This window comes from Hippocampus guttulatus, chromosome 14, assembly GCF_054856545.1.
Source record: "Hippocampus guttulatus isolate MCC_2025c chromosome 14, RoL_Hgut_1.0, whole genome shotgun sequence".
In the NCBI taxonomy this organism is placed as follows: domain Eukaryota; kingdom Metazoa; phylum Chordata; class Actinopteri; order Syngnathiformes; family Syngnathidae; genus Hippocampus; species Hippocampus guttulatus.
Window position 1 is genome coordinate 4,309,416 of NC_141274.1, and position 125,585 is coordinate 4,435,000.

The 125,585-nt window shown below is 41.1% G+C and overlaps 10 protein-coding genes and 1 long non-coding RNA gene across 17 annotated transcripts; 7 read left to right on the forward strand and 4 right to left on the reverse strand.

Moving 5' to 3' along the window:
* The first annotated feature begins 417 nt into the window (after positions 1-417).
* LOC147194541 (uncharacterized) lies at positions 418-4,876 on the forward strand. The gene is made up of 6 exons (XM_086130136.1): positions 418-634; positions 1,717-1,896; positions 2,187-2,444; positions 3,340-3,432; positions 3,622-3,639; positions 3,837-4,876. Exons 1-6 carry the CDS (start codon positions 565-567, stop codon positions 3,920-3,922), a joined length of 705 nt encoding a protein of 234 aa, XP_085986262.1. The 5' UTR covers positions 418-564; the 3' UTR covers positions 3,923-4,876.
* A 1,479-nt stretch (positions 4,877-6,355) lies between these two features.
* Positions 6,356-11,981, forward strand: cdc20 (cell division cycle 20 homolog). Its single transcript, XM_086129265.1, has 10 exons — positions 6,356-6,755; positions 7,366-7,505; positions 7,598-7,694; positions 7,994-8,119; positions 8,197-8,393; positions 9,051-9,145; positions 9,235-9,469; positions 10,320-10,445; positions 11,056-11,173; positions 11,577-11,981. Exons 1-10 carry the CDS (start codon positions 6,554-6,556, stop codon positions 11,750-11,752), a joined length of 1,512 nt encoding a protein of 503 aa, XP_085985391.1. The 5' UTR covers positions 6,356-6,553; the 3' UTR covers positions 11,753-11,981.
* Positions 11,982-13,127: 1,146 nt separating this feature from the next.
* Positions 13,128-23,400, reverse strand: elovl1a (ELOVL fatty acid elongase 1a). 2 transcript variants are annotated; one of them, XM_086129671.1, is made up of 8 exons: positions 23,127-23,400; positions 20,127-20,208; positions 18,443-18,633; positions 18,293-18,373; positions 16,402-16,458; positions 16,195-16,300; positions 15,977-16,116; positions 13,128-15,180 (listed from the first exon to the last, which is right to left on the reverse strand). In XM_086129671.1, exons 2-8 carry the CDS (start codon positions 20,185-20,187, stop codon positions 14,848-14,850), a joined length of 969 nt encoding a protein of 322 aa, XP_085985797.1. In that variant the 5' UTR covers positions 20,188-20,208; positions 23,127-23,400; the 3' UTR covers positions 13,128-14,847. The 2 variants fall into 2 exon arrangements, with proteins under 2 accessions (XP_085985797.1, XP_085985796.1); XM_086129670.1 differs by having other exon boundaries at positions 15,977-16,300.
* Positions 23,401-29,657: 6,257 nt separating this feature from the next.
* Positions 29,658-39,422, forward strand: LOC147194544 (bcl-2-related ovarian killer protein-like). The gene is made up of 5 exons (XM_086128753.1): positions 29,658-29,992; positions 31,371-31,636; positions 32,565-32,693; positions 37,566-37,729; positions 38,712-39,422. Exons 2-5 carry the CDS (start codon positions 31,414-31,416, stop codon positions 38,835-38,837), a joined length of 642 nt encoding a protein of 213 aa, XP_085984879.1. The 5' UTR covers positions 29,658-29,992; positions 31,371-31,413; the 3' UTR covers positions 38,838-39,422.
* On the reverse strand, positions 39,418-42,700 carry thap4 (THAP domain containing 4). The gene is made up of 5 exons (XM_086128754.1): positions 42,545-42,700; positions 41,508-41,661; positions 41,308-41,417; positions 40,290-40,393; positions 39,418-40,214 (listed from the first exon to the last, which is right to left on the reverse strand). The coding sequence occupies exons 1-5, from the start codon at positions 42,567-42,569 to the stop codon at positions 40,098-40,100; spliced, it is 510 nt and encodes a 169-aa protein (XP_085984880.1). The 5' UTR covers positions 42,570-42,700; the 3' UTR covers positions 39,418-40,097.
* Positions 42,701-42,832: 132 nt separating this feature from the next.
* agxtb (alanine--glyoxylate and serine--pyruvate aminotransferase b) lies at positions 42,833-48,012 on the reverse strand. The gene is made up of 11 exons (XM_086128752.1): positions 47,671-48,012; positions 46,853-47,045; positions 46,676-46,740; positions 45,563-45,663; positions 45,401-45,471; positions 45,226-45,310; positions 45,033-45,131; positions 44,813-44,882; positions 44,050-44,145; positions 43,786-43,914; positions 42,833-43,257 (listed from the first exon to the last, which is right to left on the reverse strand). The coding sequence occupies exons 1-11, from the start codon at positions 47,932-47,934 to the stop codon at positions 43,150-43,152; spliced, it is 1,281 nt and encodes a 426-aa protein (XP_085984878.1). The 5' UTR covers positions 47,935-48,012; the 3' UTR covers positions 42,833-43,149.
* Positions 48,013-51,580: 3,568 nt separating this feature from the next.
* Positions 51,581-83,911, forward strand: kif1ab (kinesin family member 1Ab). 5 transcript variants are annotated; one of them, XM_086128525.1, is made up of 48 exons: positions 51,581-51,867; positions 53,464-53,640; positions 55,684-55,757; positions 55,842-56,021; positions 56,113-56,181; positions 56,278-56,456; positions 57,624-57,735; positions 57,801-57,878; positions 57,968-58,033; positions 58,131-58,148; positions 58,221-58,299; positions 58,410-58,488; positions 59,175-59,317; positions 61,579-61,778; positions 62,144-62,223; positions 63,092-63,167; positions 63,247-63,326; positions 63,403-63,509; positions 63,824-63,907; positions 64,000-64,180; positions 64,930-65,002; positions 65,092-65,182; positions 65,258-65,406; positions 65,605-65,783; positions 65,964-66,101; positions 66,493-66,611; positions 66,688-66,773; positions 67,169-67,307; positions 67,413-67,596; positions 68,028-68,118; positions 68,214-68,332; positions 68,401-68,456; positions 71,036-71,144; positions 71,903-71,969; positions 72,676-72,760; positions 72,863-72,968; positions 73,697-73,720; positions 73,826-73,940; positions 74,024-74,157; positions 74,240-74,301; positions 74,407-74,552; positions 75,410-75,598; positions 75,673-75,744; positions 76,965-77,074; positions 77,447-77,566; positions 78,083-78,275; positions 78,359-78,477; positions 79,020-83,911. In XM_086128525.1, the coding sequence occupies exons 2-48, from the start codon at positions 53,535-53,537 to the stop codon at positions 79,075-79,077; spliced, it is 5,124 nt and encodes a 1,707-aa protein (XP_085984651.1). In that variant the 5' UTR covers positions 51,581-51,867; positions 53,464-53,534; the 3' UTR covers positions 79,078-83,911. The 5 variants fall into 5 exon arrangements, with proteins under 5 accessions (XP_085984651.1, XP_085984653.1, XP_085984654.1 ...); XM_086128527.1 differs by having other exon boundaries at positions 75,673-75,717; XM_086128528.1 differs by having other exon boundaries at positions 61,648-61,778.
* On the reverse strand, positions 65,963-69,625 carry LOC147194548 (uncharacterized). The gene is made up of 3 exons (XR_015102776.1): positions 69,406-69,625; positions 66,506-67,274; positions 65,963-66,109 (listed from the first exon to the last, which is right to left on the reverse strand). It is a non-coding gene; the product is annotated as an uncharacterized LOC147194548 (long non-coding RNA).
* A 2,274-nt stretch (positions 83,912-86,185) lies between the features above and the next one.
* On the forward strand, positions 86,186-90,599 carry espnlb (espin like b). 2 transcript variants are annotated; one of them, XM_086129796.1, is made up of 4 exons: positions 86,186-86,200; positions 86,740-86,854; positions 87,864-87,985; positions 88,651-90,599. In XM_086129796.1, the coding sequence occupies exons 1-4, from the start codon at positions 86,186-86,188 to the stop codon at positions 90,400-90,402; spliced, it is 2,004 nt and encodes a 667-aa protein (XP_085985922.1). In that variant the 3' UTR covers positions 90,403-90,599. The 2 variants fall into 2 exon arrangements, with proteins under 2 accessions (XP_085985922.1, XP_085985923.1); XM_086129797.1 differs by lacking the exons at positions 86,186-86,200; positions 86,740-86,854 and having other exon boundaries at positions 87,733-87,985; positions 88,651-88,830; positions 88,948-89,566; positions 89,609-90,599.
* Positions 90,600-91,186: 587 nt separating this feature from the next.
* rab6bb (RAB6B, member RAS oncogene family b) lies at positions 91,187-99,484 on the forward strand. Its single transcript, XM_086129798.1, has 8 exons — positions 91,187-91,440; positions 92,777-92,835; positions 93,236-93,289; positions 94,782-94,887; positions 96,002-96,113; positions 96,194-96,287; positions 97,045-97,111; positions 98,508-99,484. Exons 1-8 carry the CDS (start codon positions 91,371-91,373, stop codon positions 98,570-98,572), a joined length of 627 nt encoding a protein of 208 aa, XP_085985924.1. The 5' UTR covers positions 91,187-91,370; the 3' UTR covers positions 98,573-99,484.
* A 1,453-nt stretch (positions 99,485-100,937) lies between these two features.
* Positions 100,938-109,729, forward strand: aire (autoimmune regulator). The gene is made up of 12 exons (XM_086129584.1): positions 100,938-101,173; positions 102,306-102,480; positions 102,603-102,707; positions 103,601-103,708; positions 104,924-105,042; positions 105,134-105,255; positions 106,043-106,103; positions 106,557-106,640; positions 106,721-106,818; positions 107,878-107,956; positions 108,463-108,546; positions 108,991-109,729. Exons 1-12 carry the CDS (start codon positions 101,027-101,029, stop codon positions 109,072-109,074), a joined length of 1,266 nt encoding a protein of 421 aa, XP_085985710.1. The 5' UTR covers positions 100,938-101,026; the 3' UTR covers positions 109,075-109,729.
* The last annotated feature ends 15,856 nt before the right edge of the window (positions 109,730-125,585 follow it).

The window sequence follows — 125,585 nt, forward strand, 5'->3', positions numbered from 1 at the left end:
CGCTGTAGGAAAAATAATTTGCAATGAACAATATGAAACTGCATCATCTGTACATCGGTAATGTGACGTCTTTAATGTATTTTTAATTGTTGGTTGTAAGTTCAATACTGTACTCGGGTGGCTTATGCTACCGAAAAACCTTGGTTTTTTAAATTTATTTTTTGCTTCTTTTTTTAATATACTTGGCCAATAAATATGATTCAGATTCAGGTGAAAAACATTATTATAGTGTTAGGCAAAGTGTATTTACATGTTCTTTGCAAATTTCAACAAAATTCTTGTCGTTTCATGTTTACTGGTCTGATGTCAATCACGGTTCTGTGGGCGGAGACTCTTCACATGTGTCTGCCTTGTCAGCCAATCAGAAGCGAGAATGGGACATCGGTTTACAAAAACTCGGGGAAACTGAAACTCTTGCTTGATAGGCGGAGCCCAACGATGCTCTTGAAGAGGTTTAACTTTATCTTCCGGGAAACCTTTGCACGCTCTAAATGGCTTAAAGCATCCCTTTAACCATTAGGTGTACACGTTTAATCTTTTATTCGCGTTTTGGGTATTGAAGAGATGCATTTTGATGGTATTCTTGTGCTTGGGATCCTGGCCCATCTATCACTGGCTTTCCCCGTTGTAGTGGGTAAGCAACGCGTTTCATTTATAAATAATCCAAAAAACATGATTTTGATATGAAGGTGAAGCCGAGTGTGGTATAAACAGTGTTGAATTTAGTTGTTGTTCCTGCCAAGTGAAATTCCAAGTGAAGACTGTACTGTACTGTGTTGCTGTTAAAATTTGAATGCGCAGAGATTCTTAACTCAACCCCGCTGTGGATGGAGCAAAAAATTCATACAACAGCAAACAATAAAACAATAAATTAATAACGAAGACAGTAGAACGCACAAAAACAGTAAAACTAAAAATTGAGTGTCATTTTGTGTCAAACGCCCAAAAATAAAAATGAGGTTTAAGACTAGTTTTAAAGATGTTAAAGGGACTTTTGTGGGTGTGTTTTGACAATAAAAGAATGCTTACAACCAGAGACAATTAAACATGATAATAAAACAATCACAAGCACAATCGAAACAAACAAAAAAAATGCATGTGTAGATAACAGTTACCAAAATAAGTTTTGAAGCATTTACTGTGCTGGCAGAGCATTCTGATTGTATTTCATTGATGTCCATTCGGGGTAGACCGTTTAGCTTATTCAACCATCTATTTTATATAGCATGACCCATTAAGGTAGCAGGTGAGCTGTAGCCTCTCCTAGCTAACTTTGGGTAAGAGGTGAGCTGTAGAAAAGATTCGTCTCCAGCTAATCACAAACACATAGTTAAACTAACACGCATTCACATTCAAATTTATTGATAAATTTGAGTCTTCAGGTGCACCATTCGGTTAGGCTTCCTTTGACATTCCACAAAAATGCTAGATTCATTTAAAACTTTAAATTGTCCATAAGTGTGAATGTGTTTGTGTTGTTTGTGTATATGTGCTCTGCAATTGACAGGCAACCAGTCCTAATCAGAACAAGCATTGTAGAAAATATAGTGCTGTGTGGAGGCTGCTGTTTGCCTTTGTGCTTCCTGATACTGTATACCATTTGATTGGCTTTTAAAACCACACTCTAAAATTCTACTTGTTACATTTTAACTCACTTTAATCCCCGTGACCTGAAAGCACCTGCATGGATACTCATCTCTTTCTCTTTGTGTTCAGACACTGCAGGGATTCAGGTGCAGCAGTGGGTGGTTTCGGGGGTACGGCCTGTCTCGGTGCGGGTCCTCGTCAATGGAGTCCCATATACCGGCGCTACCCCAGAAGTCAACGAAATCTTTCAGTTCATTTCGGCTGATTCGATCTCTCTGAGCCTCCTCGCCAACCAGACTGCGGTATTGGGTGAGACATCACGTTAATTGAATTCCTTTGAAATGTATTTGTTGAGACATTTCATAGTCTGCCTCATCATCAATTGGGTTCTGGTTCATATCTTGGCTCAGGCACGCCTGTGTAGAGTTTCGCCCTGGACTCTGGCTTCATGTCACATTCCAAAAACATGCATGTTAGGTTAATTGCTAATATTAAGACTAAATTGGCCATATATAAGATAAGAAAAGATAAGAAAACCTTAATCGTTGTTTGCCTATATTTGCCATAGAAAACTGATATATGCGTGTCTTTGTTGACAGGGAACCACACGGTCCTTCGTTCCCGCGACTGCATATTGCAAGGCCCGGAGCTGTACTGGAGGGACCGGGTTTTCTGCAATGAGTCGCTCTACCTGTCCCTGGACCATGGCGGAGCCTGGATAGCTCACACGCGGCAAGCGACAGCCCTCAAAGCAGCATGGGTGCAGGCCTTGGAGAGCTCGGCGAAGGAAGGGATCTTCCTTCAGGAAACATGTGTAGATCTGATGGAAAAACTGAAGCTTTCTGAGAAGCGGTCAGGTGGAGTAGAGTTATTTCATGTATATTCATGGGTTACAAAACAAATCCACCCATTTGCCTTTCCTTCTGTTGAAGCTAACCACATCTATTTGCAGAAAAGCTTAACTAATATGCCCCAAAAGATCCGCAGAGCCCTGACTGACAGGCATTTAGTCAAAAGTCTAACAACAGCAACATCTTGTCTAAATAGGAGTTTGGGCTCTATTTTCATGACCACCTTGAATCCAAACATGTTTTGTCTCTCTGCATAGAACTGGGTTAGACCCAATGTTGATAATTTTGCAGCTGAATGCAGGCCCGGCAGACCAACAGGGAGGGCTGCACCACTGTGGGAGTGTTCACAGTTGACTTCAATCATGGCCAAGCAAAGCAGCTCCTTTCATTTTCTTGAAATGCGGAGCACAAGTCGCACACTCGAGTCTCGACATGGCGGAAGCACATCTGTGCCATGAATTGTGCACTTGGAGACTACCTCTTGACCCCCTACTTCGATCACCATAATTAAAAATACCATAGAATGATTCATAACCAAACTGTCACTCTGCCAGGCGCACAGTGTATACTGAACTACCAAATTGGCAAACACATGCAGTGCTGATAAGAAAATCAAGATCCACTGACATTGGCGCCACGGCACAGATGTGCCCTCGATGAAAATAAAGCCTTTGCCATCTCGTAAGTAGGTGGGTGGTTCTGCATGATAATGTTGCAGACAGTATCACCTGGCCCTTGCTTCAAAGTGGCTCTGGCTCTTCTCACATGAACGAACAAATCATCTGTGGGGGCATTTCTAAAAAAAAAATACTTGAGCAACTACGATTGAATATTAGACTACATTGTGACACAATATATTTAGTTGACATTCTCATTTTGTTTTTGTTTTCTTTAATTCCAGGGATTGCGATGCCTAATTTTCTGATCCCAATCTTGAGTCTGCTAGCATTTACTGGGCTCATGGGACTCAGTTTCCTCCTTTCCAAACAACATGGTGAGTGAGCCTCTTACATTTTTTCATATTGTTTTAAATACTGAAGAGCGGATTGGTGTTATCCTTATAGTAAGGATAATTTCATCCAATGAAATTAAATGCAGAATCAACTCCTATGTCTCATTGTTATGTCCTGTCATTACACTCCTGCTCATGTGTTTTTCCTTTTCTTTTTTTCTATTTACTTAGGGCTGCGACACCCCGGGGGTAAGAAAACAACATTCCTGACGAGTCTCTGTTAACAGACCTGGATGGTAGATTAGTGGAGAAAGTTGAATATTTAGTGCACTCTGCACACAGAAACTTAATTTTCACCCGCCTTGTCATCGTTTTTACCTGACTTGTTGTTTAACTGGAGCAACTGATCAACCCTGCTGAAAATCTGTTTGTTTTTTTCCATGTAGGTGTTCTTGGTTCGATCATACACTACCCCAAGGACATGGCAGATTTCCATCCAGAGAAAAAGGGCAACGCTTGTCAAACCTTCTGATTCAAAGTCAAACTATGAAAGTACTGTACTGTAAGAGCCTGAGTGCTTGTTTGTTTGACATTTGCATGTGCAAATATTAATGAAGTGGATAAGCCAAACAATCAATGACTCGAGGATGATAATTGAGCAGAAACACAGTAGGGTGGGCCTATACTCATTTTCTAAATTTGACACACCACAGAGAAGCCAAATTTTGAGCGATGAAGAAAAAAAAAATCACGTATATGAGGCTTTGAAATCATGACAAATCCAGCTATTCTCTCTGCTCTCCAACACTGTGTGCGTGTCCACTGAAACCACACCCCGCTCAACTGCCAGCACTCAAATACCACCTACTTTGTGTAGCATGTTTTGTCATGAAAATATGTTCGTTTAAATCATACGGTGACTGGAACCAGTCCCACCAAGTTGTCAGTTTTTCTGTGCTGTGACAATGAGGCGCTCTAAAGCAGCCGTGGCAACGCAAAGTTGTCCAGACATTGGCTGCTGCATCAAATTTTTAAAGAATTGTTTTACCTTGCTTTTCTGCCTTCTCTACCGTAACATGCATGCACTCACGGTGACAATGAGGCACTCTAAAGCAGCCACACCAGCATAAAGCCGCGTTCCATACACTGACTGTGAAGTTGGACTCTTTAAAACAAACAATGATATAAACATGATGCATAGCTACTCCACTGGATGGACTTTTGACCCTTTTTTTAATGCACTTTATCGTGTGTGTCTTTGTCAGACATAATACTAATGGAGAAATGAGCACAAAGATGTACACACATTTGCTAAAAACTGCTTTTTATGTTTTGTTTTGTACAACTGTGACAAGTGGTGTTGTTTGACAAGCACTGTTCAATACCTTAATGCCATCACAGCTATTCTGCTATTCTGTTTATCAAAGTGGCTAGTTTTATTAAGTTATTAATTTTTGCACATTAAATGGTCACCCTCCTAAAATAATGGCCTCATTCATGTTTCATTTTTTTTAGAAAACACAAAACACAGAACCAAAACTATATTCGATTTTAGGGGTAGAATGGCCTGTTGGCCAGAATGCTAAAATGTGTAAGACTAAATAAATAAATGTCAAAATATTACCACAGCCGTTATTTTAAGAGCCTGGTGAAATATATATTTGCATAATAAAAATGTTTGCATTATATAACAAATATATGCAGATATTTAAATGTAGTTAAAAGCTACCTCTTATTCATATCAACACTAATAAAAAGTTAGGGACATTTGGCTTTCAGGTGAAATGGAAATGATATATCATGAATGTATGACATTTAAGTGGAAGGATGCACTGGTGATTTCCTCATTTCAATTCATTGAGCCAAAAGTTAACAATGGGTACACCACAAAAAGAATTACTTTTCAATAACTTGTCATGTACTCTTGAACTTCAATTACAGCTTGATGACATCTTATGCTGTTCACAAGTTGATTTATTGTCTGCTGAGGCAGGGCAGCCTTCAGGTCGTTGAGGTTCTGGGGTGCAGTTTCAAACCTTTACACGGGAACTCAGCCGGATTCAGCTCTAGAGAAAGTGCAGACCATTCCGTTTCAGGTACAACAGTCTGATGTGACACTTGGGAGCTTCTCACCCCCCTTCAATGTGCCTGGAGTTGAATGGCATTCATCATCCAGTTTCTCAGGGCATTGTTCACAAAGTAGCGGTCATCAGCATAGGATGTGGCCAAAAGACGTAAACATCAACATCTTTCTGTGACTCTTCCAGTCTTTCAGTATCTCTCTTGCAACCTGATGATGACACTCTGCTCAGTGGCCACTTTTGTCTGAACATCCTTTTTGAAGCATCACAATGGCATGGTACTGTTAATCCATTGTTGTCATCTTGGTCTCATGTTGTCAAAATGTGAACAGCACGATGAGGACGACTGTTTAAACAACAGCTCTAATTGAACCAGGACATTTATTGGAGAGAACAGCAACTTGTACTGAAATATTTAACAGTTGGACACGTGCATTCAAAGGCTTAGAGAAGGTCACATTAAGTTCACATGTAAAGGTTTGAATGCATTTTAGCCTCGTCCTTTTTGAAAGTAGGGTATGTAATGGGAATTTGACATAATAGTTCTAAAATGTAAGTAACTGTTCGTTCATCATTTTTATAACACTTGTAGTCTTGGTTTCCCTGGACAAGACACGTATCATCCTACTCTTTTTCTCATGAGAGTTATGTTTTTCAAAAATGTATTCATGATTACCTGATAATATCACCTCCTGTGCGATAGATGGCGACATTTTCTTTGACGAACACCATTTCCCATTCTATGCCAGGAAGTCCACTTATTTGATTCACCAATCACGTTGGCATATTCACGACCGTTGAACGGCCAACCAATGGCGTGGCTTTCTGTGGGATTTAAATTCTGTGGCGTCTTTTAAACACATTTTCAAAAAGGAGGAGGTCTGGCCAGGTTTTAACTGTGATTACTGAACTCCGTCACGTCATTTGTAGATAGTGAGTTAAATTTGTCTTTTGTAGGACGAGGCTTAGTAGAGTTGTCATTGTATCCCTAAGTCGTAATTGACGTTAGGTATTAATCGACACTTTCAGGTCTGCGTTACCGTGCTTTTTTCATTCACTGAGTGAGAGCGAGAGCATTGAAAATGGCCCAGTTCGGATTTGAAAACGACATCAGCGACACGTTGAAGCTCGACGTCCCCATTACCAACGCTCCTATTTCCCGCTGGCAGAGGAAAGCAAGCGCGTCAAACCCGTCCGCGAGCGCCTTGTCCCCCGGGAAGTCTGCCAACGTCTCGCTGAACATATTATCAAAGACGCCGTGTAAGACTCCGTGTAAGACGCCAGGTAAGGCACGGCGACGGATACCTGGAGAGACGGACAGTTTGATAGTTTGTAAATGAGTTCTAATGTATAGATCGGGGTGGGGGGTTCTCGGTTCACAACGTCCGCTTGCTGCGTGCCGGTAAGCTTGTACGCCGCAGCCTCATTCAGTGCTGTTTGTAACGGGAAAGAAAAATGCACCTTGAATAAACAGTCACTGTGAAGTCATTACTCTACTCTACCAAAGTGACCATACTTAACCAATATTCTTGAAGTGACTTTTTCTTTGAATGGTGCTCACTGCTACAACCTTGCAAGCCACCACCAGACGAAGACGCAGAGTGCAGAGGCCATCTTTTTCTGTTTTTCGGTTTTTCCTCCCTTTTCATTGGATTGCAAGCTGACATAGACATGGCATATCTTATTTAAATACACCGAGGGCATGTTTTATAGCTTTTACGACACCTAAAACAGCTTGTTGCAAAATTGATTTTTTTAAAAATCAAATATGCGGCTTAATTCATATTCTACTTTTGCAATATTAATCAGAATGCTGCTAGTGGGGAGCATAGAACCTGATTGTAAAGAAATGTCTAGACTTGAAAATGTTATATTGACTTTTATTTTTAAATAGGTAGATGGAAAACCACACCGTCAAAGATGGGAGCGGACCGCTTCATTCCTGTCCGTAATGAGAAACAAATGGAAATGGCGAGTTTCTTGCTCTCAAAGAAGGCTCAACCCAAGGAAGACGGTGTCTCAACAGCTTTGTTGGCAAGTGATTTTCAAATTGTCTATACTGTACTGTACAGAACATCCACGAATGAGTTTAATGATCCGTGTCATCTTCGGGTATGTTGTCACAGGAACAGCAAAAGACGTGGTCCATCGCGCTGAATGGATGCAACCTAGAAGAAGCCCGCATCCTGCAGTTCAGTGGGAAGCCAACCGTTAACCCAGACGGTAAGGCCAGCCTCTGCTTTATCGTGCAAATAAATCCCAGGCTGGATTTAGACTTGACAGTTCAAATGACACAATTCGGAAATTTATCATGGCAGCAAAAAGCCCACTCTGGCTAACGGCTATGCAATATTTCATATTTTGGATTATGAATGTATTATTGTCTTAGGTGGCATCAGTGTTGGGATATGGAATGTCTCATGGGTTATGTCACTTGAAATGTCCACAGGAAAAAAAAAATCGAAAATGGATATTTGGACCTGAAGTTTAAATCTAACCCTAGGAAATGTCTTGTTTTTCAGGCCAACATAACTCTTTGAAGTCCCTGTACAGTCACACCATGACTCCTATGTCCAACAAAAAGACACGACACATATCTTCCAGCGCCGACAGAATCTTAGACGCTCCTGACATTCGCGATGATTTTTGTAAGTTTTTGCCTCACCAGTAAGCGGTCTAAACCTCAATTACAGCATACGGCGCTGACTTGTGGTACCACCCCCAGATTTGAATCTGCTCGATTGGAACAGCCGCAACATTATGGCAGTGGCTCTCAAGGACAGCGTGTACCTGTGGGATGCCACTCAGGGAAATATCACCCACCTCATGACCATGGACAATGAGGCAGAGTATATCAGCTCGCTGTCTTGGGCCAAGGAAGGCAACTACCTGGCAGTTGGCACCAGCGACTGTGCAGTCCAAGTCAGTTTTTTTTTTAACTGCATTGTAATTTATTAATTGTTTTTGCAGTTACAAAATCTGAATCTTATTTCTGAGAGCGTCACTACAAGTTCCTACTTGATTTGATGAAATAAAGTAAAGGTACAGGGGCGGGGGAAAGCAAACAATATTCTAAACTTGTTTTGCCTTCTCTAAAATTGAAAAGGGACACAAAGGATCAAAATTAAATTTTGGTGGAGGAAAAAAATGATTCAAATCTGAATAAGGGAAAAATGAAAATGATATTAAATTTGATTTTTTTTATCAATTCAAAAAAAATGTGAATTAATTTGAATTCCTATTTTATTACATTTTTATTCTCAAATCAGTTTTTTGGGGGGGATTTTCGAAAAAATCAAATCGGGATTTTTGAAAGGGTTTCAAATGGGACTATTTTGATGGAGGAGTTTTTTTTTTATGTATGAATGGGATCATGAGATTTATTTAAAAAAATTTTTTAGGTAGGGGTCAGTGTAAATTTTATTGTGCGTATGACAGAAAATTGATTTTTTTTGGGGGGGGGGCAGGGGTCTGGATTTGTACATTTTTTATTTTTTTGTTGTTGTTGTGGTGATAGTAAAATTTTCATTCAGCCCTCAAATAATTTCATCCTGTAGCTGCATTGCTGTCTTTTGATAGTTGTGGGACGTAGAGCAAGAGAAATGCCTTCGCAGCATGAACAGCCACTCTGCACGAGTCTGCAGCCTGAGTTGGAATAGCCACATCTTGTCCAGGTACTTTTAGTTTCCTTTTCTTAAACCTTTTTTTAAACCTAATCTTAGCCCCCTTCACTGCTCACCAACTCCAACTTCCCCCGCCCCAGCGGCAGCCCGTCGGGCCAGATTCACCATCATGACGTGAGGGTGGCGCAGCACCACATCTTCACACTGCATGGCCACTCTCAGGAAGTGTGCGGGCTGCAGTGGTCGCCGGATGGCCGCTACCTGGCCAGCGGCGCCAATGACAACCTGGTGTGCATCTGGCCCCGCGTGGCCCAGGGCCGCACAGACGTCACCAAGCCGCTGCACTCACTGAGTCTCCACAAAGGGGCCGTCAAGGTATGCAACAGATTTTTTTTTTTTTTTTTTTTTGGTGAGGAATTGTCTATTTAAAGCAGATGACACTGTGCCATCAGCACTGAGTATCAAACATCTTTGATTTTGGTGCTAGGTGTGCGGGTGACACGAGTCAACCACACACGGCTAATGCGCTCTTCATACACCAAATATGGTGGCGCCCTGTCAATGCGTTTCACAAGCTCTCATGGAGGATAAATTATCGGTAGTTTATCTTTTGCTTTATACCTGCCTTTGAATATTTGTGTGGGTTTTTTTCTTGGGGGGGGGGGGGACTATTTTTATTCTAATCGCCACCCGCTCCCTAGCAAATTAGTTCTTTCTTACTCTTCTGTTAATCCGAAATGTAAGACCTCTCTTGAGAATTTATGGCGCTGTCCTAAAGATCCCGCTTATTCTGAGCATTATAACTTTTGGTCATTTCTGTCTTAACTTTAGAATTTAGTGTTGATGTATAAACGTTTTTATTCTCATGTTGTAGCAGATTATTTCTATATATATATATATACAGTAATCCCTCGTTTATCGCGGTTAATGGGGACCAAAACCACCCGCGATAAACAAAAATCCGCCAAGTCGCGACCAATTAACATATACACAGGTAACACTTTTTTTTTTTTTAAGTCCGTGAGAAGCTGCAAAACAACAGCGAATCACATAGAGCAACATATACAGTACTGTACTCCATGTACCTGTATATGGAAAAAAAATTATGAATGTTTGAAAAAATCCACGATGCACCGAATCCGTGATAAATGAACCGCGAAATAGCGAGGGATCACTGTACAGTGGGTTTCCCGTCAAATAATGAATGTAGTGTTTGTGCTTCTAGGCTTTGGCTTGGTGTCCATGGCAGTCCAGCATCCTGGCCTCGGGTGGCGGAACCTCAGACTGTCACATCCGTGTGTGGAACGTCAACAGCGGGTCCTGCCTCAGTTCAGTCGACACACAGTCCCAGGTAATATCCCCCCGCCCCCCACCAATATAATTTGATAATGTGTCAGATCCCGCTTACCTATAGGACTATCATGTGATAAAATGACAATATTTGCTCCATTTCCTGTTTTTTTTTTTAAAACCGTATTTGGTTATTTTTAAAAGCCATGAAAAGTTTTGGGTAGTCCAGTGGTTAGCGCCTCGACCTCACAGTGCAGTGGTCGTGGTTTTGATCCCGGCCTCCCTGTGTGGAGTTTGCATGTTCTCCCCGGGCCTGCGTGGGTTTTCTCTGGGTACTCCGGTTTCCTCCCACATTCCGAAGACTTGCATGGCAGGCTGATTGAACACTCTAAATTGTCCCTCGGTATAAGTGTGAGCGCGGATGGTTGTTCGTCTCCATGTGCCCTGCGATTGGCTGGCAACCGGTTCAGGGTGTCCCCTGCCTACTGCCCAAAGACAGCTGGGATAGGCACCCCCCGCGACCCTGGTGGGGGATAAAAGCGGTTCGGAAAATGAATGAATGAATGAATGAATGAATGAAAAGTTTTCTTTTGTGGCGGGGAATCCCAGAAATTGTCATATCTACATTCTACACTTATTGACCCAAATTTTCACCTGTGAAAAACTTTCAGGTGTCAGCACTTGTGTTTGCTCCCAACTACAAGGAGCTGGTGTCTGCACACGGTTTCACACACCATAACTTGGTCATCTGGAAGTATCCGTCCATGGCAAAAGTCGCAGAGCTCAATGGTAAGTGTTACTTCCCATCCAATGGAAAGCAACTTGGCTACCCGCTGGAGCAGTCGAACCTTTACTTACTTGGAGGTCCCCCAATTCTCGCTTTTTCGAAATTACTCCCAAGGTATGGGGAGGGTTTTTTATTTAATTTTTGTGCATGATACAAGTAAAAATGTTACTGAACAATTGAGTTTGCCTATTTTGTCCTTCCTGAGTGTGCTGTTTGGTAGATGGTGAACATTTCTGAAATCAGAGGCCCAGTGTGGTTGCTTAGTTGTCTGCCAGTCCCAGAGGAAGTTTACTACAAAACCAAAGAAACTTGCATGTTTGGGAACCCAAATGGGTTGTTATTTCAGGGTGGGTGGGGGGTTGATTGGAACCACTGTATTAAAATTTCGCCCTCCCCCACCACCAGGACACGATGAGAGAGTCCTCAACATGGCCATGAGTCCAGACGGCTCCACGGTGGCCAGCCTGGCTGCGGACGAGACCATTCGCCTGTGGAAGAGCTTTGAGGTCGACCCCAAGAAAAAAGCCAAAGACAAGACGCCCATTTCCCTGCACTCGGCCTTCACTTGCTCCATCAGATGATATGGAGACAAGTTTTTATTTATTTATTTTTTTGAACACCTTATGAATTTTCATAGTGCATTTGCTCAATTGCGGTCATGTTTTGCTTCCATCGTCCACTGCAAATTGGATGAGGCATCCCCTTGACAATTTTCTTCTGTCAGACTTTCATAACTTTTGAACATTTGAATAAATGTTTCCACAATATGATTATTCAGTTCGATGAATGGCTGACTTGAATGAAAATTTGTTTGAGTGGGGAGGGGGAGGGGGGGTTCAATAGAATAACCACTGGCAAATTACATTACCAAGAGTTTTTTTTTTCTTTTTCTAAAACCTGAAGATTTAGATTGCCACCCATCTTGCTGATAAAACTCTTTTGTTGAAATTATCTTTGTTTCTATTTGTGTTGTTTTAACTTTAACAAATCTTGGTATCCCCACTGGGCATTCAGAGATTTTTTCCAGACCTGTTTGGTTCAAATATATAAAATAAAAATCTATAAAAACCGAGACTTTTAGCACCTGTGTTGACTGATTTGTTTTAAACTGGAAAATAATCTCCGGGCACTTTCAGAGCAGTATGGATGAGCTCAAAACTACGTTTACACAGATGGGCAGAAGCCAAGTGAGGAGGTCTGCACCTTTTGCATCAGCATCTTGCTTTAATATCATATTCATCAATATGTGAAGTGCCTTTTTTTTTTAATTACACGTACATGTGAGTTCATTTTGCTAGTGGTAACTGGCTAAACGCCTTTGCGCAAAATCGAATTTGATGAATCTACTTTATTCAAATTTAAAGGGAAAGTCAAGTAAAAAAACATCTTTTATCCATGGCATTCGGCAGACATTTTGCCACTTGCGGTTGATGTGACAGCGCCATAAGGGCTCAGCTTGTGAATGTCACATGACCAAACCAGGAAATGGGTGAGCCGTGTTTGATTATTACCCGAGTGCTGGATCCGTGAATTTATGCGTTTATGGCCTTTATGGCCGCACTTTTTATTTTTTATTTTTTGCCTCACACTGGACTCTGCTCCCACAAGGGAACTGCCGTGAATTGTGGAGGGAAAAAAATGCATGAAATATCACTCTTTGCATACAATACAGGTCCAGTAATTCGTTTTCATATCAAATTAAGATTTAATCACAGTTTACTTTCTGTAGCTGTGTCCACTTCATTGGGGTTTAATATCAAATTCTTCACAGGTCAGTTTGCCAAGAAAGAAATGTCAACTGTTAATTAAGCAGGTTTCTGTTCTGGTCTAAAGTGAGTAATGCATTGATATGCAGAACTCACCAATACTACTGTAATATACAATTTTAAAAATGTGGCTTATTATTCCGTACCAGGTGGAAACCACCAACTGCTTTCCAAATGACACTGACCCTGATATCTAAAACGTGTTTATTTCAAAAAAAGATAAATAAACAAATGACAACAAAACAAATCTATAAATGTAACATGTACAAATGAAAGCCTTTTAATTTAATTTTTCCTCCGCCCATGTTATTTACACGTGCTAGTCTTCAGTGGAAACTGTGTTATGAGGTTGGTGTTGGACTAAAGTGGTACGAGCGGAGTGCAATAACGGCAATGAAGGAACACAGTCCGTGAGAAAATGGAGCACCGACCTTCATGCGTACAAAAGCATGCGCGTGCATCACAGTGTCGCCACAAAAACACACAAGATCACTGACAACAAAACAAACATAAAAAAAAAAAAACACAAAGCCATTCATATCATCAAGTCCCAACAATGTAAATCACCGTAAACTAGACTTGTTGTCAAAGCCGTTTCAGCATTTATTCCATATCCTTGCTCCATGTACTAGTATACTCTCTCTTCACGGAAAGACAATTCAGTGCACTATTTGAACAACTAGGGCCAACGAGTAGAACCGTTTTTAGAAGTAAAGTTTTTTCCGCCCATTGCTGCATGACATTTCCACACACAAGTCGGAAAACTACATGTTCGAAATTAGGCAAAACTGTGCACTAGTTGATAATTACAGGAACTGGTACTACTGATGAAAAATTCAACTGGTAAATACTGTATTTAATGCTTCACTCGCAGTACCAGAAGCACACCGGTGTCAAGCAGTGTACAGTTATGCCTCACTAGTAGTCATCCGCTAGTTGGGGAAACAAAAAAAAAAGAACGACATTAAGACATCCATTCTGCTCGTGCGCTGAATTCTCTTACTAGTAAGTATACAGTGTACTAGTACAGCTTGATATCAAAGCTATTGAATAAATGCTCAAATGGCTTTCCCAAGGCTGTGTTAGTCTATAGTTGTAGACATATTCAGGGTTTAAAGGAAAAAAAAAAGTTGGACTGAGTAGACTGCAGCACGGATGTTCACTAGTAAAGCAGTTAGGAAGTAGTAGCTCAGACAGCTTTCCATAAGAACATTTCAGCACACCAGTCGGACAACTTCGTATTCGTAGTGAGGCAAACAACTAGTGAGCATTTTGGTGCCAATAATTGGGTTGAAGAGGCTACTAGTGCATGACACACGCTTACAAGTTGGACAGTGCAGTTCTTCATGAGGGAAGGTTTCTTTGTGTATTAGAAGGTCAAAAGCGTCACTCGTAGCGGAAAACATCTTACTTGTAAGAGAATCATTCAACTCGTGCGCTGAATAGCCTTACTAGTGAGGACAAAGAGCATACTACTGCATATTAAGGATTTTGAAAAAAAATGCTTAAAAAATATTTCTTCACACTAGTAGGCCACGCTACTAGTGAGACAAAACTACTATTGGGTATTTTCGTGCTACTAGTCCGGTCCAGCAGGCTACAAGCGCATGGCATGCCTGCTAGGCATGCTTGGGCTTAGTAGTGCTACTAGTGCAGTACAGTAGTTTACAAGGAAGAGTTAATTCGCACACTGGAAGGCCAAAACTGACACTAGTCCTGGAAAAAAAATGTTACATATCATTCTACTAGTGTGCTGAAATGATGCAACTAGTGACGTTGAAAAACTTACAAGTATGTCGAACATAAGCTGGATATGAAATAAAAGCTCCAACGGCTTTCCATCGACTTGGTTATTCTACTGGTGCACTAGTATAGCAGAGTCATTATGACAAGTTCAGGGTCCCAAAAAGTTAGATCTCCTTTACTTTGCCCAGTTGCACATTGCCATTGGTGTGGCTGTGCTGGTGGTGGTTGTTTTGGTCGGCGCTGCCGTTGTGGTGGTGGGTGCCGTGGGTTCCGTTGGCCAGCGGAGATGCTGGGGGGGTCCGCTCGCGCCCGCTCTGGAGTTGGGTGACGGGGAGCCGTTTGCCCCGGATGTAGGCCTGCAGCCAGAAGTTGGAGAAGAGCACGAAGAAGAGCACGCCGTACATCCAGATCAGGTGGATCCATAGGGGCACCTGGTAGTCGCACTTCTCCATGACGTAGTACTGGCTGATGTGCACCGACACCACGATGAACTGTGTCTGCCGGAAACAACGCAATACATACTAATTCTACAGATTGCTTTTTGAAATGATGGAATTTACTCCAAATTCATACTCGGGTTTTAATCTTCATCTAGCTGATTTGATTGCATTTCATCCTCTTGTCTGAGTGTTTTGACTTTTGCTAGCCAGACCAGATTCATTCAAAAATCTATACAGTATCAAGTGCAAATAATGTCAGTTTTTTTTATTAACCCTTTCAGGGACAGCGGTTACTACAGTGGACAGCTTATCATATTATAAGGTTACAGGGTGGATCAAAGGGTCAAAATATCAAATTCAGCCCAAATTGATACTCAAGACATCTGTTTGCCTGTATAAATATACGTTTCATTTTATTGGAAAAGGCAGTCCTAAACATATTGTGTGTGTGTGTGTATAATTTACATTTTAAATATGACATTTAGCCCAAGTTTGTGCTCAATAAATAACTTAGTTTTACTATTTTATTTATAACATTTAAAATAAAAAAATTGAATGAAATTCTCTTCGTTCATCATTGTTCTTTTAATTCAGCCAAGCTCATACATAAACCCAAACCATTTCTATGTTGAATTGTTAAATACAGCCGACACATTCAAAACATTTAGAAAAGAAGATTTAAAAAAATATATCATCATCAGTATTTATTGTAATATTTTGTCTTAAACATCTATACAATTCAAAATTAATTAATAAAATTTAGTGTATTTTCTTATTTATATAAATTATGCCATTCCAAAGTCAGGGTAAATTCTTTCAAGAACTGACCATAGAAGCGTGCCGTAATACCTACCAGCTGGATGGCGGTCATGTACTTCTTCCACCACAAGAACCTCTGGAAGCGTGGCCCTGCCGCTGCCAGTCCGTAGTACGTGTACATGATGACGTGGACCGTGGCGTTCACCATGGCGTGAAAAGAGCCCATCCCTCCGGCTGAGTTGGGGGAGAAAATGTCGGTCATTTTTGAGAAGTTGCACTCATGCCGACCGACGAGTACGAGTCGGTCCTTACCAGGAGTCAGCATGATGCCCCACCACCAAGACCAGGGCATGACCGAGTGATGGAACACGTGGAGAAAGGTGATTTGATTTTGTTTCTTCCTCAACACGAAGAATACCTGAAACGACATCATCGACCGAGAATTAGTTATGCAAAACAAAAAATAATAATTAAAGAAAAAAACCCCCACAAACAACGTTCACGGAAACAAATGCTCACCGTGTCGAGGAGTTCAATGAACTTGGAAAAGAAAAACAGCCAACCCGCTCGCACCATCTGAGTGAAGGAAAGGGAACAATGTGTTGATGCTGACATGGGTTGAATACTGTAAGGTGCATGCAGTTAATGAACCACGTGCGCTCGTTGCAGACAACACAGCTGCTTAGTCTTGCTGCCTATTTGCTCATATTTTCACATCTGCATAATTGCAGAGTGGACAATGTTGTAGGAGACTGGACTGGTTCAGAATTTTCTATATTGATGCTAAAAGAATGATTTCTTTTGCTGTGTGTTCACAAACACCTCCGTAGTATTTATTCTTTTTATTTCTTTGCTGGATTTTCTGGTTTGGTGCACTTTTTTTCTTAGGGCCATTGAAGGTATAATTAATTTCCGTTTTTTCTGAGGCGGTCTTTGAACGCCTCTCGAGCCGAATTGAGAAGAATGTACGTGTCTGTATTCGTTTGGGAGTTTTAAAGAATTAATAAAGTCATTCATTCATTTTCCGAACCGCTTTATCCTCACAAGGGTCACGGGGGCTGCTGGAACCTATCCCAGCTGTAAAATTAATAAAGTGTACTGTAATATTCGTTTCTTGTATTTGGTGACGTCATAGAGAGGAGACGAGTCAGGTTGGGGAATATTGGCTCCGGCAGTTATTCCGAGTATTCAGCGCAAGGGCGTGTGGTGTGGCCAACAGCAACTCCGATGAATGTGTGTGTTATTGCTCTTTTTGTTTATTAAAAAACGACAGCTTACATCGGCGACTGCGTGCATCCTTCTTTCCGCATTGAAGGGCATTACAGTACGTTTAAAAGACCACACTACAGGTCTTTTTGTCTCGGAGCTGCAACAATCTATTTACTGGTTTCAACCACAGATGCACGTACGCATGTCCATTTGAGGAGCATTCAATACAACGCTGCTGCTTCACACCTGCAGTTGAACCCTTTTCAAAGTGCAGCTGTTCAAACACAGCTGTGACATTTACAATTACCTTGGAGAGCTGCTCAACTGCATTTCACTGACGAATTGCCGTTGAACAGTGTCACAGTTGTCAGAAAGGATTTTGCTTAGTTGTAGACTTTCAAATCAAGACTTGCATTTAATTTTAAAAAACTTTGTATCAGCACATTTTTGATGTTGTTATACAATACAATACATGCTGATTTATATAGCGCTTTCACAACAGCGACAGCTGTAACAAAGCGCTTCACAAACATACATTTTGTTGTCGCCAAATTAAAGGAAAACATTTGTGGGTTTTTTTGGAACAATGAAAATGTTCCAAATAACACCTACGTTAGCTCATTTTGTTTTTGTTTTATAAAATAAATAGGATAAACCTCTTCCCCCCCAACAAAAAGTGAGATTTTTGTTTCCAGTTGAGATGAAAATTTTGCATCATCCAACAGTGTGTTTACATTTTGTTTTCGACATTTGTTTTCCAACTCGCCTGGCAAAGCGACTGGGCATATTGTGGTTTTCAGGAAAAATCAATATGAATTCATTTTTTCGCCCCAATAAAAAGAAGGGTTTTTACGTTTTCAGCAAGAATCAAAAATATAAAAATACCAATCATGTACTTCTTTTTAGACATCTATGTTTTTAGTTCCCCTTGCTGTTAAGTTTTTATTGTTATTGATTTTATAAATATTTCTCAGTTTTCTATCAATTTGAAAACTATCTTGGAGAGGGAGAAAAATAAAACTATGAAAAGCAGGGACCCTAAACATGTTTTATTTACCAGTTTGTGCCTTTGAAGTAATTAGATCCAAGGTGAAATTTTTCATAAATCCCTCATATTCAAGTTATGTAAAAAAAAAAAAAAAAAAAAAGATTAATAAATACCATACATTTCCCTTCTTTAAATAAAGATTTTCTACTTTACCCGAAGTGCTTGAGGACTGCTGGAGGGATCAATCAAATCACATCTCCACGTGAATGTGGTGCCCCATCCGGACATCATGAACTGGGGGGGAGACACATCCACAATAAATTTGAATCAACTCAACCAGATTTTGTACTGCATTCCTCGTACCTCGTACACGATGAAAGCATTGAAGGCGACCATGCCGAAGTTGTAGACCACCATGACCGTGTTGAGGTGGAAGGGCTTGCGGTTGGCCATCAAGCGAGGACCCAAATAGATGGCGAAGACGACGTAGCTCACCAGGAGGGTCGTCATCTTGGCGGGACAGTGAACCAACGGGTAATCTTTGACCCGGGCGTCTGGAAACCACGCATGGACAAATTTCATGAGCAAAAACAACAACAAAAAAAACCCACCTGATCCAATTGCGGTGCTACCTGGAGATATCGGTGACCCGACCTCAACTCGCTTCACATGATGAGTAAATATTTTTCAAAAAAAGAGGATTCAAGCTCTTCATTCCCACTTGTAGTTGAACTAAAAATCAACCGAAGAGAATGGGAAGAGAGAGGTATGTTTCTGCCATTTTTTGTGAGGCAATTTTCATGTGATCGCATCAAGCAGGTCTATTTTGCACCCCTCTCTGGAAAATTAGCTCTGGCTTGTTAAAAATGTCTTTTACATATCTATTTTTAGAAATTATGTACAGCGGAATCTTCTGTTTTTTGATTGATGATTTTCATGCAATATTTTGGCGTTTATTTCCCCCTCCCCCATCCAAAAAAAAGGATTGAAAGCTAGCTGGAACATTTATATTGACCTACAGCACATCATTTTGAGGTATTCAAGGACATGCAGATCAAATTTCATCACATTTTTACAATACGGAAGAAAATTATACAATGCAGTCAAGTTTTTGTTGCCGAAACTTAGACTCCTGATCGGGTTGTGTGACATCAGCAAGTCTGCGTTTGAATGTCTGGGTGTGAGCTGTGGTCGATAGCAGCTCCTGCAGAAGTGTGCTCATTGTGTTTGTGTGTTTTACTATTATCACCCTAGTGTTCAATATAAGGCTAACTAGTGGGTCACTTTGTGAAATCCAGAGTTCAACACAAACATGGTGCATCAGCATTCAGCTGTTATGCTACGAGCAAATGGAAAAAGCCGTCAAGACGTTTGCCCCAAGTGTGAATGCTTTTTGAAAAACTGTACTGCCCCCGCCCCCACACACACACTACTATTCTTATGATTAAGGTCTTTCTAAGCATTTTTTAAAATAAATTCTTTCAAAATCATGTTCTTGCACTGTTCTTTTAGTGATTTCAGTAATCTGTGGTTTATTTTCTACTCTGCTTTGAAATATCTTAAATTCTTTTGCCTTTAAATCTTGTTTCGTAACTATGTGAAGCATATTGAGTTACCTTGTGTATGAGATGTTCAGTATAAATAAAACTGCCTCGCCCAATGTAAACCTATTACTACACAGCAGCACTTTGAAACCGTAATCACATCTTTTCTGTATTACTAGAATGCAGATGACTTTGGAATCATCCAGCCTCCCTTCAAATATCTGCAGTTGGTTCAAAATGTTGCATATCACCTCTTAACTCGAAGACAAGAGAAAGCACACACATTTCATTCAGGCCTCCCTCCTCGGCCTGCCTCTGCCCTTTAAAAGTCAATTTGAGGTTCTGCTGCGTGTCTTCAAATCTATCCGACAGGTTTTGTCAGGTTCCTCCCAAAACTCGACACTGTACATAGGCGTGAATAGAATGAGGCAGCGTTGACGTCGCGTTTGTTGGCTTTGTTCATCCGCAAGCGTCATCTCAGATGGAGCGTAAAGTCAACTCACCGCATTTGGACAGCAGGTCATCGTAGAATTCCAAAATATTGGATAGAGCTTCTCGCAGCATGGTGACTGCTCGCCTCTTTACCTAAAACGAGACGTGAAACACAGTCACTCTCTCCTCATGCTGCTCTCCAAAAAGGTTCTACAACCTTTATTTGCGCCAAGGCACATCTTTTACATGAAAAAAAAACATACCGGCACACCACTAAACAAAAATGTCAGCAAAAATTATGTTCACTGAAATAATTGAGTGTGAAATCTGTCCGTGTTTCATTGAACTCGAAGCTACTTTTCTGTTGTTTGAATGGCAACATATGAATCCGCAGGCTGATTTGGAACTGGTGCCATTTTCGTAGAAATTTCCGGAAGATTATATTATTGCTATGGGGGCTCCTTCTAGTGGTACGCAGAAGAAGATAGTTTGTTTGTATTTCACTTTTAAGTTGCATCCATTTGCATTTAGTCTTTAAGAACAATTTTTGAATATTTCAGGTTCCGACATTACCAGTGGCCCACTGGCCCGGTTGAAATCAACACTTTCTTGATTTTGTTAATATCTAATGTTCAATATTTTTAGTTTTCATTCCCATTGCGCACATTTAGCTGTCCCCATTCAGTGACGCTTTATAATAATAATAATAATAGATTTTATTTATAAGCGCCTTTCAAGACACCCAAGGACACTTTACAATAACAAAAAACACAAAACAATACGGGTTGAGCAGCGGCAGTGCGCTACATACTCGTGTGCATTTTGGCCACTTAGTATACACGCTTCACTATTCCATCCATAGGAAGGCCTACATTTATTATTATGAATTTTGTTCAGCATCATTTTGAATCAGGGCCAGTGCTGGTTCTGGCAGGGTGATGTCAGGCCACCATCAAAAAAGGATTCATGTCAGACCCTGCATTTATTTCGGTACAATTCACATTAAATTGTTATTTAAGTATAGGTTTTATTTTGTTATATTTAAGCAGAGTTGTTTTCAAGAGAAATCACTGAATCGTTTAGATACATCTCTAAATTTAAAAGAGTGACCTGTAAATTTTTCTTCACCTGTGACAGTATATCAATGGCAAGTATCAAGTATCCCTTTCATATTTACCACCAAAGTGTATTTATATTCAATCCAATCGGAGATGTATTCTTTTTTTTTTTATTAGGGTAAATGTATTATTTTTAATACCACATATCTTGACATTGACAGCGATCAAGCGATCAGCATCGGTATCCGTATTATTGATATTTGTATCGATCCGCCCACCTCAAATGTAGTCACAAATTTACTCCAGGCGTGTTTAGTTGAACATAAAAGCTGTTATTCGCTTTTATGAATGACATCATGTTAATTTTTCCTGGCATGGACAAATTAACAATGGTATGTTATTTGTAGTATGTACCTGTAAATGTTCATTTTCAGACCAACTGAGTGAAATTGGGTGATTTGGGAATCCCCGTTACAAAACGATGAAAAGTCTCGACGAAATCATATAAGCTGCATTTGAAGCGAGCCATTCATTCATGTTGAAATACGTTGTCAGTGGAGAACAATGAAATTCTCCCCGACTGACTAACAGAGCAAGTCAGACGGGTGAGGCGAAGCTTTTGGCCCGCATGGAGCCGACTGACGGTGGTTTATCAGGGCGTGCGATTGCCAAATAAACATCAAGGGCAAGTTTGGAGATTGTCGCAGACATCCTCGTACCCGGCGTATATTTTGGAAAAGAACCAAATCTGAAGGCTACATTTTTTTCTTCCGGTAGGACCGGAAACCCAAAGCTACTTAGAAGCTGTCATAGTTTGCCATAATATCAATCAGCGATGTAGAGACTTTTTCCCCTGAGGGCTGCATACAGCAAAATGGAAGGAGGACAAGGGTCACATCAGCGTTTACGAAGAGCAGTTCAATGTATCAAAGATGAAAACGTGCTTTTAAATGCATTATAAGGAGGGAGAAAACTGTGTAAAGGTCAGATTTTTGTGATTGATAATTTCAATTAATTTACATTTAAAAAATTAAGCATCCATATATTCAAACTTTTAAAATGTGATTTATTTTTCTTATAAATATTGCCAATATCTTGACATTTAATTAAAAACATGAAAATAGCCAAAATATTTTAAGATTGAACTTCTATGCCTTATAAAATGTGTAACAATAAAAAAAATCAAATTAAAAACGTTTTTAAATACTTACTGTGGGAATGTCCCTTTACTTTAAGTTTTCAGGCTGAATTTTTTTGCTCTAATTTTTAAATAGTTGACAATTATTCAATCATTTAAAAAAAATGTAGGACAAAAAAACTTGATATTTTCACAAAAACGATAAATGTTTTTAAAATGTAAAAAGGATTTTTTTCAAAATGAAAATACAGTATATATTTTAAATCAGTGAAACATCTTTAAACATTTAACTAAAACAAAGGTTAAATGTATTGTAAAATTCAAAACATTTCACAACCTTTCATTCAACTTTTTACTACTTTTCAAAAAGTGTAAATAAAAAGTGTGACATCTTTCACAGAATTGATCTTAAAACACTTTTTTATTCTTTGACCTTTGACTCCGCATGAATCCCTGCATTGTTTTTAGTATTTTATGGTGTTCAATGTTTTTATGCCATTGATAAATGTAACTGTCTTTGCTTTTGTATGTCTGATTTATACTCCATGTGGAACATTTTATAAGCAGCGAGGATTGTCAAGTGCTTTTCAAATAAAGTTGTTTTGAGTTGAGACCATTTTAAATGTATCCCCAACCCTCTGATGTGGTCATACATTTGAAAATGTATGACTACCAGAATACACAACTTTGGGCACCACTGACATAAAGTTCTTACTCCAACCAAACACAAACTTAAAACATGTGCCTTGTCAATGCTGAACAAAACATCTTCCCCAATTCGCCTTCAGTTGAGTAAAAGTTATTGAAAAAACATTCAGGTGAAGAAGTGTGTGCAAAGGTGTTGCAAGTTGAATCACATCCAGGTCTTGACTCACCTGCTGAGTCCTCAGCTCTTGCTCCCGTAACAGCCAGGGCGGGCGCTCAGGCAATCAAACTCCAAAACCGGTCAGTGAGGAGGAGCAGATGGAAGCCAGCCAAACCGCAGCGACGCTTCCCGGCTCCAGCTCCACGTCCCGCCGGGTCTCGGGCGCAAAATTTTCCAAAGAGACAGTTGAAGTGGGCTTAGGGTTGAGCTGGGGGGGGACACCAGTTGCGCCGGAGTGAGCGTCAGGTCAGGATTAGGACGGGAGGTCATTCACTCTACTCCATTTAAAGCCCTTCTGAAAGTAGTAGAGTGCAGGAGAGTTTCAGAACCACACCCTGTTTCAATGGGAAGCTCCGCCTACCCGTCCACGCTCAGCTTGCTTGTGATTGGCTGACCTCATCAATGAGCCAGTGGGAAGGGCTTTCGGGGTTTAAAGAGGCCAAGGCCCGCTAAAGCTAAGAAAAGGCCCATTGTTAGACATACAGCTATATGAGAAACAAGTTTGTTCATTTTGCCTGTAAATGTAGCCTTCAAACGCAGGTTGAAGTGCCAAATTAGGATTTCAAGACCGGTTTAGGATTTCAAATTAGGGATAGGAAACTTTTCAGACAGTTTTGGAGTTTCAAATGATGCTTTGAACTTTAAAGCATGGTTTAAGGTACCATAAGTTTTTAAGACAGGGAGATGGGTTTCAAACTAGGGCAGGGTTTTCCAATGAGTTTTTTAGACTGGGTAATGATTTCAAATTATGCTTTCAAGGATAGTTTATAGTATCAAGAGTGGGTTAGGGTTTGAAACTAGGATTATTTTTTAATGAGGCTTTTTACACTGGGTTAGGTATTCAGCCAGGTTTAAAGTTTCAAAATAGGGTTAGGTATCTATTTAGGGTTTCAAGACAGGTATAGGGTTTCAAATTAGGGTTAGGTTTTCTAATTAGTTTTAAACTAAATTTAAGAATTCTAATTGGGTTTCTTAGACCGGATTGGAGTTTTAAAATTATCGTTTCAAACCCGGATTAGGGTCTCAAAACTGAGTTAGAGTTTAGGATTAGAACACAGGGTTAGATTTTCAAATTATGATTTTAAACCAGGTTTACTGTTTCCAACGAGGGTTAGGTTTTCCATTTATGGTTTTTAGACAAGGTTAGGGTTTGAAATGTTGGTTTGAAGCATGTCTTCGGGTTTCAAATTATGGTTAGGTTAGGGTGCAAAATGGGGTTAGGATTCCAAGACAGAAATATGAAAATATAGTTTAAAGATAGTGTTAGGGTGTGGAATTAGGGTTCCAGGTTGAGGTTAGTGTGTCAAGGGAATGAAATTCAAATTAGGCAGTGAAGTCTGTTTTAACATTTAAAAAAAAAAAAAAAATAGGATAGGGTTTTAAAGTAGGGCTTTGAATCCGAGAGAAGCAAAGAATTTGAGCACATTTCAGGTGACATTTTATATAACGATTCTTGCTTAATGTAAAGTTGTGCACGCCCCCTCCAGTCACATGTAGGGCAAAGGTGATGCCTTGCAGATCTCAGTCATGGACCGAGACACACACACACGATACACAATGTGGTAAACATGTATGGGACAGTACACACAAGTCGGTGTTGATGACAGTAGCAGCAAAGCGAGTGAACGGGAGGTCGTTGTTGTCATTCTCGTGCCTCCATCGTCCAACCCGGCAACGAGCTCCCCCCGCCCCTCCACCACGTGCCGCTCTGGTCCAACCAGTTCCCCGAGACGAGATGCCCCCTTACTCCACCCTCACCCTCACCCGCCCTGTACGTTAGAAGCTGTGGCCTCCCAAAAAAAAGAAAAAAAAGAAAAAAAAAAGGCACCAGACACGAATGGAATCTGAGCACGCGAGCGCAGCGCAAGAGTGGGAGGCGTGTCAATGTTTATATTCTTTGACACAAGCACACATGCAGGCCTTGAGCCAAAATGAGCCAATAGTGCACAAAAGTGCAAGTCATCATATTGCTAATTGAACTGGAGCATGTCATACAACCACAAAAAAAAAAAAAACACTTTCGGCTCACTTCAAAAACATCATGAATTTCCACTGAATTCAATGCCCTTTTTTTAAGCATGACACAATTCTTTTGGTGTGTGTTCATGTGCTTGGGTTGGGTCAACAGATTGCATTCGTGTTCATTTAACTCTCCTGTTACCTTTGTTTCTTGGGTACAGCAATAATGTTCTTGGGTCATTTTAACCCAGGGTGTATTTGATTATCTTAAAAAGTCCCAAAGGGGAAAACAACTTCAAAATATTACAAAGTGTGTTTCATTATTAAGTCCATCTCCAACCATAAGTATAAGTTGCTTTTTTTTTTTAATCAAAAAGTTGCATTTTAGAACGGCTTTCGTGTACTTTTGTGAAATCACAAAATATGACACACACAGTGTTGGACTTTTAACAATTTTTGTTTGCAATCATTTATTAAATGCAACACTTTGACTCGCAAGATAACGGTAACATGAATTATATTACTGAGGTCAAAAGTAACCCAAATTGAGTGAACTAACTAACCCAGCACTCTGTCCAAAAAGGTGGTGAGCCAATGCTGAGTAATTCATACCCAACGCACTGGGTTGAGGATTTAACATCGCATATTGGTTCAAGATTTTCATCAGAACCACCCATACTGATGAGATGCAGCTATTAAGAAATGGATTGCCAGGTTATCAGGATAAGAGTAACACAGATTTTATTACTAACATGCTCTAAGGGGAAAAAGAAGCAACTTTCGCACTCAGCTGTACCTCCTGTAAGAAAAACAAAAAACAAAAAGTGTGAGTCACACTGTCTACAATATTCCATCAAAGATCCTATGTATCTTAATGGACTTTTAATAATATAACCAAACAGCGATCATTCACCCTGTTGAGAGGTCATAATCATTAAGATTTAATGATTTAATTACCTACCATTTAATTCATTTCAGACGCAGTCGAGTGTCAGCATAGAATTGTATTTTATTTTTTCTTGGGTGTTGTTTATGTTTCTGGGTTCTTGCACATTCAGTGAAACTCAACCGCTTCTGATGTTAATGAGTCCAGTTTCGATTTCGGGGGAGCACACCAAAGTTAAAGTCACTCCCCAAGGGGAAGGGAGAGAGGAGGGGTGGATTCCAAACCTGCAGATGGCAACCAAAACTATGATGACACCTGTGATTAAATTTGGCTTTCAAATGTGGAAGAAGCCAAAAGATGTTAAAATGTGCTAGTTTTCAATTTCAGGCCCAAATTTCATGTACAAAGATGAAACTGGTTTTGGTGGGCAAATATTCTTTTAACTTTACCTGGGCTGTGACTGAGTGCAAAATGGCCGACTTTCCGACCAATTTCTCTCACGGGCCTTTGAAACTTTTAAGTGCGTGCTGTCACAATCGATACTAACAACCAACCAATTTCATGTGCAAAAGTGGAAGTGGTGTCGGATGTTGATTTATTTTTTCTCCCAATTTTCCATGGCTGCTTCAAACCAAAATAGCTGACTTTCGGTTCACTTATTGGCAAGGGTCCTTGAAACGGTTTCATGGGTCCTGTTACGATAGATACATAAAACCAATTTTGTGTCTATAGATGAAAACTGCATGTCTGCATAACATTTTTTCCCCAACTTTTCAAGTGGCTACAACTATCATGAGTGGGCTACTGGAGGAAAGCACAGTCAGCGGATTTTCAGCCACTTTGTTAATTTAACAAGCCATGTGTTCCTCGTGGTCCTGTGACACGTGTCAAGAAAGTAAAACGCGACAAAACAGCATCAGATTGCTTGTCAGCCGTAGTTTTCAGCTTAACAGAATTAGCAAAGAATTCTCAAGGCTTACCACTCGTCCTCAATTAACCAATCATGGCATCGTTCTGGCTGCTTGACTTGCAAAAACTCATGAATGGATCTTGTTAAAACATACTTGAATTCATGGCCCCCTTTGTGAAAGAAGAAATGCCAAACATGGCGTCACATTGAGCTCATAAATTCCCATCGGATTGACACTGACATCGTTGGTATCCTTGTTGGAGTGGACCGAAAACCACATTGAGTGTTTGCTTTTGAAGGTTTCGAACTTTATATTTGGGGGAACATTCGAAGTCTGTCAGTATGGTTCATCATCTGGAACTAAAGCACATTCCCTTTTATGGTATTTGGTGGAATATGTCATGACGACCTTGCTTGCTATGAGGACATGAAGTTGACAATGTGTTGAAATAAAGAGTTTTCAGGCTGAATTTGAATCAAAATCAACAAAAAACAGATTATCGGATGCCTCTAAAATATTCTGAGGGATTATTATGTGGTGTTGGATGTGACGAGTGATTTATATATTTTTTTGCCTCCCCAATCGGCACTGAAAACAATCGGTGCTGATCGTTGTAAATCTTGGACATGTTCAACACCTATGATCGAAAATGCGGAAATGTGCGGTCAATAGGAAGTTAGGATCGAGCCACAGAATTCAGAATGAGGATGTGAAATGGAACCCTAGCAAAACACATATCAATTGGGGAATTTCCCCCACCATTACGATGAAAGTCAGCAAAGTCCTTATATTCGGATCTCTCCAAGAGACTATCCAAGCGATTATCTGGTGGTGTGGGGTGTGTTAAGAGTGATTATTTTTCCTCCCCCTCTCTGTTCAGAAAATGATTGCACATCCATTTGGGGTGACCCATGATTATAGTGATCCTGGCGTGGAAGAGAACAATAGCAAATTAATTAGGTCACACATACTAATAATTGGACCAAATTGAACAAAGTCATTAAAGGCCCAATTAAATGATGGCTCTATAAAAGTACCTTCAGCGATTATCGTGTGGTGTGTGGTGTTTAAGAGTGATTTTGCTGTCGTGATCTGATTAAAAAAAAGTAATTGCATCTTACAATCATAAATCTTAAACAATATTTATGAACGCAAAAAATACATATCGTTTTAATATTTTAAGTGACTTTTAGGAGGATGAATTGCTATCGTAAATTGAACAGGTTTAACACTTATGATTGTTGGCTTTGGGCCTACGCTGTTTTCCCAAACACAACACAGGACAATCCCTCAGGATAATATTTCAATTACATCTGCTAATCTGTTTTTTGTTGATTTTGAAAAACTCAAATTCAGCCTGATTGCAAGTCAAATGAACTCTTTCTCTTACAAAAATATCAGAAATTATAAATGGTATTTCACATGATACGAACTTTAAATACATGACCATAATATGATACAAGGGCACTGCATTCGGGTTATTGGCATGAACCCCCACCGAATGTTGTTTATACCGTACACTGTACTGAGTACAGTACAGGTACTGATTGTATTGTTGACAGACTAACCTAAGGAGAAACACTGACACTAAGTGGACAAACTAAAAAAAGTACCACTCTTTTTCCAAGCAAAAAAAAAAAAAGCAAGCTCACAGTCAGGAGCATTCATGTTCTTTTGATTCCTAATAGAGACACATGAACATGTCATATTATCACTATTAATTCTGCATTCAAACACTAATTAGCGGTTCCAACCTTGATTTGAAATCCCAATTTGAAAACCGAAATTTGTCTGTCTTGAAACCCTACTTTGAACCCTCTTTAAAGGATCCAGAGTTCCCTACCCCTGCCATAGCTCAATCTTTGAAACCATCAAACTGCCTGAAAAGCTTAATTTGAAACCTTAACCCAAACCCCTAATTATAGCAATCCTGTTTTGAAACCATAAATTGACACCCTAATTCTGTTTTAAACTTGAAACCCAATCCGATTCTAATTTGAAACCCTAAAACTTGGTTGAAGCCTGAAAATGTTTAATTCCCCCCCCCCCCCCACACCTTAGTTTGAAACATTAACTCTTATTCAAAACCCTTACCCGAGTTTGAAACGCCAATATGCAATGGTAATACAGTCTTGAAACCCTCATTTGAAACCCTAACAGGAGCTGCAAATCCTTATTTTCAAACCTACCGGTAATTGTATTTGGAACCCCAATGCTGTTTTGAAACCCCTAATTTGAAATCTGATCTGAGTTTGAAATTCAAACGCTGTTAAAAAAAAAAAAATATCGAAACCATAGTACTGATTTTGAAAACCCAAGTTTATTATGAGAACACGACGTCCCGAATTTACGACAACTCAACATACGACGTTTCCAGATTACGAACGGGAACATCAGTAACTATACTTTCGCTCTTTCATTTGCTTGTTTCATATTCATAACCTGGAAGTGTTCCTCGAACAAATATCATGACTCATTACTTCACGACTGCGTTAGCGTAGCTGTTTACGAACAGATTCACCGCTTCGCTAAATTTAGACACTTGACCAAGGAGGATTTAAAAACGTCGTTCGCACCATATTTGGAAGATCCGCCGGCAGCGAGTGGTTACATAAACCAAAATCTAAAATATAACAAACGTAGATTCCATCCGAAAATTAAAAATGGCTATTAGTTGTGTATTACAATCGTGAAAAAAAATACAAAATAAAATGAAATCTCAAAAGCCGGCTTTTGATAATATTTCTCATGAGTTTGCAGAGGGTGTGTTGGTTTGTGGGGCGGGCCGCCCGACCGGTCTTCCGGCCGTTTCCAGTCAGTGAATGGAGCGCACCCAGGTGGAACAACAGGTAGTGAACGACGTCAACTTGAGACGGCCCCTTCTTCTTTCTCCTTTCCTTCTTATTTCGAGCCGGAAGCGCTTTCGCTTCCATGAGGAACGTGCGACAAAAGAGCAGCAAAACAGTGGCAGCAACAATAGCAGGAGCAACACCGCTCTTGTTGTGGCGCCGTGGTTGTTTATTAAGGGCTTTCCCCACTTCCACTTTCGCAAATTAGGACAATTTGGGGGGCCCAAAATCCGATTTGAGTGGACTTGGACGAGGACAAGTTATGTGCACGGTAAGACTTTGTGAAAAGCTAAAAGCGTGCTGCTCGTCTGGCTTCCTGCAAATGCATCAAGCCTCTTAATATACTTAAGGATGTGACATCTTGTTTTATGAGTGTGCTTGTGTGTCTGGGTGCATGTGTGGTCAGGTATGTATTGATTCTCTTATTTTATTGGGAAGATAATTTATTCATATTTTTTATCAGGACTTTCTTCCCAGATGTTTTAATCTTACTTATGAATGAATTTTAGATAAATTTCATTTTAAATGGATATTTTGCCTATAAAATTATTTTTATATTTTGATATTTCAATGTCTTTTCAATTTAGCATTTGCTATGCAATATTTCAAAAATATATTTAAATAAGGTTTTATGCATTTTTATTTTGTATGTATAAAGAAATGTTCCCAACCAATCCAGCTGACTGTCTTGTGTTGTGTTTTCATGTGGTTGCATAATGCAAGACGTAGCAGCAGCAATAGTATTGTGTTGCCTTTGCCTGTGCGATATTAGCGCCTCCAGCCTTTTCTTATGTAATTTGCTGGTCATAGTCTTCCACTAAAAATAAAGAGTGGAGTGTGATGTTTGCGGGAGGTTTTCCAACATGATTCAAAACAAAGTGGCTAGTGTCCTCAACAGTGTTTCCACAGTTAACTTGAAAAAGGAACAGAGTTACTTTACTAATTACTTGCTTGAAAAAAAGTCATTTGGTTACTTTACTGATGACTTCCTTTTAAAAGTAATTTAGATTACAAGTTGCCTTCATAGTTGCATTCAGTTGACACTGAAAACACAGCAAACATAAAAGTCTCTTTTTTTTTTCAATTTGACGTGAGGTTATTGAAGCTAGATAACACTCCGTTGAAAGCACAGAGGGTGCAACAAACCTTAACTTTTTTTTTTTTAACTTGACACAAACTTGAAATAGTGACTATTTTCAGCGTCAAAACGTGAATCTTTGTTTATGTAATATGGTATGGATATGTGATGAGTCATCAACGCGCTGACTGAATTTTATTTTTCATTGGCAACTAGTACGGTTGCATGTGCAGTATGAGCGAGACAGAGGGACCATGGCTGATAAATATTGTACATGCTTTTTTATTTAAATATTGACAATTATTTCACACTGCTCCAGCGTGGAGGCCTTTAACTAGATCTTCCTTTTATGTTGACAGGTGCTACTTTTTGCTACACTGACTTCACCTTCAAGTAGAAGTCGACATGCTCTGCATAGTAGCATTTTGTGATTCTGCAAAAGTAAATGTAGTTGACTGGAAAAAGCAACGCATTATTTTTGACGTTACTTGACAATTTGTAGTTTTTTAAACTGACATCACTGGTCCTTGTGCGGTTGTGACGTCATTTTTCATTCTTCTTCCCGTGACAGCTGATTTGACATCAGTTCTCAAAAGAGTCGCCGGAAGGAGGTGATGGAGGTTCTTCGCAAGTCGACGGCGTTCGCCGCCGAGGTCCTGGAGGTGTTCGACCGATCCCTGAGTGACAAGCAGCTGGTAACGCAGGCCAAGGCCTTATGCCGGGACTTCATCCTGTCCCGACTCAACCAGAACGGGCTGACGTGGTGCAAAAGCGAGCTCAACTTGCCACCTTGCGGCACCGCCCTGTCCGAGGTCTCCTTTGTGCTCCTCTGCCTCAGTAAGTCCTTGCCACGCCCTGTGGTTCTCTCGCTTGCAAATGTTGCAAAAAGGCCACTGTGACACATGCAAGAGCTTATCTCAGATGGAACGATAAAGAGTTTTACAATTTAGTTCCTCAAACGGTATTTCCCCAATACTTCAAGTCGAGGAGTCGGAATCCCGTGAAACGGAATAAAGAAAATGTGCTTCCTTGAAAATTGATGAGTGTATTCCCATCATATTCAGACTTTAAACTCGCAAATCTGCAACTTTTCATCTTTTATAACATTCAGACGTTTATCCATCCATCCATCCATTCCCTTCTGCTTACCAGGAGTTGGGTCACGGGAGCAAAAGCTTTAGCAGGGAAGGCCAGACTTACCTCTCCTCAGCCACTTCTTCCAGCTCGTCTCGGGGGGATATAAAAGGGGTTCCCAGGCCAGCCGGGAGACGTAGTCTCTCCAGTGTGTCTTGGGTCTTCCCGAGGAACCCCTGCCGGTGTAGCCTTGCAAATAGCCTGGCAAATAGTGGTCTCTGGGCCCAAGCCGCCAATATTTGTTTTCAATGAATAACAGGAATTGTCTCCTCCTTACAAAAACAAACAATAAAAAATATTGAAAAATAGTGAAAAAAAATCAGCAAATCTGTGAAGCAACAGTTGCCGAATCACAACTATGCAAGAGTCAACTGTATCCCCTTTTTTTTTTTCTTCTCGTGATGATGAATATCCAGTACTACTTTTTTGGTCAGACCGATACAGTAAAAATTTTCACTGGAATAGACATTTTCTTGTAATATTATGCCTTCTTTCTCAAATGTAACATTTTTATGAACAATTTAAAATGTTTGTCCAATTATTTCTTGGCAAGCATGCAACATTGGTGGCATGAATGCAATTTTAATTTTTAATTTTTGCAGCGAGCTGATGTTTTGTGCACGTTACCTAGGCGACGAGCTGGAGCGCATCCTTCCCAGCCTGTACAGGAACGTGGCCCGCCAACTCAACATTTCCGTTGCCATGGAAACCATGGTTTCTGACGCCTTCATCGCCGTCGCCACCGAGATCTTCTCCACAGGTACACCAGTGCGTCCTCGTCAACACCTGTGGATGGCAACTTTTGTTCCTGCCATATTATGATGTCATCTTGAAAATATACACTTTTTTCTATCCACCCCCAAAAAATTAAATTTCATTTTCATATGACTTCAATCTTGAAAATGCCCATTTTTCTCTTGAAAATGTACACAAAATTATGCTACTTTAATTCCTGTTGCATTATGACTTGAATCTTGAAAAGACATGACTTTTTACCAAAATCAATTTTTTTTTTCTTGCACAAAAAAAATCTCTTGTAGTCTGACTTAAATCTGGAAAATGTGTAACTTTTTACCACAAAAATATCTATTAAAAAAAACAACCACTAATTTCTCATAATGTTATGACTTTAATCTGGAAATGATTTCCACCTTGCTTGTGATTCTTTTTATAGCCTTAATAAAATAAAATCTAATGGAATAAAATATACATACTGTATGTATATATATATATATATATATATATATATATGGAACGTGGCCCATGTGTGTGTATATATATATATATATAAATCTCAAATATACAGTGTAGTTACATAATAAACATTGGCTTGATCCATTAATAAATAAATAAACAAACTAACAAAAACAAACAAATAAATAAAATAAAAAAAGTACTTGACAAAATTCTTCTGAACTCATCCAATGGTTAGAGAAATTGATGCATGCGTGGACGTGCGCTCTCACACGGTGAGAGCGCACGTCTTGTCTTGACGCGTCAAGCCCAACCCATGTTGCGGGCGCATTGAATGCCTTCTAGCACTGGCCTCAAAAATGCACGTTTTGTAAAGGCCGCACCCATTCAAGTGTAATCCACGTCACCTAATCTATGTCTGCGTGTTGAACAAAACACATACGAGATCAATACATGCAAAATTGTGGGGATTTCTGGAGGGAAATTTGCATGAAATGCGATATGCTAGAGAAGACGCGTTGAAAGTCAAACGGGGGGGGGGGGGGGGGGGGGAAATAAAATCAATCTCGCGATGAGACCAAAGTTGGAATCTAATGAGAATAAATCCTGTATTCTGAAATAAAGGCTATTTTTCTTTAGATTTGTTATAAAATTAAAACAATACATTGAAAGAATAAAGTTGCATATTATAAAGTTGTACATTTTGTTTAGACGATAACAGCCATTTACATTTTCGACACCAACATTGTAATATTACAAGAAGAAAGTAAGATTTTCTTTTCTTTTTTAAATGTATATTTTCAAGAATGAAGCTGTAATATGAGAAGAATAAAGCCACATATGTTTATATGGAAAATATGTGTTTGACATTTATCTAGATTTTTTCTAAAGTCATATATTTTGGAGAAATTGTATGAGATTATTATTTCGTATTTTTAAGAAGGAAGTTGTAATATTATGACAATGAAGACAGATTTTTATTGATATATTTATTTATTTTTCCCGTGGATGAAGATGTATGTTTTCAAGAAAATATTTATGCTTCTTATTCTCAAAAAATATACAATTTCAAAATGAAAATTCATAGCAAACCTTCCAAATTAAACAACCCGACACTTTCAAGATTTCAATTTTGAATTTTATTATTGTGAGAATACAAGTGTATCTTTTTCGCATTTTAGTTATTTATTTATTTTTAATAACTTCAATCCAGTTGTACGTTCCTTTTTCTTTTCAGTGCACAAAAATCCTCCGATTCATCATAAAAACATTTTGTACTTGATTTTGGCATTGCATTTTTGTCACACCGAATCATCATTTTCAAACATTCAGTCATTGTCCAAGTAATAAAACCGCGCTCGATCTTTCCATATTTGATTTCGTGATCCAGTCAAAGTACGCCGGGCTCCCTGTTGTGTTGACCTTGTCCGCTTGCCAGGAAAGTTTTCAAATACATCTGCGCTGCTTTTGCCTTTTTGGGAGGTGAGCACAGGGGATGTGCGCATTTTGGGAGGGATGGCATTCCTCGAACAAACTTGTGAACTTCTGGGAGCCTTTGAGCTGTGGATAAAAATAGAAAAAGGAAAAAAAAAAATAGAGACACACATACGCTTGATTTGTTCTAGGTACGTTTTATTCCATTTTGTCTTGCTTGTCACGGGTTTGAGCTCCACAGAAGGATGAGAGTGTTCTCTGGTGTAGATCGATTTGTTTCACTCGCTGCAAGCGTATGAGCTACTTGAGTTACTGGGACCACAAGCAGTAGACCAGGGGTGTCAAACTCATTTTTGCCACGGGCCACATTGAAGTGACCGTTTTCCTTGGAGGGCCGTTATGACCGTGAAAGCATTTAAAGAAGTCAAGAATAACGATTTATTCCCCGATTGTTTAAGCTACTGTAATGAGGGGTTTGGTAACAAGAAATGTTTACAATATCTCTCATATTTATTACATATGAGAAGTTGAACTTTTGGTCCAGATTTTAGCAATCATGGTAGAAGTTGATTTGTTTTCGCGGGCCACATAAAATGATGTGGTGGGTCAGATCTGGCCCCCGGGGCCTTGAGTTTGACACCAGTGCTCTAGACGTTACAGGTCAAGGCCGAGGGTCATTTGGAGATGAGGTTTAAAAAAAAAAAAAAAAAAAAAAAAAGGTCAAATATGCTGCTAATGGGGCGGCCCGGTAGTCCAGTGGTTAGCACGTCGGCTTCACAGTGCAGAGGTACCGGGTTCGATTCCAGCTCCGGCCTCCCTGTGTGGAGTTTGCATGTTCTCCCCGGGCCTGCGTGGGTTTTCTCCGGGTACTCCGGTTTCCTCCCACATTCCAAAAACATGTATGGCAGGCTGATTGGGCGCTCTAAATTGTCCCTCGGTGTGAATGTGGGCGTGGATGGTTGTTCGTCTCTGTGTGCCCTGCGACTGGCTGGCAACTGATTCAGGGTGTCCCCCGCCTACTGCCCGAAGACGGCTGGGATAGGCTCCAGCACCCCCCGCGACCCTAGTGAGGATCAAGCGGTTCGGAAAATGGATGGATGGATGCTGCTAATGAAATTTTAAAACATTCAAATATTCTTTCATTTTATCTTACATTAACGCATTGGAAAATGAGTGATGGGGGGGGGTGTTGTACATAATATTGAGATAAATGAGTACAAAGAGATACACTGTAGTTCACTTATTTGAGACAAAAACCAATGCACCAAATATTCCATGACTCTTGTGAATTTCATCTATAACTGCTTCAAACAACAAAGTGAATGCAGAAAACGTGGTTAAGATTGCACGGCTGTCTGTGTCTTATGTGTTGTGTTGTATTATTTTGTCATTTTATGTCAACTCTTCTGCTGATGGCGGCGCGGGCACCCGCAGCGGCTGCTCTCTCTCCTGTGGTTGAGAGGAAAGAGATTTCATCTGTGCTGTACGTTGCACATACAGCGCATTTGACAATAAAGTCGACTTGAACTTGAACTTGAATAAGGAAGTACAGCATATTCCAAATGTTTCCTGCCTGCGGCCGTTGCCCCCTGGCTATCTCCTTTCCGCCCGGTTGGCTTTATCCCCGACAATCTCGTCTCTATTCTCGGCCGTCTTCTGTGAGCCCTTGACACTTTCTGTGGACGCTTATCTCGTTTAAGCTCGCCTCGGGCTCGGGCCTCAGGGCGCCGTTGTGGGTCAGCGTCACGAGCTCATGATGCAAGCGCGCTCTGTAGAAGGAGGTTAATGTGATTACGTCCTGTTGTCTCTGTGGCTCCGAACAAGAAGCAGCCAACTGCATGTAGAAATGATTTTCAGCGGGACTGTGTTCACTTTCTTTGGGTAAATATTGGAATCGACTCCATTGTTTTTCAATGACGTGTTTTGCTCATGACAGTTTAAGAGCGAGCTCTTATCAGCTTCAATGTGTGGCCACGTTGTATAGTATGATTAAGAGAACAAAGTCCAATGTAGATAATTGTGTGTGTGTGTGTGTTTTTTTAAACCTCAAACAAACGCGCTTGGATTTAACTGTGTGGCGAACGAGACCGTCATTGGACACTTGATTAGGTACACGATTACAATTTAATATCCAGATGCCAGGAGGGAAAACAAAATACGCCTATAAAAATGATCATGCGAATTAGAATCTATGAAAATAAAACATGTATTTTACTGCGGGTTACTGAGTCTTACGAAAAGCGTGTGTTATGCCTGCATGAATCACAAATTGTTCAATTCTCAACATTCGAGTTAATTGCGTTATTTCGATACGTTTTTATCAAGTACACCCTTCTGCACAGGCTTGCGTCATCTTCGTCCATTTAGCATAATGCTAACAAACAATGCAAAACACCATAGACAGGCTAACAAATAGCATCTACGCGACAGTGCTTTAAGCCACAGATATTTGAACACAAACAGTGGAGCAGCACGAATTTTATTACAATACTCAAAGGCATTTTTTTTCATTTATTGATGTATCTTATTCTTGTATATACAGTATATTTATACTTATGTTCTGCATTTTAAATAAACACAAAGTTCCCCGTTTAGCTTCATGCTAACAAACTGCAATAGAAGGGGCTGGAGTGTTATGTCCCTTTAAGCAACAGATATTTAGTCACAAATTGTGCAGTTAGCACATGTAGGAAGTTAATCTAACAATATCGACAGGCATGTATTCCTTATCATCTGCAAAGAACTACTCATTTTACTGGAGTTTACTGGGTGCGTGTCTCCATGTGTCGCCATACTGTATGTCTGTCGCCTGCCGGCATACGCGTGCACTCCAGAAGGAGCAGCGCACTCTCCAGCGAACTGAAGCAAAAAAACAAAAAAAACAATCACCACCCTGTTGAATTTTTGCGTTGTCATTGCAATTTGTATGAAGTACATTATGATGGAGTGCTAAACACAGATTGTGAGACAGAAGTAACACTAAGGTGTGTTTTTGGCGCTGCAGGGATCACGTGGGGCAAAGTGGTATCCATGTACGCGGTGGCCGGCGCCTTGGCTGTGGACTGCGTGAAGCAAGGACATGCCAGCACGGTTCACGTCATCGTGGACAGTTTGGGCCAGTTCGTCCGCAAGTATCTGGCGCAGTGGCTCAAGAGACGCGGAGGATGGGTGAGTCGCCGCCTTTTGACTTCCGCACTGTTACGAGTTCATTTCTCCAAATATTAGTGATATTTTGATAATCCACTCACATTGCCGAGGTTGATAAAAAAATCAAAATACAATGACAACATCTCATATTAGAACAATAAATGGCATTTTTTAAGTGTGCATTTGCCTTGAACTAACATGAAATGTGTTGATGAATTAAAGTACATTTTTGTCTTATACTCTATATGTAAGACAAATGTACTTCAAATGATGTTATACGCGAACCATAATTGCACTTGATCCAAATATTGAAAGCCAAACGAAATGTAACAAAATAATTGTTGTGCTGATATGAACAGCAGCAATCATCCGTGCATAGAATAAGAAAACGGTGACACACTCTGATTTAGACATGCCCAGACATCCCTTCCCCCCCCCCCAGACAGAGTAAAAGTACTTGCGTTTGAGTACACGCCGATGCCAAGTGGGAATATTTCATAATGCCTTTGTTTCCCGCAGTTGTGAGGCAAATGCGTTTTACTTCAATCAAATATTGTTCTTGCGAATGGCACAGGTTTCACTCAACTATCACACTTTTTCGAGAAATAACTTACTGACATTGCATGTCCAACTGCCCATTTCTCCTAAATGTAGCCTGTAACGTTTGAGGCATTTGAGTTTTAAACAGAATTGTGGCAGGACAACTGAAGTGATGGAGTGTTAAATATCAGCTCCAGAATTGCTTTAATGAGCCATTGACAGTCGGACGTTGGCGTGTACTTAGACTTTTATGGTTATTCTTTGAGATTATGTTGGTAGGATGATCATATGGATACTAGCTGCAAGGTATGAATCATGCTGGTGAAGTAGTATCGGCGTTGTAGTATTAGAGCATTTTTATGACGATGGGACCCTCCCATTTCGGCTTCTTGCATTTAGAATGATCAAATCTGAAATACAAAATAGAACTTTCCCTAAAGTTTCTCTCTGATTCCTCATGCAGCTGGAACTGACCAACTGCGTGGTGAAAAAGGACCTCTTCCCCGAACACCGCTGGCTGTCCTCCGCCCTGGATTCCCTGCGATACTTCCTCACGTCCATGTACGTTTACATCATGAAGGAAGCGTGACCACCTGCCGGAAACCTTGATCCCACCGTATGACACAAAAAGACACTCTCGGGGACCCGTTATAATTCTTGTGTCGAGCCTGCTGGGCTGAGCTCGGACTGCTGCTGGGTGGCCATGGACGATTGTTTGCTCAGCGTGGTTCTCTTTTGTCACCAGGGACTGGGCTTTATCCAGAGTCTAGTCGCAAGATGGTGCAGGTGAGATGGGATGGGGGGGGGGACAACTGCAATATTACAACTCCCCGCTTCAGTCAATGCAAACAGTTTGGGTCCTTTTTGATCAAAAGTGCGGATTTCACATTCACTGCCAACGCTGGGTTGCTTATTTTCGGAGGACTTCACACAGGCACACGCGTTCATGGTGTTTTCCTTGACTTTTAAACATGTACATAGATTATTTATGATTTTATTTTCATAACAATTAAAGCCATTGCAGTATAAAGTATAACCGGGTGCAGAAGAATCTCCGATTCTTGATTGTGTGACATGCTTGGTGTTTATTTTTTATATTTTGGCTCTTTAAATAATATTAATTTATGTGCGAGAATGTATTTGTTATTCTGCAATAAATGACAAAGTCATGCAACTATTGCTTATTTATTTTTTCAGACAAAAGAAAACCTTGAGGATTATGTCTTCACTGATGCTAAATCAACAAAACCAAGACTGACATGGCTTTTGATAGCAAAATTAATTATTTACAGATACACAACTAAGAAACTCACTGTGTGAAACGTTGACTCACCGCGTGGCTCAAGTTGAATGTCAATGGCTTTTTTTCCAAACGGCGTTCGCCTTTGACTCCACAAACCGCATCTTATTTCCTCAAAATTAAGACCCACTACTGACAATGACACTTACTGTTAGCACCATGCATAAACACACACTTAGTTTGCGTAAAACGTGCCGAAACTTGTCCAACTTATAACATGTTTGCATTCCTCTCCTTTATCATTGATGTGACAAGCCCAGATTCACCCCCTCATCTTCATCAACTCAAAAGCTGTGCTGAACTCAAATCCAAAGCGATACAACAGCACCATCAGCAGGCATCTTCCAGTTATTCAGTGGTTTACAAACCTGAATTTGCTGGTACAGAGAAACATACAAACGCCTGCCAGTAGTCATAAAATGTACCATATACTCGACATTCAACAGTGCTACTTTTGCTCTGACATAGTTTCCTCGAAAGATGGAACACAAACCACATGGCGTAAAAAAAAAAAAAATCTGAACAGGACTTCCTCTGAATCATTTTGCTTCAAGACGAGCGGATGTAAGTGATGCGCAAGTGTTCCATCAGTGGCTGGGTGTCTGTTGCCATGGAAACCCTCTGCTCCAGTTTCCCATTCGCGCGGAGCTGAAACACTCGTGAAATCTGTTAGAAACAAAGACCACTGTTTGAACAATGCAAAAGAGGAAACTATGAGAATGCGATGGACCGGTTTAGTACCTCCTTGACGTGAGGTTCCTTGGCGAAGGAGATTCTGGCGATGGCATGACTGTGCAGGTTCAACTGCTGGCCTGTAAGCTCGCCCTCCTCAATCTCCACCAGACCTACCCAGAACCCATTTTCCCCCAATTTAAATTTACTGTAAAACAAACACATTTTATGTATTTAACCAAGCCACTTTATGCTACCTTATGAAAGTCTGCTAACCTAATGCTAAGACATAACAAGACACGTCGTAGACGACAGTACTCATAAAACTGTTAACTTATAATTGAACGCAAACGGTATCAACAGATGCATATTATACTCCCAGGCATATATTCTTTGGCCTCTATGAAAAACAATGTTGAGTCACCCGGAGGCTACTTGCGGCCTGCCATCAATTTTTTAGTGGCCAGCGGCATATCGTAAAAATTAATTTTAAAAAAAGATACATTTCACAAGGGTAGTTAAAAAGGATAAAGGTGGATGTGCACAGAATGAGAAGGGAGGATGTCGCAAAAATATGTCACTCTACTCAAACATTAATTTATATACTGTAGCACTTTTATAGATATGCAAAGATACAAAAAAAAATTGTATTGTCTAAAATAACACAATGTCGCTTCAAGACACTGTGGTGGATAAAGATCATTTCATTTTAAAAGTAAAGATAGTGTCTTCCACTTCCTGCTGTCTGTCAACGTCCAATTTATGAACATTACCCCCCAAATCTTAAATGCCAAACTATTTCACCTTTAGATGGCTGTTGTGTAGCATTTTTTTTTAACATTTCTAGAAAAAAATTAAAAAGTATTAATCGCTTGCTTGATTAATTTTCATGCGTTTTAATAAATTAAATAATTTCAAAGCGGCCCAGGCATTCTTTTGTTTTTCTGTAGGCGGCCGTCAAACTAAAAGGTTTGGACACCCGTCTGTTCTACGCCATCAAATCTTGGTGTACTTTTTTAACTGTATTATATCGCCCTCTGGTGGCCAAGAAGCGCATTCTGGTCACATAATAACAAATGTAGCACACCTGAGTTCTGCGCCACAATAAAAGCCACTTTATTGGTTCCAGGCTGCATCCGGATAAAGCCACACTCTCGGTGCAGAGGCTTCTTAGAGTCAGCGTGGAAGGCATTGAACCTAAAAACCACAAGAGGAGGAGAAACGAGAGAATTAAATCAGCGGTTGAGTGGTTCCGCCTCATAATTGACCTGGCGTTAGAGAACCGACGAGAAGTTGACGACGGGTTGCCCGACGTGGCTGAACTGAAGCGTCTCGAAGTAGCGGAATGGTTTGATGGTGGGAAAGCAACCCTCCCCTGGTTCGTCAGACTGCCAGGTTCCCAGAAGCCAGTCCAGAGGCAGGATGGCGTGGTTCATCTCAGCTAAATACAACCAATGCAACAAAACAAAAAACAGGCAGGGAAAAATAAATTGTTATAGGTAAAATCCATTTATTAGGAATTGGCGCTCAATCATTTTTTTATTTTCTATTTCAAGTGTATTTGTCAGAAGTCAATTCTTTTGGGTCACATACTGGACTGCCGTGCAACAAATGTTTGATTTTAGTTTTCTGTCAACAAACAAGTCAGTAAAGTATTTATTGGACTACCCACCCCTCACCCCACCCTCTCCCAAAAGGCAAAATAGCCTTTTATTCGCATTACTAATAGAAGTAAAAAAGTAAATAAAACGTCTAGTAAAATGACCAGGGATTCTCCACTCCGTCTACAAAAATGAGCACTTAATTTGTGAATTAAAAGTAAATAAGAGCTCGCTCTCCAGCGACTAAATGTAAAGCTCCTCTTCTCCAGCAGATAGCAGCGCCCGGACAACCACCAGCATTCCATCTTGGCGAAGAAGAATTGTGCACAGGTTACGCTGACCTGACAAACGAGGTGACTCCTCTAATTTCACGGTGTAATTTGCAAGTTTCCCCCCTTGAAAACGAGGCTGAATGACGCCGAACACATTTTTTACAAAGCTCTCGTATCTGTCATGTGTGTTAGACAAACTTAAATTTGCGTCATGGGGGACGATACTTGAAATGCTGGGATATGCTATGGAGCTGATTTCTTCCTCAGCGGCAACACTGGTTGTAATTTAACGACTAAAAAAACGAATGTAAAGTCACATTTCAACCGTTTGATACCCTTTAATCACCTGCACAATGCTTCATAAATCAGGAACCACTGCACAGTCAAATACTGACCACGCGACTGCATTTTATTTCATATTGCATTTATAATAAAGAGTTAAATGTCCTACCTGGTTGATGTGCAGGACAAGCCATTATTTTAATACGCGAAAGTCAGTTAAGAATGACTAAAGCTAGAGATCGCAAACAACAACTTCGACAGCGTCTATCCTGCTGTCCTCACCAGCATTTAATACGCCAGGGCATTGTGGGAATTGTAGTTTGGACTGTATAGTTTTCCATTGATCCTTTTTAAGGGAAAGTTAAATTGACGTGGCAACACAAAGAGCCTGAAAACTTATTGAATCACAAAATATACTACAAAGTTGTAGCCAAGAGAATCACAACAAAACGAAGAGAACAAGCAATAAAATTTAATGGAACAAATATAATTATAGTTGGAAATGTATGTATGTCAGTGCTTCTGATGTGTTTGGGGTGAAAATAGACATTTGGTCTTTCTATGAAAATTAGGGAAGCTTTTTCTGCTTCAATAATTTATTGCTTTGTACTACACAACAATGCCACAAATTAACAAATCAATCCACATTTATTGACAGCTATCAGTGCATTATGCATAGACCATGTGGTGTCTGTTTTCCACTCATTTCAAAAGTACTACTCAAAACAGAAAATAAATCCAAGCCTGAAGTTTTTGCAACCCTTTTTTTTTTTTTTAAGCCTTGCTCTTTTTACAGTTTTTCAGCGCATCTGCCAAGGCGTGCAGCGCCATGTCGGCGTTGCTCTTCTCACAGTTGTATCCCATCAGTCCAATCCGCATCACCTAATGAAAAGGAAAGTAGAAAACATGACATGGGCCTGTAACAAGATCAATAGTGGAGCAGGATCATTCAGAAAACGGTTGGAGCATTGGCAGTGGCTCTCGCATACAACAACAGGTTGTCATTAATACATTTGAGTATTTCATTAGACTTCTAACATAATTACCTGTGTCATCTTTACTCATTGTCACAGTATACAGATTTCAACTTTGCCTCACAGGCTAGCTGACCCGCGATAACATCTTCATTTTTCCGTCTTGCGTTTGGTCGGTCAGAGCAAAACTGTCTCAGAGAAACTAGCAAAACCCATATTTAGCTATTTGCACATGTTGAGCATTTTATTTTTTAAGACAAATTGACTTGGTCACAAAGAAACTTAAAAATCAAATTTCTTTTGGAATTTTGCCTCTCCCGACGCTAGCTAGCTTGTCAGTTGGGTCAGTCCTCAATGGAGGCTCGGGTACCGAATGAGAGTCCCGCCCCTGCTTTGAACGCAGTAAAATGTTTCCTTCATGCCAGCAGATGCTCACCATGCCGACGGAGGGGCCCAGGCCTCCGGTCATCTCCATTCGATGATTCTTCATCATATACATCAACAACTCCCTCCAGTTGTAGCCGTCGGGGATGGCGATGGTTGTCACGGAGGGAAGTCTCAAATCCTGCAGAGCATTCCACAAAATCAACACTGAGGGAACACGCACAGGTGATTAAACAATCCCACAAAAACTCACATTTTCTCTTCAGTTCCTCTTATTTAATGCGGGTTCTTTCTTTACTTATGTTGTCTGCCTCACCTTGTCTGAAATGAAAAGTTTGAGACCCAAGTCTTCAAGTCCTCGATACAGATAGGCTGCCACCTCCTTGTGTTTCCTCCAGGACTCCTCCAGACCCTAGAGGGCGACAAAGAGAAATCAATGACACCATTTGTGACAGGATTCCCTCAACCTCAACTTAGTTCATATTTCAAAAGAATTTCCAATGGAAATTGAATTGATATTCTCACCATTCTAAAACCTTTGCACAGCATTTTCCTCTTGTAAGACAAAGATTCAGGTATCAAATTACAGTTTCAAACTAGGGTTGGAAATTCAAGTGGATAGCTAGTGGTTTCAAGATACAGGTGAAGTTTTAAATTAGGGTTTGCAGTCAGGATTTGGATTTGAAATTAAGATTTGAGTATCAAATTATGCTTTCGAATTAGGATTGGGGGCTAAAAGCAGCCACATTTAAAGAAGGATTAGGGTTCCAAATTAAATATACCACTCGGTTTATGACGGCAGTTTTGTTCCTATGGTGTAATTGAAATGCTTTGTTTTTAACTACAGTTAGGTTTTAATATTCTGGTTTTAAGATAAGGAACAGTTCAGCTCAATCTTGTTTTGTTTTCTGTCACTGCTATCAGTTTCTTTAGCAGGTAAAATGCTTTCTCGATTGGCTTTAAGTCTGGAGATAGACTTGGTCCGGCAGTTCACCGCAGCTACTTTCAGCTGTTTTTGTCTGGAGCTGTGGGGGGTATGGTTGATGTTGGACTAGTCCTGTAGTAGTTTTTTGGTTTACCTTCTCAGCCAGAATAGCCAAACTCTCTCTCAAGGCGAAGAAACCCGACACTGGACCAGTGTGATGGTACCTAAAAAGAAATAAATACAACAATCCTATATAAACTCGATTAGCTAAATTTGGAGCCTAATGTCCAGTTGTACTTGAATGAGTGTTTCAGTCCATCAATCTTTGTGGATCTGCATTTGTGTGTTCAATCAATCCAAAAAAATGATCTTACATTCGATCCGGTTTGCCATCACACCCCCAATAGTTGGACAAGTGTTCCATGTCAAAGAGGTACGAGACTGGTTTCGTTTTCCTGTTGAACATCTTGTGGCTGCGCACAGTTGAAAACGGAGACAATAGTGAGTTTACTTCCATCCCACGAGCGACGGTTTTTGGTGGATGTCTTGTGCGAAGTCCTTCCTTACCACGCTCTGTCATTAAAAGAGACGGGAGCCGTGCCAGGCGGTGCGTTCAGGGCCTTCTGAGAACCCGTGTACAAGATGTCAATGTCTACCCGCATCACAAGGCAAAAAGAGTGTTATTTTAGCAAAAGGGTAGCTCAGATTTTGGCGCAATTCTTGATCAGTCTTTATCTCATACTTTGCTGATCCATAAAAATGGGCGCCGCCCCGAGTGATGCAACGGTGTCCACCAGGAAGAGGCAGCCGTGTCTAAAAAGAGACCACGGATCAGGTGAAATAAATCAATAACAGGTTACCCAAATTCATTTGCGTAATGTGACAGGTGCACTAAGTGACGCACTTTCTGCAGATGTCTCCAATGCCGTCGATTGGGTGGCACAGACCGGCAGATGACTCGCCATGTGTTAGGAAGAACAGCACCGGCTTGTGTTTCTCGATAGCCTGCAAACATGTGGTGGATGTCGTTTATTCCATGAGATTTGTTATTTTGGTCGGGGGTAGGGGGTACACAGATACGAGAGACCCGGTTCAACTCTACTAACTTCACAACAAACGGCAGTTTGCTGGATGGTCGACAATTTTTCAAAGAAGCTGTTTTTGCCGCTCAAAACTTGCTGTCAAACAAAACGTAAAACAAAGAGAATTGTGTATTGAAACAAGCACATAGCTTTGTCCGTTTTGCTTGATGCTGACAAACAATGCAAAATGCCGTAGATGGGCTAACGAGTAGCATTGTGCCACGTTGTCTTCGACGGGAGAATCTCGTTTTATGTACCTGTGATTTGTTTTCATCAAGATGTTGCTTTACTAAAAGTGTTAAAACGATCACAGCTACTCTGTTTGGTATACGGATGAACTCCATTTTGATCAATCACGCGATGTTTACATTAATCTGCGCATGTCCCATGGCTGATCTGATTAAGGGAGTGGAGCATGGAAACGGCAGATCGGAAAATGTCTGTCACATGTAAACGGGTGACCAGAGCTCTTCATTCAAAATGTTTTCAATTAGAATGACAGAAAGGTCTCTGTGTAAACCCGGCTAATTATGAGTAGCATCAATTGTTGAATTTTTGGATTTGGGGTTGGGCTTGGTCCTTATCCATGGCGTATTGTGGGAGCCCACTATATTCTTTATCCTCTGTGAAGAACGACTATTACTTTGGCTTTCTGAGGAGTAACCCTTCTCCATGTCCCCTTGTCGATAAGCGAATCCAAATTATACTGCCCCCGTGTGGCCAAGATGCAAAAGTGTGACAAAAAGCTATTCGATTTTTTTACCTTCATTCCTTTCTTTACATACCACGCATTCATGGCATTTCCATCGATTTTGATTGGGAAAGGTGATTTGAGTGTTTTGAGATCACAAATGTGATCACAGAACATATTAAAATCTTAACTCGGAGTACCTCGGCAGTGGACAAAATGTTGACTTTCATGTGATCATCCTTACCTGTTCGATCTCTTTATTGCTGAAGTAATTCCCTGGTGTTTTCTCAAGTTTATGTACATTTGCTCCTACAAAAAAAAAAAAAAAGAAGACGACACAATTCAGTGACTAAGCCAAGCTATGTGCCATATTTCTTACAGTGTCTGTCGTGTAGATAAGTCCGAGTGTAATGACACGTGCCCATTCGCTCTGCAATTTCCGCAACGCGCTCCCCCCAAATCCCATTGATAGCGATGAGCACGCTCTCCCCGGGCTCCACCGTGTTGAATACGGCACACTCCATTGCAGCATGGCCCGAGCCGCTCATGGATAGCGTCATGTTGTTCTCGGTCTGAAAGGCGTACCGGATCCCCTTCTTTATGTCGTTCATGATCTAACAGAAGAACAAACGTGAAAACAACACGGTAAGAATTTTACACTCCAACGTGCACACTCACAAAACATGGTTAACTCAGGGCTCCCTCTCGTGATACGTGAAATAATCGCCACCGAAGCGCAGTTCAGTTGTATTTAACTCGGTTCCATTTTTCTTTCCAGTTCAGTTGTATTTACGTTTTAAGTACTGTACATTACATTTGCGTTTAATCTTGCTCTGTTTTGTTTTTTTTTTAACTTTATTGGACTTCACGTACAATACATTCTATTTTAAGCTGTGTTTACGTTGCAACTATGCATAATGTCACAACAATAATAAATAGCCGCTACTTTTTGCGGCAAAACCTAATTCCAGTTTTTGGTGAACACTTGCTGGCGACTGCATTTTAATGTTGGCCATTTTGGGAGCACTTGGAGAGCTAAGTAATTTTTTCAGATGGTTCTCGCTGTAAAAAGTGTGAGAACAGCTCCTTATGTAAGTAATCCGTGTCCGTGGATCCAGATCCAAACAACAATCCATTAGAAGTGAAATGACAAAGCACAAGTCCATAGAAATTTAGTCACAAAGAGCAAGCCCTCCCTTTTTAAAAGTTGGATTAAAAAGTGCCAAACAAATGCATTACCTCATACATTTCTGGATGCAGGTGACCGATTATGGGCTTAGCCCCTGCAGCGAGGACACGCGGGGGGATGTTGGAGGGTCCCGGTCCGAACAAGTAGCGCAGAGGCACCTCGAGTGGCCGCAGCATGCACGCCGGTGGGGGGATGGTGACGGACGACGCGGAGCGGTGGTCCAGGCGCTGCGCGAGCGGAACGTCGAGGGCCGCGGCCGCCGCCTGCTGGGCCAGGAGCCCGCTCCTCCGGCTGAACAGAGTCCGCTGCATCATGGCTGTTGTGTCCCGGGAAGCCTGGAAACCAGGGTAAGACTGACGCTGAGCTCTGAGCCCCGTGCGCGTTTTGACTTAAATGTTTTGAAAGACAACAGGTCTTTGACCTATTGGGCATGGGGCGGTGTGCGTCACTGGATGGAGGGGTTTAGAGTGGAGGGCACTTACACGGGGATATTGACATGTATTTGTTGCACTTTTGAAAGACAGCACTGTGTACACATATAGGCCGTCTGCTTTGCCTTATTTTACTCTTGTCGCAAATTTATCAGCATTTTTTTACTGCGCATAGTCAGGAAAATACCCAAAAAGTACAAAGTGAGCAAAAGTAACACACTTTGCTCTGACATCCTAGACTTGAGCAGTATCAGGAACTTCAATCTTAAATCTACAGATGGAAACCTAACTAATGTTATATTGGCTAAAATATGCATCGGTGCATCTCAATAATGTGAAAAGGAAACTTTGATTGGCTCCTCTTTCATCTATAACTGTTTCAAACAACAAAGTGTATGCAGGAAAAGTGGTTAAGATTGCACGACTGTCTGTGTCTTATGTGTTGTGTTGTATTCTTTTGTCGTTTTATGTTAACTGTTCTTTTGATAGCGGCGCGGGCACCCGCAGCGGCTCCTCTTGTTGTCTGGTTGAGAGGGAAGAGATTTCATCTGTGCTGTATGTTGCACATACAGCCCATTTGACAATAAAGTTGTACTTGACTTGACTTGAAAAGGGATGGGCCGATGGGCTGCATGGTCCATGACTATGCTCTGAGTGGCCCTTGCTTAATTAAAAAAAAAAAAATCAAGTCCTTTATAAATAAGTGCGTGCACGCGCGCGTGCAGTAATAATTGGCATGTGGAATGATATGCAGGAAAAATATAGATCTTCCATAAAAACATTTTGACTGAGTTGATTTCAGTGAAAAAAAAACCATTTCTTGCACTGGATGTTTGTTTCTTTTTCAGCAGTTTTGTGCTGTTCTTAATGGTCAGCTAGGAAATGGAAGGCACTCAAAAAAAAAACACTTAACGATTCACTTCACAGTGCAGCAGCAGCTTAGAACTGGTTAGGGTTAGCTTGCAGCTCCTGTTTTTTTTTTTTTTTTTGCAAAATGTCAGTTCTTCCACAGAGTGACATTGGCTTTGGGGGAGAGGAGGCTCCTCTCTGGTCAACCAATCAGCGGATATTCAAGCACACTACACACACACACACACCCACACGCGTGCACACCGGCGCACTGATTATCAGCACGTTCAAAACAATTGCTACGTCCACGTCCGCCTTCACAATGTTACACAATTCATGTTTAAACCCGACAGTTAAGTTTGAATGCACTTTGTGTTGGGGATGATTTTATTTCACAACACGTGAAGTGGAAGCAAGATGAAAAAAAACATTGCATTTAATTATTTTTTTTTTTAATTGAAGTTAAAAAAAAATTAATTTTCTCGCAGCAATTGAATCCACTCAAATACTTCTTCATCCTGCCGTTATGTCATGCGTTGCAGGCTGTGTCCTTATCTGTGCCTGGCTTGGTAAATAATTAGACCTTTGGTAAATAAGTGGGGCCCGTTGTTTCCCTATAGCGTTCTGGCCTTTGCACTAGACGCAAGACTTGAAATGTGGCCAAGCAGAGCAGGAAGGATGAGTAGGCAACATGTAAATAACCGCATGCCAGCTATTGAATTTTGCCCGCCGTCATCACTTGATCCAGTTTACTGAGTCTATGTTTTTGTTTTTGGAGCCTTTTGGCTCAAAACATGTGATGTGTGAGCCCCACACTTGCGCTCGAAAGGGCACATGAGGGGAAGTTGCTGTAGTTTGTTTATGCTTCAATCTTGTTGTTTTGATTTGAAAAGGATCTTGATCACGCAGATGAGCTGATAGCAAAGAACACAACAACTCCCCCGTTCGAGGTTGAAAGACTTTAATGGCTTAATGGCCTGTTGACAGAATCTGGAAGAGTTCAAGCGAATGAAACAAAAACAGGTTAGAAAAGAAAAAAATAGAAGGGAACAACCAAGTTTTGTCGCATGGATGTTGGCTTAACTTTGATATGGAAAGAAGCAGTGCCGTGGGGTGTCACACTCATAAATAAAAGCTTTATGACAGCTATCCCTTGAGATGCAAGTTTGAGTTTGCTTTTTTTCCACTTTGACTTGCAGGCAAACCATTCTTTAAAACAAATAAATAAATAAATGAATCTCCACTCATCAACCACATAACTTTGCATTTTGGTCCGCTAGCTTAATGCTACTACATAATATGAATTGCCTTTGATGGGATATTGCCGGCATGTATTCTTTATCCTCTGCAATGAACAACTAATATGACCGTAGCTTACTGTCTCCGTGTACACTTAAGATATGTCTATATTCTTGTCACCACAGGTGACCACCAGAATGAGCACCGTTTAAAAACGTTATGTCATTACTCTCTTATTATTTTATTTTAAATACAATATTCCTCAGAACATGTTTAAGTATCCCAAAATGTCTGAAAAGAAAAAGAAAACACAATCAATATTTTATTTAACTCAATTGCTCACCATTTCAATTCAAATCTTTAGTTAATTACACTTTATGCCATTATGCCTAACAGGTAGATGAATTAATTGTGTCCTCAATAGCAATAGGATGAACAATATGCTAAATAATGAATGGCCTGTGTTGTGTATTTCTGTCCAGTGCCCCCCCCCCCCCACCCCCCATTCTTCATGCATGGCAGCAGATAACACCAAGAGGCTGCCGGTATTTGCCAAAATGACCTTCGCCCTTTGAGAGTCTTCAACCTGGTAAACAGGGCCAAGGTCTTTGGGCAAACTTTAACATCCTGTAGCTTATGCCTGCTCTGATGTTGTGAAACCCTACAAAGATTAAATAAATCGTATTTCAACACAAAAGGAGCACAATGTAACCCTTAAATGTGCTGCTTCAACATAAGTTGGCGCTCATCTAAAGTGGCTGGCATCTGTGAGAGACATTGACAAGGCTTGATGAGAAATTTTCTTTTTGGGAGTCCATATTAATAGGCTTTAAAATGTTCTAGCTTAGTTTGTACTTTTCGTTTGATTGCTTGACAACATGACAACTGTATGTCGACTATGTTTGGAAGGAATCCTTTTTTTATCATCCCACTTGTTTTTTTGAACCGGCATTGCCCATGATGCTAAAATAAACACAGTGGTTTAAGTGGACTATATTGTATCAGTCTTACTCAATAGAATTATATATGTACTGTATGTATAGTGGCTGTATGTACGTGTATATATGCGTACAGTTTAAATGTATTCCTATTGTTATAGGATACAGTTATAATATACAGTTATACAGTAATAATATACAATATACAGTTATAATGTTTTACTATTGCTCTTGGTTGTACAGTGTCCTTGAGTGTTATGAAAGGCGCTTGCAAATGTGATGTATTATTATTATTCATTTGTCTGTTCTTATTGTTCATAGCTACATTTTTCCATTTTAAAAATTCCGTTTCTATTTCCTCAGACTGCTCCTGAAGGCAACACGATATTTTCGATAGATAAATAGATTGATACTGGTATCGATGATAAATATTGTAGCCGCTGTATCATGGCTGGTGCTGATGCTGATGCGACGTCATCACAGGAGCTATATTTATTTGCCCTGGTTTTTGACTGAGAGGCGAGTTAATGGAGCATCCTCTTTCTCCTCTCCCCTCCCTTGCCTCCCTCTTTCCTTGCCGTCACCCATTCTCGTCTAAATTGACACTCTACGCAGCCAGGCTCCCACCCCTCCATCCATCTATACATCCGGCCAACATTCCCTCCTTTCCCCCGTGCCGAGTGCAGTAGGGAAGGGAGGCTGCAAGCGGACCCAACGCGCAGAGGACGTCGGAGAGACTAAAATAGGAACCGGCGAACCTTTGTGCTGATTCTCGCGCGGCGCCATCGAGGTAAGAATTCATTTATCCTGTGTTTGAGTCATATTATCGGTCTGTACTCCAAAACGCATCTCACTTTGGTGGTGGTATGGCGGCGGCGGTTGTTCAGGGAGGCCTGGTTTGGATATGACGACGTCAAAACGGTTTGCTGCGTCAGAGCATCCAGAAGGACAAGAAAAGACATAAATCCATTTTATGCAATACGTGCGCCGCCTGCACTTCAGTTGTTGACGCGAATTTGTCATTGTCAACGCAACCCAAACGCGTTCGTGCTGACGCAGTGTCCAGATGGGAAGATTTGGTTTGTGTTTACGCGGCCTGTTTTTGAGGTGCGGCAAGATGGAGGAGGCAACGCATCCAGCCCGCAGCCCAGTCTGAAAAAATACAATGAAAATGTCGCCTCGCTCGCTCGATGCTTCACAGATAACGGGCTACACATTGTAATGGCACATTTTTTTAAATTGAGAAAATCGTGGAATTGAATGGTTTATCCGGGTCCTTGGTTGAGGTCAATCGAGGCAAACCCAGTCAAGATTTGTTAATGTTAATCCCCATTTGAAAATGTGAATTTGAGAAAATTCTCGTTTCATGAGTATTATAAAGGCGGAAGATTGCTGATTATCTAACAAGTGAATCATCCAACAACTGTAATTACTCCAATGAAGAAAATTAACATTTATTTTAGTTTACGCTTTCAACGACTTTAATCTTCACATCATTGTGATGAAAGTGCCCCTCTCCATTTCGTCTCGACATTCTCTTCGGCTGACACTGACCGCGGTGCTACTACTGCTCCAGAACGTCAGACTCTTGCTGTTGTCACCTTCGCACATTCAGTGTCACCGTGAAACAAAGTTGAAACATTGTGTAGTTTTATTCACAACTGTCTTGCCTTCCTCTCCGCCCCACTGGGATAAATTATCATTTCATTTATCATTTTTCACGGCAACATGTTTTGCTACCCTCTTTCTGAATCAAGTCTGCACATGTACATGTACAGTGACAAGATGGAATAGTCCATTGCAGGAGAGGGGAGGGGAAACACTTAAAATGCTCAAAATAGGTCGATTGTCAACATGTTTGTAGCCCATTTAAGTGTTTTCATAAATTTCATTGGCTCCAGAATCAATTTGATGGCATTTGCTAACATTTTAGCCATTAAGATATGAACAACGGCTCACTTGGAGCAAATCTAACAAGATTTGGTACCTGTTCTGAAAAGTCTTGAATTAGATCATGCAAAAACGAAGGCCTTGCTTATCCCTAAAATTGACACTCCAGCAGCAGCGACACAAACATGCTGGAGAAGAATCAGAAATTATTCCTACTTCTTTAAAAAAAAAAAAAAAAAAAAAAGCCACTTTTCTTTGACAGGCTTAAGTCTTAATTATTGCATAAACGGCTTCGTTGAATCTGAAGATGCACTCATCACCAGATGGAGGCTCTTCAAAATGTCCCTGCAAATAAAAAGGGATGACTGGATCACAGACTGTTGAATTTCCACACAAATGCCAACGCATCCATCAAAAGACTGATGAAATAATAATTGCCGTCTTTTTTTTCCTATTCATCACTTTTCCAAATCTCTCTCTTTGCCTACCCATGCAGGTGTCCAGCGCGTGTGCGTTTAGTCACACAGCTTTTCAGCACTGTCGCCCACTCCCACAGCCATCAGTAACATGGCCGGGGCGTCGGTAAAAGTGGCGGTGAGGGTGCGGCCCTTCAACTCCAGGGAGATGGCAAAGGACAGCAAATGCATCATTCAGATGTCAGGAAACACCACAAGTGAGTTGGACTCTTTGACTCGTGATTTATTGCTAACAACCTGACATCAGGGGCAGAGCTTTCACGTGGATGGAGTTATCCTACATCCCTTGATCCTCTGCCACATTTCATTTCTATTAACTATATATTGAAAGAACAAATATACAATTGGTCCGAATGCAAACTCCCAAAGAATCTGTCTTTAGCAAAACATGTTTTAATCTTACAGTCGGCGTCAATCAAAATCGTTACTTCCACACCGTAGAAAGCAAAAGGCATGTTTATCATACCATCCACAGTCATGGTTTCACGAAATAAAATTCAAACATATCCCAATTCATGTCACACTAGTAGCGATGTCGAAATCCGTTGACTGCTAATGTAATAGTTGGCCTGTCGTTTATTTACTATTACTTTATTTTCCTCTCAAAACTGCCTCGTCTCTCGCTGCTCCTTGCTGTCTGTCTGCCTGTCTGAAACGCACATCCCAAACGGTAATAATCCGGGTCATCGGTGATGTAAACAGAATTACTCAGCATGCCTAATACTGAGCAGGAAGTAATAATAATACAAATAATCTTGATACCACCTTTAAAACTCATTCAGTCCCAAAGACGTATTTAGATGTCTTTTCAGACGCCACACATTTAATCCCAGCTCCTCATTTTATATTGACTGTACTTGAAAAGGGTCCGAAAATGGCCTTTTCAATGGTTCATTTGACTGCGTGAAAATGGCCTTTTCAGACCCTTTTCAAGTACAGTCAATATAAAATGAGGAGCTGGGATTAAATGCGTGGCGTCTGAAAAGACATCTAAACACGTCTTTGGGAGTGAATGAGTTAAAAACACGTTTTTACAAAGTGCTTTAACAGACCGGCCCAAACAGTCACCCGTTTTGCTTTGAATCAGTCACTCTTCACTCAGCTCCTCTCCCTGAAACGTTCACTCGACACCAGTTTTACTGATTGACATGAAATCACATCTCAAAGTGAAACACGACGACTGCCATTTTGCATTTGGAGCAGCCATTTTGCGCCTCCGTCGCACCTCCCCGGAAGAGAGCTTTGGGAGGAACACATGCGCCATGCTGGCATCGTCGAGGGAAACGGACAAAAGCTGCAGTCAGGACAGAGTGAGCGTCGAAGATCTTTTCTGTCATCACACCATTGACAGGGATCTACAAGGCCACGTTGTTGTAGTTCGGGACCAGGGTCAGCCGATACTGGAGGGGCTGCGGTAGGGGGCGGCGTTTCCGTGCCGTTGTGCCTGCGACTGTTGTTTGGTGACCTGGTTTCAGCCAGAGATGTGAATATTTATCACTTTGACTTGTGTTCTTAGGTTTTCTTATAATTCCCAGTTTTCCCATCATCTTTTCCAGAAACATCATTTTAGAAATATGAACTGTAAGCAACAGTAGGATGAGTTTGTGTTTAGCTCTTTACAGGATAGGACGCCATGTAAAGTAACAAACATTTCATCGGGTGCTGCGGTAAATTCTAGTCTCATGAAAAATGTATTTTGGTTGTGAAATTCAAAAAGTGAAACTCATATTTGTTATCGATTCACTACACACGGAGGGAAATATTTTCTGATTTTGTGTCATTTGAACGATTCTGGGTTACAGCTACGAAACCCCACAATCCACCATCTCAAGAAAGGAAAATGAGACCAGAAATGTTTTTTTAAGTACAGAATGATGTGGGAATTGTTTGTCAGTATTTTCTTGTTTACCGGTAATTAGTCTTCTTAAATAAATGTTTTTTTTTAATTGAACTGCTACAATAAATGAACTTTTCTAGTATATTCCAATTTTAATGACATGCACTTATATGCACAGCAGAGTGTAAGTTAAATTTGTATATGATTAATCATTTCACAATAAAATCTATGACATTAAAATGTAATTTAAAAATAAAAGGGAGTGAAAAGAAAAAAAAATAGACTGCAATGATCTAACAAGGCGCAATTTGGGAACTGGGTTCATTTGACTGTGAGCTTTGATTGACTTTTTCAGTACTCATCATATATTATTATAATGCCTCCATGTTTTGTGCGATTGTAGCGATCCTGAACCCCAAACAGCCAAAAGAAAACAAGAGCTTCAACTTTGACTATTCCTACTGGTCGCACACCACGGTCAGTGGGATTTACCTGCGTTGACTAGCCACTTAGGAAGTCACATATGAGGCATTTAAAAACCTATTTCTGCTGCGTGTATAGCCCGAGGACATCAACTATGCGTCCCAGGTGCAAGTGTACAAGGACATCGGCGAGGAGATGCTGCTCCACGCTTTCGAAGGCTACAACGTGTGCATATTTGCGTACGGACAGACGGGAGCGGGCAAGAGCTACACCATGATGGGACGGCAGGAAACCGACCAAGAGGGCATCATACCTCTGGTAGCAACTTATGATCTTGTTTGAATATGTTAGTAGAGGAAGTATGACTTCCATTATATGACTCATTCCTTTTTTTTTTCCCCCTTTCTAGCTCTGTGAGGACCTTTTTACCAAGATCAGCGACAGCAATAATGACAACAACATGTCATACTCTGTGGAGGTAAGTTCATGTGCAGCCCAGAACGAAATTGATTTTTTTTTTTTGGTCAGGTACTCGCGCTTTGTGGCACACTCCGACATGTGACGTATGTTCCAGGTGAGTTACATGGAAATCTACTGTGAGCGTGTGCGCGACTTGCTGAACCCCAAAAACAAAGGGAACCTGCGAGTAAGAGAGCACCCGCTGATGGGACCCTACGTGGAAGATTTGTCCAAGCTGGCCGTCACCTCGTATAACGACATCCAGGACCTGATGGACTCTGGCAACAAGGCGAGGTAATCTTAAAGTTGTCCCTCTTAAATAAATAGTGAAGCAGGGTGGTGTGGTGCCAGTTTTTTTTTTTTTTTTTGCTGTACTAGAATAAAGTGTCTTGGCCAAAATAATCAATATTTGCCGATTGTGTTTACTCACTCTAACCATTTACAGCCCTTGTACACAAGTAACACTGGCATTTATTTTTATCATGCATAAACCTCCACCATAACCTTGTATCCTCAACGATATATCATGAAAAGATGAAAACAGAGCAAAACCGAATTTATACAAGCAACGCTTAGGTGAGCGATACAAGTCGTGCAAGGACACCACCTAAAACCACAGTTTGTTTAAGAATAAAAATACAAATACAAAGCACTAAAATAGGTACTGTGCATAGTGCAACGTAAATCAAACAGAATTGTGTTAACGGTTAAACAGGACACACATTAAACTTGTGGTAACACAAACACACACGACAATGATTAATGTCCTAATAGCTTCATTAATTAAATGCCTTGCACTAAGCGATGCACCCAGGGAACCGAAAATAGTTTTTAAAAATAAAATTTAAAATATATATTTTTACAGTTGACTGCCGCTAATTGCGATGAATAGAGATCCGGTCGGCCATTGAAATGCATCGGGGGAGAAAAAAAAGTTATTTTGTGCGTTACAATTTTTTTCAAAGAATTGGCCAATTAATCTGAAATCTTTTTTTCTGCCAAAAATCATCTGTCCCAAAAAATCCATATCGGTTGGGTCGCAGTAATTAGGCATCCACTCCAGTAGGGGGCAGTGGCGCTTATTTTTGAATTACAGGCAAATTGATGCATTTTAAATCTTTTCTGTACAGACCCCCAAAAAATTGCTGATAAAATGATTCTTTGTTGTAGTTGAGCAACACTTTCTGTTGTCTTTAACTTGAATAAGGATACAATGTAATGCAGAGTTGTACTCATAACAATTTCAGAGACAAATGATACTATTTGTCGTCGTGCGCAGAGTTGAGGGGGGCGTGGGCACAAAATGTATACTTCTACCTAGGCGGGGACCTAACGGAAAATTTTTTTTTTTGGGGGGGGGGGGGCTCATGAGCATTCTCTTGAGGTCTTAAAGCCTTCAATTTAGCCAAGGAATACCCACCAGCAGTTAAAATAAATTGAGATGGTGTCATTTGTCTCCAGGACCGTCGCTGCTACAAATATGAACGAGACCAGCAGCCGCTCCCACGCCGTCTTCAACATCATCTTCACTCAGAAGAAACACGACTCGGAGAGCGAAAACACATCAGAAAAGGTGCCGGAGCCAACATCGCTTCTTCCAAGTGTGTTATTCTAAAATTACCTCGCGTCTGCTCCTAGGTCAGCAAAATCAGCCTGGTGGACCTGGCTGGGAGCGAGCGGGCCGACTCTACCGGCGCTAAAGGAACCAGACTGAAGGTAAAGAGTGCTGCTATAGTGGTTTCAAGATATGGACTGTGAATTTCTCCAGTTTTTTTGACTTGGAAATATTTGGGGGGGGGCTTTAGGAAGGAGCCAACATCAACAAATCTCTGACCACGCTGGGCAAAGTGATCTCGGCTTTAGCCGAGCAGGTAGGCTTGTCCACCCAAGTACACTCCACGCATTACTGAATACATCTTCAAACTACTTCTTAACAACTGCCGACATCTCTCGCCTACATTTTGACAGGACTCCGCTCCAAACAAGGTTAGTTCTACAAAACGTGACCAAACGTATGTCCATGTTCAGCAACTCAATGCCGTACTTGAATGTGTGTAGAACAAGAAGAAGAAGAAAATGGAGAGTTTCATCCCCTACAGAGACTCAGTCCTGACATGGCTCCTGAGGGAGAACTTGGGTATGTACACGTCCAAGTGCAAACATTTGATTTTAAAAATGTTAAGCTGTTTTATTTTGTGGGGGGAGATGTGGTGGGGCAAGAAAAGTATATACTTTTTGTGTTTTTAGGTGGAAACTCTCGCACCGCTATGGTGGCTGCTCTCAGCCCTGCTGATATTAACTACGATGAAACCCTCAGTACACTCCGGTGAGAGAATCTCTCCTTAAAACTTTTTCTGGGTCTAAATCATAAGTTTCAAACTCAAGGCCCCGGGGCCAGATCCGGCCCGCCAGGTCATTTTATGTGTCCCGCCAAAGCAAATCGCGTGTGTCAACTTGCTAAAATCCGTACCGAAATGTCAAATTGTCAAATAATGTTGAGATTTTGCAAGAATTTTGTTACACTGTTTAACATTCATTTGAACAGTAATTATTTTAGTAATTAATGATATTAATAAACAAACTCTTCTAATTGACTGGACTGATTTCAAAACTAGTAATCTATTGATTTGTTGTGTACAAGTAATAATTTTGTGCTTCCATTGTCATAACGACCCTCTGAGGGAAGATGTAACTCCAAATTGGCCGGCGACCAAAATTAGTTTGACACCCCTGGTCTAAATTATTGTGCCTCTTGCCGCGTTTGACAGAATCCTGGCACATCCAAAATCACTTCAGCGCCATCTTGCTTGAGTTACCAATTGCTTATGTACCAAAGTCTGACAGTGGTACAACGAAACAGCCATAGTCCAATGTATCGAACCAATTTTCACTCATTATTGTCTAAAAACATCCAAACTTTCATTCTTTAGGCAACGAAATGCCGCACGGCTCTCACGCAACTTCTCAGGCAGTTCAAAGTGTTAAATTTTTTTTGTTTCACGCCTTTTCCAGATACGCCGACCGCGCCAAGCAGATCCGCTGCAACGCCGTCATCAACGAGGACCCGAACAACCGTCTGGTGCGAGAGTTGAAAGAGGAGGTGGCCCGCCTCAAAGACCTGCTGTACGCTCAGGGCCTGGGCGACATCATTGAGAGTGAGTGTCAGGACGGAAACGCGGTTATTTTCAACAAGCACACGTTTACGGTGCCCACAAAGACCATTTCATCAAGATGGGGGTGGTGTGCAGGGGGGGGGGGCACATGAGACTCAACTGGACTCATACTTAAATCACTAATTTTACGACTTGGTTAGTTTAAAGTTCTGAAACACTCAGCTTGATACGTATTTGAATTTCAGGGCACATGTCTAAGCCCCCAGTCATTGTTTGAAGTAGTTAAGTATTCACATTTACACAAAACACCAGAGGTTGTTATTGTTTGGTGCTCCCTTTTTAAATTTTTATTTTTATTTTTTACGACACACTGATCTCATGTGAGAACTAAAAGACTTGCGGCACATCTGGGCATGGTTTATTGTTAATATATGTAAATATGTCATTTTGATAGAACTGAATCAACATTTTTCTTTTTTTTTTTCAGTTTTCACTTTTTATTAACATACCAGGGAAACACAAAGGCAGTTTGTTATCACAATACAATTCATAAATTCATATTTCACACAGTTGAGTTACATGGCCTCTTTGAAACTGTAATTGATCGGCTAACTTGACACATTTCTCTCCGAGGGCAGCGGTCCAGTGCCCCAACGTTTTTTGAACCCTAAAACACATTGGGCATATTTTGACGGACTGTCGGAGCGACACGAAGATAACGGCCTCGCTGTCGGCTCGCAGGCAATCATTGTGGCGGCAAGACTGTGTGACTTAACTTCATTTAAGTAATGACTTTGATGCGACGTGCTTCAATTTTAGTGCGGGCTTCACATGTATATATATATATTTTTTTTGGGGGGGGGCACATTAGCCCTTTCAGGGACAGCGGTTACTACGGTGGACAGCTTATCATGTTATCAGGTTACAGGGTGCAAGAAAGGGTTAAGTTGCAACATTCTTGAAACTTGAAGATTAAGATTTGAGACTTGTGTGCCCCTCCCACATGTGTGTGTGTGTGCGTGTGTGTGTGTGTGTGTGTGTGGGATGGGATGCAAATGACGCTTGGAGTCTTAAGTGTTTTCCTCCTCTTTTGTCCTGTCAGCGTATCGATGCGGCGAACCGGTCATCAGCGGTTTACAACGTGTGTATAACGCGAGCACGCCTGCGCTTTGCAACTGAAACAAAACAACAAAAAAACAAAATCCTCCACACCAGAGAGCAAAAAATAACGAGCCCCCAGATGGCAACAAAGGGAAAATGATACAAATTGATGATTTCAAAATGATCGATTTTGTACACGTCGGTTCATTCGGTTCCACCTGCACATTCTAATGACATCCAATTCACCACTTCTGCTTTTACAAAGAGATTTTTCTTTTTCAGAGATGCCTTCATTTATCTCTCCGCGATAATCGAAGTTATTGCGATGCACCTTTTGGGATAATGTACCGTTTCGAATACCCTCTAAATCTAAACGAGGGTCAGAATGTTCGGAACAGCTCTCAGTGCGACGCAGTGCCGTCCTCAAATCACGTTCGAGCATTTACATCGTCTTTGTAAAGGCAAGATCTTGTCTTGTATCTCATTCGATTGTGCACTTGGAAATTCATACTTGTGTCTTGTCATCAAGCTGAAGCTTCCTGCACATTATGGTGAAGCGTTGCCGACAAGAATGAGTGTCTATTCACAAGGGGGTTGGTTGTTTTGCGTCTTCTGCGCGTGGAGAGCGACGCTTCGGAGCGTGCGCTGTCCAGGATTGAATAGCACGTAGCGTCGAACAGAAAAATGAGTCGTATGACTCCTCAGGCTGCGGTGACTTGCTTCATTGCTGTTTTCTTTCTCATACTCACGCCAAGTACAGATGGGTGACAAATTATTGGAAATGAATGAATGAGTCAGTGCAGAAAGGCCCCCCCTTTTTTTTTCAGGTCGAGTTGCGTTGGTCCAAATCAGGGGAAATTTGGGGACAAAGTTGAAGATGATGTTTATTTGAAACAGTTCAAAATGATCTTTTCCTTTAATTTGTCATTCCTTTGTAGTTCAGTGCAAATAGGAGGTTAAAAAAAATAAGATCAATAAAAGCTTCTGGTCATTTCTGTCCATTTGCAATGGCTTTTGTCCGATCCATGATTCTATTTATTTGAGCTTTCTCTTCTTCTTTTCTATTCCTCCCCGTTTTCCCTCCCCTCGTTTGCTTCCTCTTATCCGTGACTCTGCGTGCCCCCCCCCCACCCCCATGTTTCTCCTCGACGATTGTCCTTTCCCACCTTCCGTCCGTTCGTCCGTCCATCTCTTTCTGACAGACCTGTGCGATTACAAGAACTTTGTGAATGATCGCCAGGCTGTCAATCAAAGGGGTGATCTCTCCACAGTGACCAACGCCATGACGGGCATGAGCCCCTCGCCATCGCTGACGGCCATGTCCAGTCGCGCCGCCTCCATCAGCAACCTGCACGATCGCATTTTCAGCCCGGCCAGCGAGGAGGCCATCGAGAGACTCAAGGTAGGCCGGATGGAAGCAGAAAACGGGAGCGCTCTCGTGCTACCTTGACTAACAATTTTTTTTCCATAGTCATGAGCCGTCACTTAGATTTATTTTTATTTTTATTTTTTTTGTGTTACAAGCAAAAATTTAACTTCAAAGCAAGCTTCAGATATACCACAGCTAGAGTGAAGTGAATGTTATAAATGAGTTCCAAATGAACTAAACTGTTTTGTGATCATAATTTGTCGTATATTGATCCCAAGTTTGATTTCAACTATAAATTCTAAAATTTTTGATGAGCATCATTAAGTCATATTTTTAGCAGGGGGAGGTTACTCCGCATGATATGATTGAGTAATCTATATGCCCCCCCCCCCCAATAGGAAACGGAGAAAATTATTGCAGAACTCAATGAAACTTGGGAAGAGAAACTACGGCGTACTGAAGCCATTCGCATGGAGAGGTTGGTCCATTTCTTGATTTTACGATGGCTTTACACTGCAGCACAATTCTGATGTTTGGTGCTGGAGTGGCACAATCGGGGGATACGTGTCATCAAAATCTTTTAAACCATATTCCTTTTGAATCGCATCCAATCCTCCATTAAGCGTCTCCAGTTGGTCCAGAATGCTGCTGCTCGCCTCTTGACTGATACACGTAAGAGGGAGCATATAACTGCTACTCTGGCATCCCTTCACTGGCTCCCTATACATTTTAGAGTTCTTTTTAAGATCCTCCGCCCCTAAGCACCTGCCCGGTGCCTCAGGTCTGCGGACCAGACATTATTAGAGGTACCAAGAACTAAGCGGAGGCTCGGAGGGGACCGAGCTTTTTCCGTTGCTGGTCCCTCTCTTTGGAATGACCTCCCACTGAACATTCGGCAAGCCCTTTCGCTGCTCATCTTTAAAACTCGTCTCAAAACTCATTTGTATTCTTTGCCTTTTGACTCTGCATGACTCAGACTTGATCTTAGTTTGACTGTTTTTCGTGCTTTCTACTGTCTTCGTTATTAATTTGTTTATTGTTTGTATATGCGATGTTTGCTCCATGTACAGCACTTTGTATACAGCGGTGGTTGTTTTAAAGTGCTCTATAAATACAGTTGAGTTGAGCTGACATGCTTGCAATAGCTGAGTCACCAAGTCGCATGCAATTTGACACACTCGGTTTGAGCAAGTAGCAATCTACTTTATATCTTTGTGTGTTTGACAAATCCCCAAATCAGTATTTTGCAACGTAAATGAAACCAAATAACTGTGCAATTAAATACAAGGACCATCCAACAGCTAAAAATCTTACCGGGACTCACAATGTGACTGTGTTCCCCGCAGAGAGGCCTTACTGGCTGAGATGGGTGTTGCTATGAGAGAAGACGGAGGCACCGTTGGCGTTTTCTCCCCCAAAAAGGTAAAGTGTTTTATTATAGACTTACTGAGTCCATTTCTGATTGTAACTTTTTTATTTATTTATTTTTTTGCTGCTTTAGACGCCTCATCTGGTCAACCTGAACGAAGACCCGCTGATGTCTGAATGTCTACTGTACTACATTAAAGACGGCGTCACAAAGTAAGTTGCATTGTATTCTTTGTATTTTGAGATTCTGTCCGTGCCGCTTGACTTAAAGTGTCCTCTGCCTCGCTAGGGTTGGTCGCGAGGATGCCAAGGCGCGCCAGGACATCGTACTCAGCGGGCATTTTATCCGAGATGAACACTGCACCTTCAGTAGCACCACCGGCCCCCAGGGAGAAGGTGGTTGGATTTATTCACAGAAGAAAATCTCAAAGCATGACTATGAATTAAATAACGGTATTCACGTGTCCATAAATAAATATTTATGGCTATGACGTACCTGTGTGTATAAGCCAAAAATGAGCATTTTGTGCTCACTTAAATCCATATTGTGGCCACATATTTGATTCAATTTGAGTTTTCTGAGTTTTTTCTTCACACCAGCATGAAAACAAAAGAGGTGTTTTAGTCACACACTGAGCTGTTCAAGAATTGAATGTCTGTCATTATCCTGCATACAAGAAAAATGTCATGTCATTTCTATCATTCAACAGGTTGTGTAGTTCTGGAGCCGTGCGAGGACGCAGAGACGTATGTTAATGGGAAGCGAGTCACGTCGCCCACTGTGCTGCGCTCAGGTGTCACTCTCAAAAAAAAAAAAGAATTGATGCAAAATGATCCGCCATTCCAAAGGGGGGAAATTTTGACCAGGCAAATGTGCCCAATTTAGGCAACCGCATCATCATGGGCAAGAGTCACGTGTTTCGTTTCAACGACCCCGAGCAGGCCCGGCTGGAGCGCGAGAGGACGCCGTGCGCCGAGACGCCGGTGGAGCCCGTCGACTGGGCCTTTGCTCAGAGGGAGCTGCTGGAGAAACAAGGCATCGACATGAAGCAGGAGATGGAGCAGAGGTGCGAGATTATGCGGTGCAAAAGAAAAAAAACAAGAGATTTTTTTCCGATATATATTTTTTAATACTTTGGCCAGTCCCGCGACTTCTATTCAGGTGTGACATGTAATTGACCCGTTGCAGCCACGTCACATGGTCACGTGAGTGCACCGTGACGGACGGCAAAAGTTAATGACTGCCGAATCAAAGTGGACGGAAAACGGAGCGATTTACCGATTGTCTAAGTTATTTTTACCCATATAGCCATGGAACCGCCACTTCAATTGCTGCCTGCTGTGTTCACAGTTATAATCAAATCGCCGACTTTGACGCAACGCGCAAAAGGTGAATATTAGAGTATGTTAAAGCTCCTCCTTGCACCCAAAATCTCTGTTCCCCACCTGTGTTGGCTTACTTTTGGCGGTTGGTGAATATTGGCCAGAAGGCGTCGGTAATAGAGCAAAAGCACCCGTCAACCGCCAAAATAAAGTAGAAGGAGAAATTGAAATGACATATAGACTCCCAAAATACAGTATATAAATTGCAAAACAAAAAAAGTTTTCCATAATTTGGTACAGTTTAACTGCTCAAACAGAATAGAAGTAAGCAAAACGATTGATCTATTCCTAATCCTTACTCTTGAAACCGTTTTTAATTTATAACATCATATGAATACACAAATAATCCCAATTCAAAGAGAAAAACAACCCCCCCCCCCCCCCCCTCACCCCCAGGCTATGAGGAATCTAATAATGGCAAATCTTTTTGCAGGCTTCAGGAGCTTGAGGATCAGTATCGTAAAGAAAGAGAAGAAGCCAGTATCTTGCTTGAGCAACAGAGGCTGGTAAGTGCAAGTTTGATAAAGATGTCAGTAGAACATATACCGTTCTACCTTTTTTATCACTATGTCCACTTTTTTTTTTTTCTTTCTAGGATTACGAGAGTAAACTGGAGGCTCTCCAGAAGCAGGTGGACTCGCGCTACCTGGAGTCACCCGAAGAAGAAGAGGAACCGGAGGAAGAAGGTGAAGTTAGCAGTCAAGCGAGAAGAAATAATTCAAAGTTTGTATCACGTTATAATTTATGGTTTCCCTCTCCAGTGTCGTGGACCGCGCGGGAGACGGAGCTGGCTCTGTGGGCCTTCCGGAAATGGCGCTTCTACCAATTCACCTCGCTGCGGGATCTGCTTTGGGGCAACGCCATCTTCCTCAAGGAGGCCAACGCTATAAGTGTGGAGCTGAAGAAGAAGGTGGGGGGGGGGGGGGGGGGGAATGCTGGGGACAAAATCTCAATTGATCGGAAGCAAGGAAAAATGCTCGTATATTATTGCATTACACATGACAATCACGACTGCGGTTCGGCCAAACTCAAGACTTGAATCCTCACCTAAAATGATGCAGTTTTCCCCTTTTTTTATGAATTAAAACAAATATGTTAACATCTTTAGGTCCAGTTTCAATTCGTCCTTCTGACGGACACGCTGTACTCCCCACTGCCTCCCGACCTGCTCCCCGCCAGCGAGACCAAGGAGAGGGAGAGACGACCGTTCCCGCGGACCATCGTGGCCGTTGAAGTGCAGGACCAAAAGAACGGCGCCACGCATTACTGGACTCTGGAGAAGCTCAGGTATTTTTGGGAATTCCATTGCTACGGCGGCGACGCCTGAATATGTATGGAAATTAGAACACCTTAATAAAGTCATAATTACACTAAATATTGTATTGTGTGCACTGTTTAATTACACATTAAAAACAACCAAGACATATCCAGGACGTTTTTCACAGCTCTCTCTTTGTGCCCCTGAAGGCAGAGACTGGACCTGATGAGAGAAATGTACGATCGGGCTGCAGAGCTTCCGAGCAGCGCCGTGGAGGACTGTGACCACGCCCTCACCGGCGGAGACCCCTTCTATGACCGCTTCCCATGGTTCCGCCTGGTTGGCAGGTCAGTGGCTGTTCGGCAGAACATACAATGCAAGAACACATTTTTTTTAAAGCATGATTTTAAAAACAGTTGGGAATACCTTAATCATAGATATAGGTGGTGGTGGGGGACAGGGGCGGGGGGGGGGTGTTAACCCAGATTTAAAAGCATTTACACTTGGGGATCACTTCATTTCTGTTAGCAGCTTATTCCATTTGCCTGCAGCGTAACAGCTAAATGCTGCTTCACCGGGTTGTTTTAACCCTGGGCTCCCTTAATCGACCCATTGAATCTACACATCTGAGAGGTTTACGGGGTTTATATTAACATTTAGCATTATAGCATTAACATTTCTTTAAAGGGGAAGTGGAAAGAAACGACAGTCAAATCCCGTTTCCATGCTTCTCCTCAGGGCATTTGTGTACCTGAGCAACCTGCTTTATCCTGTTCCGTTGGTCCATCGTGTGGCCATCGTCAGCGAGAAGGGCGAAGTGAAGGGCTTCCTCAGAGTGGCTGTGCAGGCCATTTCAGGTTAGAATTCAGGAGTTGATTGAAAAAGTACATCCAGTACATAACCTTAACCGTGAGCATTGTCCTATCTCTGTAGCGGATGAAGAAGCGCCGGATTATGGCTCTGGTGTGAGGCAGTCAGGCATGGCCAAGATCTCCTTTGAAGATAAACAGTTTGAAAAGGTGATCTCCTTTGGAGTTTTTTTTTGGTTTTGTTTTCTTTTAGTTAGCACATCAGAGGAAAAAAAAGATTTTGTGAAAATTAAATTCAAGTCCAAATTTTTTGTTATTTTGACTTCAAAATGGCGCCGCGAGAGTGGCTGCCTTTCCAGCAGCTCCTATATTTTGTTGTTCCTTTCATAACTTTGCTGCTGTGAATTGGGAATTTCTCCATTGCGAGACTAATAAAGGTTTTCTTATCTTATCTTAAATAATTTGGAAAATTTCTCTGCTCTCTGTGATTTAGCTGAATATTCATATGACTATATAGCAGCGCTCAGCTCTGCCCTTTATGAATCTTTTTTTTTTTAAATTTAAATTCATGCTCTTCTTTCTGTTTGGTTGTTTCACTCCTCCAGTTCCAGACAGAGTCGTGTTCACCAGTCGGTCTTTCCCATTCCAACACCTCCCAAGAGGAGCTCCGCATTGTGGAAGGAGAAGGTCAAAATGCAGAAGCGGGAATCTCTGCAGATGAAGTCAACAACAACACATGTGAAGGTGAGAGGAAGCGCCAAGCTTCACATGGTGTTGGAGTCTTAAAACGCCTTTCAGTGCATCTGTTTTTATTTTTGTTTTTGTTTTTTTTACTATTGTCCTACGTAGCTGCCCCAGAAACTCCACCCAGCCCCATGAAGAGCTCGGGACAGGGTCTGGACCTTCCTTTGGAGCTCTCGCCAGAGAAGGCTTTGTCCCACCTGAAGATAGGCAGCACCTTCACCTTCAGAGTCACCGTCTTGCAGGCCTCCAGCATCTCGGCCGAGTACGCCGACATCTTCTGCCAGTTCAAGTGAGTGCACAAAACTACATTCAAGCCTGTCAAAGGTCCTTCCCACTCGCGTGAATATTCTGTGACACAAAATCTTATTTTAAAATTCAATTTGCAAGTATGTGAACCCTTTGGAAATACCCGGATTTTTTGAATCAATTGGTCAGAAAATGTGATCTGATTCTCATCTAAGAGTCAAGAGTCCAATCAATGCGATGAGATTGGAAGTGTTGGTTAAAGCTGCCCTTTCCTTTAAAAACCCACACACCAGTTTTGAGGTTTCTATTCTCAAGAAGAATTGGATGATGTGACCCACACCTTGCACAAAGACAAACGATTAAGATTTGGAAACTTGCATGACTCACAAAAATCGGAGTTTACAAAGCACGGATAGATGAAACCAAAGTTGCGTTGTCTGGAAGGACGAATGAGCCCTCACTTTGGTTTCCCAGCTTCATCCACCGCCACGATGAAGCCTTTTCCACCGAGCCGCTGAAGAACACCGGCCGGGGGCCGCCACTGGGCTTTTACCATGTGCAAAATGTAAGAACTCAACAAGCTCATTCTCAGTGACAAAAAAAACTAACAAAGTGATGTTTCCATGGACAGTAAGACCTGTGGTGATTTTCTTCCCTTAGATCTCAGTGGAGGTGACCAAGTCATTCGTGGAGTACATCAAGACCCAGCCCATCGTCTTTGAGGTGTTCGGTCACTATCAGAAGCAGCCTTTCCCACCCCTTTGCAAGGATCTAATCAGGTCCGGATTTAGTGGGTCAGCATTTGGTATATTGAAAGTGCGTTTCCTCATTGGTGATTTTCTTCCAGTCCATTGAGACCTTCCAGAAGGCAGTTCCCCAGAGTGATGCCTTTGTCCAAACCGGGTGAGCTGCACATAGTTCTCCAACACACGGGTGTCAAAGTCAAGGCCCTGGGGCCAGATCTGGACCGCCACATCATTTTATGTGGCCCGCGAAAGCAATTCAAGCATGTCAATTTCTATGATGCTCGCGAAAGTCTCAACCAAAATTTCGAATTGTCATACAGTATATCAGGGGTGTCAAACTCATGTTTGTTGTGGGCCACATTTTAATTACCATTTCCCTTGGAGGGCCGTGATGACTGAAACTATATAGAGAATAATGTTTTATTCAACTATTGTTTCAGTAATTGTTATGTTTACAATATGTCACTGATTTAGTAGATATTAAAATTTGAAATTTTGGTACGCATTTTAGCAAGTATCATGGAAGTTGTCATCTTTGATTTGCTTTCGCGGGCCAATTAAAATGATGTGGCGGACCACATCTGGTCCCCGGGCCTTGAGTTTGACGCGCGTTACATATAATGTAATAATTGCAATGTTTGAGCAATCCATTCCTCTTGACTACTGATGTCAAAACTAGTTATCCATCAATTTGTTGTTCTCTGTGTATGTAATATGTGGAGGTGGTTAAACATTTATATGGTTTTACAAAATTCACAATCGTAACGACCCTCCAAGAGAAACCATAATTACAATGTGGCCCGCGATAACACCACTGCTCTCACATCTTTGTAGGCCATATTGACAGATGTGGCGGTAAGTCACATATGTGAGCACAGAGCAACTGCGTCTGACCCGGAAAGTCCCGCACAAATTTACAGTTGGCAACAGCCGCATACCTGGCGATTGAGCCTGGCATGCATAGCAACTCACTGCAAGAGAAGAACTGGTATTGTGATTGTCCTGAGGCTCCATATCTGCTCGACTGTATTGTTTTTATTTTAATAGGACAAAGGGAGGAAATTGAGAAAATAGAAGTGAGTGGTGAAATTTGAGAGGCTACCCACCTGATTTGACTTGAGTCCCCCCCTTCCTGCATAGTAGTTATTTTAGCCAATGTTCACAACACTGCCCTAACGTCTGCATTAAAATAGGACTAACTCCGTCCAGACGTACTTCTGTCATTCCCATACAATCTTCATCCAGACGAGCAATTCACTTGAACTAATTTCCCAAGGTTTCCTCTCAACCCTGAAGTGCACGAGAGGGAGAGAATTTCGATGTATGTGCAAGTTGTGTCAAGTGTTAATAATTCATCAGATCAGCGAGGGGATGATGTAGTTACCACATACGTATGGTGAAATATATCCTGGTAGTGGAGGTTTTTGACCCGAACCAGCAGATAATCAATGTGCAGTGTATGAAATGCGTAAAAAGCACGGGCGCTATCAGCGGTGTGAAACCAGAGAAAACTTGTCTTTGCGTCATAAAAGACTCAAGAAGGTTCATATTATCATATCTGTTGACTAATCAGTCACACGTGGATCTCCGTTCTGTTAACTAATGATTCACAACCACTGTGCATTTATCGAGTGGGCCATGGGAAATTTTCCAGGATTACGTAAGTGGTTCAAAAATGATTTTTTTTTCTCAAATAATGTATCTTTGGTCATTTGTCTATGCCAGCGGCATATAGCGACAGGCAGAAGAACAATTAAATACTGTTGACACAGAGATGGCATAAATACTCACACTCTGTACCTAAGTAGAAATAAAGATATTATACTGTCAAACAGTGATGGTAAAAGTACTGATTTCATTCTTTGATTAAATGTCACAAGTTCCATTTATTTACAGATCTCAGTGTTAACATCTGGCTATTAGCATTCTTCTCGGCTAACCATGCTAACTTTGCGTTTGTGATAGACACTAAAATGTGTGTTGCTGTTTCACTAAACCGCTGCTTTGTTGCATTTTAGGTGACAGTCATACCTCGGTTTTCGACCATAATCTATTCCAGAAGGCTGTTGGAAAACCGATTTGTTCGAAAACCGAAACCACGCTCTTTTTAAAAAAAAACTTTATTGAACATGTCTGCTCACAATGGAACGCAACACGAGGAAGCGTCACTTTCTCGTGTAAGGAAGGTGAGAGGAGTCAAGTGGCGCATTCAAGTGCGCTCAGTTTGGTCGAGGCCCGATTTTCGGTCCTAATCCGAGGCATAAAAAAAACTCGAAATTTTTGGTCGAAAACCGATATGGTCGAGAACAGAGATGTTCGAAAACCGAGGTTTGACTGTACTGTGTTTGTTTTGAGGAACCAATGCTAAACGGTCGTAAAAAATCACCGCCTTGTCTCAGCAATTATTCATATATATATATATATATATACTGTATATATTTTTTTTACGCGGACAGAAGCTGTTGGTTTTGAGGCTGGCACAAAATACAACATGAATCGTTCTTGGGGCCAATAACATCAAACAATTGTCTTAAATAATAAGGCCAAAGGTGGAGAATACATTGTTGCGTCATCATAGTTAATGCTGCCACAGTCACTTTCTTCTATGTCGCTGCATTTACTGTATTTTCCGCCTTGTAAGACTCTTAAAATACCCGATAATTCAACTTCAGTACAGTGTACCTACCGACTTGTAGGTAGATAATGTCTCCATGTTGTATGTCTTCTCTATTGCAGTGCCGGCCACCAAGCTCAGCACTCTTACGCGCTCCCCCGCCGGACCTTGTCACTCCAAACATGACCTCATGGTCTTCTTTGAGATCTGTGAGCTGGAAGCCAGTGGAGAGTAAGTTTCAGCTCCATCTTATTCAGTCATGTGATGCAAGTTATTATTAGTCTTCACATATTTTTATTTTCCTATTGACGATGTATGATAATTGCGTCCGTTGCTATTGGATACCAGAATTTCGTTTCGAGATCGTTGAAATCAAGTCTCCCGAAACTCAGGGGTGGGCGCGCTGTGGACGGATGGGCCAGGTCATTCGTGGATGACGTAAAATGTGAAATAATAGATTTTATTCATTTAATTATGATTGATTTTGATTTGGTAATCTTATTATTGGTAATTAATGTTTTGTGCAATTAATCAACCAATCATTCAATAAAAGAAATAATAAATGTGAATGTAAATTATTTTTATCGTAAAATTATTGTAGATTTAAAGAGAACCCACGCTGCCTGTTCTGAAGTCAAGACAATGTCCCACCATCATTGTGACTCTAAATTTATTTGCAAAATTGTTCATTCCACTAATATTTTTTCTAATTGACAACAAATCAAGTAACAATAACCCAACTAAGCGATTATTTAATGAATGAGAAAATAGTGAAAAATACAGTTCATTTATACATTTTAGTTGACTAATTTTCGAAGGAAAAAAATGGCTAAATTAATGCAGAAAAAAGACTGGAACTATTGATAATGTAAACACTCGGTGGGACAGATTAAAAAATGTAGAAGGCTGTGTTTACTTCGACTTTATACATACGCTGTGTGAACTTTAACACGAACTTTTACATGTGTTGGTTGTCTTCCTGTCCTTAGTTACATCCCAGCTGTTGTGGATCACCGAGGCGGGATGCCCTGCCATGGCACGTACCTCCTACATCAGGTTCGAACACATCACTACGATGATGACAGAAAGGGAAACGTTGATTTATTTATTTTTAATTTCAATCGAAAAAGAAAACTATTGAAAAGCTTTATAAGCCTCACCCCCCGCCCCCCGAACTTTAACTTCAGTGACTCAACAAGGACGTTGCTTATATCCAGATGAGAACCAGTGTTCTTGTTTCAAGCTGTCCATTTGTCACGATAAATGTTCATTCAAAGTACTTTCATGACAGCGCCATAGCAATTCTCATTAGCCTAATAGAAAGCTGCTATCTTAATGAGGACATCAAATGGGGAATGCTATTGACAAGCTAAGGATTAGCTTGATTAAAGATTAGCATCGCGGTAGCAGCCATTTTAAATGGCCAAAAAAATGTGACTCAACAGAAGCAGCATAGACAAGTAGAAGATAAGTCAGTAGTGGCAGGCATATATTCTCCCTGCTTTGTGGAAAATCATAAATTCAATCTTTAATTATTTTCGCTACTACTTCTTGACATGGTCAATCAACCCCACCTGTGTCACACGACTGCCACCATCAGCCTGCCACACTCGTATTTGTCTATGTAATATGTACATTTTTTTTTCCCTTGAGGAACATAGTGCTGAAAAATTCTGTAATTCTGCATTAAAACTAAGAATTTGGCTATTGGACAGAGTGTGTTTCAGCATTATCAAGTTGTTGCAACTTCCTGACCTTGCAGGGTATTCAGAGGAGAATCACAGTAGCCATCGCTCATGAAAACGGGAATGACATTGAATGGAAAGAAGTGAAGGAGCTGGTGATTGGTGAGTTTACAGATAAAAAGTCATCCCAAGGATTTTAAGTGATTTTTTTCTCTCCCCCCAACAGCATCAATTGAAACATATTTGGTATTTATTCAAAACCAGGGCGCATCAGAAACACCCCGGAGGCTGACGAGACCATCATAGACCCCAACATTCTCTCCCTGAACATCGTGTCTTCTGGATATTTCTGGCCAAAAAATGACGACAAGTATGCATTTACTTGCAAGTGAACCTATTTTGCATACCATAATACATTAATATGTTCTATACGCCAGTTTTCTGAAGCTGAGCCATGATTGGGGTGTTACCTGATCCCTGAGCAACCGTGATGTCATTTTCAATTGACAGAAAATGGCAAAATGGCCGCTTCTGTGAGATGAACAAAAACAGGAAGATTTTACAACTTTAGTCAAATTCCACAAACTCAATTTTAATCAGAGTGCCGTGTTTAGACTAGTGGGCCTGCATACAACATATTATTGCAAAGAAAATTTGGGGGTTTGTTATGTTACAGCCTTTTTCGAAAATTGAATTAACTCAAGTTTTCCCTCAAAAATTCTTCATACAACAACCATACTAACAACATGAAAAAACTTTTAGATCTATATTTGCAGTACCTTTCTAGCTACATCATAATGTAGCACAATTTGTAAAAAGAGATGCCTTACAAATAGTTCTAGATGCACTCTATGCACAGGTGAGTCCTCGGTTTACAGCGGTCCCACCATGCAACATTTCGAGGTTACGATCAGCGTGCAATGGGCTACTATTCGCAGTGGTGCGTGATTGTGCCATATCAAAAGATAAGACAGCATGGCAAGATCTGGCTCTACTTTTTTTTTTTTAACTTAACTTAATGCTTCTATGATTTATTTTCATGGATCTAATTTCCCGCTTTTAACGTTTCATTACCTGTTTTTTCTTCCCAACTGGCAGCGTCTCCTTGGGAGTTGATCATAGGTATTTCGTGATCAGTCTGACTGATTGCTTCATCCACGTGGCGAATTCATTCCCTCCTTCAAAAACATTTATGGCGAATCCTAACGGTGATTTTTCATATTTCAGAACCTTCTACCGGTTCGAGGCAGCATGGGACAGCTCCATGCACAACTCCCTGCTCCTGAATAGAGTTACGCCATACGGAGAGAAGATCTACATCACCCTCTCAGCCTATTTGGAGGTAGAGTTGTATCATCCACCACCCTAATGAGGGCAGATGCTCTAGCAAATGTGTTTGAATTGTGCTGTGTGTCTTTAAACCAGATGGAGAACTGCACTCAGCCTACCGTTATCACCAAAGATTTCTGCATGGTGTTCTACTCCCGCGACACCAAACTTCTCGCGTCTCGTTCCATCCGAAACCTCTTCAGTACAGGCTGCCTCAGGCCTTTAGAGAGGTTGAGAATTTTCACAGTTGTCTGACTTACATCTTTTTAATTGATTTTAATTGCGTGCACTGTGTAATTACTCCCCTCTCAGTAACCGTGTCACCGGAGTCTACGAGGTGACGCTCTGCCACGTGGCCGACAACGGGAGTCCAGGTAAGAGCTAGTGCGACTCAGCCACAAATCACAAGTGATTGTGCTTTTTAATTTTATTTGAAAGCATTCTGAGGTCGTTTTTTTTTTTGTGTTTGTTTTCTTCAGGAATGCAGCGGCGTCGCAGGCGAGTGCTGGACACCTCGGTGGCGTACGTCCGAGGGGAGGAGAACCTGGCTGGGTGGAGGCCTCGCAGTGACAGCCTCATTTTGGACCACCAGTGGGAGCTGGAGAAGCTCAGCTTGCTTCAAGAGGTGAGTTAAGCGGGTTGCACATATACCAACAATTGGGGAAATAAGTCAGCAACGGCGCGATTGTTTGATGTCGCTGAAAAATAAACCCGAATACTTTTCCTTCCTGTTCATTCTTCTTTAGATAAAATGATGTGCCCTATTCATCTTCAGATCATTTTAAAGTTATTAGCCAGTGGTAGTGTCATCAAATGCCATTCGTTTGCAGTCTGTACCACATCAAGATGTAGATACATATTTAGTTTTAACTGGATTTGTTGCGAGTCACATTTTGCTAAAATGGTTAAATACAGCGACAAAGTGGTGAAATTGACTACACTGAGTAGCTAGCTCCTTCAGCATTGCCCATGGTCGCCATGGTAATGGAAACCAAATCAGTATGTGTATTAGATTGATCCTTTGTGGAGATTGTATTGAAGAACGCCACAGGACTTTTACTATGACACCTTGGAACTTTTATGAAATGTGAAAAAAAATGTGCATGATTTTGTTTTGACTTAATATAACGACTGAAGTCAAGGTTTGATTATGTTTGCCACTTGCTTTATATTCAAATTTTACCACAACACAAATACATTAAAAACATAGTGTGAGTTCATAAGTCAATTTGATCAAAATCGAGAGTTTATAGGTAAAATAACAGCGGGTCGAGAATCCAACCTTGTGGAATGCCCAATATTGACGATTCACTTCATCGTTGTGGATCCTCTGATTAATACAAGTCCATTTGGTGGGTTGATCACAAATCAAGTAGTATGGAACCCTACAATCTTCATGTATTCAGCCAAAATTATGTGTGAATGTAAATGCATTGCGCAACACCACCAATGTTTTATGCACATCTACTACGTTATACGAAGGTGGAGAAGACCCGGCATTACCTACTACTGAGGGAGAAGCTGGAGGCCACCCTGCTGGCCGGCCAGGATGCTCTCTACAAGGGCAGCGAAATCAGCGACTTTGCCAAGAGTCCAGTTCTAAGCCAGAGTCCTGCAAGCAGCCCGGCACTGGACAGCCCCAACCAGAGGCAGAGGGAGCTGGCTGCCAAGGTGAGTCCTCCTCAACTCATACAATCATTCTACTTTTTGGACATTTAATTCATAGTATTTTTTTTTCTTTCCAGTGTCTGCGTCTACTGATGCACACCTTCAACAGGGACTACAGCCAGGTGAGCAGCAGTGCCAGTGAGAGCAAGGTGAGCCCCTGCCCAAACCCTTTAATCCGGCCCGTAATCCCCTCGGAAACCTTGAGTGACCAAGACCTGCTCTCCATTCTATTTTATTTATTAATTAATTTTTTTAATCATCTCTCAATATCTTTTACCTTATACCTTTGTCACCACGCTCTATTTCTATTATTAGACGAACGTGCATTGGATCTTTACGGAGCATCATAAAATATTCCGTTTATTTCAATCAAAGGTCTTTCGGATTTTTCTTTATCAGGAATTAAAAATGATTTTCTAATTTTTTAAATTCTTTTTTTTTTTTTTTTTTGGATGGACCATGTGTGACAAATAGTCGCATTTTAAAACATCTAAGAAGAACATCTACTCTTGATTGGCTAACTATGCAGGGGGGAGATCCAGACCCACTTTTAAGCAACTTTTAAATGTGTGTGTGTTTTTTTTTTAAACGAACACATGGCTTCGCTTTAGCTCAGTCTGTTTAGCTCAATGCTAACAAACAATTCAAAACGCCATAGATGGGCAAACGAATGGCATTGTTGTGGCCATGTTATAACCCTTTAGGCAATGAATATCTGAACTCAAATAGTGCAGGAGAACATGTAGACGGACAATCTAGCAATACCCGGACGTATTCTTTATCCCCTGCGATGAAGTTTTACTGTGATTGACTGATGAGTTTTGACTGGCTCCATGAATATCCATATGTGTGTATAATGACCCCTAGTGGCCAAGTCACACATACCAAAAGGAGCAGCACAATGTCCATTGAATTAAACACACTTAAAAAAGCCCACAAAAACTGTAATTCCCTACGTTATAGTTCATGATGTTAATAAAAGCATGTGAGACATTTTATAACACTGCCAAAGTGTTTCAATTTGTGGAAAAATGCACAATGTGTCTCCTTTAAAGTCTTTTGTTGTTTATTAGCATACACTAGCGACGATAATGGCTTTTCAACTTTAGCCTGACCTCCGTCGTAACACATCATTTTAATCACTCCTTGAATCTGCAAGGACGTGCTTCCTACTAACCTTCCATGTTACTCCTCCTGCATGGCCATTTTAACACCACACAAGGGGCTCTTGAGACAAGCCAGATTGTATCATTTCCGCAATTTGACCAATTCTGGAATGCTGGCGTGCGTGCTACGTGTGTGTTTTGCGGATGTGCCGCGTCGTGCCACATGTGCGATTCTCTCCATGCGTGTCCGTGTGTTTCTGAAGCTCTCCGAGATATCAGCGTCGCTCATGAGGGAGGCGTCCGTCTCCACGCTGAGCACGCTCACGCCGTCCTCTACTTGCCCTTCGCTGATTGAGGGACACTACGATATCAGGTGTGGGACTTTTACCAAACACACCATTACATCCATCTACATATTGTCACCTTCTTTAAAAAAAAAACTCAAAACACGGCAAACTGAATTAAACAGTGCCGGTGATATTTATTATTATAATAATTTCATATCAGAGGTAGAATTGAATGCTCTGTTCAACAAAAGGGTTTTAATTTTTGCATGAGGAATCGTTTAAGGCCCAAATACGATCACGTAACTCTTAATTTTATATAGAAATGCCGAATAATAATATCAATCAATAATATCAATCATAATAGCAATCAACATCTGTAACCTTTCAACAGTTTTGCTTTGGCGCTACCGGGGGGCATCTTGGTGTCAAGGAAGTATCTTGTCATTCCTCTGTTATAGACACACTGAGCCTGGTTCCGGAGCGTCGACCCCTGATCTGGACCCTTTCAGCCCGGTGGACAGAAAGCAAGCTCTCAAAGGCTGCAGCTTTGTTCCGGACATACAGGAGATACGAGTCAGGTCGGGATAATTGCACTCACACACTTATTGGGACTTTAACCAGGTTTCACTTAATATGTATGTAAATACTCTATGTGACATATAATGTGACCAAAAAAAAAACATAGAGATGCCTTTAATGAACAGTTTTGATCTCATCAACAAGAGAAAAAAAAAGGCCAAAAAGCTGAGGTTGTTGGTCAGCTCGCTGGCCCTGTGAGGATGAATTAAAAATTGGAAAAATCGGATTGGTTACAAAAGCAGTCCCGTTACGAATAGTTCACGTTACATGGGTCCCCATTACTGATTCTTAAGCCCTTGGGCAGATTAGATTCACATGGCAACAAACGGAGGCTGCGATCTAATTTGACAACAAATTCGAACATCCACGTACTGGAAACAGTGCAGCCCAGAGAAAGACAACATGAAATTAAGGCAATAGACTTTAGGGAATCATGAAATACAATTTCATGGAACAAATATTAGAATTTAGGATGTGGGTTCATGCTTCTGACATTATTTTGTGATTATGTACAGCCCAATCGTGTCCAAGAAGGGTTACCTCCACTTTCTGGAGCCCCACACCAGCGGTTGGGTGAAACGCTACGTGGTGGTGCGCCGGCCCTACGTTTACCTGTACCGCAGCGAGCGGGACAGCGTGGAGCGAGCCGTCATCAACCTATCGTCTGCCAAGGTGGAATACAGCGAAGACAAGCAGACCTTGCTGCGGGTACGAGCCAAAAGCATCGCAAGTGTTTCCCCGTGAAATGAGTGTCGGGAGTGACTCATGTTTTTTTTCCCCCTTGTCCGCAGACTCCAAACACTTTTGCCGTGTGCACCGAGCATCGTGGGATACTACTCCAAGCCAACAATGATAAAGAAATGCACGACTGGCTTTATGCCTTCAATCCTCTGTTGGCGGGTACCATCAGGTGAGTGTTGGCAGTCGCCATCAAATAGATACCGTAGGCCGGCTTCCTGTTTAATTTCATGCATAGGTCCTTAAGACTTTTGTTGTCCGTTTTGCCGTGATTGACGTGTCCACCTCATTTCGTGTTGATAAGAGAAAATGGATGAAATGCAACTGGTTGCTTAAAACCCCAAACTTTTTTTAGACATGCCCACATTTCATGCTGATCAGCCGAATCCGGGTCGGGGATCTTTTTTTCAACAATGGGCCATTTTCTGACAGCTAAATGATCATCCAAATTTAACTTGATGCACCAGTCACATTAAATACCTTTGGGGGGGAAAACTGTTTCACAATTCAGCATTGTCCATCTGTCTAGGATAAGTGCTTGCGATCGGTTCTCATTTAGACAAAGCCCCTAATCGGAAGTCTTGGAACCTGCCCAAACCAAAATGATCGGCTTCCTCTTCAGATGAGCACCACGAGCCAGAATTCTGGCAGAGCATCACGTCCTGACTTCATAACTCAATCAAATGTACATTTTTTTTTTTACTGTTCCCGCAGGTCTAAACTGTCTAGAAGAAAGTCGGTCCATTCGGCACCGGTGGCCCATAGGATGTGAGCCTCTTCACAGGCATCTAAACACCACCAACTCTCTTACCTTACATAACCCACTGAAATAACCTTCTAAATATACTGTATCTAACATGCTATCACTGTTACAAATCTGCATGTTGACAACACCCTGTACAGCAGAGTCATACACATGCAGGTGGCCATCCTTTGTGTTTGCAAACTGGCGAATACGCCACGTGTGTTCTTTTTGTACACAGTGACACCCGGTGGCGGGGAGGTTCCTCTGCATGATGATCGTGCTAGTTTGTGTAGTCTCTTGCCTTGTACACGTTTCGCTTCGAAGGTGTCACAGTACATTTAATACTAGTTCAGCTATCATGTGGCTTTGGAAAAAAGTGGAAAGCCGTTTGAGCATTTATTCAATATCCTTGATTCCATGTACTAGTACGCTCCGAGTTGAGAGAGCGCTATAGAAATAATGATGTAATGTATTGCATTGTCATACAGCACACTCGGAGAACAACTGTGTCTTAGTCGTACCAATTTTTAAATGTATTTGTTTATTTATTTATTTTTTGTTACTAGTGCCACTTTTTGCCTTTTGGTCGTATCAAAGATCCTGATTAAGTGAACCATTTTCAGCATTTATTCAATATCTTTGATATTCATCTTAATGTCCATATGCTAGTAAACCTAGCATGGCGCTTTTGGCCTAATCGTATGCCATTAAACCTTCCTAATAGACTCCTGTCCTTTACTAGTACCCCTTCTAGGTCCAACTAGTCTTCCTGCGTCACATACTAGTAGCCTTGTGAGCCCTACTAATAGCACCAATACTAACTAGGAGTGTTGTCTCACTAGTAACATGTAGTTGTCGTACTAGGGTGTTCGAGTTGTCCTACTTGTGTGCGGGAATGTCATGCAGGACTGGGAAACAATTTAACTCGTAAAACACATTCGATGTACTATTGCCCTTACCATAAAGTCAATTCTGCTTTTTTTTTCCAACCGAAGGTCATCCAAGGTGATTAAAAGTAATACCAGTAGAGGAAGAAATGTTCCTAGTACGCCGTTCTAATAGTGATCTGTACCACTACTACTAGTGACATTGTGAATTTCACTAGTTTATATTTAGCGCTTCACTAATAGTACTAGTAGGGCACAGATGTCAACAGTGCAGTTTTGCCTCACCAGTAACATGAAGTTGGCCTACTATGATGTCAAAGAAAGTTTAGTGGAAAAAACCCCGTTACTAGTTAGACACAGTCGTTCTACTATTGGGTGGAATCGTCTTACGGGTGACGACAAAGAATGTACTAGTACGTGGCCCTTTGTATAGAGATCAATCGAATAAATGCTCAAACATCTTTCCAGGTTCGGTGTAAAGTAGGACCAAAGGGTCAAACGTTCTCCCATTATTTTCTATTTTCCTCAGAAAATCACATAATACCCTGGCCTTTGAGAAAAAAAAGAGAATCCCTGGTACGTAGAATCACAAAGTAATGTTATTTATTGTCGCATTATGTTTTTCGTTATTTGTGATGGAACTACAGAACAATTTTGCTGCACGGCACTTAACCGTCCTTGTTAAGTTGTTGCATTACCAAAGCGTTTTCTTTATTGTTTGTGCATAATTTACACTTGTCTCACCAAATTATATCGCATCAAAATGACAAAGGGTACACACATACCGATAATCTGTCCGATTATCGGATGCCGCAAAAGGATTATCCTGAGCAGTTATCCTGTGGTGTGGGTTGCGTTAATCGTGATTTGTCCTCCCCTATCTAGTTGGGAAAACTGCCGGGGGCCAGCAAGGTAAATGTTAAACCTGTTCAGTATTTACGATGGGATATTGTGTGTGTGCTCAACGCTGAGGAGGGCCAACCAGCAGACTCTGATTGTGATGTGATACGGAATGACGCTCAGTTAAGTAGAGTACACACATACCCATCGTTGGGTCGATTTTGAGCCGTATTCTACTTCTGATCAACGGCAGCAAAGTTCTGATTATCGCTAACATCAAAAGATGATCTTGATCGATTGTGGTGTGGTGTCGTGTTGCTTAGGGAAAACTGTCAGGGTGGCCTTTGTAAGTGCTGATCCTGTTCAACATTCACGATGGCAAATCCGTGCCGTATGTGCGTGGTCAAAACTGAGTTGGGGAGAGCCACGGATTTGGCGATTGTGACAAGAAACGGCGTGATAGTAGTCAGTGAAGTGGGATACACACATACCGATAATTGGGCGGAATGTTAACATGCTCATTCGTGGTCCTCCGAGACAAGTTTCTCCTACGGGAGACCAAATTAAATTCAAAATTCAATGCTCCCTCTTAATCAGAATCAACAAAATTCTGATTATCGGATGTCTCCAAAATATTATCCTGAGTGATTATCTGTGGTGTACGTGTATGTTCGGAGTGATTTTTCTTCCCACATCTGCTCGGAAGAAGTAAATTTTAAACTTGGTTAAGATTTACAACGGTGATTGTCAGACGTTTCATGCTGTACTGTATATGGTGTTATGTATTGGTCATCTGGAGCACACCGCACATTCTGAGATCAAGTGGCAATTTTTGTTCTTATCATGTGCCTTTTTAAAATCGACAACGATTTCAGTCGATAATCGGCATTTCCTACTCTTGTAGAGTGTGTTGTACCACAGATGACCAATACATCAGACAACGGGGCCCCTTCTAACTCTGACTGGAAGCGAGGAAAAATGATCTAATTCAGCCTGATTATCGGTATGTGTGTAACCCGACTCATTACGTTAAACATTTGTTTTTATTTAAAGAAAAAATTGGGTCGTGTAAATTCTATCCATTCTGTCTTTAAAGGTCAAGCGTGAAGTAAACTTGGCAAACCATCTTTTGAGTTTTTGCTTCGGGCTAAAACGATTTCAAGCATACTTTTGTTTTTTTAACGCGACCATCCTGAGCCCCGCAATTCTTGTCTTAGGGTGACATTACACTTGCGGGTTCGACGCTCGTCGGGATCTCACATCGGGAAAACAATACCTTTAAGAGCTGCTTTGTCATATCGTCACTGGTGGTAAAATGCAAAAAATTGACTTTTAATGCAGGAGCCTGTCATAATGGGAATTTTGGAGAATATCTTGCAAAAACGAGATCCGGTTGCTAGGTTGTAAATGAATTTTGTGAGAATAAGACGTCATAACCTTCCTTCTTTGAATTTCTGCCAAGCTGGCGCATTTAAATGTCAAAATCTAGAAAGATTTTTGTACAAAACAAAATTGAACATGAGATACGTAGCACTGCGTGTTTTCTGTTTGTTTTGCTTTCTGTTGCCCAGTCCAGAATTAATCTTTTTTTGGTTCCAATTCCCCCTAAAAAAAAAAAGAATTGCTGATTATGAAGAGGAAAGGTCCACACAGCAGCTCATGCCTCCCCTTTTCTCCACCTCCTCTTGTTCAGCTTGTTAATAGGCTAAAAGTGAATACTATTCATTTTTGACATATACGAGTGAATACACTCATATCGTCGTATGTTGTGCTAGCCTGCGATGTCCATGGTGTCCCTCAGTATCAATTGTAAGCCCAAATCCGACTTGTTTGCATAGCCTATTATGGAATTGTTTGTAGTTGGTTTTAATGCCAGTTTTTGCCAACCTTTGTTGAGCCAAACCACAAAAGTTTGCACCAAACAAAAAGGCCATAAAAAGTATATTAATGCTTTTGGGCGGAATCCTCGCATCACCAAAAAAGAATAAGCGGACTGAACAGTTGACTAGGCGGAAATGACTTACCTTTGTGGCTGACTGGTTCCTTCTGCACCGATGCATTACAGCGATCCATTTACCAAAAGCGGCTTGATCAAATGTATCTCACCTGAGTGTTTTCACTCATTATTGTCTTTAAAAAAAATGTCCAGTGTCAGTAGTGACGTAATGCCTCCGCGGAGTGAGGGAAGAGGCGCAGCTTTGCGGCACACCTCAGACGGTTCAACAGAGTTCACTTCAACCATGCAATTTAAATCCTCTAGAAATTGTACCGAGGCTTGTATTCAAGGGATTATTATCTTTTAGTGCATTCGTTTAACAAAGCGCCCCTAAGTGACCTCATTTTTTTTAAGATAAGAAAACCTTTATTAGTCTCGCAATGGAGAAATTCCCAATTCACAGCAGCAAAGTTATGAAAGCAAGAAGTAGAACAACAAAATATAGGAGCTGCTGGAAAGGCAGCCACTCTCGCGGCGCCATTTTGAAGTCAAAATAACACAACACATAGAACACAGACAGTCGTGCAATCTTCACCACTTTTCCGCATACACTTTGTTGTCTGAAGCAGTTATAGATGAAAGAGGAGAGGATCAAAGTGTCCTTTCACCAGTGGATCAGAGACATCATGCTGAAAATGTGCACACGTCTGCTACAAGCTAAGTTTTGAAAGCAAACACGAAGCTGTAGCGTCATTTGGGGACACTGTTGACATTTGTGTGCGCTGTGAGCTGTGCTTCATGTCAGGCTGCTTCTTTCGCGTTGGATCCCAGCATGCGGGTCCCACATTTCGTCCTCCGCTCTCCACTCCTCTTTCTCCTCCTGCCTGTAAAAGTTCAGCTGTAAAGTTTAGTCACTACCCACTCTTTGTAACGGACTTTCCCTTCTGGCTCTTTCTTGTATATAAATGATGATCCGCAGTGTGCGTGAGTTCTTTTCTGTCCACTGTACGCCACCACGAATGAGAATATCAAATTTCAAAAGCAGTCTTGCAGGGTGATCGTTTTTTGCACTTTTGTCCCCGTCTTCATCTCACTTTTATCTTCTTTGTTCTTCTCGTAGCTTGTCAAGAGATTTAAAAAAAAAAAAAAAGGAAAAAAAAACGTAATCTGAATAAATGAGTGATCAAATGTATGCTCACACCGTTGTATTGTCCTTGTTTTCAGTTGAAAATGTAGTGTCTGCTAGCTACGGTGGAAGCTTTGAAGTAGAACTGCCCAAAGTATTTCCTTAAATTTCATTATACATATGTGACTTCGATCATTATTTTTCTTGTGGGTATCCATTTGAACACATAAATAATTACCAGAATCGTAATTGCCCAATTTGCATGATTTGCGGTTGCATTATGCATCCACTAGATGGAGCTACGCCGAAGGGAATACAAAACAATACAGTGCAGCTTTATTTATACCGTATAGAACTTTCACAACTGCTGCAGCTGTAACAAAGCACTTTACAGAACATTTAAAATACTACGTCCAAGACACACACAGTTATACCTCGGTTTTCGACCATAATCCTTTCCAGAAGACTGTTCGAAAAGCGATTCGTTCGAAATCCGAAACTATTTTATTAGCCCATGATTAGGGGCTAATACACTATGCAGAAATAACATAAAAACAGTCAGATTTGCATAAATCACAACAAAACACGTCTGCTCACATTGAACGCTACACGAGGAAGCGTCACTTCCTCATGTATACACACACATATATATATATATACCGGTATATACAGTATATATATATCTCAAAGGGACTTCAAATTATAAGGCGCGCTGTCAGCTTTTGAGAAAATTGAATGCTTTTAAGTGCGCCTTGTCGTGCGGAAAATACGGTAATTGTTTAGCTGTGGTGTCATCATCTAATTGTTTAGTTGTGTGTGAGTCACTTGTTTATATTGATGTCCTGTTCAATACGACCAACTCGGCTTAGGGAAGATCCAGAACCACTTTCAAGCTCCTGCATACATCGACTTTGGTCTATACCTCCCCGTGCAGGTCACTCTACCCATCCTTCCTCTTGAATTATGGACAAGTTCCCGGCCCCCCCAACTGAGCTTTAGGTCCAGGAGATTCATCTTCAATGGTTTTCGTCTTATTAAGTCACCAATGAGCACAGCAGCAGATTCTGGATTTCCTTTAGGAGTCACCACATTTTTTCTCTCAACTTTTCTCCATCCACGACTTAACGGTGAGTGCTGTTCCGATCATCGTGGTAAGATGTTGATTTTCAAATGAGGATAATGTTTTCTTGTCGGGTGGATAACGCTTCTGTGAGATCCTAAAATGCATATCAATGTTTTCATGTTTGATAAAAAAAATTAAAAAAAAAAAGTAAATTCATAAATAATGTAACTGTGTTGTATTTCATCGTTCAGTGGAGAGCAGTCACTTCAGGGAAAAACAAATTCCGAAGCACCGCCTACTCATGTCTGAATTAACATCATTTAAATGCATACATTGTTCACTAGCAAATTCATTTCTAAAATATATATTTTAAAATATATACTGGTTACATACTTTCAAGGGGAAATTTGACAAAGTAAAAAAAATGTCAGTCTCATATGTCACCATAACGGAGGGAAAATAAAAGCATCGTAAATGTGTTTCCACAAATTTATTGATCATATTATGTAGGTTATGCAAATTTTGCTAATTAAAATAAACTTCAGCAGAATCTCAGTTAAAATGAGAAAAAAAAGATAATTTTTGAAATTTACCTAGATATGGGAAATGGCAATTTATGTAAAGAATCTCGATATATATGCCTATATATATATATATTGCATTTGCCGTATGACTGACATTTGACATTTGTCTTAATTTGTTGAATTGCCCTTTGAATGATTCTCACCAGTATAATAAACGAAACAATGCAATGCCAATTCATTTAGCATTTCAATTCAGATTAGTTTTGCACCACCAAGTATGAAAAGGTCGCATCCATATTTCTAATTTTTAACAGAAAACTAATATTTGGTCGAATTAAAAAAAAAGAAAAAGTTGACGCATGGTTGTTATAGGACAAAGGCCGTATATGATAAGTGACCAAAAGGTGTTTGTATTACTAGTATATTTCATGCACCATTTAACAGTGCTTAGTGGGTACAGGTGATCTTGGGCAAGGCTCCAGGACACCGTTGAGGTTACCTGAAGCATAATATCACATTTCCACTGACTCTCACAAGCTTTCTCCTGCATGCCGAGAAGCTTCACATTTCACTGCCATTGTTCTTTGCATTAAGTATGTGTGTGTGTGTGTGTGTGTGTGTGAGACGGAGGGACTTGATTACATCGTGTATTCAGAGATGTGCCATGTCAGGTCCAACTCCTGCTCATTTTATCTGCTTCCTGTTCTTTCAGATTCGGCCAGCTGCTGCTGCTGCTTCTTGAGAACTTTTTCAATCAACATGGAGAGCAGCAAGGTGTTCACTGGTCAAGTCCCGATATTCAAATTTTGTATGCAGATGAGAGAAAAGTATTGGGTCACATATTGCGAATGATCACAGGTGGCCTGAAAGGAAAAAAAAAAGTGGAATTACGAATTGAATGTATGAGGAGTCTAAGTCCATCAAATCTATCCATATTTCATAAGGATGTGGCGGCATCCAGGCAAAAGCGCTGCTCACAGTCTTTTGTGAACCTCTGAACCAGTCGCGACACGTAACTGACACACGCAAACATCTAATTCGTAAACAAACACGGTACGGCTCAAGTAGCAGACTAGCTAATCGTGCGTTGCCATACCAACACACCAGTTGAGAATCACTGATTTCAAGTCTTCAATTAACCAACCCAAGCATGTTTTTGGAATGTACACTGGAGGCCATTGCAATGGAGTTTTTTAAAGAACACATTATGCATTTCTGTCACAATTTAAAACGGTTCCCAAGTGTCTCGTTAAAGTATACGTGACTTGTTTTTATCAAAAGATCATGTATTATGCTTTGCGTGAGTCCAACAGCCGGTGAAGGAGGTGCTCCCCCTTCCTCGACTCCAGGAGATTGATTTATCCCCACCCCCGAACATTCACCAAAGACAAACGGGGTCAATGCAATACATCCACACGGCCTCCTCAGGTAAGCAACGTTTATGCTGTTGCTAGTTTTTAACTGTAAACTAGGCAGGGTAAATTCTGGACTGGCTGCCGGTCAAGCAGAAAAAGTTTTTCCAAGATACAACCAGAACCATTTGACAAATATTGACCTTTCTCTCAGTCTCATAAAATATCGACCAGAGTGTTGCATTCTTCATTTGAAATGCTTTTCCAGGCCTTTACCACAGCCTCTTTCGGTTCTCGTTTGGTCCTGGGGCTTTCTCCCTTCAGTTACGTGTTAAGGTCCATGTGGCCAGTCTAAGACATCCACTTTTTTTCCCCCTGATGAAATCCTTTGTTGTGTTCGCAGCTTCCCCGAATTAATTTTAAATGTATTTTTCTATAACTTATCTCTCTGGTTCAGTCAGTGGGTGGCAGGCTTGATGCAGTTCCGAGACTTAAGATTCTGACGTGTAACTGAATAACTCAAGCTTATGAATAGAAAAACAAACCCAACTCATTCAAGTGCTCGTAAACTATGCCCATGTTCGGACTCCCTGCGGACGGCATTGAGGGAACATTGACGGTGTGTGTGACCTGCGATTAGCTTGCGACCAATCCAGGGTGTGCCTGGGATAAGCTTCAGCTTCTCCACAAGCCTCGAAGGAAGACAAACGCTTTACAAAACGGGTGTTGTCACTTCATTTATTTATTTGGCACGTCAGTTTGATAAAAAAAGATTTGTCATGATCCACATCCACATGATCCACATTTTCATCTCTTTCTTCATTTATTTATACAAAACTGTTCTCTTATTAATCCTACTAAGCCGCTAGAATGACAAGATAAATGAGACGGATGTCAGGGCGTTATTAACCCGTGTGACTTTATTTCTTTCTTTGGCGTGTCGGCATTTCTCAATCTCGAGATTGATTAGAATATCTTGCGGAATTGTAGTTGAATTGAGCGGAGAGGATCAGCGCTACAAAATCGCGAGTAAATAATCGAGAACTCAAGAGACGACTGTGTCACATGTTGTGATTGGTTTCTAGTGATGACATCATTCAACCAGCTGAAGCCTCCCGAGCGAGATCTCGCTCTGACGTCCCACGTGAAGTCCATCAAGTCATTGAAGCAGGCCGGCATCACTGCGGCCATTTTCACTGGACAAATGGTGAGCAACCGCTTGCTAAATGATCAAACCTAAATGCATCTCTCGGGGTAGCTTTCGATGTAAATGCAGATATTGGTTCGAGTGAAGGGTTTGGTTCCAGTTCACTGAGGGAACCTCAGTGACAGTCCCAAGTTGGCTTGTGTGTAAGGATGGGTAACCAGGCGTAAAAAAACAAACCGAGTATGAGTTTGGACCATGGCTCCAGTTTTTCTTTCTTCCTTGGGCCACAGGGAGGTTCCTCCGTATCACTTCATCCTGGCCTGCATCTGATTCCAGTTGCCAAACTTGTTGGGTTGACCTCCTCCAAGTTGTCTTTCGTCACTCTTGGCCTCCCTTGTGGATTCCAGCTTAGTACGAAATGTTATGTTTGTTGCTGGTTTTCGAATTGAACTTCCATTCCAGTTTCTCTCCAGCAATCACTCCTGAGATCGGTAGGTAGCGGCAGGTCTGTCGTAGATTTTGAACATTCAACATTTGTAGCTCCCAAGCCAAGTACTTAGAGGCAAGTCTGGAGAACGTGTTCACTTCACAATTTCCGCGGCTGAGACTCAAACCCAGGCCCTCAAGACACCAAATCCCAAGCACCGGGTCACCAAAGATCCGTGCCCGTCACCACAGAGCACAACTGACGACAGATGTGCAACGATGACATTTTCTCCATGCAGAAACTTGACAGCGAAGAGTTTCCGCTGGAGGAACCGGTTATGGATGCGATCCTGGCTGACATCGAGGCTCTGGTGCCCACTCACGACGAGGCTGGCCGTCCAATTGCCGAGTGGAAACGTCAGGTGATGGTGAGACAGATGCAGACCCGACTGCAGGATGAGGCGGACCAGAGGCGACAGGTAGAGTCATACCTCATCTCAATCCACCCGGCGTTGAGTGTTTCTTCCTTTGAGGGAGATTTGCGTTTGTCTGCTCAGTATGATTCCATGTCTGATTTGTTTTTCCTCCCCTCGCAGGACTTGACCACTGACTGCCCACCTGTGGACGGCTGGAAGTTCTCCCAGACCCACAATGCTGTTCTTGGGCCCTTTGGTGAGCTTCTAACTGAAGAAGACATGCTGTATCTGCAACAACAGATCGACAACGCGTCCCTCCAGAAGCGTCACCAGGCCTACGAGCTGGAGCTGACCAGGTTGATGAAAGAACTAGGGTCTATGTTACCGGACCAGATCCTGAACATTTCCCTGAAGAAAGAGGGTCTGCACCAAATGGACGAGCAGCCAAGTCAAGACCTGCCGGTCTGGTGTAGTCGCGTCTCTGAAATAGTCAGAAATATGTCGCTGTTGGTGGCCAACCTGACCCAGACCATCGAGGATGGATCTGTGAGGACCATGGTGGAGCGTATAATGAAGGGACGGCGGGGTTCAGGCGATGGTCTGGAAGTAGACCTGGGCAATAAAACGGTGCTGGACAAAAACGGACGTCAGAGAGTGTCCGTTTTTGGGCATCGTTTAGACAGAAATAGGAAACGAGTGGAGAAGGAGATCCGTCAGTCCGGGGTGTCCGTCAGAAAGCTTCGAGCCAATTTTGAAGGGCAGATTGGTGGCATTTATCCCTTTGCCGGGGTGGTTCCGGGTAGCCAGGCCTCAAAGAACGAAATAGTATCCGAGTTGTCAGGGATGAGCAAGCCAAATGGGAATGTGAGATTTAGCAGCGATCCTATAAAGCATTCGGCTGTGATCGAGACCACGAGTCTAAGGAAAGAGCGCATCGTAGTGTTGTTCCTGAGCCACTGGAAAAAGTCGGCTTACGCGATCGCCACCCGGGCGGCTACGCGAGATGCGAAATCGGAACGAGGCCAGCAGAAAATCCCATCTTTTTTTCAGTTCTGCCAAAAGCGAGGCGCGGTGGACAAGATGTTAACTTCTTGGAGAAATAAACTCCAGCCGCGTGGTGTTCAAGCATCCCGTTTGACATCGTCGCAAAGTCAACTTCAAGTGTTCTCTCCGGAGCAATTCCTACCTGAGGTGGATGGCACGGCGGTGAGCCACGATAGTTTGACATTGGATCTCTTCATGCTGGGATACTTCAACATTTTGGAGCAGGAGTTGTCGCCGGTTGAGAGGAAGATGAGGCATCTGCTCTGCTTCGAAGTCTTTGACCATGTGGGGACTTTCCCATGGGAGACCGTGCGGGAATTCCACAAGGTTGTTCTTGAAGAAATCCGAGCCGGAAGCCGACATTGGAGCGACGGCTTCGATGACATCAAACTCCGCTTCTTCGGCCCATCGGAACCAAAGTCGGATAGCGGGCCAGTGCCTTCAGTTGTAGTTCAGTGTACTTTGCCGGATGAGGGCAGCTGCGGCACAGACTTGTCCTGTTTCAACAACGAAGACATTTGTCAATATATTGATCGCAGCTTTGCTTTCTGGAAGGAGAAGGAGGCGGAGATCTTTGATTTTCAACATTAAGCACACGCTAAAACCTGATGCTTTTTTTCCACTTAGTGTGTGTCGAGTGTGGTTATTTGACATGGGCTGAAGAGTGACTTGGACGGAACGTAATTTACATTGATCTTAACACGAGGCCAGCAGAGTGCTCTAGTGTTTAGCATGTCTGCCTCACGGTCGAGTATCACAGGTTTGAATCTCCACATTCATACAAATGGACAATTTAGAGTATTCAATGAAGCGAACATAAAAACATTAAAAAATAATAATAATTTAATGATGTGAAAAACAATTGTAAATAGCACTGTGACTTATCCATTTTGTATTTATATTGCACTTAATTGAACAGTGTTTGTTGTTTTTCTTCTTCTTTCAACCCACAATCTTGCTGCTGTAGACTGTAAATTTCCCCAGTGTGGGACAAATAAAGGATATCTTAAATCTTAAATCTTGAACATGAATAAGTAAAACCTTGTTGAAAGTGCACGATGCCTTTTCTGCATGGGAATGGATGAACTCTGTCTTTGTTTTCCTGCACTGTTCACTCTGCCTCCCTTACTTCATGCTTCCTTGCATCCCTCCTTCCATACTCACACAATCCTTGTCACCCACCTTCCATCCTTCCTCCCTCGCTTTCTTCATTCTTCCTTGCCTCTCTTTTTCCTTCCTTCCTTAAAAAGGTCCATTTAAACAGCGTATATCTACTTTTGTACCCCAATGTACACATCTCTCTTGTCCACTTTCTGCTCCAATGCAATAAGGTGAGGATGGAAATAGGTGAGGTCGCGCATGCGCACAAGCGGCGCCGAGCTGCCAGGAGGACGCCGAGCTGCATACCCATCATTCGAAGCGAAGAGAGGAGCATCATCTTCATCAGTCTCATCCTGCCCTCCATTACCACCACGCTGCTACGAGCCAGCTGAGACAGTTTTTTTTCCTCTGCAATAATCCACCCTTGGAAATAATACTAATAATAAATAAGTGCCATCATGTCAGCCGGTGGAGATTTGGGGAACCCCCTGCGGAAATTTAAACTCGTCTTTTTGGGAGAGCAGAGCGGTGAGTCACACCATTACAGAAGCTTCCCTTGCAACCCACCCTTAGCGGCCAACATGTTTATTATGATGCGAATGTCCCCAAAAAAAAAAGCTGGGGCTGGGGGGGGGGGGGGGGGGGGGGTTGTTCAATTGCAAAAGATGACGTGGTGCCTGTCTTCCTTTTTCTTCTCGTCTATTGTGGGGGAAACGGGATTAAGCGAGACTGAGGAGAGGCACGACCGAATCCAAACAAAATAGGATCAATATCTCTTATTAGTTGTTTTTTCCCGAACATAAATTGCTGCTGTTTAGCCTCTGTTGCGTGGGGCGGTGTTTCGCTGTTTAGACGTGCTGCAGTGGCCCACAAACACAAGCCGACTCTTTCTTTTTTCTTTCTTTATTATCACGCTTCTCTTAATTCTTGTATTTGTTGTATATATCTTCAATCCAACCCATAACACGACAGACTCCTCTATTATGTCATCGAATGGCGTTGTTTGTGTACGAGTCCCATGCATGTGTCAGTTGGGGACACACCCAAGGCTGCCGATGTCTGCTTCTTTCTGCAGCCTCCGGCTCGTCCCCTGTCATAAAACAAGCGCACAGCCAAAGACGTGACGTTACACAACGTTTTTGTGTGTGTCTGTGTTCATGTGTTAGAGTTGCAACGATGACTGTTTGTGTAATGCAAACAAATGGCAGGCCTTCCAGAAAATAATACACCCCCCCCCCACACACACACAACACCTCCATCAAAAAACAAAACAAAAAAAAAACCCCACACAAAATAATACGTGCGCGTGTGTGGCCTTGTGCTGCAACATCGCTGTCCGTGGTGCTGAATAGAGGCCCGGCCCAACACCCTGTTCGTGTGTTTTTGCGCAAAAAAAAAAAAAAAAGGTCCACCCAGAAGGCAGCATCTCCAGGTTTAAAAATATATTTAAAAATTACATTACTTATCAGATATAGATATCTGATTGTCACGGGTATTATGCACCCGCTAGTTGAGATGCAAGGCGTATTGGGGGAAAAATAGGAGTTGTAGCGCTTGAAATCGAAAAGGTGACTTTTGCCTTTAAGAAAAAGGGAAAAAAATGATGATAAATAAGAATAGAAATAATAAAGTGGTAATTCTGATACCAGGCCCATAGTTGTAATTTGTATTACAATTCCCTATGGCGAGAACAAAGTCGTAATATTAAGAAACAAAAGTCCTCATCTTGCCGTTTGTTAAACAAAATGTAAATATCCTTGATTCATTTTTGACTGTTGGTTTCAAAAGTTGTCTTGTACACTCCTAAATAACGAGCCTTCAGCGAGTCACGCGCACTGTTTAATATCCTTCTGCTATCTTTCAGTGGGAAAAACATCTCTCATCACCAGATTCATGTATGACAGTTTTGACAACACATACCAGGTGAGACGCAAAACTGTCACGTAAATATAGCAAGTGTGTTATAATTCCCTTCTTTGAAGTCATATTCCAAATGTTGATCTTGTTTGGGCTCATTTGAGCACACTACAAATGTCATAATGCCGCCTTTAATCCAGATTACAATCTTGTATTTGTATAGAAAATGCTGATTATGTTACTAATCTTGGTGTCATTTGGTTTGCTATCAAATGTGGCTAGCGAAGCAATATCATCAACGTAAATGAATATGGATTTATCTTGTCCTTGGCTGTGTGATTAAATCCTGAAGAAGACAATTAAAATGAAGCAGATTAAATCGGATTTATGGCTCCGCCTTCTATATATCTTTTGGCATTTGTAATTAATGAAGCTGCAAATGAGCCTTTCTCCTTGTGTGCAACAGGCCACCATCGGGATTGACTTTCTTTCAAAGACCATGTACCTGGAGGACCGAACAGTAAGAAGCATTGGTTGTCTTTTAGAATGACTTGATGGTCAGAAATATTTAGCAGGTTTTACATTTATGAGAGTTTGCATTCGCCGTGTTCGATCAAATCGGGGAGGAGCACAGAAAAATCACTCTCTACAAAACCCCAAACCAAGGGAACACTCTGGTTTATCATTGACAATATGGTTTTCCAAGAAATTTGTGGAGGAAAAAAAAATACTTTTCACTCACCCCACACAGCAAGATGATTGCTCAGGATAATATTTTAGAGATCAAAAACTCAAAAATTTGACCCGATTGTTAGTATGGGGTTTTTTTCCGTTCAGGTTTAACTTTTGTGACAGTTGGCTTCAACTGTTTTCTTTTCGAGACGTCTGATGAGCAACGCCTTTGCTGACTTTAATCAGAAGAGGTGAAAATTGCTCAAAATTGGCTAGAAAGCCATAATGTGTATACAGTGTTTATTTGACTATCGTTCCGTATCATGTCACAATCACAAAGTTCATATCTTATGATGATCGGTCTTGTCCATTTTTTCAATAGCTCAGGGAGGGAAAATCATTCCTAACTCATTAACTCCCAAAGACGTTTTTAAACGTCTTTTCAGACTTGGTCTAGAATTGGCTGGTACTGAATGAGTTAACAAACCCCACGGTGCAGGATAGTCACTTAGGATAATCTTTAAAACACATCTGACAGTCGAGATTGTGTTGATCGGAAGGTGTGAAAAATGCCCACATTTGGCCCAATCATGGAGTATGGCTTTGCCCAACTTTTTAATAGTGATCAAGTTAAAGATTTTACAATAATCAGCATAGGCTATTTTCCGAGGAAATAAAAAGCACTCTTGACACACCCCACACCACAGGATAATCACTCAGGATAATCTGATCATTTTCACTGACTTGTGTGTGCTTCACGTTTTCAACTTTTACGATTACATGACCCCAGTTAGCCACAGTCTATGCATGCCAAACAACTGAATAATAGCTCAGAATAAACTCCAAAACATTTGAAAATTCGGCCTTTACTGATGAAAATTCTCAAATTTGGTCAGATTATCCGTGTTTCTATATCCTGCTTCAGCAAATTTATAGGCTACCTGACCCCAGATTGTCACAGTGCATCCACTCCTCTGCATCGGATAAATGACACAGGATAATCTCTCAGAGACATTTGATCATCTGCTTTTTGATTATTTTGTTTGGAAGGGAGGAAAAAAATCTTCAAATTTCATCCCGATGTTTGGTATGTGTGTACCCCGCTTTAAAATTGTTCCTTGCTGCATATAGTGTCATTTCAGCTCAGTAGGAAGAAAAAAAATCCTGTTTGACTAATCCATGATGGGATTTCGTTTCTGCCTAACACGATTAGCCAAAGGTTATTTCTGATGGTAATAGCATCATTGTGCTAAAACGTCTTGACTGACTCTTCTTTTTAATTGGGAAGGATGCACTATAGTTGAAAAGTGGTTCATATCGTATACTGTCGATGTGTATAGGTGAGGCTGCAGCTGTGGGACACAGCTGGACAGGAGCGTTTCCGGAGCCTGATCCCGAGCTACATACGGGATTCCACAGTGGCCGTGGTGGTCTACGATATCACAAGTGAGCAGCTCACGTGTTTGTTGTCCATCTGCTTAAATGGGGCACCCTCGCTGTTTGTGCTTCCCATCCAAAACTGTTTATGATTACCTGTATTAATAGTTTAAAAACGAAATATGGAACAAACTATAACCAAGACACACAAATGTACCTCGAATTAGCTTTGAATGTTGGCTTCAAAATTGGCATTGCAATTTTTCAACAATACCATCACCGTTAACTTTTGAAGTCATCTTCCAACGTTAGGTCCACTTTATCCCCCATGTTTGTTTCGAAAGTTATGTTGAATATTAGCGTTAACATTACTTTCTGAATTCAACCTCCAACATTAATTATCTTCTAACATTATGTATTAACTTCAAAACCAAGCCTTGACATTAGCTCCTAAATGTTAGCCAAGGATGACAATGTCAGCTTCCCGAACGTAAGCTACAGATAGATGTTGGTTTCCAAATTTATATAAAATATTCAACATTAGCTATTGAAATTCGCTCCAAGGGTACCATCTGAATTTAGCTTCCAACAGTACTTCTAAGTAGCTCCAATGTCAACTTTTAAAGGTAGCTTGAATATTAATAACTTCCAATTTTAATTTTCTACATAAGATTTCAATGATTGTTTTTGACGTGTAATTCCAATGATAACATTAATGTTACCTCTAATTTTAGGTTCCAATGCTAGTTTCAAGATTTTCTCGAACGTAAGCATCCAGTGATAGCTTCCGTTGTTTGTTTAAAACATTATTGCAAATCCTAGTGTCAAACTATGATTTATCTCTTGCTAATGTGTTTGGCATTTGGCTATTAACACATCTTGATAGTTATTCTTTTAGAAATGTTTATTTGTCAGATTTTAGCGTTTTGCCAAAGATTATAGTTTTCATTTTGATTAAATATAATGACATAATTATCCACAACTAAGGTACTGTCATTTTCAGTGTAATGTATTGGATCCCTGTCAGTATTATCTAGTTTAAAAATAAACAAACTGGAATTTTAAAACGTTCAGTGCAATAATGGTCCAAGTCCAAAACTGGAATAAGCCCGCAATAGTTGTCATTACCTCCCTTTAATTGACTAAATAAAATGATGTATGCATGTGACATATTCCTCCCCAGATGTCAACTCGTTCCAGCAGACCTGCAAGTGGATCGATGACGTCAGGACCGAGAGAGGAAGTGACGTCATCATCATGTTGGTGGGCAACAAGACGGATCTGGAGGAGAAGAGGTGAGGCGGCAGCGTAACATTGCTCATCAGGAGGTCGATGCTGATCAAAATGGCTACCCCCCCCCCTCCCCCACCTTCAGGCAAATCACCATTGAGGAGGGAGAGCAGAGAGCCAAAGAGCTGAACGTCATGTTCATTGAGACCAGCGCCAAGACGGGCTGCAATGTCAAACAGGTGACACGTTCTCCTCAGACACATCAAGGATACTACAGTCGATGAATATCTGGTCTTCTTCTACTGTAACGTTTCCCAAAATTTACTGAGCCAAGGCATATGTTTTAAAAATGTCACGGCACACTCCCAAGCAAGAATGTCACAAATATCAGTCCTCTATGAATAACCTGAAAGCCATATTTGAGTAATATGATGGAAACAGAAAATAACTAAATAACTACGAAGGTAAAGTGACCTTGTAGAATATTACGTGTCTTAAAGTATCTAACTTGACTGCACTTAAAAGGTGGGGTTCGCAGTTTTTAACCTCACTTCACAAATCAGCCCTCCCCAACAAAATAACTGCGCTAGCAACATAAAGCTAGCATTAGCACTGTAAACAAGCCAACGTCAGCCACGCCTGCTGAGTTGGTAGCGTGACTTATTCGCAATAGTGTTACTATAACACAAGATTTATCAGTTTGACGTTTTATTTTTTTGAATGTACAATCAAGTAGAAGTCAAAAAGAGGTGATAAATGTAACTGTTGAGCTGAAATATTGTTCATTCCTCATGGCTTTTGAGATCCCTTTCCTCGGCATCTGTTTGTTAGCCTTGCTCAGTTGTAAGCAATATGTGAAAATTCTATTTCACTCCAGTCACAAAGTATTTGCTTTCCAGACTTACAACATGCATCATGTACAAAACACTGCCTTGTATTCAACAATAGAAATCTGAATCGAATATGAAAATGATTTTTCTCTCTGCCTTCTTCAAGCTGTTTCGTCGTGTTGCAGCAGCTCTTCCCGGGATGGAGAGCCTTGACGATGCCAATCATGAAGGCAGTATCCTTAACGAACACGGCCACTGAGTCACTATTGAGTAGGCAAACATATTGGCTGCCTTCATTTTGAATCACTGTCAAATGGTTTGCTGACATCACTGCACAGGAAGCTCAGTCTGGTTCACTTTATCAGGAACATGACCTCACACACTACCATCTAGTGGACATTTGACAAACTGCCCAAAGGATATTACCCTGCACTATGCCACACAATAAATACTATGCTTTCCCTTACTACAGTATATATGTATATTCATACCATACTATAATACTATAGAATTTACCATACTAACATTACATGCAACAACTGACATACCATAATATTATATACATGCTATGCCATTCCAGAGCACACCATAGTAGACCATGCTGTGCTACAGGTATAATATGCTATGATATACTACACTATAAGTTTTAAAAATGGAGAGAGAGGAGACTTGTCTCATGTTTGGCAGAAGGTCATTCTAAAGGGGACAAGGCTTAGTACTTGGTACCTCCAGTAGCGGTCTGGTCCACTGAGCTGAGGCACCAGCCAGGTATGTAGAGGTGGAGGAGCTCGGAGAGGTAAGGTGCGACGACACCATTTAAAGATTTGGACACAAATAAAATCATCTTAAAATTAGTTCTAAAATGTACAAGGAACCAGAATTGGAGTTATCTGCTCCTTCCGAGTAGCTCTAGTTAGGAGGCGAGCAGCAGCATTTTGGACCAACTGGAGATGCTTGAGGGAGGACTGGCTGGCTCGAAAATACAATGCATTATAGTAATGTAGCCAAATTGTAATTTAAGAATGGATTACTGTTTCTAAGGGCTATTGAGAAAGGAGAGGCTTTACCCTAGCCAGCTGCCTAAGATGAAAAAAATGGTTTTAACAACAGCACCAATATGAGAGTCCAATTGAAAAATCACTCCTTTGTCTTCAGCAAGACATCGATCTGAATATCATCCGCATACCAATCAAAGGAAATACTATGCTTTAGATCATAGGTGTCAAACTCAGGTCCTGGAGGGCCGCTGTCCTGCATGTTTTCCAAGTCTCCCTGTTGCAACACATTGATTCAAATGAACAGGTTCAATGTCAGGCTTCCGCAGAGCTTGCTGATGATCTGATCATTTGAATCAGGTGTGTTGCAACAGGGAGACTTGGAAAACATGCAGGGCAGTGGCCCTCCAGGATCTGAGTTTGACACCTATGCTTTAGATGTAACCCAGGGGCAGCAAACACATTGAAAACAGCAGGGGCCCAAAACGGAACCATGTGGAACTCCCACCACTATGACCACACTGTACCATAGCATACCATAAATTATACTTCACTGTACTGTGCTCGATTCTATATGTAATATATTTATCGTATTGTGTTGCTTTGTATTTTTCCTTAAGCGGCACTTTCCCAGTGATTGACATTAAGCTGGACAAACCGGCGGAGCCGAGCGTCCCCGAGACCGGGTGCTCATGTTAATGCCGAGCTGTGATTGGCCACAGCTCCCTTCACGCCATTGGCTTGTTGTGTTGCTTTAACAACTTCCTGGTTAGCCTACAGTTGACTCTAACTCCAATTGGATGTACTCTAGGATGTATCTGATTGGACACATCAAACGTTCTCTCGCAATCAGTTGTTCAGTTGTAAAATATTGTATACTTTGTCAATATGTAAGTGACCAGAGGATGAAAAAGAGAAAATGAAAAGGAACACGAAAACGTTTTTGGAGGGGGGAAAAAAAATAACTGCAAAGGGAGACCAGTTTCTTTTCGCTGTTATGTTTTGTATTTTTTATATATATAAACAGGGAACGCACCAAAATTGATGCCTAAGCATCAAAGGAGAGTTTTAGGCGAGAGGCTAGTTAGTGGGGTGTTGGTTGGCCATTTTCCACCCTTAAAATGGCGGAACACGTCTGAATGTCTGCAGCACGCATGCATGCTGATCCGATTTATTATTGTTTTGGGTTTTTTTAACCGGCCTGACTGCTCTCAGAATGTTTTCTAGCATCTCTCTGTCTTTCTCTCTATAGCATCGTCACATCTCACACAACTTCCTGTAGGTTCACATAACGGTAGCTGTGAAAAACGTGGCACTCTCTATCTCTCGTTGGGTTCAACTTTTATAGAAATTGTACTGTGCATTAAAAAAGATTAATAATATGAATAATAATAATGTACAAAGAAGACAACCGCCTCTCCTACCCTGCGCTCCCCTCTTAAATCCTAATCCTTCCCGTCCACATGTTTAACGATCCACGGTAATGCACTGCACTGTATATAATAATGTAATATGTATGTTGTGAACGTCCTCTCTGTCCAAGTGGTCCTTGTTCACCAGTATGAATACTGTGATAATGTTTCATGATTAATAAATGACCAATTAAAGGGCTTCACTCTCCTAACTCGCAACACTTACATGGTGCCAAACGTGATTTCCTGGGATCAAATGCACATTTTGTATCACGCATAGCAGGGGCCAGGACATCCTTCGTATGTGGATAGTCATTAAATTTAGGAAATGAGCCAAATTAACAATGGGCTGGCTGAAAAGCGTGATTAAATTGATTTTATTGTATTTTATCCCATTTCCACTTACGGGGGAGCTGGAGCCTCATCCAAAAATCTTCTTTAATTTTAATTGATTCCTTTACATATTTCATGCAAGCTTTAATGTAATTTAAATCTAATCTGTTTTTGAAAAGCCTTATTCATTTCAGGGACATGAGGTAGGGCCTTATTTTAATTGAGTCTATTTAATATTTTGTGATTTCATTTTTTTATTTTATTTAAATATATTCCAGTTCCTTTTATTTTTAAATGATCAAATATTTTATGTGCTTTTAATTTGTGGAGCCTTGTCTGCAAGGCTTATTTGACTTTATATTCATTTATTCCACTTTTTGTTTGCACTTATTTTATTCCATTTATTGTCTTGTATGTATATTGTATGAAATTATTTTTTTATATCTCATTTTATTTTCTGGCACATTGTACGCAAGGCGTATTTTATTTTCTAAACGTTTATACCATTTAATGTTTTATTTCATGCAGCCTTTTCTGCAAGGCCTATTTTATTTGAATGCTTTCCATTTATTGTTTTGTTCTATTATCAAACAATAAAATATTCATGCGAAATGGTCTTGCTGAAGTGTTCTTTCTGGTTTGGTGCTGACAAGACAAGTTGAACTGGAAAGAACCTTTTTCCGGACGACTAAACGGACGCCACTTTTGTTTTCCTACTCTGAGGTATTCCCCTGGCTGGATGTCGTGTTATACAATCCCCCCCATGGGTCTCTGGGTAGGCAGGCAGTTACATTTGTGGTTGATTCATTTGAAGGAATTTGGGCGTCCCTCAAGGTACTCTAGTCTACCCCATAGGACTTCTTATTGGATTCCAAGATGTGTATTTGTACCTATTCCAAGTTTGGAAGTACAGTATGTACGTTCGAGATAAAACATTAGAAAAATGTTCCATCTTTAAATTAGCCACGCCTTAACGGTTCCACTCCAAGTAGCTGCGAACCACTACAGGTATGTTCTCAAGTAAAAACATGATGATGGTCAAAATGCAAATCCTCCTATTTGACGGAGGTGTCAAATTCAGGTCCAGAAACGAAACCTTGCCAGTTTGTCTTTAGCCACAGGAGCTTCTACTCAAGAGCTCGTTTACATTCAGGTTGAGTTGACGATTCTGTGGCTAAAGACAAAGACAAACTGCGGCATGTTTTATTTCCTGGAACTGGATTTGACACCTCTGTCAAACATGAGGATTTGCATTTTGGTCCTTCAATGACTTTGACCACGAAATATGCAAATGATCCTTTTTTTTTTTTTTTTTTTTTGGAAGGCCACACCCCATCCATGTAAAAGGGCATTCCAGTGAGTTTGCTATCCACCTCCAGTACTTTGTTTGAGGCTCAACAGGTGCATCATGTCCCGAGTGGAGGCCCTGGCAGACCCCCGACTTGGCTCGCTCTTGAAGGGTCTTCGCACGGATATCGCCATGGCAGTGCACGACGCCTTCCCACTGGTTCACGGCTTGGCTGACAAGAACGTTATCAGTGAGCAGATGCTGAAGGTGAGCCGACTTCGCCGTCAGCAGCATGCTGCTTTTTCGGATTTTGACAAGTCGATGCGAAGTTTGGAGGAGGAACTTTTGTATCCATCCATCCATCCATTTTCCGAACCGCTTGATCCTCACTAGGGTCGCGGGGGGTGCTGGAGCCTATCCCAGCCGTCTCCGGGCAGTAGGCGGGGGACACCCTGAATCAGTTGCCAGCCAATCGCAGAGGAACTTTTGTAAATATTCAAAGTTGGCTGTACGATTACAGCCAAAATGGTCATCGCAATTATTTTGATCATTGCCGTGATCATGATTAGGAATCACAATTCGTTATGTTAGGGAAAACATCTGTATTTTTACTGCAGTGCTCTTCAACAAAAAATATGGAAACAATTTTCAGTGCAAAATGAAACTTCCAAAACTCTGAAAAAAATCAATGCTAAATTGAAAACGAAGGAATATTGAATGCTGAAAAAATGTGTTTAAAATGTTTTAAATTATTGTTTTATTAAATTTTGTTTTTTATTTTATTTTATTTTTACAATCCCCAGGAATTCTTCAAAAACTGCTCAATATACATTTTCCATGAGAAACAGGGAACATTGGTGGGATCCTAGTCAAACTTTAAAAATACTGAAAAAAAGAAAAAATATATGAGCGCTTGCTTGTTCGGTCAACAGCTTAATGAAGCTGAACCGTGCCATCGCCCACTGGTGGTAGGCTGACTCCTGGTTAAGAACGTGCTTTATTCGATATGCAGGAGATCCCGCAATACTGTATAAATAGCTCAGACGATCACGATTATTTAATCGTAGCAGACCAAATCGTCGTCCTTATTAAAATTCGATTCATTGTGCAGCCCTCCAGCAAAAGCAAACGGACCGTTTTAAATTACGACCACGATTCGTATTTTCCCGTCTTTTGAAAGCAACACGTTGTGTTAGCGGTTGCCACATATGCCTGGCAGTCAATAGATCCAAGCTTGAGTCCCCATCTCAACATCTGTGCGGGTCATTTGGTAGTTAATTAACGTGACATTTCATGACACCCTTCCACCAAAATTCGCACTTCAGTTCCCAAGGTGAATTTGGGGACTTTTTTTGTGCGTGCGTGTGTGTGTGTGTGTGTGTGTGTGTGCATGGTTAAGGACACTGTGGCGCAGGAGGCCCGAGACGGAATCCACAAGGCCATATACTCGCTGATCTCGTGGGTAATGGAACAGAGTGCCTCCACCATGCAAGCCTTCTGGAGGAACCTGAACAAGACCTACAACCTGGACAGTTACCCCAAACTGCGAGCACTACTCGCTCCCCACATTGCCTGTACGTGAAGTTCACGCCCCATACAAAGCGACAACAACTTTGAGGTTTTCGCCATCATTTATCATTTCATTGATTCTTGCGTCCGATTTTGTGTGATGAATTGCCGCATAATTCCAACGCAGCAAGCCGCGTCGCGTCTCCCCAAGGCAAGAAGAATCGCGGCAAAAAGAGGACCCACAAGGACAGGGAAGATCAATATCGCACCACGACTTGTGACGGGACTGCAGGTAGGACGGCGTTACCTCCCCCAAGGAGCCTTTCATTGTTTTATTGCTTAGTCATAGAGCTACACAAAACAATATAATAAAATACATCTTTATTTATATAGCACTTTATTTACTCTTCTTTACTGAAGAGTTGAGATAAAAAAAACCCAAAATAACGGTAATATAACAACACATAAGACATGGACAGCCATGCAATTGTAATCACTATTCCTGCATACGCCTTCTTGTTTGAAGCAGTTATAGATGAAAGAGGATAGAATCGAAATGTTCTTTCACCAGTCACACGAAAAAGAAGCTGAAAACGTATTACTTTTTTTTTGGCAAAACAATCAATTTAAATGCCGAAACTAAAATTTTGATCAGTAGATATAAAAGTAGTCAGTAAAATTTGACTCCTTCTTGTCCCTCAAGGGGAAATTCAACAGTATTATATTTATTCATAAAAAAAATCGATATATTTATTAATTTAGTAGTCCGCTTCCCCAGAATGCAATATTTAATTAAATACATCATAATTGCTTTTCATGGATATTGTAAGTGCTATGTCATAAAAAAGTAACAAAAAATATGTGTCTTACTGTCCAATTATCAGCAGCCCCAAACAAAGCAAATGTCCTCATTTTAATTAAATAATCATGCATTCATTGAGGGAAAAAAAACTTGTTTAATAAAAAAATCAATCATTTCCCCTAATGTTTTAATCAAATAAACTATTGACAAAATCGTACCTTTTTTTTCCCCCTCTCAGCGGGTAAATTCAAGTTATGCAAAGTGAAGAGTGAAGCTCCTCCCCAGCAAGCCGCGTGTGGCACAAGTAAGTTCCACTTCACACTTTGTGAGAACTTCCATTTCCAAATCCAAGTGGATCTTTAAAGCTAACGCTTGTGCTTCAGTGTCGGTCCCCACAGAAGGACGACTTCCCTCATCGTCATCTGCTCGCGCCGCCACTGAGCTGTCAGTCAAAAGTGGATCTTCCAGAGATGAGGTTTTCCACTCAGATGGCAAGTCCGCATGTTGGCAACACACTAAAACCCTCAAAGACCAAGTTCCCTGGTGTCTTTTTTGACATATCTGCATCACGCCTTAAAATACTGCAAGGATCAAGAATTACTCTTGACACGCTCTTTCTTGTCTTGATGAAATTAGCCTTTTTTTGAGCCAAAAGCAAGCATGGATTTTGTTACCGCCCAAAGTGCACCCCAAATTTTATAAAGCAAATGATAGCATGGCTTGTGTTTTCCCTTGTGGAGGCAGCACTACATTTCCAAAATGCCCCATGATGTACACCTTGTCAAAAATTCCTCAAAAAAGAGCCATCACAGGCTCAAAGCTTGAATTGTCTTTCATTACACTGGTCCAAAGCAAATTAAATCAGAGAGGTCTCTATGTTTCACGAAACATATTTTTGATGCAGGTTTAAAAAAAAAGTCTCTTTTTTTTTCCAGCACCGGGTTGTTGTGATATTTCATTTTTTTTTGTTTTTAAAAGCTTGCACAATAAGGATTATATCATGCGTTGTAATTTACTGCTGTGACGTTTCACAAAAATAAATCCTGTTCTCTGCAAGAGAAAAAAACAAGGGCAGATCAGAATCAGTGCAAAAAAAAAAAATCAAGAAAAGTTTTTTTGCATCTCTGATGAAAAACAATGAACATTTAAATAAAATCGTTGACCAGTGTTATGCATTTAATTGTCCTGAGAATATATTTTTTAACAAAAGTACAGTGTTATAAAATTTGTTTTCTATCAAAAAATATTCAACTTTTAAAAAATCTTTTTGGGGCAATGCTGGAAGATGCTTTTGAATTCACTCACAGTATTACTGCATACATCACTTATCAGAAACGAATGCATACAAGCTCATTGCAGCTCTGCTTACCTTTTAGCTTTGTCATAGTATGCCAATATCTGCGTCAGACTGCAAATTAACAGAGTTTGCTCATACCACTGGCTACTTGAACCATATCGACTCCATCCGTCATTTGAAAGTGGTTCTGGCTCTTCTGCTAGCCTAGCTGCCAAGTCACGGCTGGAGAAAAGACATGTTGGCTTGCTCACACACAAACATTTTCACTCACTTGGTTTAATTTCAAACTTGATGGGTGGGCAAACACTTCCATTTGTGTCAAGGCACTTAAAACGTTTTTTTTTTCCATAAACGACACTATTAGATATCAAAGTGTGCAAAATATCTCTGCCTAATGTTTTCTCCTCAGGTTCTGCCAGAAAGTGCATCAAACTGCCAGGAAACTTTTACAAATGTAAAGAGCCCAAGTCCAAAGTTGCCATGGCAACCTTTCAACACAGGAGGGAGACAACAGCAGCTTCTGGACAGGTCCCACCGGTCCACATACTCAGGAATGTGTGAGTGTGTTTGCATCAACGTGTATGTTTTGTGTGTGTGTGTGTGTGGTGCGCGCATGCAGAACCATCACAACGATGACGAGTGTGCGGCGTGCAAAGACGGAGGCCAGTTGATCTGTTGTGACGGATGCCCGCGAGCTTTTCATTTAACCTGCCTGGACCCTCCGCTCACATCCATCCCCAGGTTCAAGCTTACGCCTGCAAGAATAACAAAGGAAAAACGAGACGCTAGGGCGTTGCAACCGAACAAGCTACTACTCAGTGTTGCCAACTTTGAGAAATTTCTAACCCTGTTAGCTCTTATTTTTAAAATATATATATATTTAGTGACTTTTGTGGTGTTATTTAAGAGTCGGGAATACTCTGAGATGACCACATGACCGGATGCTCTCCCCTTTGAGTCCAGACTGGAAATGAATGGCGCAAAGCCGCGACTATCTAATTTGACCAAACAACAACAAAAGAACAGTAGCGACAATTTTTAGTTGACTTTTGTGGTGCGACTTTTGGAAATTTGGCTTTCCCTCCAGGGGATTAATTGTTCACCCCTCTGCATCCAGACTGCAAATGAATAGCACAATGCCACCACTGGCGAATTTAACCACAGTGACCCAAAAAAAGCAAGCAACAAATCAAGCAACCTTTTGTGGTATGATTGGAGACTTGCAGCATCTAGAAACTTTCTCTGGAGCAGATTTCATCTCGACGTCCAGACTGCAAATGAATGGTGCAATGCCACCACTGGCGAATTGAACCACAGTGACTATTTTTGAAAAATCAGAAAGCAACAAATTGACCGACTTATGTGGTGTTGTTAGAGACGTCTAAATGTTGTGAGACTCCCACCAGAGCAGCAAATGGCTCACCCCTCCGCGTCCGGACTGCAAATGTGTAGTCACCACTGGCTGATGTAACCACATATGTTTGCATCATCGATAAATACTGATAATAACCCACTTTTGTACCTGCAGTGGTTCTTGGCGTTGTAAGGAATGCGGTGGCAGAGAGGTCAAGGTACAAAAAAGCCAGCAAGCTTTGCAAGTAAGTAAATGACACTAACACGTGAGCACTTAAAATGATTGGGATTCCTCTTGAATCCTCTTCAGCGCTCGATAGCGAGTTGGCGCCGATCAGAGCTAACTTGGAGCAAAACAAACAGGGTACATTTTAGATTGTCAAGTCTTCTTGCTTTTATTTTATTTGTATGGGTCCAACTTGAAATTTAAGGTTATATTATATTACGAAGAAGATAAATAGGATGATTCAATGAAAAATTCATGACTGATTGGCAAATTAACGAGTTACTAGTGCCGAGTATTCTTGCTCTTATGCCAGTCCACCATTCTTGTCTTTTTTTTTCTTCTCTTGAAGCTAACCACCAACTCATCGTGCTGCTTAATAGATTTAATGAATTACATATGCGCAAAATATGAAAGTATTCCAATTACAATAACATTAAAAAGTAGTGTGGCCCTCTTTCCACAGCCTCCGCAGACAAACTCTAAGACCTCCACCGTCGACATGTCATTGTTCCCCTTGCTGTCCTCCACCGCAGCCTCCGCAAAGGAGGTAAACACGCCCCCAACTGTTTTTATAGTGCGCACGGCACATCGTTGCTGGCTGAAACGTTTGAAATGTATCAAATGTAGAGCCCAGACGCGTGCGGTATTTGTCACCTGGGAGGAGGAGACCTCGCTCGTTGCCTTCAGTGTTCCAAGTGTTACCACCGCCACTGCCACTTCCACATGTAAGTCCCAACATCGATACAGTGCTACCCCTACTTACGGACGTCTCTTCATACGAAATGTTCAAGTTACGAAACGCCTCAACAGGAAACCATTGCCTCTAGTTACGAAAGAAATTTCAAGATACTAAAGGTAAAAAAATACAGTATTGGCTGCTACTCGCAGCTTCGAGTTTCCTGAACGCAACATACTTAGAGCTACTCTGCCATTGGCTATTCCGTAGCGTCATCCTGGCATCCCATTGGCTAAGAATGTGTTTATGTGTGTCGATAGAGAGATTGATAAGTGTCTATGCAGCGTCCTCGTCATTCGCCCCTCGGGCCACGAGGTGTTCCGATAATTTTACGTAAATGTGAATCACCCAGAAAAAAAGGTGTTCACCGGCGATCGCTCACTATGCTCACGTTTGCCTTGGATATTTTCAAAGGATTGTTAAAAGGCGACAAAAGCAAACGTCCTTGGATCAGTTCTTTACAAAACACTAGGTAAAAATTTCTTCTGAGAGAGAACATGAATTAAAGAGGGCAAAAAATGACGAGGACGCAGTTAAAAGTTAAATGACCATCATTTTTCTTTTTTACTCTATTCTTTGTTTTTTACATGATACACAACTTTCATTTATTGTGAAATACCGGTAATCTCATTTTAACGTGTGCTAGTGACATATTTAATACATTTTTATGCTTTAGAAAACATTTATGTCTGAATTTGGGGGGGGGGGGGGGGGCTTGGAACGGATTAGGGCATTCACATGGAAAATGTGTCTCTACTTCCAAAATGTTCTAGTTAAGAAATTTCTTCCAGAACCAATTAATTTCGTAAGTAGCGGTACTACACTATATTTCATGAAAGAGTACGGATGCATGGATACAGTCACGTCGTCCCTCAAAAATAAAATCAAATAAAACCACTAAATGAATACCTCTGTGACACTGTCAATCAAAAATCGAATGCCATTCATTTTAGAAACATTTGTTTCAAACTTGTGGTACAATGATCAAACGCCCGAAAAAAAGCAACTGTGACACGAATTTGAAATGCCACCGTCTGTGTTTTGTTAGCGGACGATCCATCTGTCTGTCGTGCTCCAAGGTGTTGGTCAGCACTGCAGAAAAGGAGGCCGACGCCAAATGTTTACAGGTGGGTCTGTATTTTCACTTACTCGATAGCGCCCCCTGGAAAGTTTGAACGCACCACCTTCACAAATCAACACTAAAATGGGCAGACACGTCGAACGTACGTACATGTAAGAGGTTGTATGAAAAGTACTCACGCATGGATTTCAACACAAAGTCGGCCATTTTGATTTAAGGCAGTAATTTTGCTCTCAATTGCACTCCTGGAAAGTTTGATCAAATGAAACACCAGTTTGTGTTATGAACACGAAATTGGTTAGGCATGTCTATCCTAACAGGGCATAAAAAAAGTCTCATGTCACAAGTGAAGGGGAAGTCAGCCATTTTGGGTTGGAGGTACCAATTTTGCGCAAATTAAATTTTTGGGTTCCTACTGGGAAATTCTCCCAAATGAGTGCCACAAAATCCCTCATTTTTTGCCTGCACCATTTTATGATCATTCCAAGTCTTGTCCTTGAGCAAGGGGGTGCAAGGGCCCACCCCCAGTCTTAATACAATGCTGTTTTTCAGCTTGCCACAGCGGTGCATAACCCACACGGCCACGGACAGAGCTCATCGGTTCAGAAAGACGAATTGGACTCCGTCCTGGGAGACGTGAGTGGTGCTCAGTTACACATGTGATGTAATATGTTTAGTATGTATCGTTGGGGTGGTGGGCCTGCATAAATTAGAGTCAGATGTGTTGGGTAGCGTTGCGTCATTTCATTTCATTGAGTTTGGCACTTTTTGGAATTCTCGTTTCACTGTAACGGTTCTCTCAGGAATACGCCTTCATGATTAAACTTAGTTTTAACTTTGCGATCATTCAAATAAGTCCAATTCAATTACAAGTCAGCGTAATCCAATTGGTGTCGACTTCGCTTTGACCCAAAACAATCCAAACCAAACCTGATGTGCACTGACATGATGAATATATCAACAAATTCCAGAGGATCGGCGAAGCCATTGTGTGCGTGTTCATTACATGACGTGTGTGTGTGTGTGTGTGTGTGTGTGTGTGTGTGTGTGTGTGTGTGTGTGTGTGTGTGTGTGTGTCAGCAGACCTCCTTGGATGGCATCCTGCAATGGGCTTTTCATAACATCTCTCAGCCTCTTCTTAACACTCACGGGTGCTACCAGTGACTTGGAATTCATTTCTTTTCAACTACACTTACCAGTATTACAACTACTATTGAAAACAATTAAGTCATTTTACAAAATATCAGCAAATGTCTGTTTTTTGATGATAGCTCATGAATGCTGCAAGAGAGGAAATGTAAGTCTCTTTGCACATTTTCTTAACTCAACTCTGCTGTATTTATCGAGCACCGGTGTATACAAAGTGCTGTACATGCAGCAAAAATAATTTAGACAATTATTTTCAATAGTGAATATTGGATTTGCAGTGGATACAAATCTCTGTCATGACTTTATGGGGCCTTTAACGATTCGATGTGTTTATTTTGTTCACTTTCCAAAAAGGTATATGTAATTTAAAGATTTAATTTTCAGTTGCTCAAACATCTTGCTGTATTTTTTTAGTATTTTATCTTTTATACTTAATGTCGGCTGGCAGCATGCCCGCGCTGGCCCACTTCGTAGCGTACCGACAATGATGTAGCAGAAATGACAAACCAGAAATGATGCATGTTACCTAGCAATGGGCAAAGCATTGCCCCGGGTCTCCTCTTTTTAAAAAGCTATCTAAACTGTAGCAGAAATTAAGCACACTACAATTATTGTGTTAACAAAGAGAAACAAAAAATTAAAAATGAAAAAGAAAAGAATTGTCTCAAATGAACTCAGTCTTTCCGAGGACTCTTGAGCTGCCCAACAGGGTGCCTGACGCAAAATCCACAGAGCACAAACGCAGCAATGAAGAATGACTCACGCCGTCTACATCTTGCTGCATGAGTTTTCTGCTTGTTAACTTCATCACAAACGCAGACACGCTTCAATATAAAAAGAAAACAATTACCGCAACAAACTCCACACATCTTCCAGAGGACATGTTGCTGCCCAACAAGGTGCCTGATGTAAAATACCAAAGGTTCTGCTCAAACCAGTGCAGCAACAAAACACAACAATTATAGGAAATTCACAATTGCCGCTTCCGAAGAAACAGTTCCCAGTCACACAATGACTTTTTCTCCCTTTCTGTCATTTGTGTCTCAAACTTTAATGATATTTTTTACAGCGTGGGATGTTTGATTCGTTGCTCAATAGTGTTGAAGTCATGGGATGCTGGGGGCCGTATCTGATTTAAGGATGCAAGAATTGCCTCCTAGAGTTGGTGTTTGGAGTTTTACCGCCGTCCAGATGGCAGTTGCACAATCTGGCGATGAGTGAATTCACACTCTCATTGCAGCAGATGGTTTCAATCTAGCGAGGTATGAATGCACAGAAATGCCTCCATCACACAGGAATTCCTCCAAGACTATTACTCTCATGCAGAATTGAGTTTTGTTTTTCATGGGATTTGCAGAGTTTTAGTTTGACTGCCAGACAGCGCACATTTACACCCCTCGGTATTTGGCCGCTTTTACTACCAGCTCCTACGGGCCCCGAAAAACACAGGATGACGAACATGCTCCTTTCACACTGCCTAGTATGTGTGCAACACTCCATTGCACACATGCTTTAAAAATCACATTGGAGGGGAGGAAAACAAAAGAAAAACATCCACCCATCCATCATTTATCCACATGTATGAAAAACATGCTAGGCCAGAGACAAGCCATTTTCAGATAGTATCAGAATGTGAAACAAGTATGCACTAAATCCCTCAGTCGAGGCCCAACAGGCACCTTAAAGTTATTCCAGCTGCATCCTAAACATCTGGTAACATACTTCTTCACTGTGTTTACTACTAGTGTCAAGTTCTGTTATGAAGTAGATCCCAGAAACGTGGACAGGAGTAAAGTTTTTAAGTTTTATTTACAGAAAACGCCATATATTCAACAAAGCTGACCGGTAACAAAAGTGCCAGTAAAATACGAGAGAAACATAAATTGCTTGCAAAAGGTAAGTAGGACTAGATAACGAAAGTTACTTGTCATAAAAAGAAAAGGAGATCCAATTTCGAGAAATGAAAATACATTCACAAGCACGGCAAGTGAATTATCCCACAGAGACTTGGCAGCTTGGTAGTCCTTAAATATTGATTAATATTGGCAGCAGGTTTGCAGGCTGGAGGGAAGGCCCTCCTCTGCCACCTGCTGGAGATACACAAAAACAGAATCATGACACCGAGAGTGACACGCCCACTGTAGCAGTCCGGGATTTGCAATGTGCTTTTAATAAGGAAAGGATCTTTCTATAATATTTGACTTGATTTTACAAACACATAATCCCAATGATCGAAAGTAAAGAATAAAACAATTTGTGTATCATAACTAATTCATTGCGGCTCTCTCTGCTGTGCAAAACATGGCCACCAGGGCTGTCTAACACAGTTATGCAGACACAAATTAACAAGAGTTTCACAACTCCTTGAAGTGACCGGATACTGCAATATTAGTTGTTGTTGTTGTTGTTGTTTTTATCAGAGGATAAAGAATACATGCATATGAGTATTGTTATAGTGTCTGTCTACATGTATTGATGCACTATTTGTGTTCAAATCTCTATTACTAAAAGCGGCCTGCCAAGAGAATGCGCTGCACAGATATGCCAAGAGTATGAATCACATTGTGGGTTAAACATGCATAAAAAATGCCACTTACGTCCGGCTGATAAGAACATTACTTTGTGCTTGTTCTCACACACGCACACAAACACACATCCTGTTACAATTCCAAGAATCTACACACACGCACACGCATCCTGCCAGCAGTGTGTTGATCACAGCTTTGGAATCCTTTGGAAAAATCCTACAAAATAATTTCCCATGCTTCTGACCAGACACCGCGTGCCTTAATAAAAGCTCTTTGACATTATTTGAACAAATTACACGAAAGGATAGAGAAGTACAGAAAATGTTTCTCAAGTCTCGTGCAAATACAGAGTACAAGGGTGTCGCAATAAAGCGAATGGCTCCTCACTGTTGCCAATTTACCAACTTTTTGCTGCATTGAACAACTTTTCTGATACCTCTAATGGCTATTTTTCTACTAAGGCTAATGCTACTTTGTGCTAAAACTGCAGCTCTGCCTACCTTTCGGCTTTGACGTGATAGTTCTCCCTTATAGTTGTTTGAAAATATTGGAACTGGCTGGCTCTCTGCTCAGTCATGGGTGGAAAGGTTAAGATGTTAATTCACGGAAACTGTGACATTAATTGTTCCCGCTAGACACTCAGCTGTTGTGTACAAGAAAACCAGTCAACTAGAAACCTCACATGACCTCACCCAGAAAACGGGGGAGGCATTATCCCTCAACCTTTACGCACTGTGATGTCATTTTCAGTCGACCGCAAGTGGCAAAATGGCTACCCCCTGAGATGGACACAAATTGGAGGATTTTGCCACTTCATTTGACTGGAAAGAAAGTTTTGGACACATTTGTGTCATGAAGGCCTCCCCCGTCTCCACCAAGGCATAAGCCTTACCCCATTTACAGTGTTTTACATAGATTTACCTGGCCCCTACTTTTTTATAAAAATAATAAAAACAATATAAGCACTAAATGGAAAGGAAATCCATTTTAGAGGCACTAACCACGTTGTTGCAAATTTGTGACCTGGATCCTTTACGATGCCTCCCCTCAACTGCAGTTAAGTAAATAAACACCCCTGGCCAGTATTTGCAGAGATGCGTTCCAAAAAACAGGCATTTTTAAAGCAGCTTTGCTTTGCATCTGCAAGCTGTATTTTATTTTTTGGGGAGAGGGGGTGGGCGGGGAGCGCTGTTGGGTTTCTTGGAGACCTGTCTCGTAAGGAATGTCCTGATTTAATTGTACAATGTGTTGATTTAGTACAATGGTCCACTTCCAACATTCCAGAGTTACGTAAGAACGTTGGTGAAGTCAATAATCTCACCAGCAACTCTCCCCCCCCCCCCCCTCACCCCCTTTTGTCTGAAGGAGACCAGAACATACTGTGAGTTGAGGGAGAACACACTGTCAACACACTCACATGCTTCTCATACATGAATACAAATTTTTCAATATATTTGTACAAAGATTCCACTGGAAGGGTAAAAAGTTAACAGGCCAGGTCTTAAGTACTGATTCTGAGCAGAAGTTAAAGTAAATGCCAAGGTATTAGTGACTTATTTTAACCAACTCAAAGAATGAATAAAGAAGGGTACGCATATGCTGATAATCGGGATACATTTCTGCCCGATTTTCCTGATTCTGATCAAAGATCAGATTTGGCTTGATTATCAGTATGTGGGTGCCCTATATTGCTGGTGATTATTCTGCTTCACGTCATAATCATCGGGTCCGTATTCAATTCTGAGCCTAAATATTGAGGTTTAAATAATTATTATTGTCAGGCAGATTGAGAGAGGAAAATTACTTAACACACCTCACACCACAGGATAATCACTCAGGCAATGATAATCTGTATTTTTGCTGAATTTGATCGCAAGGGTGAAATTAGGGCTCAAAATCAGCCGATTTATCGGTACGCGTGTCATCACTGAACAGGAGTCCTATTCTGCCACAGACGATAATCGGGGTTTAGCTGATCATTTATTTTTGCCAACCCTAAATGTTTGCCTGAGCATATTGGGAATGAAAAAAAAATGCTCTCGACAGACCCCACACCATAGGATAATCGCGCAGGATAATCTTTGAGAGACATCCGATAATCAGGCCTTTGCTGAAATTCGGCTCGATTATCGCTATGTGTGTACTTAAGACAAGACAAAGGCTCCTCACACTCATTTGTCCGGACTCCCTAATTGGAAGAGGCTTGCGTGATTATTTGAAAACAACATCCTGGCTTTAGTCTCAATGTCTGAACTTTAGCTTGAGAAGAAGAAGGAGAAGAAATGTGTTTGTCCGCGTCCCCCTGAAGAGCGGAGATAATGACATGCTGGCAGGGGCAGATTGCAGGGTTGCCATCGGCCTGGAACTGTAAACACGGCAGCGCGGCCTCGTTAGGACATTCCAGAAAGGTCCTCAACTGTGGATTCTTGGAAGAGTTTCCCGCTTGTTTGCATTCCTCATGTGGGACAGCAGCGCTAACAGAGTGGATAGCCTGTGATCAAGGCTGGAGCCTGCAGGCCACTCGCAAATTAGACCAGAGAGGAAACCGAGGCCAGCAGATGTCAAACATTCCAACAAAACCGTCAAATGGCCCGCGACTGATCCTTTTACGGATAAGACACGCGCTCTCATTTCTTGCTGTTTTTAGGTGGAAATTTGATGCAATGATATTTCATGCAGTCATAACATTTAATTCGGAGAAAATTAAAATAGACTGGCTACTTAATATCGTCATAAAGCGTCATCCCGCGAAAAACACACTTTGTGAAGTACTGTATGTTGCTAGCTTGACTTTCAAGTTTAGTTTGTTTGGTGATCAATTTTCAGCATTAAAATGAATTCATGAAAACATTCATCTGTTTCACACGCAGAAAAAAGTTCAAAACAAGAAATGAGTCTGTTTAGTTGAATTTACAGAGAGATACACATGATAATTTCAGGCCAACCTTCTTGTTTCAAGATCACAGGATTTTAAGCATAATTCAAAGCTTTGACTGATTTTGTGAGTATCCTACGGAGGAATGTGAAAATGATCACGCTGTCCAAACTTAGCGGATAACTACATTGCATCTTTTGACAGATAACACATAAAAAGTTCAATTTATTCAACAAAGTTGTATTTTATTTAATTTACGGGACAGCATTCTTGTAGAATTCCGCTAAAGAAGTCGGTTTAGCTACATTACATGGTATGCTATCTGTTGCAAAAGACAATTTTATCAGCACAATTTCGCAGTTTCATTGATTGGAATTTGGAATTATTGGTCAGACATTAGAAATTTTGAAAATAAAAAGAGAATCATAGCTGATGCAGACAAACAGCTCCAGATACAACAGAGGTACTGTATGCCGTGATGCTATGCTAATTGATGTTATAGCACCATGGCAACATGTAAAATCCACTTTTGCATCGGAATCTTATTCAAACATCAATTTTAAGCTCTTCAATGGCTGTTTCGCTAAACTATCAGTGCAGCACATGGAATGTTATCTCAAACTGCTGCCTTCCATTTCCATTGCTGAGATTAGCATTGTTTACTATTTTTGACTGAATTCCTAAGTATCCTATCATGTGGGTTATCATGAAATTGGATCCCGGGGGGGGGGGGGGGGATGTGTCTGTTTTTAGCATTAGCTGTTAGCCTCAATCATGCCCTTGGAAGAAGTTGAGCTGGAATCACGTAACATGTTGACAGCAGCATTTATTTTGCGTTGTAATGAATATTTTTGGACTCAGTGAAGCAGAAAATCCACCTTGGAGGTATATTAACATGCAGATTAGTTAGGAAGAGTTATCTTGATAAGGCTGGAAGATATCTTGACATGCAATAGAGATCATCACAACATTTGCGTCGTTTGTGTTGAAATATCATATTTAAAAAGAGTCAACACTGTGCTGATTGAAAAGGCACAAATAAATCCATGTGGGTCACAGCACAATACCTCTTTTCTCCTCTTGTGTGATGTATTTTGGGCCATTTGGATACTTCTCATAAAATTCTCCCTTTCTTTGCTCGTTCATCTTTTAAAAATAGAATCGGACAATATGCTTCTTTTAGTCCAGACAATTGGTGTTTTGTGTAGTTGTGTGCGGGACCCAACATATCTTACCGCTGAATCATCAGCACATCCAGACATTGATGCTTGGGGTTGTCTGGAAGATAAGGCATTTTTCCACTAGACACTTTTGGCGATGTGACCAGTAAGTTAATGCTAAACATGCTGGATGCTGACACAGGAGCAATTTGTTATTTATCTAGTTGTCCATTTCGTGAGCCAATGTGGGTAATCCAGTGCGCAGAAGGGTTCCCCCCCCCTCCCCCCAGCCTGAAAAGGTCTTGAAAATATGACTTTTAGGACCACTTTTAACAAAAAATATTCAATGTTTCAGCCCCATATTGTGGGTGTGGATCTCCTGACCCAAATACGGGCCTGCACAGTACTCTGAAAAAAAGAAGAGAATGGATAAAATTCAGGACATATTTGAGTTCAGACAGTCCCAGGATACAATTTCCAGGTCCTCTTGGCCCGAAAAGAATGATTTAACAGCAATAAATAAAGAAACTCAAAAATATAGATTTAGGCCAATTTTGGATTTGACCCTTTACTAGGCCTAAGTGGGACCTGGAAAGCACGAAGCAAGAAAAAAAATACAGCAATGTGATTTTGTGGCATGGGTGGATCGTACAAAATTGCTCATTATCAAACCCAACCACAAAAAATAGAATTTTAGGCTTACATTGTATGCCATTTTTGGACATCTTATCTATCTTATGTCTTATCCTATCTGTCTTTCAGGCTGTCTATAAACAATTTGACCCAATCCCTCCACATTTCTCAACTGTCAATTATTAAAGTATGTTACTCAGTGTGACAGCATTAAAACAGCACAGGAAAGGAATGGTTCCAGTCCACAGAGGAGCCTCCAATACATTTTCAGAGCTCATTTACAAACTACGACCACATTTGCTTTCGCTCTCTAACATCACACGGCGTGTCAAAGCCGGCCATGGAATTTCATGTTATGTGCAAGCTCAGCAGCAGAGGAGCACAGATAGCAGTTTGCCAGGGGTGGGGGAGAGATGGGGGGGGGGGGGTCCACATGCATGCCGGGGGGGCCCAGAATGAATGGCTGGCATTCTGGCAACCTCCTGGACAGCCCACTGGACCACGGGGCAGGAGGCTGTTTTTGGGACACGGCTGTCATGTCTTGTTGTTGTGTCATTCGTTTGCGGTATGCATATCATCTCCAGGGCAGAAGATAGAAGCACAACCCTTGATATAGCTGATACATTTATCAAGCCTTAATTTGCGACATGTTTGCCCTCCAGCTTGGAAACGCTAGGGTCTTTGAATGGATCGTTCTTATTTAAGAACGGGCATTCTATTCCGGGAGGCTGTAACTATGTAAACTGTTCCCTCAATTTTAAAAAATGTATTCTTTGTCAACTTGTCCTCTTCAGCTGCTCATGTGTAATATGCACAAACCAATAATCAAGCTAACTTTGGCAAGGCAGAACAGGACAGGGCAGGAGTTCGCAGGGAAGAATATGGAAGAACAGGAAAGGGCAGGATCGGAAAGGAAAGAATATGGCAGGGCAAGACAGGACAAGGCAGAACAGAACACATAAGTGTGCTATGGAACAGGGAAGGACAGAATAGAACAGGTCAGGGCAGAACAGGACAAGACAGGAGAAGTCCAAACAGGACAGAACAGGTCAGGGCAGAACAGGACTCGGGGTTGAATCGATTTATTGATGAATCGACTTTTCTACTCCATTTAACGCCTGAAATCGACTCATCACTACAAGTGTTATTGGCATCTCGTCTTCCAATCGACCAGTTAACATCGGACATTTGACTCGTCTGTTGCCAGACTGTAACGCTCTCTGAAGCAGAAAGATATCCTGTTAATAAGGCGGCACAGTCTAAGATGGTTATGGAAGAGAATAGCGGTTAGCTTTGGTTGCTTTAGCTATTCTGATCTTGGGACTGGAAGCAAGAAACAAGGGCAGTGGTGGAAAGTGAAATTCCATCGTTGTCGCCAAAATGTCACGTCATAGAGTTTGTGTGATACACCACACAAAATGGATACCACAAGTGTCATGATCCTGTCTTGTATGTTTTGTTTCTTCAGTCTCCAGTTTATATTGTAGGTGTTCACTCACAAATTGCACCTGTCCCGAATCTGGCCTCGTTAGTTCTCTCCTTTAAAAGTCATGCCACGTCGACAACTGGTTGTCGGATTATTAAGCCTTGGTCACCAATCTGTCCTCAAGTGCTTCAATTCTCTCGACATTCTTGGTATTTTGTCCTCGTAGCCTTTGCCTAGTAATTCTGAGTATTTTTATTCTGTCAGTGTCCTTGTTATGCTTTCTCAGTATATGTGTATTGGATTCTCTTGTCCTTTGAGTTGACAAGCAATTTATGTTTTTCTTGCTCCTTGCCTTTTCCAAGCGATTTTAGTTTGTCCTCGCCTTATCCTGGTTCTTTGTTACCAGCGTCCTTTGTTGTACTTTGCCGGTCAAAGAAATATAGTTTTGTTCACAGCCTCTTATCTCTGTCCACGCTTGTAGAATCTTTGTTCTGTCCGGTATCCTACTGGACACCTGACAATAAGAGTACAGAAAAATGCTGTACATAGCAACTGGAGACTGCCAGACAGCCAACAGGCAATTTTATTAGCTATTTTCCTGTACACCTTTCCAATATTCATTTTCAAACACCAGCAATGTAGTGAGAAGCCATTGTCAGTTTGGCAGGGAAAAAAAAAGCCAAAGGCAGCAGCAGAAACATCATTTACAATGACGCTCAGCTACTCACCACCAGCACCCTATGACTAATATGTCTGCGAGTGGAGGCCGCATATTCCGTGTTTGGAGTGGGTGGGGGTAAAAACAATAGAGTTGCTATGACAGACTCGAAATATGTTGGCTCGAAGGAGAAATTTACATCAGTTAACAGACGTCCCAAACTCATGGAGTCAAGCCGATGAATGTACATGTTAACAGAGTCCATCATCGTACTGTGTGTGTGTCTGAGCAATAATGTTTGCGTTGATGTTCGTGCTAACACACAACCTCGGAGAAATTCAGGATGATTTAACAATACAGGGGAACCTCCAAAGTGCAACTTCTACTGAGACAGGTTAATTTACAAGTTGATTAAAAATATATAAATATATTTATGTTTCACTGATCCAAAGTTTATGCTGGTACCACTGTTACGCTTATGCTAATCTATGCTTACATTGGTTAAACCTTATGATAGCACTGTGTCTGGCTGTCACTTGAAAGTGGCTCTAGATCTTATGACCACTCCAGGGATTATTACTGTGACTACCAACAAATGTAGTGTATTTTTATAGGGTTATTGGAGACTTATGAGAGTCCCTCCAAAGCAGGAAGTATTGACTTATATTCACTTGTCCACACCTCTTGTTACTCTCTTTAGAACTTCCCCCGTGGTCCAACTGTGGCTTGAACGCGGTTCTTGATCTTCACTGTGATTTTTCTGACCACTGTGGTGGCTAATTTCCCCCAAAAAGTGTTGCATCTTTTTTGTGGTAACATTGGAGATTTCCGGAGACTCTGAAACTCCCTGTGGAGCAGGAGATATTCCCCCCTCTGCATTCAGACAGGTAATACATGATGCATGTGCAAAGCTACCTCTGGCTGATTTAACCAAGCACCTAGGAAACCCAAATTTAGCTCCAGGTTGAGTTCAATACAGTAGTTGGCAACAGGTGTCAAGCGTTTCAATGCATTAATTTGAGAACTCTGACTCTTCCATAAACAAAAGACTTCTCGGGTAACATGGCTAGAAAGGGAAAAATGTGGATAGTCCAGTTGAGCGTACAGGGCTCATGGGTGCAAGTGGTCGCTATTAAACAAACCTAAGCAATGGGCATAGTAATAATTTTAACGATACAATATGTGATACAATAGACAATGCAAAAAAATTTTTTTTTCTGAATTCCTTGAGTTTTGATTTTACCCTGGACAGTGTCAAGACAAACTATGTCTGATGTAGCGAAGCATCCCCAGGACCAAACCGAGACCGAGCTTTTTGACACTGCAAAGCAGATTTCTCCCTTAAATGTCTTGGTAATCTTAAGAATTCATCGTACCCCACGTAGATTCAAGACACAGAGTGCTGGATGAAGCAAAGCAGCCCCAGAAGCTAACCAAGGTCAAGCTTATAGACACATGAAATTTCTTTCCCGAATGCCTTGATAGGCTTGACATTTCAGTGCATCATGGACAGATTCAATTCACCACCTGTGCCATGCAAAGCCAAGTGACTAAGTGACTGACAATGGTGTCTGTATCTTTTGAAGCATATCGGGGAATGACGGGCCTATGCATCAAGACCCAAACTCGTAATGGCCACACATCTGTTTTATTTTCACTCACACACTCAACACTTGTGACTCACAATCTGAAGTCTGCGAATGTCTGGAAATTCCCTCGGAATACTTGGAAGTTGACTTGCTGCGACATGCAGACGTTCCTCACCTGCTCTCCACCCTCCTCACAACACTTTATATCCCCCCCCCCCCAACCGCACTTCTGATTCCAAAAAGCACCCAAACGTCCACACACCAGGATGAGAATCGGAGCTGTTGTGAAATATGAAGACATGAGAATCTCGCTCGGCCGCTGTTTCCTGAGAACAGGATATGGGCCTGGCTTTAAAACACCTTGCCCCCTCCACCCCCACCCTTCATTGTGTATTGTGTGAATCGCTCAGTCCTATGTGGATGTGAGAGCCAAACATAGGAATCCATCCCAGTCCTTCCTACACTATCAGTTACCTTCCTCACCAATCGGGCCGTATCAAGTCGCCTTGCTGTCTATTTTGTCCGGATCTTTCCCACACAATCCCACACCGGCCCAGTATCTCTACAATGTTCCCGTCCTCAGAGGCAAGAGATAAACCAAAAGAAGCAAAACTATTTGCGAGACGAAAGGAACAAAAACAAACATGAGAGAGATTAGGAGAGACAGAAGTTTTGTGGTTTTAGCTCGTTTTCCAGTTTCTCACTTCATGTGGCTTATCAAAAAGCAGCTGAGAAGCCCCCCGCCCCCAAAAAAAAATTATTCAAGACATATATCGGCTTTGACGCACAACGGTGCAGAGTGACCCGGCTGTTTTTTAAAAAAAAATATTTTCGGTACGTGAAAAGGATTCATCATGTGATGTTTTAAAAAAAAAACTTTTATCAAGAATGTTCTTTCCTGTTCTTTCACCTATAGCTGAGTATTTTTATGATCTATATATTTTTATTAAGTAGTCAATAAATATTTTTGGCAATAAATCTTGGAGGTTCTCCCTTCTATTTAGGGTACCTGTTTTTGCATTGGGCAAATTCCCCAGTAGATTGTCAGAGCCTTGGAATTTGCCCAAAATGGCTGCTTCAAACCAAAATGTCTGTTTAGGATCTCTACAATGTAAACATTTCAAAAAGGTAAATGCACTTGCAAAAATGTATGTGTTTTAGGCCATGTTTAAGCCCTCAAAGCTAAGCTGACGTAGTCACTCTTCTTGTACTACAAATACTGCTACTGGTTACTCTAAAATGGTTCAATGATTTGTTGTTTACGATGATACTAATGCAGCGTGTTATACCGGAGACAAATTCCTTGTGTGTTCTACATACTTGGCCAATAAAGATGATTCTGATTCTGATTCTGATACAATTTATATAAAATAAAAAAAACCCAAAAAACAACCATGTGAGAAATGTCCAAAATATCCAACAATTGTCCCTTCTAAAATGTAAAAGTGGAGTTAGTCATGCCATCCTCCCTCTATTTGAGGAATAGAAACTTGACCGCAGGGCTGGAAGCAGCGTGTTTCCAATTGTGTAACATGTACTTTGACAACGCTTACTGTTGTCACGGTTGGGCTCGTGTTTTCCACTAAAGCCACAAAAAGTGAACACTTTTCACATGGCCACAATCAGTACATGCCTGGCCAGGCAGTTCAACAGACCTTTTCCATATCCATATACTGCGTATACATCTCAAGCATCCATTCTCTACCGCTTATCCGGTCAGGTCGGATTTAGCAGGGAAGCCCAGACTTCCCTCTTCCCAGCTACTTCTTCCAGCTCTTCCCGGGGGATCCCAAGGCATTCCCAGGCCAGCTGGGAGACATAGCCTCTCCAGCATGTCCTGGGTTGTATTCATCTCAAGCATACAGAATATTTTTGTTATGGGTGTTCTATTGTCTATCTGTGTCTCTACAGTAGTGCGGTTACTTAAAATACGTTCAGTCATGTCATTTTTCTTCTTTTGGTCTTCATGCAGAATCCGGATACGGACAACGAAGCTTGAGATTTAATTGCGAGCAGAATCTTTGTGCCTGATGTAGTAAAGCAGCCGCAGAACATAACCAAGCCTCCTCCATATTTCATCAAAGGTAACATGTTTGCCCGTGTTGTGTTGAGACAGAGAAGAGCACTGCACCCACTGTTAAATATGGAGGTGAGTGGCTCATGTTTTGCGGCTGCTCAGGTATACCCGGCACTGGGTGTCTTAAATCTGTGTGGGCTACGATAAAATCTCAAGATTCTCAAGACATATTGCAGCAATATTTGCAGTCCAACGCCTGTAAATTTGGTCTCGGTTATGTTCTGGGGGTGCTTTGCTCCATCAGGCACTCAGTGTCTTGAATCTGAAAGCATAAATAGCTTTAAAAGTGTTTTATTTCTTTAAGGAGCCAACTTGACCCTTGTATTCAAGTGGTTAAAAACTAACTTTATCCCATTGTGGGGATTTCATGTGGACAATGAGACAAAGACGGATTTTTGTGTGGCACGTCAGTTTGGATATTGGAGCTCCGTAATGACTTTTTAAAAGGCTCCAAAATGAAGGGTCAGCCTTTGCATGCATTCCTTCGGAAGTTCACAGGAAGCGTGGCACAATGGGGGACAAAATGGGCCAGAGGCATAGTCTACCAGCAGGGACAAGGCCAAAAGTACACACACACACACGCCCAAACAACTTCAATACTTTTCTCGTTAGGCGCATAGATTTTTGCTTCTAATGAGATCATCCGCCGTGGGCCAGCAATCACATACTGTAAAACAATCAATTCAAGTGGCCTACTTGGCGCCACTTTTAAGTAGGACTGGGTGTTAATCAATTGTATCCATTAATTCTTTAATTTGAAAAAAAAAATGTGTTTTTGGGGGGGGGGGGTGCGGGGAGTTGTTTTGTGGTTCAAAACTAATGTGCACTGCTTACACTAACAACCTAGCTGTGGACAAAAAGTTGGTAGTATACAAAAGCAGAGTAAGTGTTGTCAACTTTAATATTCTCATTGTATTATATAAATTATATTCTTATTTATATTATTCAGATCATGTATGGATGGATGGACTTTAAACTTTAATTTTAGCGATAAAAAGTCATGATGTCCATTTACAGGGGGATTCAGAAAAACTATAAGTGAATCATTTTTCTGGAGGAGTCCATGTTTGATTTTTTTTTTTTCGCTGAAAATGTTCCCGGTTTTGATGAAAGGACCATCTTTCCAAGAAACTCTTCTTTTCAAATGATCTCTTATCTATAAATGTTTATTCCTATTGTGTGATGTGGAAAATGAAATAAGGTCATTGTCATTTACTATTTTAACCGAGAGGGAAAAATAAAAACTTTGGAAAAAATACATTTCAGTTGTTTTATCAGGAGACAACCCTCATTCTTTCTCTCTTCTCTCTTTGTTAGCTCATGTGACCGGTGTGTTATGACAAACATCTCAGTTATTTCCACGTCCCACGCTTCAAGCCTGTCATAAAGGACTTAGCACCAATCAAGCAGTAAAGTTGTAAATAGCTGTGTGTTGTTTTCTCAGCTCTTCAAGTGAAATGTAGACACTGTCATAAACATGTGCTTTATTTCTTCCTTGAGGCCCGTCTAGGAGCAAAGACTGTAATTGACACTTGTCAATCACTGGAGGGAAGAGATGTGCCTGAACAGCAGTACGTGTATAAAAAGTTGAGTAATATACACGTGTCGTCTCCATTTTAGGCTCTTGTGTTTGAACTCGTATTAGGACAAAATTTGAGATGGTCACGCACCACATTAGAGCACACATAATTGCACAATAAAAGCACTCAAAACACAGCTTTTTCACAAATAACTAGAGTGGCTTTAAAAAGTCTACACACCTCTGTTGAAATGACAGGTTATTGTGATGTAAAAAATGTGACCAAGATAATTAATATCCCAAAATTTGTCACCATTATTGTGGTCAATAATTCAGTAGTGGCTGGTGGAGAATTTTCTGCTGGGGTGGCCCGGGCTAGACCCAAAAGAGATGTATTTTTTGTTTTGTTTTGTTTTTTATTACCAATATTCTTCATGTATAGACCCGAAATCGGGATGCGCCCCACCTTGGTCCTATCTATTGCACCGAAGAGAAACTAGTGTGCATGCCAAACCTTTAACAACAGTCAGTGGGTAAAGATTTGTGTGCCCCAGACTGGAATTCCGTTATGAAATCAGAGAACAGAAGTGACTGGACCAACTTCACACTGCCATTGTTATAATCTGTCCAACTCAGCTCAAATCTTTTTAAAATCTTTTTGAGAGGGGAAGTAAAGCTACATGGCTGAGATAATGTGCTTGCACAAGTACCAAAAGCATGGCCCGCCACTGCCCGGATTGAAACAATCACTTCTTTCAAATATACATTTCATGGGCAGTCTTTGATTTTGATGGCCCATGAAAAGTATCAGATGATACAAGCCACAATTAAAGCTGCAAGCAGCAAAAAACAAGCCCTGGCATCGTAGAGATGATCATCAGATGAGATGGTGTAAGCAAAAAAAGCGTCATAATTTCATGCCATCCGTCTCTGCAGGACAGCAGTCTCAAAGCAAACAAACAAACAAACAAACAAACCCCGCTTACATTTCCAACATCCGTTGTTTGCCATTAACCCAAGATGGGACCGGTTTTTGAAGAGAAACAAGTTCAGGGCTCCCCCCAAATTGCAACAGATATTTGTTTTTATTTGTGTCTATGCCGGTCTGTTAAAATATTGCTTCAAATTAAATTAGGGACCGCTACTCTACTTAACTGGGGCTCATTTGGATGAAACTAGCAGAAGTTGGTCAAAGTTCTCTCAAAATGGCTGACTTCCTCTTCAATTTTCAGCATGGGTCCTCACCTCTTCCAACACTTTGATTGCCTTATTGCGTTAAATAAGAATGAACATTTTGAAGTGATTGACTCTTTTTGCTTTGAATGCTTTGAGGCTTGTGATATTTACATAAACAATTACACACATTACAGCGCCTCTATTGACACATGCAGTGGGTCACAACTCACAACATTAGAAAAGGGAAGCCGAACAGACAAGAAGATCAAAGACGTGCCCCTTTTGATCTTTTTTCCTGGGAATGAGAGTTGGGATACATATATTAAAAACTAAAACATAAAATCGTAAAATCTAACAAAACTCGATATTGAATAAAAATCAACAGCATTTCAAGCAAATGCATATTTAACTTTACACTGGTGGCAACATCTACAGTGGAATAAAAACTATGTAAAAATGTCCAAATGCTTTCGTTAAAATAAAATAAAAATCTAAATCAGCTAATTTAAATCCAGGCATTTGCCTTTTCATGTCAGTCTGTTTTTCCTTAATAATACTAATATTAATAATCAAACAATTAAACTGGTGCTGAGTTGTCTTTTGCCTTTGGCCAGCTGTGGATAGCATAAAAATTTGAGTTCATGAAGGAGGGTCAACAATCTGTGTGTAGAGAACATTTTTTGCGCTGACTTCAAATTGAGGATTGTGTCTAAGTGGCACATTCTTCCTTTTGTACTCAAATATTTGTCAAAGTCTGCACTTTTATACTTAAGAGTTGAATCATTACTTCTGCTTTATGTACAATCTTTTCCAAACAAGTACCTGTACTTTAATTTAAGTAAATTAACTTAAGTACAGGGAATGAGCACTTTCGCCAACTCTGAT

Bases quoted from the DNA above. Each gene is read 5' to 3' on its own strand.
- aire (XM_086129584.1), top strand. From the start codon at position 101,027: ATGTCCCGAGTGGAGGCCCTGGCAGACCCCCGACTTGGCTCGCTCTTG. The intron at 102,708-103,600 runs GTAGGACGGCGT...CTTGTGCTTCAG, and splicing joins GACTTGTGACGGGACTGCAG to TGTCGGTCCCCACAGAAGGA. The intron at 107,957-108,462 runs GTGGGTCTGTAT...GCTGTTTTTCAG, and splicing joins CCGACGCCAAATGTTTACAG to CTTGCCACAGCGGTGCATAA.
- LOC147194544 (XM_086128753.1), top strand. From the start codon at position 31,414: ATGGAGGTTCTTCGCAAGTCGACGGCGTTCGCCGCCGAGGTCCTGGAG. The intron at 31,637-32,564 runs GTAAGTCCTTGC...CACGTTACCTAG, and splicing joins CTTTGTGCTCCTCTGCCTCA to GCGACGAGCTGGAGCGCATC. The intron at 32,694-37,565 runs GTACACCAGTGC...TTGGCGCTGCAG, and splicing joins CACCGAGATCTTCTCCACAG to GGATCACGTGGGGCAAAGTG.
- elovl1a (XM_086129670.1), bottom strand. From the start codon at position 20,187: ATGCTGCGAGAAGCTCTATCCAATATTTTGGAATTCTACGATGACCTG. The intron at 16,459-18,292 runs GTAAAGTAGAAA...TCCTTCACTCAG, and splicing joins GCAGTCCTCAAGCACTTCGG to ATGGTGCGAGCGGGTTGGCT. The intron at 15,181-15,976 runs GTAGGTATTACG...TGTTTCCGGCAG, and splicing joins ACATGACCGCCATCCAGCTG to ACACAGTTCATCGTGGTGTC.
- thap4 (XM_086128754.1), bottom strand. From the start codon at position 42,569: ATGGCTTGTCCTGCACATCAACCAG. The intron at 41,418-41,507 runs GTCGGTTCTCTA...TGTGGTTTTTAG, and splicing joins CAACCCGTCGTCAACTTCTC to GTTCAATGCCTTCCACGCTG. The intron at 40,215-40,289 runs GTACTAAACCGG...TGTTTCTAACAG, and splicing joins AGGAACCTCACGTCAAGGAG to ATTTCACGAGTGTTTCAGCT.
- kif1ab (XM_086128525.1), top strand. From the start codon at position 53,535: ATGGCCGGGGCGTCGGTAAAAGTGGCGGTGAGGGTGCGGCCCTTCAAC. The intron at 57,736-57,800 runs GTGCCGGAGCCA...GTCTGCTCCTAG, and splicing joins GCGAAAACACATCAGAAAAG to GTCAGCAAAATCAGCCTGGT. The intron at 78,478-79,019 runs GTGAGTGTTGGC...CTGTTCCCGCAG, and splicing joins CTGTTGGCGGGTACCATCAG to GTCTAAACTGTCTAGAAGAA.
- cdc20 (XM_086129265.1), top strand. From the start codon at position 6,554: ATGGCCCAGTTCGGATTTGAAAACGACATCAGCGACACGTTGAAGCTC. The intron at 8,120-8,196 runs GTAAGTTTTTGC...TACCACCCCCAG, and splicing joins TGACATTCGCGATGATTTTT to ATTTGAATCTGCTCGATTGG. The intron at 11,174-11,576 runs GTAAGTGTTACT...CCCCACCACCAG, and splicing joins AAAAGTCGCAGAGCTCAATG to GACACGATGAGAGAGTCCTC.
- LOC147194541 (XM_086130136.1), top strand. From the start codon at position 565: ATGCATTTTGATGGTATTCTTGTGCTTGGGATCCTGGCCCATCTATCA. The intron at 635-1,716 runs GTAAGCAACGCG...CTTTGTGTTCAG, and splicing joins GGCTTTCCCCGTTGTAGTGG to ACACTGCAGGGATTCAGGTG. The intron at 1,897-2,186 runs GTGAGACATCAC...CTTTGTTGACAG, and splicing joins CAACCAGACTGCGGTATTGG to GGAACCACACGGTCCTTCGT.
- rab6bb (XM_086129798.1), top strand. From the start codon at position 91,371: ATGTCAGCCGGTGGAGATTTGGGGAACCCCCTGCGGAAATTTAAACTC. The intron at 91,441-92,776 runs GTGAGTCACACC...GCTATCTTTCAG, and splicing joins CTTTTTGGGAGAGCAGAGCG to TGGGAAAAACATCTCTCATC. The intron at 92,836-93,235 runs GTGAGACGCAAA...TGTGTGCAACAG, and splicing joins GTTTTGACAACACATACCAG to GCCACCATCGGGATTGACTT.
- agxtb (XM_086128752.1), bottom strand. From the start codon at position 47,934: ATGATGCAGCGGACTCTGTTCAGCCGGAGGAGCGGGCTCCTGGCCCAG. The intron at 45,472-45,562 runs GTGCGTCACTTA...GTCTCTTTTTAG, and splicing joins ATTGGAGACATCTGCAGAAA to ACACGGCTGCCTCTTCCTGG. The intron at 45,132-45,225 runs GTAAGGAAGGAC...AACTGTGCGCAG, and splicing joins TCTTTTAATGACAGAGCGTG to CCACAAGATGTTCAACAGGA.
- espnlb (XM_086129796.1), top strand. The intron at 86,855-87,863 runs GTAAGCAACGTT...ATTGGTTTCTAG, and splicing joins CATCCACACGGCCTCCTCAG to TGATGACATCATTCAACCAG. The intron at 87,986-88,650 runs GTGAGCAACCGC...TTCTCCATGCAG, and splicing joins CCATTTTCACTGGACAAATG to AAACTTGACAGCGAAGAGTT.